The 110440-nt window shown below is 45.5% G+C and overlaps 3 protein-coding genes across 3 annotated transcripts; all 3 read left to right on the plus strand.

Moving 5' to 3' along the window:
* The first annotated feature begins 11603 nt into the window (after positions 1-11603).
* On the plus strand, positions 11604-15277 carry LOC149451654 (uncharacterized). The gene is made up of 2 exons (XM_089690357.1): positions 11604-12051; positions 13531-15277. The coding sequence occupies exons 1-2, from the start codon at positions 11988-11990 to the stop codon at positions 14352-14354; spliced, it is 888 nt and encodes a 295-aa protein (XP_089546483.1). The 5' UTR covers positions 11604-11987; the 3' UTR covers positions 14355-15277.
* Positions 15278-42486: 27209 nt separating this feature from the next.
* On the plus strand, positions 42487-102073 carry LOC149451655 (uncharacterized). The gene is given in 8 exon segments (XM_089690354.1): positions 42487-42609; positions 50846-51732; positions 63736-63865; positions 65063-65826; positions 96908-97099; positions 98012-98153; positions 100399-101954; positions 101956-102073. Coding segments are annotated over 8 exon segments (3792 nt in total). The 5' UTR covers positions 42487-42545; the 3' UTR covers positions 102013-102073.
* On the plus strand, positions 94968-95545 carry LOC149451656 (oocyte zinc finger protein XlCOF29-like). The gene is made up of 2 exons (XM_089690358.1): positions 94968-95045; positions 95248-95545. Exons 1-2 carry the CDS (start codon positions 94968-94970, stop codon positions 95509-95511), a joined length of 342 nt encoding a protein of 113 aa, XP_089546484.1. The 3' UTR covers positions 95512-95545.
* Positions 102074-110440: the final 8367 nt, after the last annotated feature.

A 110440-nucleotide genomic window follows, 5' to 3' on the forward strand; every position in this document is an offset into this window, starting at 1 on the left:
AACACTTCCCATGAATTCACTCCAGTCTGCTAATTTATCCACCCAGGGGTTAACTAGATAGTAATCTGTCCCACAGATACGGGCTACATAATCTTTACATGTCTCACCAACATTTGGGGGAGGGAGTTTATCCTTACTTTGACCACTTCCCATTTTTACACTTACAAAGGTCTGTGTTACAAATCTGTCCTATAGGCTGTCCCAAAAAACAGGGGTCAACTTCCAAATGACAATTTACTTTATAAAAATGTCTGGACTTAAGATATTTATTGGGTCTTTCTCTAGTGGTTGACCAAAAGTGGAGATTATAACCTGGATATACAATACTTCTGATAATATCCTGACTCTGACTAACTCCCACTTTTCTAACAATAAGCCTACAACACAATTTGAACAAGACATTTACATAGGCACCCAACTCCGTGTCACCATGCTATCACCTTCTCTAGGTCATCAGCCAATAAGGCCTAGCTAAAGGGGTGGTGCGTCTTACAACGGAAGTTGACAATACCTTCAGTGACCTCTGGCCCATACACTTACCACCTGGGCACTTGTGTCACACAAACAAATTATCTTATACTTCTATGCGATAGGAAGAAAAGCAAAGAGTTGCAGAACAGAACTGATCAACCCCGGACTTTTTTCTGGTTTCTTTCATCAAAGAAACACTTTTCAGTCTCTTCTCATAAGAGACTTGCAGTTCCCAAAACTGCCTCTAGTCTTTTTCCAAAAAGACCTTGTGCTTCCCACAGCACTTTGCGCCTGGCCACTGGCGTCTTAAGACGCGAAGCCCAGTGCTACCTAAGGGCATGAGATTTCAATCAGAGCCTTACCGGCAAGACAGACTAATTGACAGAATGACAAAAAATCTTACTTACCGAAAAGGATGATTATCTCATCCCGGACACGAGCCCCCAATTGAAAGGAATTGGCTCCTCTCGTTCCTTCCTGTAGCTACCGACTCCCGTCAGTCCCCTGGCCCTGACCAGTGTCTGTCCTCAGGCCTAGAGCCCCCTTTGAGATATAGGAAATTGCACACAGACACAAGGTGATATCTCAGAAGGAACTGAATTTATTCTTCCGTGTTCAAACTTATATATGAAACTTAAAACAATACATGGAAATATAAGAACCAATCAATTGACAGGTATGCATTGACCAATCAGAATATTATATACGTCAGTAATGCCCAATCATTTAGCATTTATGTTAATTATTATTATATGCGTCAAGCATTAGTATAGAAAGTAGACAACTTCCCTATTTCACACTGGCTAAAGTTATTAATACTCTTGCAACAGGAAAAAGCCCACCGCAGACTTTCAGTCTTGTGCTAGGTAGAGGAAAAAAGGAAGTTACATCTGAAGGGAAAAGAGGAACCTCAGACTCTTATCGAAAGTAAGAAACAGTCTTAAAACACAAATTCATCTTTAAGTACTGACATAAGTCTCAAGATGGATACTGATTCTTAAGATGGCAGAGCTTAAGCTAAGAGACAAAATGGCGGTATGGTAATGCTGAAAGGCTAATTCCTTCACCCTCGATCCGAGACAATGTCTTCTGGAATACCATGGAGTTTCACTACTTCCTTCACGAAAATTTGTGCTGTTTCCATAGCTGAGGGTGTATTCTTTAGCGGCAGGAAATGGGCCATCTTTGACAATCGATCCACAAGTACGAAAATCAACGAATGATTTTGAGACAGTGGGAGCTCCACTATGAAATCTATTGAGATCATCTATAAATAAAATAGTGTGGCGCTCTAAATAAATGCACTAAAAATAAATATATAAATAGGTTCGCGAGTCCGCAGTTTCCGATGCGTGGTGACGCACTTCCGGCGTACGATGCCATCTTGCTTCACCTAGGAAGTCCCATTCACATGTAGTATACCCACACATCGGTGAGGAGGGTGGACTGCGATAAAATGTGAGTGTTGCTACTCTATACTTTTTAATAAAGGAGTCATTAATACTGCACTTAGAGGGCATTCTCTTTTTTGGCTCACTGGACTGGTGAGCCATTGTTCTTCAGAGACATCTTGGCTGATTCAGTAAAACAGGAGTCTCACAAAGGAATCTAATGAAGGAGAAAAGCTGCTGATCTATTTGAAATTAGGGATCCAGGGTGATCCTGCAAGCCTGCTGGCCCCTAGGGGTCACCGGGAGGAGGTGAGGAGGCAATTTAGCCACCTTTAGGAGAAGAGTTTGGCACTAACCACAAATTTTTTATCACTACACATCGCATGATTATATTTATCACCTGATGGACTATGTTTTTTCATTGATTATCCAATAAGTTTGATTATATGTTTTTTGCACTTGTTTTGGCACTTTAGCACTTTTTTCACTTTGCATATGGTGCAATATTACTTGGTCACTTTATTTTTATGTATAAGCATGATTTTGATCATTGATCCTAGACACTAGATTAATTGTATAAGTGATCACTTGAGGTTCATTTGATACACAGGTATTTATATATACATTGATACTTATTTTATACCATTTATTTGGGAATATTTCATGGATTATATTATATGAATTTGTCACATTTATATATATTTATATTTATTTATTTGGTCACATATTTATTTTTTTCATTCATTGATCTATTTATTTATATATTTATTTTTAGTGCATTTATTTAGAGCGCCACACTATTTTATTTATAGAGTTCACACTGTATTAGGTATCAGCAGGGGAGTGTTGGCAGCTTAAGGTTGGTCTTTCACCATTTGTAGCGCAGGAGGATTTTTGATTATTTATTGAGATCATCTGCCATGGCCGATCCGGTATTGGCAATGGTCGTAGTAGACCCCAGCCCTTACTTCTGGTGGGCTTGTTTCTCTGACACGTGGTGCAGGTTTTTACATATAGTTCGCAGTCTTTCGCCATGTTTGGCCACCAGAACGTCCGCTGGAGTAACTCTAGAGTCTTCGCGTTTCCAAAATGTCCTGCTAGAGGATGATCATGGCAGTGCCCCAGTACTAAGGTTCGGACCTCCTCAGGTACCATGATTTGACCTTCTTTCCAACGGAGACCCTCCTTAATCTGTAGAGATACCCCAGGTGGGCTTGGCATTCCTATGGATGCGGTTTGAAGCCTGGAGCGTAGCTCCGTCTGGAGGGCGAGGAAGTTTCCTGTGGACAGGATGGTGTCTGGTTGAGGAACTTCTTCTGGGTCTTCAAACATACGTGAGAGAGTGTCTGGCTTTGTATTCTTGGACCCGGGCCTGTACATGATGTGGAACGTGAATCTGGCAAAGAAGAGTGCCCATATTGCTTGGCGTGGTCTCAGACGTTTGGCTGTCCTCAAGTATTCCAGATTCTTATGGTCAGTAAAAATCAAGATTGGATGTAGGGCCCCTTCCAGTAGATACCTCCACTCCTCCAGCGCTGTCTTTTTTTTTTTTTTTTTTTTAATTTAAATATTTATTAAATTTTTCATGTTAATACAAAAACCCAAAAAAGGGAAGTAATTCTCATAGAAATAAACATTTATAACATTTCTACCTTTCCCTTACTAAAAATTCTTTTCTTTCCCATCCCACTACCCCCCCCCCCCCCCTCCCACCCCTCTTCCCCCCTCCTCCCCCTCTGCAGACTCTGGCCCATTCTATTCTTTTGAGGCTTATTAATTTTTTGTTAACAACCTAGTTCATATTTTTCTATATTTCTCTTTCAATCCTGCTCTTTCCCACTTTTCCCATCTCCTGGAATAAACTTCCATCTTATCTTCTTGCATATGGTATGATCTTTCCATTCTACCTATCTGATTTACTCTATTAATCCAGTCTATCTCCTTCGGTACCTCAGCTTTCCACCAAAACTTGGGTATCAACCCTTTCGCCGCATTCAAGAAGTACCAAATACCTGAATCTTTATATTTATTTACAGATGTCTCCACATTGTGTAGGAGGCACGTCGTTGGGTCTAATCCTATGTCAATTTCAGTTATTTCTTCAATTAATTTAACTATTATCTTCCAAAAGGCCTGGATTTTCGGACATTCCCACCATATGTGAAACACCGTGCCTATCTCTCCACATCCTCTCCAACACTTATTTGAGTTTTCCCCATTTATCTTGTGCTCTACACTCGGTGTATGTGCCATCGTGTCACACACTTATAATTAACCTCAACCTCTCTCATACTAACATTATCGTGTATCAATCTAAACATCTTTCTCTGTCTATCTTCATCAAACCCAACTCCCATATCCCTTTCCCATTTTGTCATAAAAATTAAGTTTGTGTTTGTGTCTAATTCTGTGAGTATTCTATACACCTTTGAGATACCGTGCTTACCATCCCTTCTTGTCTCTAACAACCTTTCAAACATATTCCACTCCTGTTTTATTCTTAGGGGTTTCGGTAAATTTCCAATGAAACTTTTCAATTGATGGTGTTTCCACTCATCTATTCTAATAAAAATATCACCCCTCTTCTCTATTAACTCTTTAAGTGATCTCAATTCTCCCTCCACCAAAACATCTCTCAATTGGGTATCCTCCTTTCTAAACCATCTCCCTGATATCTTATTCTGACCCGGGGGGAAGTACTCAGTATTTGTGAGAGGCATTAATATAGAATTAAATTCCCATTTCATGTTCTTGTGTAAATTATCCCATACCCTAAAAACATTTAAAGTGTATATACTCGTGCTTTCTTTAATTCCCCTAAACTGTGGTGGAACCCATATCATCTGACTCAATCTTTTACCACTAAGATCATTTTCAATTGTTACCCAACTTTTCCCCTTATGGTTAAATGTCCAGTCATATATTCTTGCTAAAACCACTGCTTTATAGTATCTCTTGACATCTGGTAGGCCCAATCCCCCTTTCTCTTTAGTCCTACCCAATGTTTCATATGCTATTCTAGGTTTTTTATTCTTCCAAATATATCTTGTTAACATTTTTTTCATTATCTTAAAGAAGGCTTCTGGAATTTTAATTGGTACCATTTGAAATCTATACAGTATTTTAGGCATAATTACCATTTTGACTAGGTTTATACGTCCTATCCAGGATGGATTTCCTCCTTCTAGTCTTTTTAAGTCTTCCCTGATCTCATTTATTAAAGAGATATAATTTAATCTATACAAATGCTTAGATGAGGCAGTGAGTTTTATTCCTAGGTATTTTATCTCTTTTTCTCTCCATATAAAGGGGAATTCTTTTTGTAGTTTTTCTTTTTCATTCTTTGGTATATTAATATTCAGGATCTCTGTTTTCGTTGGATTAATTTTTAAATTTGATAGTTCACCATACTCCTTCAGAATCTTCATTATATTTGGGAGAGTTATTCGGGGATTCCCCACATAGAACAATAAGTCGTCCGCAAAGGCCGCTACTCTATGTTCCATGGATTCTATCTGAATTCCCTTTACCGATCCACTATTTCTTATTATTGACAACAGAGGTTCGAGTGACAATACATATAGCAGAGGGGACAGTGGGCAGCCCTGTCTTGTACCATTAGACATTCCGATGGGTTCTGATCTCTCCCCATTTACCGTGATGATTGCAGTAGGCTCTCTATATAATTTACTTATCCACTCTCGCATTCTATCACCTATCCCCAGCACTTTTAAGTTGTCCATCATAAAGCCCCAGTCCACTCTATCAAATGCCTTTTCTGCATCAATTGACAAGAGCACCACCGGGGCTTTCCCTTTCTACTTTTCTGAATAAGCATCAGGGTTCTCAAGCTGTTATCTCTACCTTCTCTCCCCGGTACAAAGCCCACCTGATCTCCGTGGATCCATTCAGGCATCAGATCTCTCAACCTGTTTGCTAACACCTTTGCATACAGTTTAGTGTCTATGTTCAATAATGAGATAGGTCTATAGCTGGAGCACTGAGATGGATCTTTTCCCTCCTTGTGAATAAGTACTACATGGGCCTGTAGGGATTCTCTCCTCACTTCCATCCCACCTCCCAGAGCATTCATATATTTCTCCAACTTGGGTAGCAGTACTTCACTAAATTTCTTATAGTACTTAACTGTATATCCATCCGGGCCTGGGCTTTTTCCCCCCCCTGTGCTTCTTAATGCTATTTTAATTTCTTCCTGGGAGATTTCTGCGTCTAGGGAGTTCAACTGTGCTTCACTTAGTTTTGGTAATCCCGCATTTTTTAAGTATGTCATCTTTTTTTCATTAATTCCCTCTTGGGCTTCTTTTAGGGGGCCTTGGGGGCTAATATTATATAACTTTTTGTAATACTCCGTAAACACTTTAATAATCTCTTTATTTGAGTGGACCAACTCCCCCTTTGAACTTTTTATCTTTTCTATATAGTTCCTATTTTTCTTTTTATTCAAAGCTCTCATTAAATATCTTCCTGGTCTGTCCCCCCATCTATATCTCTCATTCAAAACCCTGTTGTATACTCTTCTCTTCTCCTCATCCATCAACCTCTCTAGCTCATCTTTTTTATCCGATAACCTCTGTCTCGTATCTTTTGTTATTTTCTTCTTATGGATCTGCTCCAAGTCCAATATTTCTTTTAAGAGCCCACTGACCCTCTCTCTTCTTTCCTTTTTCTTCCTTGCTCCCGCCGCAATCAAGATTCCTCTTATGAATACCTTATGGCTTTTCCAGACTGTAGCTATCGATACTTCCTCTGTTTCATTCTCCTTAAAGTATACCTTAATCTCTTTCTCAATTTTCTGAACTATATCCTCATCCAGAAGAAGACCCTCATTTAACCTCCACCCTAATCCTCCCGTCCACCTTCTTCCCCATCCCATTTTCATTACAACCGGAGCATGGTCCGAGAACGTCCTTGTCTCTATGTCAATTTTAACCAGATGATCTATAAGTTGATGGTCTATTAAGATGTAATCTAATCTCGAGTATATCTCATGTGCATTAGAGAAGAAGGTATAGTCTCTGTCTTTCACATGCTTTATTCTCCAAGTGTCCACTAGTTGATATTCATGCATCACTTTTTTCAGAGCTCTCAGAGACCTACTCCCCTCTCTTTGCACGGAAGAGGTATTATCCTTTTGTGAAATTTAGGTCTCCAGCTACTATCAGGCGCCCTTTTTTAAATTCCATTAATTTTTTCAGCAGACCCTTCATATACATCTCCGGGTTTTTATTAGGGCAGTATATATTGGCTAAAGTACACTCAATCCCCTGGAGTCTACCTTTTAAGAATAAAAACCTCCCCTCCGGGTCGGTTCTTCTATCCTCCAGCTCAAATCTCATATTCTTTGCAAAACCTATTGCAACCCCTTTTGCTCTTTTAATTGGAGAATCTGCATAGTACCATGTTGGGTAGTGTTTGGATTTCAATTTCACGTTTGCCTCTATCTCAAAATGCGTCTCCTGTAAAAATACCACTGACGTAGCCCTATGATGTAACTCATTAAACAACCTAAATCTCTTCCCTGGACAACTCAGCCCATTCACATTATAGGTTATAAACTGTATTTCTTCCATCATTCCCAATTAACTCCATCTCTCTTCCAGATTGCCTCTTCCTCTTTATCCCTTCTGTCATGCAGAGTATTGACCCAATACCTCCTCCCCTCCCTCCCTCCCACCCAACTCTCGTCCCCTCCCTCCCCCCCTTTCCCCCACCCATTTTTTGGCTTGTAAAGTGCCTACTAATCATTTGTGGGATCATTCCCACCCTTGATTTAAGACTTTGGGGTTGACCTCCGCCCATGGGCGGCTCACCTCTCCTCCATCCTCCCCAGTTTACCTCTCTCTAAAAATTTGACTCAGAAAGAAAAAAAGATGAAATCAGTCCAGAAGAAATACCCTATTTTCAGAAGGGGGTGGGTGGGAAATGAGGAGAGTGGAAGGGAGAGAAAAAAAAAAAATTGAGTCTCTATTTCTCCCCTCCCTCTCTCCCCCGCCCCAAACCGCCCCCTCTTCTTCCCCTAACCCGCAGCCAGTCCTCTTTTCTTATATCTTCTAATTCTCCTTTTTCTTCTTCCCATCCTTCTATTTCCATTCTTTGCAAGTCCAATCTCTCACAAAAGACTCTCAGTTCCTCTGGAAATCTCAGATAGGCTGTGACTCCGTTTCTCCATCCAATTAGGCATTCTGGGGTTCCCCATCTATACTGCACCTTCTGCTTTCTCATTTGCTCCAATAAAGGTCTCAGGGATCTTCTTCTCCATAGGGTCTCTGGTGTTAAGTCCGCATAGATTTGGATATCTAAATCTCTATATTTAATTATTGATCTTCCTTTAATCTTCCTCCAAATCTCCTCCTGCCTCTCTTCACAGGCCACTCAGCTCCCCTGCTCTCCGGCCTCTCCTGCTCGGCCCACCTAACTCCGGTGAGTCTGCCCCTTCATTTTTTTATTTCCGAGGGTCCCTGGGAAGGATGGAAAGCGGAGCCTAGCAGAGTGCTAGTGCCTCACGCTCTCCTCGGCCGCCATGTTCGGGCTCCTCCCCCCACTCCCCAGACACTTTCCCATCTTAGCCCAGTTACACTCACCACTGAAGAACTGCTAGTGTTAGATAAAGGTCTGAAGTACGCTCCCCCTAGAGCCGCGAATGGTTTTAATGTCTATATAGATACTCTCAAATATGTTAGAAAACTTAATATTAAGAAACATTTTGTTGGCTTGCCGGGAGCCAGGAATGTTATATCCAGTGCCAGCAGTGATGCCTTTATCCATACTGGATTAAGGAATGAATCTCTATTTAATCCCCAGGTGGCCAATAATAATCAAATAGAGGTTTTTAAAAAAATGGTCAATAATGATATGAAGAATCTTAATTTTGGGAAAGTAGGGCAAAATAAAGCATTGTATATCGGACAGCAGAGGCTGTCCAAAAGGGATAATATAGTCATCAGACCCGCCGATAAGGGAGGGAGCATAGTGATACTCTCCAAGGAATATTATGAAAAATAATTGGAATCCCAATTAGGGGATGCCACTACGTACCTCCCCTTATCAAAAGACCCCACTCATCAATTTAGAAAGGATCTTGTTGCATTGGTCATGAAAGGTAAGGATAATAAGATACTAAATAAAAAAGAAGCTTTATATCTGGTCCCAGATGTATGCAGATTACCAGTTTTCTACACTTTACCAAAAGTGCATAAAGACCCTTTGCATCCACCAGGGCGACCCATTGTCAATGGGATACAATCTGTTATGTCTAGGATGGGTCAATATGTTGATACATTTCTTCAACCCCTTGTGATTAAAACTAAGGCCTACCTGAGAGATACCAAGCATCTTATACAACTTTTAGATGGTATTAGTAGCAATGATGGTGTGTTGCTTGCGAGTGCAGATGTGTCTGCTCTATATACCATCATTGACCATGAAGATGCAATGGACTCAGTGGGATGGGGTATTGGAACATATGGTGACCTTCAGTGGTCACAGAGGAAATTTGTCTTGGAAAGTTTAGAGTACTGCCTCTCCCATAACTACTTCTGGTATAGGAAGCAATTCTATAAACAAATGAAAGGAGTGGCTATGGGGCAAGGTTTGCCCCCAGTGTAACCAATTTGTTTTTGGCTCACTGGGAGGAAGAGGCAGTATATCGTGATCCCCCTAGACAACTGCTTTTGTATAAAAGATATATTGACGATATTGTCATTATTTGGGATGGAGTTAACCTGATCTATTGAAGTTCTTGAATCAGTTGAATAGTAATGACAAAAATATTAAGCTTTCATGGGAAGTAAGTGGTACATCTATTAACTTTCTGGATTTGTGCATTTCTATTAAAGATAATAATCTGCATACAAAAACTTTTTTTAAAAAAGTCGATCGTAATGGATATATTCCATTAGATAGTTGCCATTTTCCTCCTTGGCTAATGAATATCCCCAAAGGACAACTAGTAAGACTCAGAAGGAACTGTACAGATATTAAGGATTATTATGAGCAAGCAACTATTATGGAAGAGAGATTCTGTAGTAAAGGTTATCCTAGAGAAATCATTAAAAATAAGATTGCTGAAGTGGGAATGATGGCGAGAAGTAATTTCCTTATGGATAAACCCAAAATAGAAGGTTCTGAGGATCATATGGCAATTATTCTGGATTTTACCAGTAATTATAAACAAATAGAAAAAGTATTTAAACGACACTGGCCGATCTTAATTACAGATCCCGCTCTTTCAAAATTACTACCTTTAACACCTAAATTTATATATAGGAAGGCTCCTTCTCTTAGGTCTAAATTGGTCTGTAACGTACTAGACCCCCCCACTAAGAGTCTCAAAGTTACGTTTCTTGATCAAAAAGGGTTTTTCCCGTGCAAATCTTGTTATGCTTGTAGGACCACTAAGGGTCTAAACCGTAGATTGAGTTCCTTCACAGCTACTAGCAATGGAAGGGCCTTTCAGATCAAAGATTTTATATCTTGTAAGACAGAGGGGGTCGTGTATGTTCTCCAATGCGGATGTGGCCTGCAATATGTAGGACGAACAAAAAGGCCCTTGTGGGTTCGGCTGAGAGAACATGTCCAAAACATAAACAAGGGTTTTCCGAAACATAGTTTATCTAACCATTTTTGGCTTTGCCATGATCAAGATCCCTCCAGTCTTAGATTTTGGGGAGTTGAAAAATTCAAAAAACACTGGAGAGGGACCCATAAAGTGAGGTCTTTGAGTCAGGTGGAATCTAGATATATCTTTTTGATGGATACGTTTGCCCCTATGGGACTTAATATTGAGTTCGATTTGAACTGCTTCATCAGTGACCGATAATTTTTTTCCTTGCTGGTTTATGTCTGTTATAATGTATTAGGAGTGAGAGTCCATGCATGATCACAGGGGAGTTATATATATATTTTATTTTTTCTTTTATGGCTTTTTTTATTATTATATTTTATATATATATATTTTTATGAGATTTTTTTCTTTATATATATACATTTCTTCGTTTTTATCATTTAGATTGTATTAAATCAGGGCATGTCATGTGTTTATGGACATGCGTCTAGTTTTACCTTTATATCTTTTTTTAATAAAGTATGTGGTCTTCCACATCTGATTTTAATGTTTTCCCAAGATCAACATACCTCGTATTGGTATGTAGTAATTGCCTGTTTTTTTTCCAAGTTGTTATCCTCCTTATCCTATTGCGAGTATCAGACGCAATGGGAAAGTGTCTGTGTACACTGGACTACGAGAATATGGCCGCGATGGAACCGCCCACCTTTTTTGATTGGTGCGGTCCCTGGCCTTTATAAGGAAGTACTGTCGGCCAATCACGCTGTCCTGACGAAGTCACGAGTTACGTGACGCAACGCGTCGACGGTAATAGCGTGGTGACGTACTTCCGGCGTGGCGCCATTTTGGAACACCTTCTGATCATGCTGTACACCCAACCTATGGGAACTAATTGGAAATAAGCTGCTGTTATGTAAGTGTATGCATCTCTGTTTTCCTGGCTTACTGTTACTTTCTGGCCATTAAAAGCAGTAATACACTATGAGGATTGTGTTTCTTTCCTCATCTATGAGCATATGAGCTTTCTGACATCTGAGGAGGGTACATTCCGTTTGCCCACTGGTCCGGCTGGAGACTGTTCATATTCATGTGATGATCGCCCATGCCATTTTTCTCTGAGGAGCTACTGGTTGGAGGGATCCAGAGGTGATCTGCATTATGCTTTGTGGCCCTGTGGGGTCATAGAGTGGAGGTGAGAGGCCATTGCAGCCAGACTGCCTTGGATCACGTTTGGATTGTGCTGTGATTCACCTGCACGTTTTAGAGATATGAACTATGGACACTTTATTTTGCACTAAGCCACTATTATTTACTTGCTAAGGGTCCCGGTCTCTTCCATATCTCCCTGTGGATTTGGGTCATTTGTCATTATATTTATTGTATTACATATTCTTTACTCTTAGCGCTGCATCACTTTTATATATATTTTACAGATGACCTCTTCTATCATTCTTTTGGTTTAGGGTGAAGATCTGATAGATATAAAAGTTGAGGGTAAAGCAGAAGAAGAAGAGGCGTATGTGAGGGATGATCAGCAGTCTATGGAGGAGGATGGAATAATGGGGACATTTATAGAGGAGGACACTCCTACAGAGATCAGCACAGGTGGGTCATGAACACTAAATCCATTCCTCCACCCATACTTGTCATGATTCCCTTCACATTGATCCAGCACCTGGTTTTGCCTCCTGTCCGTGTTGCTCGGGTTCCTGCCTATCCCCCCTGAACCTAGGCATTATCAAGTCTTTGTACCTGTGTGTTAGTGTTCCAGCAACGTGTCTTCATGTGGAAGCCGGACCCCTCTGGTTCCTGTGGTGTTCACTGCTTCTTGAGTATTCCCATATTCTGTGTGCTGTTTGATCCTGTCTTTGTTCTCTGTGTTTTCCCTGTGGCTGTGCAGTTATATTCCCTTTGGTTTCTGTCCGTGGATCCCCTCATTTCCTGTTGCTGTGTGTGTCCTTCTCAGCATTGTTTCCTGTTGTTTGCCTGCAGCCCTTTCCATCTTGCTGAGTCTCTCTGTCTGCACCATTGCTCAGTATCCCTCCCTCTCCTGCACTTTACACATGTTCCCTGCATCCTCTCCCCCGGAGCCCCTTCCTAGGTTGCTGCAGTAGGTGACCTTGGTTCCTGGTATCCTGTGTGTACCGCGTGTCCTTCCAGCATGCTATTTGGTTGCACTGTGCCTGCACGGGTGTGTTAGAGAGCCACAACCTGGGGGCTGCCATGCAGCACAACATCCACCCCTCCAGTGGCTCTGGTGAAGACCGGATGGCCCCTTAGATCCTGCGACTCTTGTGTGCGGTCACACTGCTCCTGTATATGTGAGGACCGGTACCCAGCTACACCTGTTTAGTTGTTTCCACTGGCCCACTATAGATCCTGAGGTTACAGTCCCATGTATTATTATTATTATTATACAGGATTTATGGCGCCAACAGTTTTCTCAGCGCTTTACAATATAACGGGAGACAATACAGCAACAATACAGATCAATACAAGAGGGATAGGAGGGCCCTGATCCTTAGAGCTTACAATCTAGGTCTTCTCCTCTGATCGTGACAATACTGTTCACTGATTGGTCCAGAGTAGAGCAACCACTGCAATATCATCACGTAAGACACTATTTATGTATCTAGATGGATTTATATTGATTCTGGAGTTCAGCTGGCAGCAAAGTGTTCATCTTCTACATAGGTGTTGCTCTACCTTGGCACTTGGGGCATGTGTCTTGGGGTTCTTACCAATGGCCGGATCTAGCAAGATCTGCTTGTCTGCTGGCTGTGCCGGGTGGAGGGATATGTCTGTATAGTCCCAGACCCAAGTCACTGAGTGCAGTCTCAGGAGATGGGAGGCAGCGGTGTGGGACCTTGTACATTCCATAGTCCTGACTTCTGCTCTCCACCCTCCCCCCACTGCTATATATACACATAATATGGATTCTCTTTTGTTACACCCATTTCCCAGTTACCATGAGGGTGGAATTGTAAGCTCCTCAGAGACCAAGTTGCCTGATGTGGACGGAGTCCTGGTTTGGGGGAACCAATCAGCTCCTGTCTAGTAATCCTCTTTGTCTTTGTATTTCAGTCCATGGCCGGGAGATGAGGAAAACCTCCGAGGATTGTCTCACTTTGTCTCCAGACTGGAAAGTAGAAGATGAGGACATCACACAGTATAGTCCAGGAGAAAACCCGGCTCCCTCCAATGTCCATCCGGCACCACCCAGTGTAGATGGACCATCAGATTCCTCGTATCCTGAGGACCCTCAGACTGTGCGGGACAAGACCAGCCATCCAACAGGGAAGAGCTTCACCTGTCCTGAGTGCGGGAAGGGTTTCAGTTTTAAATCCCATCTTAATGTGCATAAAAGGTCTCACATGGGGGAGAAGCCGTATCCCTGTCCTGAGTGCAGGAAATGTTTTTCACAAAAGTCCAACTTTCAATTACATCAGAGATCTCATACGGGGGAGAAGCCATATTACTGTTCGGAGTGCGGGAAATGTTTTTCAGATAAGTCTAATCTTTACAGACATAAGAAATTGCATACTGGGGACAAGCCACATTCTTGTCCTCAGTGTGGGAAATGTTTTTCAGAGAAGTCCCATCTTTACATACATCAGAGTTCTCACACAGGGGAAAAGCCATATTCCTGTTCTGAGTGCGAGAAATGTTTTTCACAGATTTCCCATCTTTACATACATCAGAGATTGCACACGGGGCAGAAGCCGTATTCCTGTCCTGGGTGCGGGAAATGTTTTTCAGGGAGGTCCGGCCTTAACACACATCAGAGATTTCATACAGGGGAAAAGCCATATTCCTGTTCTGAGTGCGGGAAATGTTTTTTTGCAGAAGTCCAATCTTTACAGACATCAGCGAATTCACACAGGGGAGAAGCCACTTTCCTGTCCTGAGTGAGGGAAATTTTCCTCACTGAAGTCCTGTCTTCCTGTACATCAGGGGTCCCACACAACCCTGGAGGTGTATTAGTGCCTTGAGTGTGGGAAATGTCTTCTAGATGAATGTTGCTGGACATCCCAGCTCTCATGTGGGGAAGAAGCACACCCTGATATACACCTCAGATATACTCCATGGCTGATCTTCATCATGGAAGAAACAGTTCATAAGGAGATCAGAGGTCCCCAAAGACATGGATGAAGTGTGGGACCGGGTTGGCCATTGATAGCAGGAGATGAATAAAAATGGAGTCCTGACCTTTCATTGGCTGAGTACATATTTTTTAAACATTCTTTATTGAGTTTTCTAAAGAGATATACAAAGAAGCAATATGTCTGGGGTGAAAGAGGAGACGAGTACCTCATACTTCTTGCCATGACTTCTGAATAAAAGATAAATCACAGTAACCAATGAAATAATTATAATCTCTCCAATAAAGAAAGAGGAAGGAATCTTCTGGCAGGAACTGACCTGGAGGTGTGACCGGGTGTGATACCTGATCAGAAAACATGGATGGACTCTCCTGAGACTTTGTTCCCAACTCCAATAAGTGAGAGGAGCAGAATGTCATAATGTTCCTAGATGTCATGATAAAGCCAAGGAAGTAAGGTTCGGCCATGAGTGCGCACAGACACATCAGGAGAGCAAAAGAATGACAACGTCATGAACCAGAAAACCAAGATATACACGGCCAGATGGGGAGCAAGTAACACCTGTTATGTATGCGTGTCCTCAATGCGTGTTCCATACACGGCTGTCTGATCTCTACAATGTAACCACATTCACCAACCCATCCATAGAAGTAAAAGAAGACAACATAGAGGATTGCTCCAAGGGTGTAAGTGTTGCTGCAATAAAAGTGTCCCATCTATTATGGAAATGTTTGACTGAGGCTTGGTTGTTGAGCTCCATGTCTACCTTCTCTCTGTAAATCAGAAGACGTAGATCTTTTTTAGTGTCTGTGATGGTGGGGACAAGGCGATAGTCCATTTCTTAGGAATAGCCCTGTGGGCCACCAGTAAACATATTAATATCCACCGCAAGCTCCTGTGGGATTTGTGAATGTGGGCTTTCTCAGCTGAATGGAGAGTTGTAGAAGAACTGGGTCCATGGGGAGTGAGCAGCCACAAACTCCGGAGATGTAGGCTAACACTTGTTCCCAAAAGGTTGAGATGCGAGGCCATTCCTGAAGTCGGTGGAAGAGAGAGGGCGGTGCTCACTACATAGTGGATTTGTGGAGAGTTCTTAGTGGATAGAAATGGGATGATGGCCCCATGGAAGAGCTTACATTGAGACTCTCCAGGATTCATTCACCACAAGCCTTTGCACTTTGTTCTATCCTTCCAGTATGTTGCCCACCAGGTTCTCTCCCGGTATGACCTTGCTCCAAGATTTCACAGATGTGGGATGTAGAGGTTTAGTAAAGAGAGAGTGTAAAGATCAATAGATGTCAGATACGGAGTATTTCCATTCCTGTAGGAAGCGATCCGATATGGAAGTTTGAAAACATTGTTGCTTGGCTGGGCAGCACGAGTTTATACAACCTGAGAGGTGTAGGTAGTAGAGAGAGGGATGGCTTGGCAGGGCATAAGTTGATGCAAGGGTTGGGAAAGATTTCAAAGTTCCTGATGGTTCAAATTTGCGTCATACAGGGAGGCAACGCAGGAGAGCCCCTTAGAACTCCAAATGTTGAAAGCCGCATATTGAACAGCTTGTGGAAACATTGTAATGACTCGTATGGACAAATATTGGGAGGCATGGGGTGACAGGCCCAGTTTGCTCTGTATGTCCCTCCATGTAAGAATCAGATCCCGTATCAGAAGGTTGTGTTGAATACTTGTGGGGAACAATTGTATTTTGCAATGCAGGAGTGCAGCTAAGTCATATGGTTGCCCCACTGCCAACTCCAAATCATAATTGTTGTATGAGGAAGCCTGAAGTATCCAATCTGTCCCTATACACAATAAACAGGCAAGGTCATACAATGGAATATTTGGAAAGTTTGCTCCATCCTTTTTTTTTTTTTTGCTCCCCCTGTTTAAGCAGTAACAGAATTGTTTGAAGAGGGTACAATAGGGGAGCAAAGCTCACCATTTTGAACAGATGGCATCCCCCAAAAATCGATAGGAGAAGGTACATCCATGTTTCCATCTCATTTCCTATTTTAGATATCAGTGGAGGGTAGTAATGATAGACCGAGGATGGCTCCTTCCCTATCGTAATGCCTGAATATGTGATCTGAACATTTGCTACGTGAAGAGAGACTGCTGGGCCCAGGGAAGGGTGTTGGTTTGAGATAAGGAAAGTATTTCACTTTTAGCAGAATTGATTGGAAGGCCAGAGCACTGTAGGCAGCTTGTGAAGACCTGATGGAGAATGTGAATATCTGCCACAGGATCCGCCATAAAATATAAGAATATCATCGGCAAATAGGACTACACAGAGTTCTTCTTGACCTGTCTGAATCCCATGTATTGGGGCTCTGGAGGAAAGGTAACGGGAGAAAGGTTCCAGGGCAAGGTTGAAAAGAAGAGGTGAAGGGGGGGCAACCCTGGTGAGTATCCTTCATGCAGCAATATTTCACCTGATATGAGACCTGCAGCTACCACCCTGGGTGAAGGTGCAGAATCCATACTGCTGAAAAGCCATCAGAAGAACCAGAGCAAGCCAATGATAGCTGACATTATCCAAGACTTTTCCAGCATCCAATGTAATAATAGCTCGATCCTCAGACGGGTGTACCTTGCCTTGTTCCAGCTCTGCAATAACTTTCTGAATGTTGGAAGCCACTGGTCTACCATTAATAAAGCCAGCCTGGGCAGTATGGATAAGGGAGGGTAATATTGCAGCCAAGAGGGATGCTACTATTTCAGAGAGTATTTTAGTGTTCACATTTAGGAGGGATAGGAGTCGGTATGCCTCCGGTTCAAGTGGGTCCTTGCCCTTATTAGAAATCAATTTTATATAGGCTTGGTGACCCATTGGAAGGTATGGGCCCCCCTCCCAAACCTCGTTATATGCTGTCAGTAGCTGAGGGATGAAGAGAGTCCATCATATAAAATGCTGGTGTGTAGCCATCAGGACCAGGTGACTTCCCACTAGGTAAGCCTTTAATCACCTCAGACTCTTCCTTTAATAAAATAGGGACATTTACAGATTGCAGGTGGGAGGGGCCAATAGTGAGTAAATGAAGTGAGTCTAGGAATTTTGTGGTCACCTCAAGGTCTTGGATCTAGATATAGAGTGGCACAAATATCTTCCAGTATTTTATTGGTTTCTTCTGAGGAGGAGACAAGGGCAGCAGAAGTATCCTTTAGGGAGGCTACATGAGTTGGTTGGAAAGACCCTTTGCTTACCCACCTTATCACCATATTTACACAATTGTGAATCAGCAGAGGAACAATTTACTGTATATGTTTACCCAGCCGAGTCCTTCCTGTGTTAGGGCCTCCACTCTGCTACCCAGCCAAGTCCTTCCTGTGTTAGCGCCTCCACTCTGCTACCCAGCCAAGTCCTTCCTGTGTTAGCGCCTCCACTCTGCTACCCAGCCACGTCCTTCCTGTGTTAGCGCCTCCACTCTGCTACCCAGCCACGTCCTTCCTGTGTTAGCGCCTCCACTCTGCTACCCAGCCGAGTCCTTCCTGTGTTAGCGCCTCCACTCTGCTACCCGGCCGAGTCCTTCCTGTGTTAGCGCCTCCACTCTGCTACCCAGCCAAGTCCTTCCTGTGTTAGCGCCTCCACTCTGCTACCCAGCCAAGTCCTTCCTGTGTTAGCGCCTCCACTCTGCTACCCAGCCAAGTCCTTCCTGTGTTAGCGCCTCCACTCTGCTACCCAGCCAAGTCCTTCCTGTGTTAGCGCCTCCACTCTGCTACCCGGCCAAGTCCTTTTTGTGTTAGCGCCTCCACTCTGCAAACCCCGGGAGATGTTCACCTGTCGTTCACTCCAGGCCAGGACCCCCAGAAATCCCCCCTGTACCCATCTCAGGCTCTCTCCTTCCAGTCACAGGGCTTTTCAGAGGACATCTGACAGGGAACGAGGACATGTTATTACCACCCCCACACCTAATTTCACCCTACAATGACACACTACCACATTGTAATTGTGCGCATTGTACGTAGTGGTGGTGTGGCCCCATTGAGCCCAGTGGGGGAGCTTGATAAGAGGTGCTGCTTGTCAGACTCTGCACCCCGAGGTAATAATGCTGCAGACACGGCCTGTTAATAGCCCCATCTGGCTGTTATTTTACAGTTTGAGAGCAGAAACACTGGCTCAGCTGTCCATTTTTACCACCCCCAAAACCCAACTGAAAGAGACCAATCTCATGAGCAGTGGTATCTAAAATAAATTGAATAACTCTAGCGCTAACTATGGTGAAATGAAAACAACAAAAATTACAATTAAATACTGTAGCTGCTAGTGCACACAACCCATGTCTCAGTGCGGGAAATTATACATTCATTATGTGAAGTGAAAAAATGCTGCGCTACATGAAACAATGGCACAATCCTTATATAACCAAAAAACAAAGTGAATAAATAAAACAAATATATATTATAAGATAAAATAGAAAAAATATTAATATTGAAATAAAAAAATAAAAAAAATTATATATATATATATATATATAAACAAAAAACACACAAAAAATAAAGAATAGTTTTAAGTATGAATCAAAAAATCAAGTTCAATCAGTAAAGTGTTCATTCAGTGAACCTTCCTTTGGATAATGAAAAATATGTGCATTTGTCATCAATTCCCGTGCAGAGACATCCTCCACCATATATCTGCTCACCATCCTCCACCATATATCTGCTCACCATCCTCCACCATGTATCTGCTCACCATCCTCCGCCATGTATCTGCTCACCATCCTCCGCCATGTATCTGCTCACCATCCTCCGCCATGTATCTGCTCACCATCCTCCGCCATGTATCTGCTCACCATCCTCCGCCATGTATCTGCTCACCATCCTCCGCCATGTATCTGCTCACCATCCTCCGCCATGTATCTGCTCACCATCCTCCGCCATGTATCTGCTCACCATCCTCCACCATGTATCTGCTCACCATCCTCCACCATGTATCTGCTCACCGTCCTCCACCATGTATCTGCTCACCGTCCTCCACCATGTATCTGCTCACCGTCCTCCACCATGTATCTGCTCACCGTCCTCCACCATGTATCTGCTCACCGTCCTCCACCATATATCTGCTCACCGTCCTCCACCATGTATCTGCTCACCATCCTCCACCATATATCTGCTCACCATCCTCCACCATATATCTGCTCACCATCCTCCACCATGTACCTGCTCACCATCCTCCACCATGTACCTGCTCACCATCCTCCACCATGTACCTGCTCACCATCCTCCACCATGTATCTGCTCACCATCCTCCACCATGTATCTGCTCACCATCCTCCACCATGTATCTGCTCACCATCCTCCACCATATATCTGCTCACCATCCTCCACCATATCTCTGCTCACGTCACGCAGTGTGATTGCACATTGTACAATGTTACAGTGTAGCTGCACTTTTTTTTCTCATATGGACTCAGAATATCAGCTTGCTGAATGAAGGCTCCAAAGTAATCTCCCTCCTGATAAGCGTCTTTGTATCAGCCGTATTCCTCATTAATAAGAACTCCACATGGTGCTTTATCCTTTTATACTTTTATTCATCAATTACACATAAGAAATGCTCTCACGTTCCGGAGGTGTACATTGCACCAGGTATGATGAACATCCAGTGATGTACTGATCAGACACAAGGTGGCAGTATCATCTCAGCAGCAGAGTCCTGCACATGCTCAGAACAGACACCATCCATCGGGGAGGAGTGTGCAGATGACGTCACGACGTTGCCATTCATCGGGACAGAGGTTGTAGTACTCTACAAACGGCTCTCGGAAGGACATTACAGCAGGCAATAGCATTCACTAAGGGGCCCCGTGCTTTGCCTTGCCTCATGTGATGGATGGTGTCTGTTAAATCTAAATTATGATTTGGCATTTATATTGATGGCAAGCTTGCAAAATATTTGGTTTTTATGATTAGTCATAATTAATATTAATATGTGTAAGTGGTCTTTGACAAATGGTAGTATTTACTATTCTTCAATTATAGCTGAGACCAAAAGATATACAAGTTAAGCTGAAATAGTATATACCAGTTGAAGGTTGAGTAGACTATATTTAGAGATAGTTGGTTAAAAGTATTTGGTAGTTATGTCAAGGTTATTAGAAGTGACTTACTATTACATTACGTATTTTCTGTGTATATTTAGTATACGTCTCTAACACTGATACATATATAGTTTAGTGATTATACATTGATATGTTCTTAAGCTATACTATCTTTTAAATATATAGCTAAGGGTTACATCATTGGTACATCAGCATACATATGTTCCTGTCCATCAAACATCATATGTATAGCATCTTTCCCTTTTATGAAATGGCTTTGCTAAGCAGTAATACTTTCCATAGAAGGTATTATGATCACTAACTATGACGTACATTTGCCTCATAAAAGACCATCGGAACGGACAAGGGACTCACACTCACGCTCACACACTCTCTCTGATACACACAAGCTACATGACTCTTGCAAACACACGTCTGAGAAGCTGCAACAGGTGCATACTGAGATCACTTCCAGCTACAATTTAGTCACATCCGGCTTCTCCTCCTTCACTAAGGCATTGGAAGGACAGCATGGAGCATGGAGCACATGGCAAAGACAGAACAGCCATGACAGATAATGGTGACTTTTTCTTTGAACTTTCGCTTGTCAGTTTTACAGTAGTTTCATCTAGATGGAACTGTTCATAATACGCTTTACATTGTTTATTTGACACCATTGTGTGATAGAATAAAATCACACTTCATTTTTTATTACAATGGCTCTTTCATTCATAATCGCCTCAAGACACTAAAGAAGTATTATATGTGTCTAAAAATCCAACAGTGTCTGTTCTGAGCATGTGCAGGACTCTGCTGCTGAGATGATACTGCCACCTTGTGTCTGATCAGTACATCACTGGATGTTCATCATACATGGTGCAAAATACACCTCCGGAACGTGAGAGCATTTCTTATGTGTAATTGATGAATAAAAGTATAAAAGGATAAAGCACCATGTGGAGTTCTTATTAATGAGGAATACGGCTGATACAAAGACGCTTATCAGGAGGGAGATTACTTTGGAGTCTTCATTCAGTAAGCTGATCTTCTGAGTCCATATGGGACCAAAAGTGCAGTTAGACGGTAACATTGTATAATGTGTGGTCACACTGCGTGAGGTGAGCAGATATATGGTGGAGGATGGTGAGCAGATACATGGTGGAGGATGGTGAGCAGATACATGGTGGAGGATGGTGAGCAGATACATGGTGGAGGATGGTGAGCAGATCCATGGTGGAGGATGGGGAGCAGATACATGGCAGAGGATGGTGAGCAGATACATGGTGGAGGATGGTGAGCAGATACATGGTGGAGGATGGTGAGCAGATATATGGAGGATGGTGAGCAGATACACGGTGGAGGATGGTGAGCAGATACATGGTGGAGGATGGTGAGCAGATATATGGTGGAGGATGGTGAGCAGATACATGGTGGAGGATGGTGAGCAGATACATGGTGGAGGATGGTGAGCAGATACATGGTGGAGGATGGTGAGCAGGTACATGGTGGAGGATGGTGAGCAGGTACATGGTGGAGGATGGTGAGCAGATATATGGCAGAGGATGGTGAGCAGATATATGGCGGAGGATGGTGAGCAGATATATGGCGGAGGATGGTGAGCAGATATATGGCGGAGGATGGTGAGCAGATACATGGCGGAGGATGGTGAGCAGATACATGGTGGAGGATGGTGAGCAGATACATGGTGGAGGATGGTGAGCAGATATATGGAGGATGGTGAGCAGATACACGGTGGAGGATGGTGAGCAGATACATGGTGGAGGATGGTGAGCAGATATATGGTGGAGGATGGTGAGCAGATACATGGTGGAGGATGGTGAGCAGATACATGGTGGAGGATGGTGAGCAGATACATGGTGGAGGATGGTGAGCAGGTACATGGTGGAGGATGGTGAGCAGGTACATGGTGGAGGATGGTGAGCAGGTACATGGTGGAGGATGGTGAGCAGGTACATGGCGGAGGATGGTGAGCAGATACATGGCGGAGGATGGTGAGCAGATACATGGCGGAGGATGGTGAGCAGATACATGGCGGAGGATGGTGAGCAGATACATGGCGGAGGATGTCTCTGCACGGGAATTGATGACAGATGCATATATTTTTCATTATCCAAAGGAGGGTTCACTGAATGAGCACTATTGATTGAACTTGATTTTTTTAATGAATTTTGTTTGATTCAAGCTTAAAAATATAATACATTTTGTGTGTGATTTTTATTTTATAAACAGTGGGGCAAAAAAGTATTTAGTCCGCCACCAATGGTGCAAGTTCTCCCACTTACAGAGATGAGAGAGGCCTGTAATTGGCATCATAGGTAGACCTCAACTATGAGAGACAAAATGAGAAAACAAATCCAGACAATCACATTGGCTGATCTGGAAAGAATTTATTTGCAAATTATGGTGGAAAATAAGTATTTGGTCACCTACAAACAAGCAAGATTTCTGGCTCTCACAGACCTGTACCTTCTTCTTTAAGAGGCTCCTCTGTCCTGCACTCATTACCTGTATCAATGGCACCTGTTTGAACTTGTTATCAGTATAAAAGACACCTGTCCACAACCTCAAACAGTCACACTCCAAACTCCACTATGGTGAAGACCAAAGAGCTGTCGAAGGACACCAGAAACAAAATTGTAGACCTGCACCAGGCTGGGAAGACTGAATCTGCAATAGGCAAGCAGCTTGGTGTGAACAAATCAACTGTGGGAGCAATAATTAGAAAATGGAAGACATACAAGACCACTGATAATCTCCCTCCATCTGGGGCTCCACGCAAGATCTCACCCCATGGTGTCAAAATGATCACAAGAACGGTGAGCAAAAATCCTAGGACCACACGGGGGAGACCTAGTGAATGACCTGCAGAGAGCTGGGACCAACGTAACAAAGGCTACCATCAGTAACACACTACGCCGCCAGGGACTCAGATCCTGCAGTGCCAGACGTGTCCCCCTGCTTAAGCCAGTACATGTCCGGGGCCCGTCTGAAGTTTGCTAGAGAGCATTTGGATGATCCAGAAGAGGATTGGGAGAATGTCATATGGTCAGATGAAACCAAAATAGAACTGTTTGGTAGAAACACAACTTGTCGTGTTTGGAGGAGAGAGAATGCTGAGTTGCATCCAAAGAACACCATACCTACTGTGAAGCATGGGGGTGGCAACATCATGCTTTGGGGCTATTTCTTTGCAAAGGGACCAGGACGACTGATCCATGTACAGGACAGAATGAATGGGGCCATGTATCGTGAGATTTTGAGTGCAAACCTTCTTCCATCAGCAAGGGCATTGAAGATGAAACGTGGCTGGGTCTTCCAACATGACAATGATCCCAAACATACCGCCCGGGCAACAAAGGAGTGGCTTCGTAAGAAGCATTTCAAGGTCCTGGAGTGGCCTAGCCAGTCTCCAGATCTCAACCCCATAGAAAACCTTTGGAGGCAGTTGAAAGTCTGTGTTGCCCAGCGACAGCCCCAAAACATCACTGCTCTAGAGGAGATCTGCATGGAGGATGGGCCAACATACCAGCAACAGTGTGTGCCAACCTTGTGAAGACTTCCAGGAAACGTCTGACCTCTGTCATTGCCAACAAAGGATATATAACAAAGTATTGACATGAACTTTTCATATTCACCAAATACTTATTTTCCACCATAATTTGCAAATAAATTCTTTCCAGATCAGCCAATGAGATTGTCTGGATTTGTTTTCTCATTTTGTCTCTCATAGTTGAGGTCTCCCTATGATGCCAATTACAGGCCTCTCTCATCTCTGTAAGTGGGAGAACTTGTACAATTGGTGGGGACTAAATACTTTTTTGCCTCACTGTATATATATACATACAGTGAGGAACAAAAGTATTTGAACACCCTGTGATTTTGCAAGTTCTCCCACTTAGAAATCATGGAGGGGTCTGACATTCACATTGTAGGTGCATTCCCACTCTGAGAGACAGAATTTTAAAAAAATTCAGGAAATCACATTGTATGATTTGTAAAGAATGTATTTGTCTCGCACTGCTGAACAGAAGTATTTGAACACCTAAGAAACAGCAAGAATTCTGGCTCTCAATGACCTGTTACTGCGCCTTTACAAAGTCCACCTCTACTCAACTCATTAATCTAACTTAGTAGCACCTGTCTGAGCTCTTTAAAGACACCTGTCCACCCCACAGTCAGTCAGACACCAACTACTACCATGGGCAAGATCAAAGAGCTGTCAAAAGACACCAGAGACAAAATTGTGGACCTCCACAGGGTTGGAAAGGGCTATGGGGTAATTGCCAAGCAGCTTGGTGAAAATAGATCAACTGTTGGAGCAATTGTTAGAAAATGGAAGAGGCTAAAGATGACTGTCAGTCTCCCTCGGACTGGGGCTCCATGCAAGATGTCACCTCGTGGGGTATCACTGATGATAAGAAAGGTGAGGAATCAGCCCAGAACTACAAGGGAGGAGCTGGTCAATGACATGAAGAGAGCTGGGACCACAGTTTCACAGGTCACTGTCGGTAGAACACTACGCCGTCATGGTTTCAAATCATGCATTGCACAGAAGGTTCCCCTGCTCCAGTCATCACATGTCCAGGCCCGTCTGAAGTCTGCCAATGACCATCTGGATGATCCAGAGGAGGCATGGGAGAAAGTCATGTGGTCAGATGAGACCAAAGGAGAACTTTTTGGTCTAAACTTCACTCGTCGTGTTTGGAGGAAAAAGAAGGATGAGTTGCATCCCAAGAACACCATCCCTACTGTGAAGCATGGGGGTGGTAACATCATGCTTTGGGGGTGCTTTTCTGCGAAGGGGACAGGACGACTGCACTCTATTAAGGAGAGGATGAATGGGGCCATTTATGGTGAGATTTTCAGCAACAACCTCCTTCCCTCAGTCAGAGCATTGAAGATGGGTCGTGGCTGGGTCTTCCAACATGACAACGACCCGAAGCACACAGCCAGGAGAACCAAGGAGTGGCTCCGTAAGAAGCATATCAAGGTTCTGGAGTGGCCTAGCCAGTCTCCACACCTAAATCCAATAGAACATCTTTGGAGGGAGCTGAAACTCCGTGTTGCTCAGCGACAGCCCCGAAACCTGACAGATCTAGAGGAGATCGGTGTGGAGGAGTCGGCCAAAATCCCTGTTGCAGTGCAAACCTGGTCAGGAACTACAGGAAACGTCTGACCTCTGTAATTGCAGACAAAGGCTTCTGTACCAAATATTAACACGGATCTTCTCAGGGGTTCAAATACTTCTGTTCAGCCGTGCGAGACAAATACATTCTTTACAAATCATACAATGTGATCTCCTGAATTCTGTCCTCAGAGTGGGAATCCCCTGCAATGTGAATGTCAGACCCCTCTTCATGATTTCTAAGTGGGAGAACTTGCAAAATTGCAGGGGGTTCAAATACTTCTGTTCCTCACTGTATGTGTGTGTTTATATATATATATATATATATATATATATATATATATATATATATAAAATTTATTTATTTTTTTATTTCAATATTAATAGTTTTTCTATTTTTTCTTCTAAAAAAATAAATATATATACAGTTGTGTTCAAAATAATAGCAGTGTGTTGAAAAAAGTGACTAAAGCTGAAAATCCTTCTAATAGCTTTTATTTCCATCCACACAAATGCATTGGGAACACGACACATTCTATTCCAAATCACAACATGAAGAAAATACATCAAATTTGTGTTGTTCCTCTAAAAAAATTGAAGAAAAGTGAATATTAGATGGTTAAAAAAAAATCAGTGTTCGTATTCTTCTTTACAAACTCCAACATTCACTATATAAACTGAGAAATGTTTGAAGATTTTGCTTTCCTTTGAATGACTTCATGAATATTTGGTTGTAGTCGCACTGTTTCTGAGAACTGCTGTACATCTGTGTTGCATGGAGTCCCCCAACTTCTGGCCCCTGTGATCAGGTATTCCAGCCCAGGATGATTGGACCACATTCCACAGTTCTTCTCTATTTCTTGGTTTGGCCTCAGAAACGGCATTTTTTATGTCACCCCACAAGTTTTCTATTGGATGAAGATCCGGGGATTGGGCTGACCACTCCATAACGTCCATCTTGTTGGTCTGGAACCAAGATGTTGCACGTTTACTGGTGTGTTTGGGGTCGTTGTCTTGTTGGAACACCCATTTCAAGGGCATTTCCTCTTCAGCATAAGGCAGCATGACCTCTTCAAGTATTCTGATGGATTCAAACTGATCCATGATCCCTGGTATGCGATAAATAGGCCCAACACCGTAGTATGAGAAATATCCCCATATCATGATGCTTGCACCACCATGCTTCACGGTCTTCACAGTGTACTGTGGCCTGAATTCAGTGTTTGGGGGTTGTCTGACAAACTGTCTCTGCCCACTAGACCCAAAAAGAACAATCTTACTTTCTTCAGTCCACAAAATGTTGCACCATTTCTCTTTAGGCCGGTCAATGGGCTCTTTGGCAGATTGTAACCTCTTCAGCACATGTCTTTTTCCCAACAGTGGGACTTTTCGGGGACTTCTTGCAGATAGCTTGGCTTCACATCGGCATCTTCTAATTGTAACAGTCCTCACAGGGAACGTCACACCTTCTTTCATCTTCCTGGAGCTGATTGTTGGCTGAGTCCTCGCAGGGAACGTCACACCTTCTTTCATCTTCCTGGAGCTGATTGTTGGCTGAGTCCGCCCCATTTTGGCTATTCTTCTATCCATTCCAATGGTAGTTTTTCGCTTTCTTCCACGTCTTTCAGGTTTTGGTTGCCATTTTAAAGCATTTGCCATCATTTTAGCTGAGCAGCCGATCATTTTCTGTACTTCTTTTATATGTTTTCCCCTCCAATCAACTTTTTAATCAAGGTACGCTGTTCTTCTGGACAATGTCCGGAACAACCCATTTTCCTCATAATTTTTGAGAGAAATGCAATTGTAACCAGCATGTCCAACATTTGCTGCCTTCCTTCCTTAAATAAGGGCAATAATTGCCACCTGTTTTTCAAAGAATGAATGACCTCACTAATAGAACTCCACACTGCTATTATTTTGAACACGCCCCTTTCAATGAGTGATTCAATGACACAGAATCAGCAGCATGCATGTCATGACTGTTGGGTCTGTTGGATTTCTATGACTCTACTACACCTGCTAGGAAATTATTTGCCATGTAGAAATATCATTTCCACCAAAAACAGCGATTGATCCGGTTAGTGATGTCTGACTGCTAGTATTTTCAACACAACTGTATATTTTTTTTTCACTTTGTTTTTTGGTTATATAGTGGATTGTGCCATTGTTTCATGTAGCGCAGCATTTTTCCACTTCACATTATGATCATCAATGGACAGCCAGAGACTATGTCAGCATTGCAGGATATGAGCAGCTTGCTGCAGTGTGGGTGCCAACAAGTGGCCATATGAATTTGGCCTTAAGCCCTTCTGGTTCTGGTCATCTAGTTTAGTAGCCCAAACCGAAAGAGGACTTTGCTATGTTGGTTAGGGCTAGGACTTACTACCGGGGCCTGTACTATGTGACTGTTTAACATCCATGTGTTTCTTGAATGTCAGGGCTCGCATCTTTACTGTATCTTTTTTTTACTCTTCACGTAGTTGTACCTCAGAATGCCCGGGGTGCTATGGGGGAGCTCCAGCCCCCTCTGGATGCAGAGGCCAACATCCCTGAAGGTCAGTTTCTGAACTGCTTACAGATATGCACATGTAATATATGTAGAAGACTTCCCCTCCCCCTGACTTGTCTCCATTGGTTGGCCTCATCCTGAGTTTCGGATGCCCCCCCAAAGAAATAAAACATTCACACTAAACAACACATCAGGCAGATAGGGGCTTAATCTTCACACTTAGACCTGACAGCTGAGTTGGTCTACATAGGAATACATTAAAGTGTTTTTCTAATTAAGAAAGGACAATAAACCAAGAATATGACACAATAGTCAAGCACTAACCTGACACTCCAGTGAGCAAAAACCTGCTTCCCAAGTAACAAGTGTTTGTTCCACTCTGGTCTCTCCGCCATCTTAAAGAATCACTCTAATAGATGCAGCTGACACATCCAGCTTCCTGGGAGATGGACCGCCTCCCTTCAAGGACACACCTGGTTAATCACACTGCCAGATCTATAGGAATCTCTGGACCTGTGTGGAGGGAGTTGGGCCACTACCCTCCAATAGGCTCACACAGTTTGCTCAGCTCTGTGCTCTGGCTGTGTATAATGTGTGTAGGGATCCCCTCCCCCTCCCTGCAGCTAATAGAAAGCTAGGATAGATGTCTTTGGGAACTCTGTGGAGGAGATGGGTGTGCCAAAGTCATCTGTTGTCTTTACTGATGAGATTGCCCTTTTCACTGTTGCCCACAGATCTATTTGTAGTCAGTGAGCAAACACTTTAATCTAGGCCTAAGGATTCCAAGCTCACTCCCTGGGCCATGAAATCCTCCCAGGCAAGAAATGTAAGCTCTGTGTTCCAGTTATGAGGTGACAACAGCATAGAGTGCTTTCAGGATAATGGACAAAGGTAGACAAGTATTGCATGCTGTTGTTGGTTTTTATTGCAGATAATACATTTTGTTTGGCTTTTTCTACATTGTTCCCCGATCCAGACATTCATGGCCTCATGTGCTGTGTGTGCCGACACATCCAGACCCTGGAGCAAGCCCTGGAGGTGGACTCAGCCGAGGACCAGCCTGGACTTTTAGCCTATATTAAGCAACATTTTAAGTTTTTTTTTTTTGGTTTTAAGATGTTTTTAGATGTTTATAAATTTGTAAATAAATGTTCTATTTCTCTTGGACAGTGCCCTGTGTTGTGGCTTTCTTCAGCCTTTGCAGGTCGGCAATCTTCTTCATTGCAGTTGGAGCTGATCTGCATGTCCCTAAAGCATTGCAGGACTCTGCTAGCTCCAGCTGCACTGGACAATCTTGCTTACCTGGAATTTCTGGTAATGTCCAAACAAAGTATTTTCTGGCAAGTCCAGCTTTAGGACTGTAGCAGATAGGATTGCATGTTTCCGAGAGGTAAAACAGCTCCTTCAATCCTAAGCTGGGATACATAAAGATTGAAGTTGTGTCAAACACCGCCTAGCGGGGCCTCTAGCAACCCACAGCGCAGGGTTCCCCAGGGCGCGGGGTCTAAGTCCCAATCTGCTTACTCACCAGGGCCCCTGATGGTGGGGATGGACTTGGAGCAGACTGAGACCAGGTTGCGACCCCTGAGTACATCCGGCAGTGGTAGAGAGCACTGTCAGGGGTGTGCGGGAAATAGAGCCTGACGTGAAGAGGCTGGCATGCCTGGTAACAGGGACAGATCCGTGCGGGATGGATGGATCATAAGGAGTAGTCAGGCAGTCCAGGTCAGCAACGTGCAGGCAGCGAGGTACCAGAGGAGCAGGCAGAGAATGGTCAGGGTCACAAGCCAGGTTCAGCAACTAACGGGCAGCGCTGTACAGAGGATCAGGCAGAAGAATGGTCGGGTCAAGCAGGAATCAATCAGCAGGGTCAGGATCAATGCAGAGGTCAGCAACAGGAAGCTTCACAGGATCAGAAAACAGGAACAGGACAATAAGACCAAACGGCAACTTGTGTCTGTGCAGGGCTGGTTTAAATATCCCGCCCTACACAGACAGGCGCCTCTGGGTCCCAGTGCCTGCCAGCGCCATCATAGGTGACAGGTGCACCTGGGTCCTAGTGCCCACCTGCCTGCATGTCTTGTCGGACACCTACGCATGTGCAGACTCATGCGTCGCGGTGATCCCTGACATTGCCCCCCCCCTACGGGCAGCCTCCGGCTGCCCAACCGATCTCTCCTCTGTGGGTGGCTGCGAAAAAACTCTTGGACAAGTCTAGGGGCGTGAACGTTTTGGGCTGGCTCCCATGAGTTCTCTTCTGGACCATAACCATTCCACTTAATCAGGAATTGTGTCTGCCCGCCCCTTTTCCTGCAATCTATGATTGCCTCTACTTCAAATTCTACTTCCTCGTCAATGGTTATGGCCTCCGGGGGTCTAGACCTCCGGTCCGGGAATGGATCCGGTGTTGCGGGTTTCAACAAAGACACTTGAAAGACTAGGTGTATTCTAAAAGATTCAGGAAGTATGAGTTCATACACCACCTCGTTAATCTTTCGTTTTACTCTGAATGGACCCATGAATTTTGGTCCTAATTTTCTTGATGGGCAAGACATTTTCAGATTTGTTGTGGTTAGCCAGACCTGGTCCCCAGGGTGCAGAATGAGTTCTCCTCTCCTCCTCTTGTCGAAGGCCTTTTTATTATCTTCTTGGGCCTTTGTGATAGCTTCTTGTAAGACCTTGTTGTTTGCTGAGAAAAACTGTAGCATATCCTGTGTAGTTGGCACTGGACTTTCTGGAATTGTGTCGGGTAGAAATGTGGGATGGAATCCGTAATTGGTGAAGAACGGAGATTGTTGGGTAGCAGAGTGATTCGCATTGTTGTATGCGAATTCGTCCAGTGGCAGGAGATTCAGCCAATCATCCTGAAGGAAGGAGGTGTAGCACCTAAGATACTGCTCCAGAGTCTGGTTTGTGCATTCCATCTGCCCATTGGTCTGTGGATGATATGCTGATGATAACGACAGCTTGATTCCCAGGGTCTTGCACAGTGCTCTCCAGAATTTAGAAGTGAACTGGACCCCTCTATCTGAGACAATGTCCTTTGGGACCCCATGAAGTCTCACCACTTCTCTCACGAAGACTTGTGCTGTCTCTGCAGCCGATGGTGTGTTTCTCAGGGGCAGGAAGTGGGCCATCTTGGACAGGCGGTCCACAATCACGAAAATGGCAGTGTGATCTTGGGATGGTGGAAGCTCCATGATGAAGTCAATGGAAATCATCTCCCATGGCCTATTAGGTATTGGTAAGGGTCGTAGCAGACCCCAGGCCTTGCTCCTGGTGGGCTTGTTCCTCTGGCAGATCGCACAGGTCTTCACGTTTGCTTCACAATCTTTAATCATGCTTGGCCGTTTGGTACTGTCAAACACCGCCTGGCGGGGCCTCTAGCAACCCACAGCGCAGGGTTCCCCAGGGCGCGGGGTCTAAGTCCCAATCTGCTTATTCACCAGGGCCCCTGATGGTGGGGATGGACTTGGAGCAGACTGAGACCAGGTCGCGACCCCTGAGTACGTCCGGCAGTGGTAAAGAGCACCGTCAGGGGTGTGCGGGAAATAGAGCCTGACGTGAAGAGGCTGGCAGGCCTGGTAACAGGGACAGATCCATGCGGGATGGATGGATCGTAAGGAGTAGTCAGGCAGTGCAGGTCAGCAACGTGTGGGCAGCGAGGTACCAGAGGAGCAGGCAGAGAATGGTCAGGGTCACAAGCCAGGTTCAGCAACTAACGGGCAGCACGGTACAGAGGATCAGGCAGAAGAATGGTCGGGTCAAGCCAGGGGTCAAGCAGGAATCAATCAGCAGGGTCAGGATCAATGCGGAGGTCGGCAACAGGAAGCTTCACAGTATCAGAATACAGGAACAGGACAATAAGACCAAACGGCAACTTGTGTCTGTGCAGGGCTGGTTTAAATAGCCCGCCCTACACAGACAGGCGCCTCTGGGTCCCAGTGCCTGCCAGCGCCATCATAGGTGACAGGTGCGCCTGGGTCCTAGTGCCTGCCTGCCTGCATGTCTTGTCGGATACCTACGCATGTGCAGACTCATGCGTCGCAGTGATCCCTGAAAAGTTGTCTGCTTGCTGTCTGCAGCTACTCCCAATCTTGGTTTGCTTCCTCTTGTGAAATGCTGCAACAGTTTACACAGAACACTCCATTCACGTTACATTGTTCACGTTTGGAGTAGCTCTTCATTCCATCCAGGGACTTCTACATAGCTTGGTGGAGTGTAGTTGTGCAGACTGCCAAAAGGGGGTGCAGCCAAGTAGACAATGTGTGGGGGATCCTGTGGCCCAACTCTGTCAAGATGTCTCCCATCACCTCATCTCTAGTTGGGATTGGCATTACACAGAAGTCACATGACTTGAAAGCTGCTCTTGGATTGACTATCAGTTATGGATGAGACCAGTTACATGCAATGTCCCCCAGAAAAGAAGGGGCCCTAATGGGCAAATTGTCTATCTGCTCCACACATACCACTTGGATCCAACTTGTTCCTCATTCACATGTCAGTGTTTTGACAACAAGAGGTGGGGAGGGAATGAAGTGAGGAACAAGTGTCCACTGGGCACATAAATTCCATAGGCACACACGTCTAGAATCAGGCAGCTAAAGATCCTATGCTCCCCAACCAATCTCGGGGCAAGATGTTACACGGGGTGTAAAGCAGACTTAGTCTGGGTCCAGTTAGTCCAGCATAATGATAGTCCAAACAACAGAAGGCCTTCTTCTTATTCTCCCAACTTTTCTGTGTCTCTAGCATTCCTTGGCAGGCTTACTGTGTGTAAGTTGTGTCCTGGTGTCACGCCTGGTGTCCTGGATATTACACACTTCTTGTATAGTGTGTGTCAATGAAGTAGCACAGGGAACGTATTTGGACGACAGTGTCAGTCTCTGGGGGGGGTGAGTGTTCCATGCAGGAGTCTTGGCCAAAAAGACAAAAGCTAGCCGACACTTAGAAAACAAGCTGCAATATTGTGTGTTCCCATATTGGGGAACGTTAGCCTTGCCCACAGAGTCCACTGAGAATTCTAAGCTCCCTTGGGGCAGCCAAATGGTTAGCAGATAATGGCCAACCGCTACATGTGCCAGAGAACTTGTGTGATGGGGAACAGCTAAAACTATTTGCAGGACAGACCACCAGGTGAAAGCAGCAGAAAGGCCAAAGAGTCTAACCCCCAATGCCTCTGGAAGGGTCACCTTTTAGTTTTCTTTCTGAAGTGCTGCTTTTTTAGTGTTCGCTATTTGGAATTATTGGCAGCCATACTCAGAAAAGCACCTGTGTTGGATTCCCGACATGACCAAGCCACCATTATTACCCCAAATGCATTTCTGACAATTTGAAAGACACGTTCTGCTACTTTCCAAATAATGTTTATTATAAAAAAAAACATAAAAAATTAACGGGGAAGAGGAGACTGCTGCTGCAGAGGGGGTGGGTGTGGGGGTTGGGGAGGTACAGTGTGTGGGGGGCTGGGAAAGAGTTGTAGGGAGGGAGTGCTGGGGGAGAGGTTGAATGGGGGAATGGAAGACAGGGAGAATGTGGGGAGGGGCATTTGAGGGCAGAAGAGAGTGGGCAGGATGTGGAAGGTAAGGGTGGAAACGGGATTGAGAGGAGGGGCATGTAGAAACAAGGGGAGGGGGTGTGAAAGTGGGGGTGTGGTCAAGGGGCAAAGTGGAGTGTGAGGAAGGTGCAGAAGAGGGATCCATGGGGAAGGAGGCATACTGGTCTTCCGGTGGGGTTTCTTGAGGGGGTTGCTCCAGAGTCGGTAGTTCCAGAATCAGCACCTCCAAGGCTTGTTCCCCTGCTGCTTCCCGGGCACTTTCAGCAGGGAAACTCTGTGGCAACCTTGGCATTGGCCCCAAACTACTACTGCACGGGGGTTGGGAGCCTCTGGCCGAAGGTGCATTTTGTTCAGCCCCTGCTTGACATAAAGCCCGGATATCATGACTAAGGTCCTGCAGCGCTGTAGTCTGCTCCCTGACCGCGGTGACAAGTCCAAGCAGGGCTTCATGTTGGAGCCCCAGTAACCTTTCTATATTACTGGATGCATTAGCCTCCTTTGCTCCCATAATCTCTCCATGTTGAACAACAGCCTTTCCCCAAGCTTGAGAAGGGGGCCGGGTCCAGGTAGACAGGGTGCCGATCCAGCTGCATCCAATGTTGGCTGCAAGGAGAAACAAACAAAAAATGAAAGAGTGTTTAACACACAGCAGAAGGGTACAGTAGGACAGGGGCCTCGTCTGACACCAAACACTAGATCATGTTCTTGTCCCACCCCTAGGACCAGGTATTGGTGAATGCCTTTCCCTAACACATTACACTGGATGAGCATTTGACTGAAATGAATGGTTTGGCATCTTTACCCAGACTGATACCTTCCTGCTGATTTGTCACATGCACATCACTCCCTCCAGCTCCTGACTAAGCAATGATCCAAAAAAAGTTGCACATCACGGTGCCAAATCCTGCCCAGCCAGGAACGGAGTTATACTCTAAATGGGTGACTCATTAGGGAGAACATCTTTAGCATCTCTTACCGGAGGTTCAGGCAACTCAGGTGGAGGTGACGGCATTTCACACAAGTTTGGAGTGCCTGAACTTCCCTGCACCACAATAAACTCATTGAATGGAAATGTAAACAATCATGAGCTCTTTTGAGCTTTAATTTTAACAAGGATTTGGCTGGAGACCTTAAAATGAGACTTACTGATTCCAAGTGAAGTGGAGGAATGCTGCCAGTTCTGCCACCCATAGTGGTGACCAAAGTGTGTTTGACCTTCCCTTTGTGTGGCTCAAACCTGAAGGTGAGCGGCACGATTGGGAGGTGATGGGTCCCTGTAGTGGATCATTTCCTGTATATTGAGCAGGCATGATATATGATGTCACTAAACACCAAACACATTGGATATTCTGGGACTGTCAGAGTTGAGCATGTTGACGTTGGTCAGATTACATGTATGTGTTTACATGCGTGGAATGTTTTTGTGTCTGGGAGAAGTTGTGAAGTTGCGAGGACGAGTCTGATTTGGAACGCTCGGGAGATGTCAGCTAGTTAGTGATTCCTTTCCTCAGGAATCCCAGAGATCCGTCCCCTCCTGTTATGGGCTATGGCTTGCTACAAACCTTTCCTATGTCGGAGATCTGCTCTACAAGGGGACATCCTGTCTATTGTTGGCCAATGTCCGATCACCTGTAGGTGGGCATAACAGTGTTAGGAAGGATTTATAAAGATGCTTCGTGTCCTGTGATGTATTCCAAGAAATGGATTTTACAGGTCATTGATGCCATTTGTTACTAAGAAACAGGAATTGTTCATTGCTGAAGGAGCCCCTAGAAACCTTTGGAGGACCCCTGGCTGAGAAAGGCTGAACTAGGCAGTCATATATTTCTGTCCCCCTTGGTGGGAGTGGAGGTGACCCCTCTATAAGGATCTACAGTCCATACACACCCAGCACAAGGCTGGGGTCACACTACCAGACGCTTCTCGGGGCTGCAGTTCCTCTGAGCTCCACAAGGTGGGGATCTCACTTCTACCCAGACAGGAAGTCTATGGAAGACAGACAGGAAGTGATGTCAGGTTCAGACAGGAAGTGATGTCAGGTACAGACAGGAAGTGATGTCAGGCACAGACAGGAGTAGAAAGGAGACGTTGGTAGAAGTGGCAGCAGAGGAGGTAATAAGATGTTATGTTCTATTTACACCCAGTAACCAACCCCCGTCCTCTTCCTCCATAGCCACGTCCGTCCTCTTCCTCCATAGTCACGTCCGTCCTCTTCCTCCATAGTCATGTCCAACCTCTTCCTCCATAGTCACGTCCGTCCTCTTCCTCCATAGTCACGTCCATTCTCTTCCTCCATAGTCATGTCTGTCCTCTTCCTCCATAGTCACGTCTGTCCTCTTCCTCCACAGTCACGTCCGTCCTCTTCCTCCATAGTCACGTCCGTCCTCTTCCTCCACAGTCACGTCCGTCCTCTTCCTCCGTAGTCACGTCCGTCCTCTTCCTCCACAGTCACGTCCGTCCTCTTCCTCCACAGTCACGTCCGTCCTCTTCCTCCACAGTCACGTCCGTCCTCTTCCTCCGTAGTCACGTCCGTCCTCTTCCTCCGTAGTCACGTCCGTCCTCTTCCTCCATAGTCATGTCCGTCCTCTTCCTCCATAGTCATGTCCGTCCCCTCCCTCCATAGTCACTGTGACGTCTTTTATCTCCAGCAGATGATGATACACACATATATAGTGTGGGAACCCAGATGAACCCCTTCAGGGGCAGAACATTCCCCCACTTCCGGGGCCGGAACATTCTCCTCATTGTGGAGAGGTGTCACCTTCTCACCTCATCAGTCTATACTAACGGATTTTATGACTTTAGTTAGAGGCGGGGGATGGGGGGATATTTAGGGGGATTGGAATATCTATGTCTTTGTTTCATAAGATTCAAATAGGAAGAAAGAGAGAAAAATGTCATTTGTAGTAAATGTCCTGAACACAATGTATACCGTCCTCCACTCATTCTGACGGACGCCGTCCTCCACTCACTCTGACGGACGCCGTCCTCCACTCACTCTGACGGACGCCGTCCTCCGCTCACTCTGATGGGAATACATTGGACCTTGTTTTCTCCCATCTTTGCACTCCCTACAACCTCACAAACACCCCCTTTCCTCTCTCTGATCACAATCTCATCACCTTCACAGTCTCCTCATCTTCAATCACCTATCCCTCCAAGCAGCCAACAATTACCCGCAGAAACCTTCACAACTTGAACCCGGCTCCTTTCCACTCTGCAACTGACCAACTCTATGACAGAATCTCTCCCCTGTCCTGCCCTGACCTGGCCACTGCTGTCTACAACAGTTCACTATCATCCACACTGGACTCACTTGGTCCTCTAACCACACGAAGCATCAGGCCCCGACCATTACATCCGTGGCAGACTGACCACACCAGACATCTTAACCACCTCCCATCCACCCGTTGTATATAAATGGCCGGATGGTGGCAGTGCAAGGTCAGGTGGCCATTTATAAATGGACTCCCCGCCCCCTGCTTATGCGCATTTCCTGAGAGCATGCAGCAACACGAATACCGATCAACGTATGGGACCTCTCTGTGAGGTCCCGATCATGTGATTACCGATTGGCCAATCAGTGATCACAAGATGTCACTTCAGACCAGGGGTGGACTGACCATTTGGAAACTCGGCACTACCCGAGGGTCTGGGGTCAGTAGGGGGCCCCATGAGATGCCCCTGGTACCTTTTTCATAAGCTTTTTTGAGTTTGGGAAGGACACGCATGATCCCCTATTGCCCGGGGGGCCCCATGAGTTGTCAGTCCACCCCTGCTTCTAACATTGCTTACTACGTGTGAAATCTGTGAATGATCACAAAGGTCACATGGTACAAGGCTATTCACAACAGACTTGTACCATGTGACAAGCAGTGACCAATCACAGCTCACACAGTAGTTCTCAATGGCTGCAAGAATGCAGCCAGAGAGAAGGAGAAATTATTGCTTTTACAGCCTTTATGGGTGTAAAAGCAATCAGAGTAAAAAAAAAATCTTCATCACCCCCCACAAGTACTACAGTGTCACCATGGTGACACTGTACTGCTAGGGTGACAGTATGTAAAAAAAAACAACATAAATAATAATATAAAAAAATTTAAAAATGTAAAAAAAAGTTTAAAAGTTATAATTTTTGGTTATAAACTAATTTGGGCTATTTTTTTTTTTTTTACTAAAAAGATAACGGAATAAATTTTGGCCAAGATTTATGATGAAATATTATTTGCAAAATTTTACAAGTAAAAACTTTTTTCAAAATTTTTGGACTTTTTCATTTACATAGCAAAAAAATAAAAATCCCAGTAGTGAATAAATACCACCAAAATAAAGCTTTATCTGTCTCAAAAAAACGGTAAAAAATTAATATGGGCACAGTGTTGCATGACCGCGCAATTGTCATTCAAAGTGTGATAGCGCTGAAAGCTGAAAATTGGCCTGGACTGGAAGGGGGTGAAAGTGTCCAGACTGGAAGTGGTTAAGAGACTTACAATTCCTCCCTCTATGCTGCCAAACAAGCCTACTTTGTCACTCTCATCAATAGTTTGTCATCCAGTCCTCATCTTTCTTCTCTACTTTTAACTCTCTACTTTCTCCACCTCCACCCAGTACCTCACTCACTGCTCATGAGATTGCAAATCATTTCAAAAACAAGATTGATACAATTCGTAGGGACATCACCACTGCACAGACATCCATCTCACTTAGCATACCTTATACTAAACCTCCCTCAACACTTTCCTCTTCTGACCTCGCTACTCCCGAAGAGGTCACTAAGGTTTTCTCAGAAGCCCGTCTCACCACCTGCCCCCTGGATCCTGTCCCCTCACAACTACTACGGTCACCCTCTTCTTCCATCCTATGCTCCCTCACTCACATCTTCAATCTTTCCCTCTCTACTGGTGCCTTCCCCTCCCCTCTAAAGCATGCGCACATCACTCCCATACTTAACAAGCCCTCCCTGGACCCCACCAACCTGAACTACTTAAGACCCATCTCCCTGCTGCCATTTACCTCTAAACTCCTAGAACGCTTAGTCTACAATCGCCTGAGCTCCTCCCTCACCGACAACAACCTTCTTCACCCTTTACAGTCTGGCTTTCACTCTCTACACTCCACTGACACTGCCCTACTAAACCTCACTAATGATCTACTACAGTAACTGCTAAAACCAATGGCCACTGCTCAGTACTCATCCCAACCAATGGTCACTGCTCAGTACTCATCCCAACCAATGACCACTAATCCATACTCAATCCAACCAATGGCCACTACTCCATGCTAATCCAAACCAATGGCTACTACTCCATACTAATCCCAACCAATGGTCACTACTCCGTACTCATCCCAACCAATGGCCACTACTCCATGCTAATCCAAACCAATGGTCACTACTCCGTACTCATCCCAACCAATGGTCACTACTTTGTACTCTTACTGCTTGAGTTCTCTGTGGCTTTTGATGCCGTTGACCATCCCCTCCTCAAAAAACTCCACTCTCTTGGCCTCCGAGACTCTGCTCTCTACTGATTCTCCTCCTACCTATCACAGCGCTTCTTCAGCATTACCTATAACTCTGGCTCCTCCTCTCTACTCCCTCTCTCTGTAGGGTTCCTTCAAGGTTTTGTCCTTGGACCCCTTCTCTTCTCCATCTACACCTCCTCCTTTGGTCACTTAAAAAACTCCCATGGCTTTAAGTACCATCTCTATGCTGATGACACACAAATCTATCTTTCTACCCCTCACCTCACCCCTTCAGTCTCCTCCTCACCTCACCCCTTCAGTCTCCTCCTCACCTCACCCCTTCAGTCTCCTCCTCACCTCACCCCTTCAGTCTCCTCCTCACCTCATCCCTTCAGTCTCCTCCTCACCTTGCCCCTTCAGTCTTTTCTCGCATTACTAACCTACTGAGTGACATATCGGCATGGATGTCACTCCACTTCCTCAAACTCAATCTTTCCAAAACTGAGCTCTTAGTATTCCCCCCAGCCCGTGCCCCCTCCCCCTGACTTCTTCATCAAGACCAATAACACAACCATCAGTCCCTCCTCTCATGCCAGGGTACTAGGTGTAATCCTAGACTCCCATCTGTCCTTTCAGCCCCAAATCCAATCACTGTCCAAATCTTGTAGACTTCACCTCTGCAACATCTCCAAGATACGCCCGTTCCTAACCTCGGAAACCACTAAGCAACTTATTCACTCCCTTGTTATATCTCACCTTGACTATTGTAACTCCCTCCTCATTGGCCGACAATCCCCTCTTCAGTCTATCATGAATGCTGCTGCCAGACTCATCCACCTTACTAACCGTTATGTATCTGCCACCCCTCTCTGCCAATCCCTCCACTGGCCTGTACTCAGTGTCCTCCACCCCTCTCTGCCAATCCCTCCACTGGCCTGTACTCAGTGTCCTCCATCCCTCTCTGCCAATCCTTCCACTGGCCTCCACTCAGTGTTCTCCACTCCTCTCTGCCAATCCCTCCACTGGTCTCCATTCAGTGTCCTCCACCCCTCTCTGCCAATCCCTCCACTGACCTCCATTCAGTGTCCTCCACCCCTCTCTACCAATCCCTCCACTGGCTTCCCATTGCTCAATGGATAAAATTCAAACCATTAACAATAACATATAAAGCCATTTATAACTCTGCCCCAAATTACATCACCAATCTTGTCTCTAAATATCACCCAAACCATCCTCTCCGCTCCTCCCATGACATCCTGCTCTTTAGCTCCCTTGTCTCCTCCTCCCATGCTCAGCTCCAGGACTTCTCCAGAGCTTCCCCCATCCTCTGGAACTCTTTACCCCATTTTATCAGACTATCACCTACTTTGCTCACTTTTAGGCAATCTCTGAAAACCTATCTCTTCAGGGAAGCCTCTCCTGCCCTCAGCTAATAATGGAATCTTCTACTCTTCCAACCAATCCATCCCCCACAGTTACTACCTTTTGTACCACTAGCCCCTCTCTCCTAGATTGTAAGCTCCCAGGATCAGCCCCTCCTATCCCTCTTGTATTGATCTGTATTGTTGCTGTATTGTCTCCCGTTATATTGTAAAGTGCTGAGCAAACTGTTGGCGCCATAAATCCTGTATAATAATAAAAATGCCCTGAAACCATATTTCTTCATAATGATCCCAGTCTCAGATATTCATCTAAAATGTGATTAGTAAAGTCTCCGGAGTACATGGAGATCTGAGAAATATGATGTGTCCATGCAAAGCCCAAAGACAAAGGTCATCTTTCATGTTTGGAGAGGTGGGACACACCCAGGAGAGATGTACAGAAACCTCACAGAGCGCCCCCCACAACTCCTCCTCCCAATGCCCCTCCATCCAGAGTCAGAGAATCCTATGACATCACACTGACCTCACAGCTCCTCCTCCCAATGTCTCTCCATCCAGAGTCAGAGAATTCTATGACATCACACTGACCTCACAGCTCCTCCTCCCAATGTCCCTCCATCCAGAGTCAGAGAATCCTATGACATCACACTGACCTCACAGCTCCTCCCCCCAATGTCCCTCCATCCAGAGTCAGAGAATCCTATGACATCACACTGACCTCACAAGCCTATACCCTGCGTAGTGTGGGGGTCCTGTGGGGGGGAATTATACCTCAGCCTGAAGTGGGGCTTTAATAAAATGGAGACCTGAATGGAGAGGTGAGGAGGATTCTGGGAATATCATTTGATGTTACTATTTGTGTTCAGATGTAGAGTTTTCCTCCTGTGAAGTCTGGAGATCATATGACATCACATTGCCTCCACCTCCCTCCCTGATAGAAGAGAGAAAGAAGAAGAAGATTCTAGAAGTCACCAGAGAGATCACTGAGCTGCTGACAGGAGAGGTGAGCGGTGCCGGGAATTCTGGGACATTCTCCAGTAACAGACAAGGGATGTGTCTGGATGGTGACTGTATCATTGTGTGTGTCAGGTTCCTATAAGGTGTCAGGGTGTCACTGTCTATTTCTCCATGGAGGAGTGGGAGTATTTAGAAGGACACAAGGATCTCTACAAGGACATCATGATGGACAATCAGCCGCCCCTCACATCACCGGGTAAGAGGAGACTTTATTGTAAAGGAGAGAGCAGTACGGAGGATCCACCTAGATCCCCCATCATCTGATAAACACATAGAAACAATGGATTCAGTCAGTGTGTGTGTTTCCTACAGATGGATCCAGTCATGGGAACCCACCAGAGAGATGTCCCCGTCCTCTGTATTCCCGGGATTCCACACAGGAAGGTCACACCATCCCTCACCATCATCAGGTAGATGATGACAATTATTGGTAGTTGTGATTTATACACAGCATGTTTGTTACAATGAATGTTTTATTATATCTTTCAGAGTGGAATCCTCGGGGATGATAATATTGATGTTAAAGAAGAGTATAAAGAGGAGGATGAGGAGTATGGAGTGATGGAGGAGTTTTCAGAAGGACACAAGGATATGATGGAGCCACCTAATACCAGGAACCCACCAGAGAGATGTCCCCGTCCTCTGTATTCCCGGGATTCCACACAGGGAGGTCACACCATCCCTCACTATTACAAGGTTGGTGGGATGGAGTATCTAGAACATGGACTCATGAAGACAATGTGTGGAGTTCTTTTATGTGACCTTATATTTTACAGATGATATTTTCTCTCATTTCCTTGATTTAGAGTGGAGATCCAATCAATATCAAATTTGAGGTTAAAGCAGAAGAAGAAGAGGCGTATGTGAGGGATGATCAGCAGTCTATGGAGGAGGATGGAATAACGGGGACATTTATAGAGGAGGACACTCCTACAGAGATCAGCACAGGTGGGTCATGAACACTAAATCCATTCCTCCACCCATACTGCTCACTGATTGGTCCAGAGTAGGGCGGGGACTGGGTGATATCAGCCTGTAATCCCCTGGTCACTTTCCTGAGCTGTGTTCCCCGTCCTGTATTCCTGGATTTCTCTCGGATAATCTTCCTTCTCTGTGCTGCAGACACAATTTATGTATCTAGACTGGATTTATGGAGGTTCTGAGGCTGAACTGGCAGCAAAATGTTCATTTTCACCATAGACATTACTTGACCTAGGCACCTGGGGTGTGTGCTTTGGGTCTTCTGCCCCATCACCGGGTCTAGTAAAATCTCTTATAGAACAAGTCTCCTAGGGCTACTTGTTCTGTTGTCTGCTGGCTGTGCCGGGTGGAGGGATATGTCTGTAGTGTCTCAGACCCAAGTCACTGAGTGCAGTCTCAGGAGATGGGAGGCAGCGGTGTGGGATCTCTGCAACTTGTCTACAGTAAACATTTAAGCTTCCACTGATTGCTGAATACCAATATTATGTCCCCTGCACTATATACTCTATGTTGTACATTACATACTCCTGACCCCTGCACTATATACTCTATGCTGTACATTACATACTCCGGACCCCTGCACTATATACTCTATGTTGTACATTACATACTCCTGACCCCTGCACTATATACTCTATGTTGTACATTACATACTCCTGACCCCTGCACTATATACTCTATGTTGTACATTACATACTCCTGACCCCTGCACTATATACTCTATATTGTACATTACATACTCCTGACCCCTGCACTATATACTCTATGTTGTACATTACATACTCCTGACCCCTGCACTATATACTCTATGTTGTACATTCCATACTCCTGACCCCTGCACTATATGCTCTATATTGTACATTACATACTCCTGACCCCTGCACTTGATACTCTGATGTACGTTACATACTCCTGACCCCTGCACTATATACTCTATTTTGTACATTACTTCTGAGAACATCTTAGTGACCTCTTCAGTAGTAGCGAGGTCAAAAGAGGAAAGTGTTGAGGGAGGTTTAGTATAAGGTATGCTAAGTGGGATGGATGTCTCTGCAGTGGTGATGTCCCTACGAATTGTGTCAATCTTGTTTTTGAAATGATTTGCCATCTTGTGAGCAGTGAATGAGGTACTGGGTGGAGGTGGGGGTGGAGAAAGTAGAGAGTTAAAAGTAGAGAAGAGACGACAAGGACTAGATGACAAGGTATTGCTGAAAGTGACAAAGTAGGTTTGTTTGACAGCATGGAGGGAGGAATTGTATGTGAAGAAAGCAGATTTATATCGGGTGAATGCTTGCTGGGATTTGGTTTTACACCACAATCGCTCCAGCGCATGACTATGTCTCCTAAGATTTCTGGTGTGGTCAGTCTGCCACGGATGTAACGGTCGTGGCCTGATGCTTCGTGTTGTTAGAGGAGCAAGTGAGTCTAATGTGGATGAAAGCAAACTGTTATAGAAAGCAGTGACCAGGTCAGGGCAGGACAGGGGAGAGATTCTGTCATAGAGTTGGTCAGTTGCAGAGTGGAAAGGAGCCGGGTTCAAGTTGTGAAGGTTTCTGCGGGTAATTGTTGGCTGCTTGGAGGGATAGGTGTTTGAAGATGAGGAGACTGTGAAGGTGATGAGATTGTGATCAGAGAGAGGAAAGGGGGTGTTTGTGAGGTTGTAGGGAGTGCAAAGATGGGAGAAAACAAGGTCCAATGTATTCCCATCAGAGTGAGTGGAGGACGGTATACATTGTGCTAATGCAAAAGATGAGGTTTGTTGAAGAGTTGGGATGTAGCCGGGTTGTTGACATTAATAGGGATGATAAAATCTCTGAGAATGATAGTTTGTAGTTCAGAGGAAAGAAAGTAGGGTATCCAGGCGCAGAAATCATCAAAAAAGTGGGACACGGGTCCAGGAGGCCGATAGATCACTGCAATCCTCAGAGAAATTGGAGAAAACAGCCGGATGCAGTGAGTCTGGAAAGAAGAGAAGGATAGAGAGGGAGGGTTAGGGAGGACTTGAAAGGTGCTCAGTGGGGATAGAAGCAAACCAACCCCACCACCTTTCCGACCACTGGGTCTGGGTGAGTGGGTCCAGAGGAGGCCTCCATAGAAAAGTGCCGCGGGAGAAGCAGAATCTGCTGCTTGAAGCCAGGTTTCTAATCGCTAGTAGGTTAAGGGAGTCGGAGACAAAAAGGTCATGGACAGAGGTGAGATTATTACAGACAGAGCGGGCATTCCAGAGCGCACATGAAAAAGGGAGGGTGGTTTTTGGGAGCACGGGGGCAAATATTAAATTGAGGGGATTGCGGCTATTCCTGGATGAAAGACGGTGCCTGGTGTGGGGGTGAGATAGTGGAGGACCAGGGTTTGGGGATATATCCCCAGAGGTTAGGAGAAGGAGGGTGCCTGTTGTGGTGGTGAGATAGTGGAGGACCAGGGTTTGTGGAGATATCCCCAGAGGTTAGGAGAAGAAGGAGGGTGCCTGGTGTGGTGGTGAGATAGTGGAGGACCAGGGTTTGGGGAGATATCCTCAGAGATTAGGAGAAGGAGGATGCCTGGTGTGGGGGAGATATCCCCAGAGGTTAGGAGAAGGAGGGTGCCTGGTGTGGTGGTGAGATAGTGGAGGACCAGGGTTTGTGGAGATATACCCAGAGCTTAGGAGAAGGAGGAGGGTGCCTGGTGTGGTGAGATAGTGGAGGACCAGGGTTTGGGGAGATATCCCCAGAGATTAGGAGAAGGAGGAGGATGCCTGGTGTGGGGGTGAGATAGTGGAGGACCAGGGTTTGGGAGATATCCCCAGAGGTTAAGAGAAGGAGGGTGCCTGGTGTGGTGGTGAGATAGTGGAGGACCAGGGTTTGGGGAGATATCCCCAGAGGTTAGGAGAAGGAGGGTGCCTGGTGTGGTGGTGAGATAGTGGAGGACCAGGGTTTGGGGAGATATCCCCAGAGATTAGGAGAAGGAGGAGGATGCCTGGTGTGGTGGTGAGATAGTGGAGGACCAGGGTTTGGGGAGATATCCCCAGAGGTTAGGAGAAGAAGGAGGATGCCTGGTGTGGGGGTGAGATAGTGGAGGACCAGGGTTTGGGGAGATATCCCCAGAGCTTAGGAGAAGAAGGAGGGTGCCTGGTGTGGTGGTGAGATAGTGGAGGACCAGGGTTTGAGGAGATATCCCCAGAGATTAGGAGAAGAAGGAGGGTGCCTGGTGTGGTGGTGAGATAGTGGAGGACAAGGGTTTGGGGAGATATCCCCAGAGATTAGGATAAGAAGGAGGATGCCTGGTGTGGGGGTGAGATAGTGGAGGACCAGGGTTTGGGGAGATATCCCCAGAAGTTAGGAGAAGGAGGGTGCCTGGTGTGGGGGTGAGATAGTGGTGGACCAGGGTTTGGGGAGATATCCCCAGAGGTTAGGAGAAGGAGGGTGCCTGGTGTGGGGGAGAGATCCCCAGAGGTTAGGAGAAGGAGGGTGCCTGGTGTGGTGGTGAGATAGTGGAGGACCAAGGTTTGGGGAGTTATCCCCAGAGATTAGGAGAAGGAGGGTGCCTGGTGTGGTGGTGAGATAGTGGAGGACCAGGGTTTGGGGAGATATCCCCAGAGATTAGGAGAAGAAGGAGGGTGCCTGGTGTGGTGGTGAGATAGTGGAGGACCAGGGTTTGGGGAGATATCCCCAGAGATTAGGAGAAGAAGGAGGATGCCTGGTTTGGGGGTGAGATAGTGGAGGACCAGGGTTTGGGGAGATATCCCCAGAGGTTAGGAGAAGGAAGGTGCCTGGTGTGGGGGTGAGATAGTGGTGGACCAGGGTTTGGGGAGATATCCCCAGAGGTTAGGAGAAGAAGGAGGATGCCTGGTGTGGGGGAGATATCCCCAGAGGTTAGGAGAAGAAGGAGGATGCCTGGTGTGGGGGTGAGATAGTGGAGGACCAAGGTTTGGGGAGTTATCCCCAGAGATTAGGAGAAGGAGGGTGCCTGGTGTGGTGGTGAGATAGTGGAGGACCAGGGTTTGGGGAGATATCCCCAGAGGTTAGGAGAAGGAGGGTGCCTGGTGTGGTGGTGAGATAGTGGAGGACCAGGGTTTGGGGAGATATCCCCAGAGATTAGGAGAAGAAGGAGGATGCCTGGTGTGGGGGTGAGATAGTGGAGGACCAAGGTTTGGGGAGTTATCCCCAGAGATTAGGAGAAGAAGGAGGATGCCTGGTGTGGTGGTGAGATAGTGGAGGACCAAGGTTTGGGGAGTTATCCCCAGAGATTAGGAGAAGGAAGGTGCCTGGTGTGGTGGTGAGATAGTGGAGGACCAGGGTTTGGGGAGATATCCCCAGAGATTAGGAGAAGAAGGAGGGTGCCTGGTGTGGTGGTGAGATAGTGGAGGACCAGGGTTTGGGGAGATATCCCCAGAGATTAGGAGAAGAAGGAGGATGCCTGGTTTGGGGGTGAGATAGTGGAGGACCAGGGTTTGGGGAGATATCCCCAGAGGTTAGGAGAAGGAAGGTGCCTGGTGTGGGGGTGAGATAGTGGTGGACCAGGGTTTGGGGAGATATCCCCAGAGGTTAGGAGAAGAAGGAGGATGCCTGGTGTGGGGGAGATATCCCCAGAGGTTAGGAGAAGAAGGAGGATGCCTGGTGTGGGGGTGAGATAGTGGAGGACCAAGGTTTGGGGAGTTATCCCCAGAGATTAGGAGAAGAAGGAGGATGCCTGGTGTGGTGGTGAGATAGTGGAGGACCAAGGTTTGGGGAGTTATCCCCAGAGATTAGGAGAAGGAGGGTGCCTGGTGTGGTGGTGAGATAGTGGAGGACCAGGGTTTGGGGAGATATCCCCAGAGGTTAGGAGAAGGAGGATGCCTGGTGTGGGGGTGAGATAGTGGAGGACCAGGGTTTGGGGAGATATCCCCAGAGGTTAGTAGAAGAAGGAGGATGCCTGGTGTGGGGGTGAGATAGTGGAGGACCAGGGTTTGGGACTATATCACCAGAGGTTAGGAGAAGAAGGAGGGTGCCTGGTTTGGGGGTGAGATACTGGAGGACCAGGGTTTGGGCCATATCACCAGAGGTTAGGAGGAGGATGCCTGGTGTGGGGGTGAGATACTGGAGGACCAGGGTTTGGGGAGATATCCCCAGAGGTTAGGAGAAGGAGGGTGAGGAAAGTAAGATGGGAGCGGGATGTACACGAGCGCACATGCCTTCCAGTCCTGGTGTTTGGGTCAGCAGGAGAGTGAAGTATCAGCAGGAGGTGATGAGAGCAGTAGTGGGGAGATGGTAGCAGTGAGGGGGAGATGTACAAGTTTTGGGGTGGAGCAGAGGGGTAAAGAAGTGAGATTTTGGGAACGCAGGAAAGTAATATGAAAAGGAGTAGAGGGGACATAATAAAAGGTACACGGAGTGGGACTTGCTGGGAAGGGGTTAATTTGGCCCCTGGGATGATCTGGAGGACCCCTCAGAATTCCGGGACCATACAATGACAGACCACAGGAGCAGGTTGGTTCTAAGTATGCTCATTTATTAGTAGCAAAAGAAGGATTTAAATACAATTATGGAGGGAGGATGTCTCTCCATCCAATCAGATTATTACAACCAATATCGATTCAACCAATCAGAACATCATTAGCTAAACGTATTTCATAACAGGATCTCATCCCAATAAGTATTATTATATAAAAATACTGTGTTTTGCAGAAATCAAAGTCCAATATCTGTAGCTGGCGTGATATGACACATTTCCGGCAGGTTGACATGACATATTAGAATTTGTATAAACAGTAGCCGAGTAAATACTCCGTATTGATTTCATCAACGTTCTCTACCTGTGAGATGTTAGTATGTTTCAGAATTATTGAAATAGATTTTAGAGAGGTATTAGAGATGAACCCTTTCCCCCACAGGACTCAGACTTGTAGGAGATGTTTCCCGGGGTGTTTGCTCGCAGTCTGTCCAGCATGCAGGAGAGTTTCTTGTTGTTGTATCTTCCTGCTGCTTGAGTTCTGCTTTAATTCAACTGCTGTGTTCAACTGTGTCTCTGCACTCCATCAAAACAGCACTCATGCAAAAGCAGCACCCCATCTGTGACTATGCGCCCCATCTGTGACCACCCCCATGAGCTGATCCAAATTTATAAGGAGATGGCCAAATGAACACTCATCTCCACCCCAATTAGGAACTGATAAGGATCACATGAATAGGGGGGATGTTTCTCAAACAGACCAGACACAGGCCACAGTCATTAAAAAAGGTGCAACAAGAGGTGAGAACTAATCAACACAGACCGATATATATATATATATATACACTATTTGTTCTGAAATTAAAAGGAGTCAATGTGCTGTTGTAGTTTAGAGTGGAGAGCAGATAGCAGCATTTCCTGTGAAAAGCAGGGAAGGTATGATTAGACTGCTGTGTTCAACTGCGTCTTAGCAATCCTTCAAAAACAACACTTACGCAAAAGCAGCACCCCATCTGTGACTATGCCCCCCGATCTGTGAAATGCTCCTGACCCCTGCACTATATACTCTGCTGTGCATTACATACTCCTGACCCCTGCACTATATACTATGTATTGTACATTACATACACCTGACCCCTGCACTATATACTCTATGTTGTACATTACATACTCCTGACCCCTGCACTATATACTCTATGTTGTACATTACATACTCCTGACCCCTGCACTATATACTCTATGTTGTACATTGCATACTCCTGACCCCTGCACTATATACTCTATGTTGTACATTACATACTCCTGACCCCTGCACTATATACTCTATGTTGTACATTACATACTCCTGACCCCTGCACTATATACTCTATGTTGTATGTTACATACTCCTGACCCCTGCACTATATACTCTGTGTTGTACATTACATACCCCTGACCCCTGCACTATATACTCTATGTTGTACATTACATACTCCTGACCCCTGCACTATATACTCTGCTGTGCATTACATACTCCTGACACCTGCACTATATACTATGTATTGTACATTACATACACCTGACCCCTGCACTATATACTCTGTGTTGTACATTTCATACTCCTGACCCCTGCACTATATACTCTATGTTGTACATTACATACTCCTGATCCCTGCACTATATACTCTATGTTGTACATTACATACTCCTGACCCCTGCACTATATACTCTATGTTGTACATTACATACTCCTGAGCCCTGCACTATATACTCTATGTTGTACATTACATACTCCTGACCCCTGCACTATATACTCTATGTTGTATGTTACATACCCCTGACCCCTGCACTATATACTCTATGTTGTACATTACATACTCCTGACCCCTGCACTATATACTCTGCTGTGCATTACATACTCCTGACACCTGCACTATATACTATGTATTGTACATTACATACACCTGACCCCTGCACTATATACTCTGTGTTGTACATTGCATACTCCTGACCCCTGCACTATATACTCTATGTTGTACATTACATACTCCTGACCCCTGCACTATATACTCTATGTTGTACATTACATACTCCTGACCCCTGCACTATATACTCTATATTGTACATTACATACTCCTGACCCCTGCACTATATACTCTATGTTGTACATTTCATACTCCTGACTTCTGCTCCCCCCCTCCCCCCACTGCAATATATACACATAATATGGATTCTCTTTTGTTCCCCCCATTTCCTCCCAGCTGGACATTTTATATGGGATGATGTGATTGGAGCACAGACTTTTACATGGTGATAATAATGTGATAACATCCTCCAACTTTGGACCCTTAAACAGAAAGTGATAATGAGGGAGGAGTCAATACCCCAATGATGGTGGTCTTCAGGATCAGTCCAGTCTTCATCTTGGTTGTTCTCCCCCCATCCTCACTCTCTGACCTCTGGTGGGGCTCAGCCCCGCTGTTCTTCATGACTAAATCATGGACTAAATAAGGAAGTGCAGTACTTTTTGTGTTGGGAAGATGGTGATGAGTGATAGAGGGGGTGGGGACCCTCGTCCTATAATCCCCTCATCACTGTCCCTCCTATAAAAGACAGTTCTGGTTGTTTCCTCACTCTCTGACTAAGGTCCATGAATAAAGAAATGACCTGGTAGGAGATCAGAGGAGCCATTTCCTAGTTCCCTTGAGGGTGGAATTGTAAGCTCCTCAGAGACCAAGCTGCCTGATGTGGGTGGAGTCCTGGTTTGGGGGAACCAATCAGCTCCTGTCTAGTAATCCTCTTTGTCTTTGTATTTTAGTCCATGGCCGGGAGATGAGGAAAACCTCCGAGGATTGTCTCACTTTGTCTCCAGACTGGAAAGTAGAAGATGAGGACATCACACAGTATAGTCCAGGAGAAAACCCGGCTCCCTCCAATGTCCATCCGGCACCACCCAGTGTAGATAGACCATCGGATTCCTCGTATCCTGAGGAACCTCAGACTGTGCGGGACCGGGCCGGCCTTCCAACAGGGAAGAGCTTCTCCTGTCCTGAGTGCGGGAAATGTTATTCACAGAAGTCCCATCTTCACAGGCATCAGAGATCTCACACAGGGGAGAAGCCGTATTCTTGTCCTGAGTGCGGGAAATGTTTTTCACTGAAGTCAAGTCTTTGCAGCCATCAGAGATCTCACATGGGGGAGAAGCCTTATTCCTGTCCTGAGTGCGGGAAATGTTTTTCACAGAAGTCCAGTCTTTACAGACATCAGATATCTCACACGGGGGAGAAGCTGTATTCCTGTCCTCAGTGTGGGAAATGTTTTTCACAGAAATCCAATCTTTACACACATCAGAGATCTCACACAGGGGAGAAGCCGTATTCCTGTTCTGAGTGCGGGAAATGTTTTTCAGACAAGTCCAGTCTTCACACACATCAGAGATATCATACAGGGGAGAAGCCGTATTCCTGTCCTGAGTGTGGGAAATTTTATTCACAGAAGTCCCATCTTTACAGACATCAGAGATCTCACATGGGGGAGAAGCCGTATTCCTGTCATGAGTGTGGGAAATGTTTTTCACAGACGTTCAGTCTGCACACACATCAAAGATCTCACACAGGGGAGAAGCCATATTCCTGTCCTGAGTGTGGGAAATGTTTTTCAGTGAAGTCCAGTCTTTGCAGACATCAGAGATCTCACACAGGGGAGAAGCCGTATTTCTGTCCTGAGTGAGGGAAATATTCCTCACTGAAGTCCTGTCTTCCTGTACATCAGTGATTATAACGTTGTAGACAGATCAGACCGGGGTCAGTACTTATTGGGGGTGGAATGGGGAAAGATGAGGGGAGGGCTATGGCAGATAAGAAGGTTCCCATGTTACAACCAGTGGAATTGGTATCATTTGTATTAAAGTAAAACAATTACAGAAAATCCATGTGAACAAGGTATCGGTGAATGGACAAGGTGTCGGTGAATGGACAAGGTGTCGGTGAATGGACAAGGCGTCGGTGAATGGACAAGGCGTCGGTGAATGAACAAGGCGTCGGTGAATGAACAAGGCGTCGGTGAATGGACAAGGCGTCGGTGAATGGACAAGGCATCGGTGAATGGACAAGGCGTCGGTGAATGAAAGTGTTTGTTCCCCAATGCCAGAAGTGTGCCCAGCACAATAGGTGAGTTGGAAGGTTTGGTGCATGAAGAGAACTAGGACTGAATTGGTATTGCTGAATCTTGGCTTCATTCCTCACATGACTGGGCCATTCATATTCCTGGCTAGGTTCTCTTTCGGAGAGACGGGGGAAATAGGAAAGGGGGTGGAGTCTGTCTCTATGTGAGAAGTGATCTCAGAGCGAGTGTGAAAGAGGACCTAGTTGATGGAGAGTGTGATGAGGCTGAAGTATTATGGGTGGAACTGCACATGGGGGGCGGTACTACAAAGGTCATCATTGGAGTTTGTTATAGGCCTCCCAGTGTTAATGAGGAGGTGGAGACTCAGCTCCTCCCACAGATGGAAAGGGCTGGGACAGTGATAATAATGGGGGATGGTAACGACCCGGAAAGTGACTGGAGTAATGGAACTGCCGGTGTAAACACAAAACAACCCCTCCTGCCCTCTATGGCCCAGAACTGATCCTCCCTATGCAGGAGAGGTGAAGATGAGTCCAGGACAGAAGTAGGACTCTCAAGTATTTGAAAGTGGGGATGTAGTTGGCCTCATGGAGTGTGTTGTACGAGCGAGGGAGATGAATGCCCAAATAATCCAGGTAGGAGGTGGGCCAAGGAAACTATCATTCTGTTTTACAGAGGAAAGGGAAATGTATGGAGTACAGAGAATAGGACTGGCAGGGAGGTGTTGGGTTGGACCAAAGTAAGTAAAAGATCATCGGCAAACAATCTGACTTTACCCAGTTCAGGACCGACCACCACACTTATACTGCGGCAGGGCAGTCCCGCTTCTCCAGATCACATACAGTACATGTACACGTGTGAGCCCACCGCCCTGACTATGCTGTCATTCAGTACATCACAAGCTGATTATCAGGTCCAGGCCAATGATTTCTGGCCTGGACCTGCTGATCACCTGGACCTGCTGATCACCTGCACCTGCTGATCCCCTGTACAGAATCAGAGATCTTCCTGTGTCCATATTTATAAACACAGGAACTGGAAAGGTACACTAGTGAAGAGGAACACAAATAATACAAAGTATTCCCACAAGCAGCTAAAAAAGGTGATCAACAATCAATAAACCAACTTATCAGTGAATTCAACTAAAACAACGCTTCCCAAACTTGAACATATAAATGTGCAAAAATGTCAATAAATAGAAATACAGCGCAGCGCTTTCCTTAATTGCTTTAAGTCCGCCCTATAATAGAAATACTGCCACAGGGCGGACTCCCTGCACAAAATCATGTGTATATATGTGGTTCATGCTCCCGCGGTGACCGGGGACGTGTGTGCATGCACGCACCAACCTGCCGTTGCCATGATTCAGTTCCTGACCAATCATCAGATTCAGGCCAGTGATGTTCGGTCTGGATCTGATGATCGATCCCTGCCCTATCAGAGATCTTCCTGTACCTGTGTTTACATTACACAGGTACAGGAAATGATGAAATCTTCCCTCTCTGAGCGCATTCCGTCCCAGAGAGAGAAGAAAGCAGATCCACGCACTACACACACAGTAAAATCACATTTAGGACACATTTAACCCCTTGATCGCCCCCAGTTAACCCCTTCGCTGCCCTGTCACCAGTGTCATTAGTACAGTGTACATATTTTTTGCTGATCACTGTATTAGTGTCTCAGGCAACTTCAGATAGCGTTAGCGTCCCTCCCAGATGGTGTCAGATTGCCCGTCACTACACCAGTCATCACATTTAACCCCTTGATTGCCAGGACGACGCTCATATACAATAAACCTCCATTGCTAGTTTAGTGTCTGAATGGATCAATATCTTTGATTAGATCAGCACTATACCAGCATTCACACACCTGCCAGCACCTGCATTTAGCCCCTACGTTTACCCCCCTTCTCCCCCAGCAAGTGCAGTGTCAGTAGGTCACTGTCACTTGATACATTGCACACAAAACCGCAGTGTTCGCAAAATCAAAAAGTCCTTGACAGCCAGGTGCTCTTTTTCCCGTGAGTCGCACTAGGTACCTATACATTTAGTGGCCAAAATGTCCAATAAAAGGTAAACTAGTGAAGAAGCCTACAGGATTCTGAGCATGTCAGGTGAGAGCGAAGGGGAAGACTCACTGATACAATCAGCCTCAGAATACAAACCTGCAGACAGCAGCAGCACCCTGACAGATAACTCAGACGATGGAGAAGAGGTCCCTGCTAAGGTCAGGTGTACCCGACCCCATTCCCAGGTTCCTGAGGTGGTACAACCTCTGCATGCAGCAGAGTGCCAGTACTAGTGCCGCACTACCTTTTGGTGAACTGGCGAGCACCAGCTGCCTAGTACATCCTGGTCTTATACATAGCAGCACTGCAGTATCACTTGGTGACATGGCGAGTCCCAAAAGTGCAGTACAAGCTGGTGCGGTGGTGAGTACAAGTATTGTCCCGCAGCCACCAAGAATCCGCACACAGGCTCATAGAGCCCCTAGTATCCTTCTGGATGTGCTTGCAAATCCCAATTGACAGCCCACAAATTCTGCAGCTCCCGTACTTCCCCCATTCACTCCCCAACCCGGAATTCAGGTGGAAACAGCCAATTTAAATACTCCCCTTGATTTTTTGGAGCTGTTTTTCATGGAAGATCTGTATGCATTAATTGTGGATTAAATCAATGTATAAATCAGTTTATCGCCACCAACTCAAGTTCAAACCTTACCAGACTATTTGCATGGAAACCTAATACGTTTTCCAAATTTAAGGTTTTTTTGGGCCTAACCCTCAACATGAGTATTACTAAGAAAAATGAATTGCGGTCGTATTGGTCCACAGACCCGATTCATCATATGCCATGTTCTCTGCTGCCATGGCCAGGCATAGATATGAGAAGATATTGCATTTTATGCACTTCAACAACATCTCCTCGGGGTGACCCTGAATTTTACTGACTCCACAAAATTAGGCCCCTCGTAAATCACCTCAACCAAAAATGTGCAGATGTCTATACTCCCCAGCAAAAAATCTGCGTTGATGAGTCCCTCATTAATTTTTATGGCCACCTGGCATTCAAACAATTTTTCCCCAGCAAGCGTGCCAGATATGGGGTCAGGGTTGGCGCTATCCTGGTATTTCTGGGCCTCCAAAACTGTGATATGTAGTGAGGAAGTGAAATGAGGAAGTTATGCACTTTCAGGCTTTCAAAGTGGTCATTGGATTTCAGGTTCCTGTATGTGGCTAGGCTCCCAAAAAGCCTCACACATGTGGTATCCCCATACTCGGTAGAAGTAGCAGAATGTATTTGGGGTGTAATTCCACATATACCCATGGCTTCTGTGAGAAATATGTCACTTAAGTGACAATTTTGTGTAAGAGAGAAAAAAAAGAAGAAAAAAAATCTTCCATGGACTCAACATGCCTCTCAGCAGATAGCTTAGGGTGTCTTCTTTCTGAAAAGGGCTCATTTGGGGGTGTTTGTACTGTCCTGGTATTTTAGCACCTCAATAAATGTGATGAGTAGTCAGAAAGTAAAAGCTGTGTAAATTCCATTATCTATCCCATAGATTGTAGTTCTATACCTTTCACACAAACCAATTAATATGCAGTTACTGGGATTTTTTTTTTTTTACCAAAGACATATAGCAAAATACATTTTGACCTAAATTTATGATGAAATTTGACTTAATTGGATATTTTTTATAACAGAAATGAGAAAATATTGTTTTTTTTTTCAAAAGATAGAGAATTAGAGTTCCAGAATTCCATCGTTGGGCGTTTGGTTGTATGAGTTTGTTTTTGGAGTAGGTGGTAGAACGTACAGAGATGGGAGCTGGAAGGTGTAGAGCTGTTGAAGAGTGTTATGAGGCCCATGGGCTGAGTGTTCTCACAGCAGTGCAGGTGAGGTAGCATATGTCTAATTCTGAGGAATTTGTAGAAGTCTTTCTGGTCCAGAAAATAAGTGAGGCTGGGATCCTGAAACGTTCTTATGTAAGTGTTGTTCAGCAGATCTTTGACAGAGTAAATGCCCTTTGTGTACAAGTTTACAGGTGGATATCTTCAGATAGGAGTTCCAAGGTGAGAAGAGAAGACATTGCAGAACATTTTGCAGTATGTCCAAAGAGGATTACGCCAAAGAGTTCCACATTCATATGATTGGTGTTATGGTGTCCAGGAATTCTGGTCAGTTTCTATCATTGCACCATGGAGAGTATTCTTCCCATCCACACTGCAGTGTAGTATGATGGCTGTAGGATGGAGGATAGGAAGTGTCGGTCTCGGGAGGAGAAATAAAGCACAGCGGATCATAGGTACAGATCTATCGAATTTGGACACAGCTATGCCAGCAGACTAAAAAAGAGAGCAAATGGCATAGTGATCCATCCCGGTTACAGTGTGTTTGTACCTATGATAAATGACAGGCTAAACCCACCTGGAGACTTTCTCCAAACCTGGAGTGTGCTGAGTTCTTGGAGAACGTCTACACAGTGTTTCCAGATTGGCTTTATCACCCCAACGAGCTCGCTCCAGTTCATGGATGTCATCATTATGTTTGGAGGATCTCACCAGTCAGGAGCCTTTCCTGTCATCCTACATGTTCCCTTCTGAGGATTGTTCTATCCCTGTACTTTGTTTAACATTTTCATTATGAGAGGATTGATATATATTTTTATACTTTAAAGCAGGGCTTAAAATTTCGAGTCTAGACCTACTTGCCAGGCAAAAATTTTACTCTCCACCATTTGCCCCACCCCACCTTGCCCAGGTCTGTCTCCAACCCCACCCCCAGCCCTGCCCCCAACCCCGCCCCTAGCCCTGCCCCCAACCACACCCCCTTAAAGCTTATGAAATTACATTTTTCTTTAGAATAAAGAGTCCAAAATATAAAAAACTGCAATTATAACATAACTTTATGTCAATTTAAACATCACAGCAATAGCTTAATAGCAATGGGGTGCAATCAAAATATCACGTTTTACAGCTTTAAACCTGCAGTGAACATTTTGTATTTTTTTGTTTATCTCCTGCATCTTTAGTAACTAAAGTCTCTTTTAAAAGATGTAAATTTAGTTAATGTAATTTACCTTAAGCTGGCGGGTGTAGTGATGTGCAGTGCTGGTGGGTCTCTCCTTCAAGTGTCTCCCACGCCGGTGTAGAGCGGGCCTCTCCTCGTGTCCCCCAAGGCAATATAGAGCAGGCCTCATGTCCCCCAAGGCAGTGTAGAGCAGGCCTCATGTCCCCCAAGGCAGTGTAGAGCGGGCCTCGTGTGCCCAAGGCGATGTAGAGCATGCTCCATGTGCCCCTAGGCGGTGTAGAGTGGGCTCCATGTCCCCCAAGGTGGTGTAGAGTGGGCCTCGTGTCCCCCAAGGTGGTAGAGAGTGGGCCTCATGTCCCCCAAGGCAGTGGAGAGTGGGCCTTGTGTCCCCCAAGGTGGTGTAGAGCGGGCCTCGTGTCCCCCAAGGTGGTAGAGAGTGGGCCTCATGTCCCCCAAGGCGGTGGAGAGCAGGCCTTGTGTCCCCCAAGGTGGTAGAGAGTGGGCCTCATGTCCCCCAAGGTGGTGGAGAGCGGGCCTTGTGTCCCCCCAAGGCAGTGGAGAGCGGGCCTCATGTCCCCCAAGGCAGTGGAGAGCGGACCTCAAGTCCCCCAAGGCGGTGGAGAGCGGGCCTTGTGTCCCCTAAGGCAGTGGAGAGCGGGCCTCGTTTCCCCCAAGGTGGTGGAGAGCGGGCCTCTCCTCGTGTCCCCCACAGCGGGGGAGAGCGGACCTCTCACCTCTCCTCGAGACCCCCCGCGGCAGTGGAGTGCGGGTGTCTCCTCCCAGCGGAGGAGAGCAGACCTCTCCTGCACCTGTCCCCTCAGCGGCACTGCCAGTGTAATGACGGTGCCAAAGAAGAAGCCGGAAGTCGGAAACCGGAAGTTGGAAACTGGAACTCGGCTTCACAATGAGGCTTGGAGCTCCATCTGTGCTCGCCACACAAGGATTTCTCTTCGTATTTGACGAGCGGGCGAGCTGCTTTTTCAAGCCCTGCTTTAAAGAATCATTTTACATTTTCTTCACCAAAAAGATTGATTTCAGAGGGAATCTGTTTTAATGTATTTTCTATATGTAATAAAATATCTTTGTTAAATCATTGGCTACATAAGAGCTAGAATTATATTTTCTCTTATTGTGTGTTATATTTGAGTTTCCCTGGTAGCCGTGTAAGGCAGATATTTTACAGGAGTGATTATTCAGGCTGTTCACACCAATGTGTTTTTTAGTACTTTTTGTTTTCAGAAACACACTCCAGTCCATTAAATATGGTTTCCTATGGGACATGTTCACATCTAGGCTTTTTTCAACTGCTGTGTTTTTGGAAAGGGTCAGCATTTTTGATACAACCGAGTTCTATGGAGAATTTGCTGAAATGCATGGTTGTGCATTTTTGCATTTTTATTGTGCCCAGCAAAAAAAAATGACTTTGGAAAAAAAAATAAAACTGAACAAAACACGAAATGTGCCACAAAGGTATCACAAACGTATCAAAATGCAAGTGTACAATCCAAACGTTCCTGCATTAAAAATGGCGGTTTGTATAAGTGGGTGCTGCAGCGACCGTCGATCGGAACCGAACAGAATCAGTGAGGGAAAATGTCACCAGCACACCGAGGATCACCAATATGGGGCCAAAAGTTTTACTGAATGATCACATAGTTACAGCAAGGCAATGTTTCGGAGACTCGCAGGACCCTTTGTCACATGCCTGATGAAGGGGTCCTGCGAGACTCCAAAACATTGCCTTGCAGTAACTATGTGATCGTTCATTAAAACCTTTGGACCCATATTGGTGATCCTCGGTGTGCTGGTGACATTCTCCCTTACAAACATATCAAAAACACATAAAAAATGCAAAATGAACTGCGAAAAGAACAAAAAGCAAACTAAAAAGGTGTGAACAGAGCCTTACAGATGTTTCTTGGGGTTGCAGTTCCTCTGAGCTCCTCAAGGTGGGGATCTCACTTCTACCCAGACAGGAAGTTTCTATGGAAGACAGACAGGAAGTGATGTCATGTACAGGCAGGAAGTGATGTCAGGTACAGACAGGAAGTGATGTCAGGCAGGAAGTTCCAAGTGGTTTTGAAGTAGAGAAGAGACGTTACCAGAAGTGGCAGCAGAGGAGGTAATAAGACATTATTTTCTATTTACACCCAGTAACCCCTGTCATGTCCGTCCTCTTCCTCCATAGTCACGTCCGTCCTCTTCCTCCATAGTCACGTCCGTCCTCTTCCTCCATAGTCACGTCCTTTCTCTTCCTCCATAGTCACGTCCGTCCTCTTCCTCCATAGTCACGTCCGTCCTCTTCCTCCATAGTCACGTCCGTCCTCTTCCTCCATAGTCACGTCCGTCCTCTTCCTCCATAGTCACGTCCGTCCTCTTCCTCCATAGTCACGTCCGTCCTCTTCCTCCATAGTCACGTCCTTCCTCTTCCTCCATAGTCACGTCCGTCCTCTTCCTCCATAGTCACGTCCGTCCTCTTCCTCCATAGTCACGTCCGTCCTCTTCCTCCATAGTCACGTCCGTCCTCTTCCTCCATAGTCCTGTTCGTCCTCTTCCTCCATAGTCACGTCCGTCCTCTTCCTCCATAGTCACGTCCGTCCTCCTCCTCCATAGTCACGTCCGTCCTCTTCCTCCATAGTCACGTCCGTCCTCTTCCTCCATAGTCACGTCTGTCCTCTTCCTCCATAGTCACGTCTGTCCTCTTCCTCCATAGTCACGTCCGTCCTCTTCCTCCATAGTCACGTCCTATCTCTTCCTCCATAGTCACGTCCGTCCTCTTCCTCCATAGTCATGTCTGTCCTCTTCCTCCATAGTCACTGTGACGTCTTTTATCTCCAGCAGATGATGATACACACATATATAGTGTGGGAACCCAGATGAACCCCTTCAGGGGCAGAACATTCCCCCACTTCCGGGGCCGGAACATTCTCCTCATTGTGGAGATAAATTCTAGTAATATGGTCCTCTAAACAAACAGCACTGACAATAAATAGACAAGACAAGGACCATCCTGACCATACATGGCCTACAAAGGACAATGATGACACTACACAGGCAGCCAATGGGCAATCATTACACTATGCAGCCAACACAATGATGGAGTGCCGGGGTCAGGAGTATGGAGCATAGAGCCCCTTACATTGCTGCTCAGGAGGAAGAAAACATTCCCCAGCCGGCCATGAAGAATATGTTCCATCATTGGTGTCAGAGGGAGGGAAATACTGAGGGAAGTAGAGGACTGAGGGGTCTCTGAGGAGGTAGTGGGACTAAAGAACTCTGGATCCTCTGAGGGTTTCCTGCATCTGAAGGACTCTGGGACCTCTGAGGAGGAGGAGTAACTGAAGAACTTTGGGAGCCTGTTAGGAAGTAATAGGGCTGAACAACTCTGAGAGGTTAGTGGGGCTGAAGGACTGTGTGGGGTCTCTGAGGGGGTATTCAGGCTGCAAGGCTCTGAGGTAAGAGGGGGCTTTAGGGCTCATAGGAACTCTTGGTCTCTGATGGTCCTCCCACCCCACCTTCACTTACTTTTCTGACCTCCTTAAAGAACTCCTGCCAGCACGTGTAGGGATTCTTCACCTCACCATCTCACTGGTCAACAAATATATAGCAAGACACAAAATAGAACAAAGAAGGACACTTGGTCCTTGGGGAGGTCTGTTTGCATAGCATTAACCACTTCCAGACCGGACACTTTTACCCCTTCCTGTCCAGGGCAATTTTTAGCTTTCAGCGCTATCACACTTTGAATGACAATTGCGCGGTCATGCAACACTGTACCCATATGAATTTTTTACCATTTTTTTGAGACAGATAAAGCTTTATTTTGGTGGTATTTATTCACCGCTGGGATTTTTATTTTTTTTACTATGTAAATGAAAAAGTTCAAAAATTTTGAAAAAAAGTGTTTTTTTAAATAAAATTTTGCAAATAAATAATATTTCATCATAAATCTTAGCCAAAATTTATTCCGTTATTTTTTTAGTAAAAAAAAAAATCCAAATTAGTTTATAACCAAAAATTATAATTTTTAAACATTTTTTTTTACATTTTATTTTATTTTTTTATATTATTATTTTTTATTTTTATTTTTTTTTTTACATACTGTCACCCTAGCAGTACACTGTCACCATGGTGACACTGTAATACTTGTGGAGGGTGATGAAGATTTTTTTTTTTTTTTTTTACACTGATTGCTTTTACACCCATATAGGATGTAAAAGCAATCATTTCTCTTTCTCTCTGCCTGCATTCTTGCAGCCATTGAGAAGTACTGAGTGAGCTGTGAGTGGTCACAGCTTGTCACATGGTACAAGCCTGTTGTGAATAGCCCTGTACCATGTGACCTCTGTGATCATTCACAGATTTCACACATAGTAAGCAATGATGTCACAAGTGACATCTTCCTTACTACTTTGCATGTGATCACTGATTCGCCATTCAGTGATCACATGATCAGGACCTCGTACAGAGGTCCCGTCCGACAATCGGTGTTTCACTGTGTCCGGAGGACACAGCGGACACCGGATCGCGGTGGCGCGCGCTCCCAGGGAGCGCGCACAGCTAGAAAAGGCGGGTGCCGTTTATGAACGGCAACCCGACCCTGGACTGCCACCGCCCTGCCGTTTATAAACAGCAGGTGGACGGCAAGAGGTTAATGCTTAATGGGCGGACAGTCCAATACCTTCCCATGACACAGAATCTGGCAGTGCCCGGTACTAGAATTCAGAACCTCAAAAATCCACTGCCCCTCTGTACAATGTCCTGGAAATGTCAGAATACTTGGCAACTAAGAGATCAAACCCTTCCCCCTGCTGTCCTCCTCCTACCCACACATAGAAGAGATGAGAACAGACTCCTCCCCCACAGCTCTCTACTCCACCAGTAGCATCCTCCTGCTACCCAATCCCTTCTCTTACTGAAGAGAGTGACAGTGACATCACTCCTGTCAGTCAGCAGGCTGCTGGAGATTGGAGCCTTGCAGCTGGAGTTCTGCCAATTATCCTGATTATCCAGCAATTCCAGCCAAAAATCAGCAATTCAACATTCTCACAGCACTGCCTCAGAGCAAACAGGTCATAGGAAGGATCGTATTTATCATTCCTTGTCTGCAGATCTAAAACTCATCAAAACCAGTTCAGAGACCAAACAAACCCAACAGAGAAAAGGGGATTTCTGATGCAGCAGGTCAAGAGGGTCCCGGAACCTTGAAGATTTAGTAAACACTAAACAGTCCAGACTAAACGTGTTCCCATGGGGGGAGTAGTTCTTCAATGTCCAGCAACCCTCCTATTCCCCCCTCACATCCACATCCTATTATTGTGTGACCAATACCATCCAAATCATTCTTACTTTCATTTCCCAAAGTTATCCGTCTACAAGGAGACCTGTATAGATCACATGATGGCACCAATGAGGATGGAGGAGGACCGGAGTCACATGACTGAGAAGATACTAAACTTCACCCTGGAGATCATCTACCTGCTGACCGGAGAGGTGAGGAGGATTCTGGGAGGTCACATGACATCACTCTCATCTCTATTAATAAAACACGGACCTGACCGGAGAGGTGAGGAGGATTCTGGGAGGTCACATGACATCACTCTCATCTCTATTAATAAAACACGGACCTGACCTGAGAAGTGGGGAGGATTCTGGGAGGTCACATGACATCACTCTCATCTCTATTAATAAAACACGGACCTGACCGGAGAGATGTGGAGGATTCTGGGAGGTCACATGACATCACTCTCATCTCTAATATTAAACACAGACCTGACCGGAGAGGTGAGGAGGATTCTGGGAGGTCACGACATCACTCTCATCTCTATTAATAAAACACAACCCTGACCGGAGAGGTGAGGAGGATTCTGGGAGGTCACATGACATCACTCTCATCTCTATTAATAAAACACAGACCTGAGCGGAGAGGTGAGGAGGATTCTGGGATTCTAACATGATATTCCTATTGGTTCCTCAATACAGAGATTTCCTCTTCTGAAGTCAGGTGATCATATGACCATCACAGTGCCTCCATGTGACTCCCTAAACCCTGAGATACACAACATGCAGAAGATTCTAGAAGTCACCAAGAAGATGATGGAGCTGCTGACAGGAGAGGTGAGCGGTGCCGGGAATTCTGGGACATTCTCCAATCACTGATAGTATCATTAGGATCTGTACATTATCTGCATTGTTACCATTGATGTCATTTTATTATATATTCAGAGTGGAATCCTCGGGGATGATAATATTGATGTTAAAGAAGAGTATAAAGAGGAGGATGAGGAGTATGGAGTGATGGAGGAGTTTTCAGAAGGACACAAGGATATGATGGAGCCACCTAATACCAGGAACCCACCAGAGAGATGTCCCCGTCCTCTGTATTCCCGGGATTCCACACAGGAAAATCACACCATCCCTCACCATTACAAGGTTGGTGGGATGGAGCATCTAGAACATGGACTTGTGGAGATGATGTGTGGATTTTTCATGTAATCTTATATTTATATATTTGGTGAAATTTCTCATTCTCTTGGTTTAGGGTGAAGATCTGATGTATATAAAAGTTGAGGTGAAATCAGAAGAAGAAGAGGCGTATGTGAGGGATGATCAGCAGTCTATGGAGGAGGATGGAATAACGGGGACATTTATAGAGGAGGACACTCCTACAGAGATCAGCACAGGTGGGTCATGAACACTAAATCCATTCCTCCACCCATACTGCTCACTGATTGGTCCAGAGTAGGGCGGGGACTGGGTGATATCAGCCTGTAATCCCCTGGTCACTTTCCTGAGCTGTGTTCCCCGTCCTGTATTCCTGGATTTCTCTCGGATAATCTTCCTTCTCTGTGCTGCAGACACAATTTATGTATCTAGACTGGATTTATGGAGATTCTGGGGTTCAGCTGGAAGCTAAATATTAATTCATTGCCTCTGCTCAACGTAGACACCTGTCAGAGCCTGGACTTGAACCCAGGACCTGTACTGTGTCTGGTAGTAACTCTTCGCACTGAGCTACCTGATATAATGGACGGCACTTTGCTTAATCCATTGCTGTGTTTTCTGCTGAACCTTGAACTCTTTGCTCCTCCCATGAACTTCCTGATTTAAGCCATGTCTCTGCACTTCCTGGTTGGCAGATTATTGTTCCTTCTCCATCCAATATCTTGCCCTTGTCTCTCCTGCTACCTTCTGTACCTTCACTACTGACCTGGAACCACTTGTTACTGACCCTTGGCTTGTTTATTTACTACTACTGTGACCTGGTACTAACACGCAGCAAAACCCATACCCACCATCTGGAGCTCTGGTGATACTGGTTACTGCTTAGACCCCGCACCTCAGGTGAGCCCATGTCATCTGTCAGGGTGACCTGCCTGTATACCTATCCTGTTGGTTGGTCTTCTTCTATAAATACTGGTCTCTGAGCCTGAGCTCTGACCAGCACAGAAAAATCTGACCCAAACATGGAGGCCGCTATAGCCTACCAAGAAAAATGTTCCGAACTGGAAAGTGTAGTAAAGGGGCAACAGGAGAAAATCCATGACTGTAAAGACGATTGCTGGGCATATGTTCCTGTGATGTTGCTAACACAGGCATGCCTCTGTCATGATGAGTGATAGAGGGGGTGGGGACCCTCGTCCTATAATCCCCTCATCACTGTCCCTCCTATAAAAGACAGTTCTGGTTGTTTCCTCACTCTCTGACTAAGGTCCATGAATAAAGAAATGACCTGGTAGGAGATCAGAGGAGCCATTTCCTAGTTCCCTTGAGGGTGGAATTGTAAGCTCCTCAGAGACCAAGCTGCCTGATGTGGGCGGAGTCCTGGTTTGGGGGAACCAATCAGCTCCTGTCTAGTAATCTTTGTCTTTGTATTTTAGTCCATGGCCGGGAGATGAGGAAAACCTCCGAGGATTGTCTCACTTTGTCTCCAGACTGGAAAGTAGAAGATGAGGACATCACACAGTATAGTCCAGGAGAAAACCCGGCTCCCTCCAATGTCCATCCGGCACCACCCAGTGTAGATGGACCATCGGATTCCTCGTATCCTGAGGAACCTCAGACTGTGCGGGACCGGGCCGGCCTTCCAACAGGGAAGAGCTTCTCCTGTCCTGAGTGCGGGAAAGGTTTCTGTTCTATATCCAAACTTAATGTGCATAAAAGATCTCACACGGGGGAGAAGCCGTATTCCTGTCCTGAGTGCGGGAAATGTTTTTCAAGGAAGACCCGTCTTTACACACATCAGAGATCTCACACGGGAGAGAAGCTGCATTCCTGTCCTGAGTGTGGGAAAAGTTTTTCACAGAAGTCCAGTCTTTGCACACATCAGAGATCTCACACTGGGGAGAAGCCATATTCCTGTCCTGAGTGTGGAAAGTGTTTTTCAGATAAGTCCAATCTTAACAAGCATCAGAGATCTCACACGGGGGAGAAGCCGTATTCCTGTCCTGAGTGCGGGAAATGTTTTACAAAGTCTTCCAATCTTTACACACATCAGCGATCTCACACAGGGGAGAAGCCGTACTGCTGTCCTGAGTGTGGGAAATGTTTTTCACAGACGTCCAGTCTTCATAAACATCAAAGATCTCACACGGGAGAGAAGCCACTTTCCTGTCCTGAGTGAGGGAAATGTTCCTCACTGAAGTCCTGTCTTCCTGTACATCAGAGGTCCCACACAACCCTGGAGGTGTATTAGTGCCTTGAGTGCAGGAAATGTCTTCTAGATGAATGTTGCTGGACATCCCAGCTCTCATGTGGGGAAGAAGCACACCCTGATATACACCTCAGATATACTCCATGGCTGATCTTCATCATGGAAGAAACAGTTCATAAGGAGATCAGAGGTCCCCAAAAGACATGGATGAAGTGTGGGACCGGGTTGGCCATTGATAGCAGGAGAAGAATAAAAATGGAGTCCTGCCCTGTGATTGGCTGAGTACATTTTGTGGTGGGAGATTTCACAAACACTTGGAGGTCTTTTTAAAAAAAAATGGTTCTACCTCCTGTATACCGGACACTTCCACCCCATTCCTGCCCAGGCCGACTGGTAACTATCAGCGCTCTCACACTTTGAATGACAATTACACAGTCATGCAACATTGTACCCAAATTATATTTTTGTAATTTTTTCACACAAATAGATATTTATTTTGGTGATATTTAAACACCACTTTTTACCATTTTTTTTGTTTCTTGTTGTTACAAATAAATGGTCTTTCCTTATAAATGTAGACAAAGGTGTATTCTGCGCCATTTCTTGGGTACAATAACCCCAATCAGTGTCTATGATTCAGTGTGTAGGAGAGTTATAGAGTCTACAAACTATGGGATAGATGTCTGAAAATCCATCATGTCTGATGATGGCAGATCTCATTTCTGAGGACCAAAAACACCAGAACGGTACAAATTGTCAGAACTTTATCTGTGAGGAAATAATCCGTATACAATTCATGGAAACAGGCGGGATCTGGAATGAAGGAGATTCCCTACTAATTCTCACAAAGTAACCGACATCCCAGTTCTGTATTTGTGATAATTGGAAGATGAAATAAAACACAATAATGTGCAAAAATATATATTTATTAATAATATAAATCAGTACAAAATGGGGATGAAATCTAATAGGTGATGATAAATAATAAACAATACAAGATAACAGTACAATGATCTAATCCACAATAATGGGGAGAAATACAAGCCAGCAATTACTTCCAAATATTAATGAATTACATCCAACTGTCTGGAAATGTCGTGTAAGAAATCAGTAACTCAGCAACATGTGACAACAGATATACAAATCCCCCCCGTGATCTCTCTACACCCAGATATTCAACGCTCAACGTGTACCTTGCCATGACTTGATCTGGAATCCCATACACAGGCCAATCCAATCCGCTTACAATCTGAGATGAAGATGTAATGTTACATGAAGTAGTCTACCTTGTCATATATATACTGTATACATCCGGATAAACCATTTTGAGTCTAGACCTACTAGCCAGGCACAAACCTTACTCTCCACCAGTTGCCCCACCCAACCTTGCCCAGGTCCACCTCCAACCTCACCCCCAGCCCATCCCCCAACCCTGTCCCTAGCCCTGCCCCCAACCACACCCCCTTAAAGCTTATAAAATTAAATTTTTCTTTAGAATAAAGAGTCCAAAATATAAAAAAAACTGCAATTATAACTTTATTATGTCAATTTAAACATCACAGCAATAGCTTAATATCAATCGGGTGCAATCAAAACATCAAGTTTTACAGCTTTAAACCTGGAGTGAACATTTTGTATTGTTTTGTTTATCTCCTGCATCTTTAGTAACTGCAGTAAAGTCTCTTTTAAAGGATGTAAGTTTAGTTTACAGAAGTATAGCATAAGATAAAGTGCTTATTTTGATGCCAAAAAACATGGAATAATAATTACTGTAAACATGTTGTATTTTTTATCTCCAGCAGAGACCTTAGAGAAGTGCGGCATTAAGAAAAAAGAAAAAAGTGCCTCTTTTGATGGCCAAAAAGCATTGAATAAAATAAATAACAATAGTAAACATTTTGCATTTTTTATCTCCAGCATCTTATTAAAAGAGAGCTTAGAGAAGTAGTGCATTAAGAAAAAACAAAGAAGTGCTTATTTAGATGCCAAAAAACATTGATGTTCAGTTATATTATTATTTCCTCACCCTGAATGTAACTTTTACAGTTTTGAAGGGCCCAGACTGGGGCTAGTAATGCTTTCTCACAGTCATTGGATGTGATGTGTACAGGTGACAGGGAATTACTGGCATAGGCAATGATTGGTTCAGATTGTCTTGTATTTGATCCAGTACAGCATTGATACTGAGGTTTGTGAATCCAGTTCCCAGATAGAAGGGTTTTCCTCCTTCTGGATAAGCCAGGCACGGGGCTTGGGTGAGTTTCCTTGTCAGCTCATTCATGGCTCGCTCCTGAGCCCCCCCCATGTCCATGGTATATTCTTCTTTAGTAATGTCAATAAAGGTTTCCTGATTTCTGCCTAGTCATCAATAAACGTACGTGAGTAATTCATCACACCCACAAATGATCTCACGTCACTGATGTTGGGAGGTGTTTTACACTTCATCACATCTGTCACGGAGTGCCTGCTCCTCTTCTGCCACCCCCCCCCCGGTGCCTGTGTCTCCCCTGTGTCCCCTCACTCTCTGCATAGGATGAGAAGTGGCACCTCTCCCCCCGCCTCTTGTCATCTCTTCACATCCTGATGTACCCTTTAAAGAAAGGCTGCGCAGGATGGGGGGAAAATGTCCACCCGCCGGGGGTTCCAGCGCGGTACTGCCGACCTGTCTCCACATGCCCCCTGGCGGGCGCAGCATGGGCACGAGGCTTCCCGAGCTCTCCACCCACCGGAGACAAATGTTGCACTCCTGAAAGTGCGGCCAGAGTAAGGGGCATGCCTCGTTGCCCCAGCAACCCAACGCTGGACCGGCCGTTGCCAGAGCAACCAGGAAGTGTCTTGCACTCGCTTAAGAAGGCCGGCACAGGACCCAGGTGGGTGTGTGTTCATCCCCCACTCGGGACAGCGTGCTGTGAGGGGTCTGAGCTGTGGCCAGACCCCCACAGCCGGTACGCACTGCAACTCTGCCTAATACTCTGGGGCCAGGATCACCCACTGCTGCCATGCACCAGAAATATCTGCTGTGGGCCCCACAATACGCTGCCTAATACTCTGGGGCCAGGATTACCCATTGCTGCTGTGTGTTTTGTGGATTACCTGCCATGTACTGAGGGTTGTCGTTGCCTGTTGATGACCGCTGGGAGCCAGAAAGAACCCCTGCCAGAACTGTGAGTGTCCATACCCCCGTTTCCCCTGCCTGGACTGTCCGTGAACTCCCCCCCTTATTTCTCCCTACCGGGACTGTCTGAGAGCCCCTCCATTACCCTCCCTAGATGCTGAGTTTCCGCTGATCGCTGTTGTCCCTAGAGGGCTGTGTGAGGGCTGAGCTGAGGTCAAACCCAACAGCCAAGACCCCTCTGAATCCCTGTGAGCCTGCTGTTGTGCCTAGAGAGCTGTGTGGGAGCTGTGCTGAGGTCAGACTCCACAGCCAAGACACCATTGAGTCCCCATAAGCCTGCTACCATGAGTGTCCCTAGAAGCCACCTGCTTCTGAATGTCTGCAAGCTGCTTACTGTGAGTGTCCCTAGAAGCCACCTGCTGCTGAGTGTCTGCAAACCACTTACTGTGAGTGTCCGTAGAAGCTGCATGTTGCGGAGTGCCATGAACTGCCCCTATTGTGTGCCCAACTTACCCTTGCCCAAACTGTCCTTATTGTGTGCTCGGATTACCCTTGCCTGAACTGCCCCATTGCATGCCCAGATTATAGCTACCTGGACTGCCCCCTGAGTGCTTGGGCCATCGCTACCCAAAGTACCCTATCGTGGGCTGTATTACAATTATTTTGGGCTCCTCCCCTCTCTTCCCCTTTTTGGGTACCTGGACGCTACCTTCCTGCCCTGATTGAGTGCCTTCCTTAGTTCAATAAAGCTTTGTGTGTTTACCATCTTCTTTGTCTGTCCTGTCCTGCCTACGCTTCCATCACAACAGCCTCCACTTTCTTCTTTTGTGGATTTAGGCCTTCAGAGGTCACTTCATGTCCAAGGAAGGTGACTTTGGTACGGCACCATTGGGCTTTCTGTAATGACATTGTAACACCTGCCTCTCTCAGCTGATTTAGCCCGTCTCATGTTTTGGATATGCTTTTCAACAGAAGTACTTTTCAATAAAATATCATCCACATATGTTACATTTCCTCTCTCTGCAGCATCAGGCATGGCCTTATGTAAGAACCAGCAAATTCATGGCCTGAGTTTATGTAACCTAAAGGCATATGGGTCCAGGTATATTGTTCTTTATCCAAGGTGAAGGCCAGTCTGCATTGGTCTCCAGGACTTATCCTGACTGTCCAATAACCTTGGGCACAATCCAGCGCTAAATCTAAAGCCAAACCAATTATAGTGTTTTGGGGCAAAGAGATTTCATTTGGGGCTCCATTATTAATAATTATTTGGGTTTTCAGTGGCTGGATATTCACCATTGGTGTAGGATTTACCAAAATTTTTGAATGTTGCATCTTATTTGAGAGACTATAAATGCATCAGGATTCTATTTGTCCTTTCTGTACCTGTATAGGTACATCATGTGGTACTAATATGTTTCCTGCATATGGCACTATCTGGGATGATTTAAGGGCTTCATGTTCATCTATAAATTTACATAGATCCCCTTTAATCTGGTCCACAATGTGGAATTTATCAGATCTGTGTGTATGGCAAAGCAATGCACTAGATCATTGCCAATGTAAATATGATAACAGGGCTCAGTGATTACCAGGAATAAATGATTGGCTGTTTTACCCCCAACTGAAATGGATAACATGCATTTGGCAATAATATTCTGACTTTTGGAGTCATTATCCAGATCATGGATCCAGTTATCCTGAGGGTTGGGATACCTGACTACTTTAGGATTAGACATTTGTGTTAGTAGATCTCTACTAATGTAACTATTTCCCGGTGTAAAGCCAGTTTAGCCTTTTTAGTTCTTCCCAGGTCATTGACTTTGAAGGGAAAGAACACATCCTCATTCACCTTTCCAATCCTTGCTAGGAATTGTGTATGATTACTGAACCCAGTAGAGTCAGTATCTTCTCTATGGAGGTGAATAGAACGTCCCCTTCCAGGCAGACATCTCTGACTCTTTCAGGGGACACACATATGGTGTTCTCCTCCTGTCCACATAAGGTGGAGGTAGGTGTTGCCTGTAAGAAGGAAACATCTGGAATTTGGCTGTTCCTGAAATGGACCTCAATAGAGTCCGGTCTTTCCTCCATCACGTGGCAGTTACACGGATTGTGATAGGATTGGGAGTGCTCATAATTAATTGGCACATTGACCTGTGACCATATAACCTCACTGATAAAATCAATGACAGGGTTTCATCTCTGAAGGAGATCTATAGCAATAATTAGGGGTCATAGGGCAAACCAACTAGCAGTGTGGGATGGCAGATTCTTTTATTTCCCACTATGAAATGTAGCCAAGCCGTACCTGATACCTTCATGGCTGTACCGGATACACTCACAGGTTTTGCTGGGAAACCTTTCACCTTTATATTTCCCTGAAGAGAAGTCTTGGATTTGTTGGACATCTTTCTGAGTTCTAATAGTTGCTTGGCTCCCCGTGTCTAATAAAGCCGTGATCTTTGGTAAATGATGATGTCATTCCACTTCAATGGAATACCTTTTGTCAATGTCCTGTAATGGGCAGAGGTACCTTGGGGGAGAAGTGAAGGTGTCTTTATGCTTTGTCTCATCCGCTGACCCCCCCTTCTTCTTCACATGGAAGCTCCTTGGACGGCTTGTCACGTTTTCATTGTGGAGGATTCTGTGGGCTGTAATAGAGAAACACAAACATTCTGCCCCCCCTTACCTTTTGGCATAGGACAGGTTCAATCCTTCTCAGACATACAGACACTTGGCTTCATTTGTGCTCTCTTGTTTATCGGGACATTACAGGCATTATCATTGTTCGATGCTTTAACCTGTTCATTCCTGCTTCCTACTGAGGACGATTTTCTGCAGGATTGGGATACCCTAAAAAAGGATTCTTAGTGTTAGCAGTGAAGAAATTGGTTATTTCCCCATTTGTTCTGCTAATACACTGAACTGACCTGCATCTGCTCCAGGCTTCATATAGATTACTTCTACTTTTCCAATGAACTTTTGGGTTTGGAGTTTTGGAATTGGATGTCTGGGATCTGACAGAACTTTCTGTTTCAGAACCAGATTGGACCTTTTTCTGGTTGGACCTGTAATTCCGGTAATAACCTCCCTGATTTCTCCTGTCGCTTAGTAAATTGATGCTTTTTGTCTGAGTTGTCAGTGACGGGGACCTTCTTGAAATCCAGATTGGGTTTAGACGTCTTCTGACTGAGAGGTCTGGAGCTTCAACAACTTCAGCATAACTCCTTTTTGGGGATTCAAACTTTCTGGGATCCTTTTTAATCTGAGTCTCAGCTATGTTTTCTGTGGGCTTTGTAAATCTCCTGCCCTGAGACTCTTCCCCATGCTGTAATCCAGCGTAGAGGGCGGTCCTCTCTGTCAGTAGCCAATCCAGAGTTTTTCTGGGATTGTAATCTCGGGCCAAAATCATTTCTTTTTTATTTGGGAAAGCATCATAAAACAATTGGACACATTCAGGGCTGTCATAATCAGGATCTTTTCCAGCCAGGCTGTAGGCATTCTTGAGAACTGACAAAAACTCTCGGGGACTTTGATTTGGCCGACATTTTAAAGACAAAATGTCTCTTTTATCAGCAGTAGCTGAGCGGTAGGGACCAAATTCTGCTTTTATTTCTGATACCACTTCAGACCATCTTATTACACCCGTGTCTCTGAGGCAAGTAAAGAAATTCCTGAGCTTTGGCTGAGACACCCATGGGACAAATTCAGTTTTCTGTTTGTCAGAATTCAAACTTCGGGTCATCATCGCCTCCTCATAGGTTTCTGTGTGATCAATTATAGAAGGGATCCTTTCTTAGTAAAGAGGCCCACAGTTTCTGTTAGGAATGGTATCACTTTGGTGGTATCATACACAGGCCTCTGGGATTTTCTCTCACTTTTGGGGTGTTTATTAAGAGATGGGTCTTAATTTAGGAAGATAACGTTCCCTACTGGAAGGCATTTCATCCTCATCTGGGGGGTCACTGTAGTTACTCTCAGATTCTGAAGCCTCTGATATTAATGGGATTACAATTTTAGGCCTCATAGAATGGTCTGGGTGTGAGCTGCTAAAGGGTTCAATGACATTTGTAGTCTGCCAAGTAGAAGGTGTAACCCTTGTACTGCTGGCTTTTAGCTCCTGTGTCTCCGGTACCAATTGCTGATTTGTGCGGTTCTGGACATCTACCTTATGCTGGAGATGGGTATTCGCAATGCTCAGCTTTTCACATTCTCATTTCTAAAGTTGATTTTATCCCTTTACAGTCAGACAACTCCTCAGAGATCTGATCTAGATTCTTTCTTAACCATCTCCCATCCGGCCGTTGTATATAAACAGCCGGATGGTGGCAGTGTCATGTTTCACATGACTGTAATATGCCTTTAAGTGTTTTCTATATTTTTTCTCTGCTCCTCCCTTTCCTTTGGTTTAGTTAATGTTGTATAGATAGCCTTCCTCCTTTCCCAGGAATGCATTGCAGCTCTAGCCTCATGTCATGAAGCAGGAAACATTATGATCTTTTGACCTATCGAATGTTCATTGTTGTAAGAGTCTCTCAGTTTATGGAATAAACTTCACAAGATCTGCAAGATGTCTTATCGATTGAGTCACTGACTGTGGTATCCAGCTGAGGTTGAAGTTATCACTATCTCATCACAACTTTAAGTTACAGAGATCACACTATCAATGCTTAGATTGGAGAGACAAAACAGGCAGTGCAGGGGCAGGTGGCTGTTTATAAACAGCCTCCCCGCCCCCTGCTAGTTCACGCTCCCTGGGAACAATGCGATCCAGTGCCCATTGTGTCCTCCAGACACAGTGGAACACCGATCGTCGTACGGGACCCCTGTGTGAGGTCCTAATCATGTGATCACTGATTGGCCAATCAGTGATCACATGCAGAGTAGTAAGCAAGATGTTACTTCTGACATCATTGCTTACTATGTGTGAAATCTGTGAATGATCACAGAGGTCACATAGTACAGGGCTATTCACAACAGCCTTGTACTATGTGACAAGCTGTGACCAATCACAGCTCTCACAGTATTTATCAATGGCTGCAAGAATGCAGCCAGAGTGAAGGAGAAATGATTGCTTTTACAGCCTTTATGGGTGTAAAATAATCAGTGTAAAAAAAAAATCTTCATCATCCCCCACAAGTAGTACAGTGTCACCATGGTGACATTGTACTGCTAGGGTGACAGTATGTAAAAAAAACATAAATAATAATCTAAAAAACATTTTTTAAAAATTATAATTTTTGGTTATACACTAATTTGGGTTTTTTTTTTTACAAAAAAGATAATGGAATACATTTTGGCCAAGATTTATGATGAAATATTATCTATTTGCAAAATTTTATAAGAAAACACTTTTTTGAAAATGTTTGGACTTTTTAATTTATATAGCAAAAAAAATAAAAATCCCAGCGGTGAATAAATACCACCAAAATAAAGCTTTATCTGTCTCAAAAAAAAAAATGCTAAAAAATTTGTATGGGTACAGTGTTGCATGACCGCGCAATTGTCATTTAAAGTGTAACAGTGCTAAAAGCTGAAAACTGGCCTGGACAGGAAGGAAAGTGTCCGGACTTGAAGTGGTTAAAGAAGTGATCAATTCTTTATTTTGCAAATAATTTTCTTAAAATTGAACATTTTATCTGACGATTGCTCCATCTCAGCAGAAATGTTTGTAGATTGAGTTTCTATCTCATGGAGTTTTCTCTGTAAGTGTTTAACGTTCTCAGCCTCTGGCCTGATATCCAATTTTACTTTATTTAATTGTTCTGCCAATTCAAAAATGACATCAAGAAATTCTGGCCGAGATTTATGCAGCCGTGTTTCTTTTTCTTTCTTTGTTTTATCCTCAGCTATTATATACAGATAGCCAGCAACACGTGAATCATCAGAGCAGATATCATTTGTATACCCTGGAATCCTACTCCACATTTCAGTTACCCAATCATTCATATCCTGCTTAATGTCCAACTTATCTTTCACAAAAGACATCCCCTGAAATGTCACCAATTCTCTGACATCTCTCTGACTCAGAATAGCTTCAGATTCGGCACCAGAATGGCTCCATCTACTAGGAACACTTCTCACATCAGACATTTTCTGTATTTGTAACTGACAACAGTGCTTTCAGAGCCAAGAAAATGACAATAACATATCTATACTTGCACCATTATATTTTTCAAATGTAGGCAAATCTTGGTGGGATCTCCGAAATATGTCAGAACTTTATCTGTGAGGAAATAATCCATATACAATTCATGGAAACAGGCGGGATCTGGAATGAAGGAGATTCCCTACTAATTCTCACAAAATGGGGATGAAATCTAATAGGTGATGATAAATAATAAACAATACAAGATAACAGTACAATGATCTAATCCACAATAATGGGGAGAAATACAAGCCAGCAATTACTTCCAAATATTAATGAATTAGATCCAACTGTCTGGAAATGTCGTGTAAGAAATCAGTAACTCAGCAACATGTGACAACAGATATACAAATCCCCCCCGTGATCTCTCTACAGCCAGATATTCAACGCTCAACGTGCACCTTGCCATGACTTGATCTGGAATCCCATACACAGGCCAATCCAATCCGCTTACAATCTGAGATGAAGATGTAATGTTACATGAAGTAGTCTACCTTGTCATATATATACTGTATACATCCGGATAAACCATTGACTAGAAGCCAGAATCAGCTTCAGGGATATGTAAAATAAATCTTCCCCAGAGGAGTGAAATGATAATAATTTATACTGCAGGTAAAATGACGTCACATCCCCTCCTGTGCTCACCAGAACCGTTATCGGACTAAACAATGTATCTGGAGATATAAGGGGAGTACAAGTTATCTGAGGAAAATGAAAGTTCTAGTTCCCAATATGGACTGTATGGTGTCAGTGGTGTCAGCTTTCAGTGCTCACTTCAGGGGGTGTCTGTGTCCGTCTGTTGTCCCTTGTCTCCTGTCTTGTGAGGTCTTGTTTTGTGATGTGTATCCTCTCTATCCGTCTCTTACTTTTATCCCCACATAAACCTAGGCGGGCAAAGCTTATCTTCACCTAAAAGTGACCTCAGACTAGGTGTCATTTCTCTATATAAAGATTTCAATGACCTGAAGGGGGCAGTATAGGATTGGGAAGGATTTGGGTCTTCTGGAACATGACAAGGTCTGGTAGGAGGAGTAGAAGATTCCATTATTAGCTGAGGGCAGGATAGGCTTCCCTAAAGAGATCAGTTTTCAGAGATCACCTAAAAGTGAGCAGAGTAGGCGATAGTCTGATAAATTGTGGTAGAGAGTTTGAAGATGGGGAAAGCTCTGGAGAAGTCCTGCAGATGAGCATGGGAGGAAGAGAAAAGGGAGCTAGAGAGCAGGAGGTCATATGCGGAGTGGAGAGTACGGTTTGGGTGATATTTAGAGACAAGATCGGTGATGTAATTTGGGGCGGAGTTATAAATGGCTTTATATGTTATTGTTAATGTTTTTAATTTTATCTGTTGGGCAATGGGAAGCCAGTGGAGGGATTGGCAGAGAGGGGTGGAGGACACTGAATTGAGACCAGTGGAGGGATTGGCAGAGAGGGGTGGAGGACACTGAGTGGAGGCCAGTGGAGGTCTTGTCAGAGAGGGGTGGAGGACACTGAGTGGAGGGATTGGCAGAGAGGAGTGGAGAACACTGAGTGGAGGTCACTGGAAGGATTGTCAGTGTGGGGTGGAGGACTCTGCATGGAGGCCAGTGGAGGGATTGGCAGAGAGGGGTGGAGGACACTGATTGGAGGCCAGTGGAGGGATTGGTAGAGAGGGATGGAGAACACTGAGTGGGGGCCGGTGGAGAGATTGGCAGAGAGGGGTGGAGGACACTGAGTAGAGGCTGGTGGAGGGATTGGCAGAGAGGGGTGGAGGACACTGAGTAGAGGCCAGTGGAGGGATTGGCAGAGAGGGATTGGCAGATACAGAACAGTTAGTAAGGTGGATGAGTCTGGCAGCAGCATTCATGATAGACTGAAGAGGGGATAGCCTACGATGAGTTCGGCCAATGAGGAGGGAGTTACAATAGTCAAGGCGAGAGATAACAAGGGAGTGAATAAGTTGCTTAGTGGTTTCCGAGGTTAAGAACGGCATCTCTTGGAGATGTTGCGGAGGTGAAGTCTACAAGATTAGTGTCAGGGCAGGAGCTGAGGAACGGACAGGCAGGCCTAACAATGTAACGCACTGGCTGACGACAACCACCACCCACAGACCGAAGTCCCTCAGGGCGCGGAGTCTAAGTCCCAGGCTGCCCTTCACCAGGGCCCCTGATGGTGGGGATGGACTTGACGCAGCCAGGAACCAGGTCGCGGCCCCCGAGACACCTCAGCTGTGGTAATGGCCGCCGCCAATGGCGTGTAGCTGGTGGAAGAGACAAAAGAGTAGTCAGACAAGCCGGGGTCAACAACAACAGGACAGGACAGTACAGGACAGCAGACGAGAATCACAGGTCACGAGCCGGGTTCAGCAACAGAGGGTCAGATCAAAGGAGAATACAAAGAATAGTCAAGACAAGCCGAATCAGATACCAGGAGAGTCACGAGAGTCAGAACAGAGTAACAGCAACACAAAGACACAAGACACAAGTGCAAAGAGCATGTGCGGGCCACAGGCTTATATGTCATCAGCCACACCCCTCTGGAGGATGGACCACAGAAACCTGAAGGCATAAAAGGGCTCCCATCATGCACAGCAGAATCCAAGATGGACACCAGCACATGAAGTAACATAACCACAGGGAAAAGGTAGGACCTTGACAGTACCTCCCCCTCAAGGGCCCCTCCCCCTCCGCGGCTCAACAAAAGGTTTCTGAGGAAAGCGGGTATGAAAAGCGCGGAGGAGGGCAGGAGCATGGACATCCGCGGAAGGAACCCAGGAACGCTCCTCGGGACCATAACCACGCCAATGAACCAGGAACTGTAATCGACCGCGCACCAATCGAGAGTCCAGGATCCGGCTCACCTCATACTCCTCATGACCGTCAACCCGGACAGGACGGGGCCGAGGAAGAGAGGTAGTGAAGCGATTGCAGATCAGAGGTTTCAACAGGGAAACATGAAAGATATTGGAGATCCGCATCCCAGACGGAAGGGCAAGTGCATAGGCCACCGGATTCACTTTGCGGAGAATGCGGAAAGGACCGACAAAACGGGGAGCCAGTTTGGGTGTGGGCACCCGAAGATTGAGATTGCGAGTAGACAACCACACCCGATCGCCGACCTGGTATGAAGGAGCGGGCAACCGTCTGCGATCAGCCTGGAACTTCTGGCGCTGAGCTGAGTCCCTCAAGGCCCTCTGGATCTGCCCCCAAGAAGAACGCAGGGCAGCAAGATGGTTCTCCACAGCCGGAATGTCCTGTGGTGAGAACCTCTCAGGTAATACCGCGGGTTGAAACCCATAGTTGGCCATGAAGGGAGACATCCCGGTGGAGGAGTTGACCGCCGAGTTCCTGGCAAACTCTGCCCACGGCAGGAGATCGGCCCAATCATCCTGATGGTCTGAAATATAACACCGAAGGAATTGTTCTAAGGCCTGATTGGAACGCTCCGCAGCCCCATTGGACTGCGGGTGGTAGGCTGATGAAAAGGAGAGACTAATACCCAACTGGGAGCAGAAGGCACGCCAGAATCTGGACACGAACTGACTCCCGCGGTCTGAGACAATCACCTTAGGTAACCCATGCAGGCGAAAAATCTCCCTGGAAAAGACCGTGGCCAGTTCCTGCGCTGTGGGTAATTTCCTGAGTGGAATGCAATGGCACATCTTGGAAAACCGATCGACGATCATGAGGATGACCGTATGACCCCGAGACACCGGGAGGTCTACAATAAAGTCCATCCCTAGATGTGACCAAGGACGCTCCCCATTGGGAATGGGTTGCAGAAGACCCAAAGGGAGATGCCGTGGAGACTTATTCTGGGCACAGATCGAACATGCCGCTACATAAGAGGCAATGTCGGCACGGAGGGTTGGCCACCAGAATAAGCGAGAGACGACCCAACACAGCTGGTTCTTCCCTGGATGCCCGGCAGTTTTGGCGTTATGGTAGGTACGCAGCAGGCGGGTGCGCAATCCCTCGGGTACGAAACATCTACCCTCCGGCCTCCCGGGAGGAGCATCAGTTTGAGCCGCCAAAATCTGCTCCCCAAGGGGAGAGGTCAGACTGGTGCGAATGGCAGCCAGGATCTGATCTGGAGGTATAAGTGAGATTGGCTCAGAGTCCTCCCTGGACAATTCAGAGTATTGCCGTGATAACGCATCAGCCCTGACATTCTTGGAACCAGGCAAATATGAAACCACATAGTTGAAGCGTGACAAGAACAGAGCCCATCTGGCCTGGCGGGGTGTCAATCTCTTGGCCTCCGAAAGATAAGTCAGGTTCTTGTGATCGGTAAGAATGAGGACCGGAACCGCGGAACCCTCGAGCAGGTGCCTCCATTCCTTGAGAGCCAGAATGATGACCAACAACTCCCGATCTCCAATCTGGTAGTTGCACTCAGCCGAGGAAAGCTTCCTGGAGTAGAACCCGCAGGGAAGTAGGGGTCCATCGGGTGACCGACGCTGAGACAGGAGAGCCCCTACTCCCGTCTCGGAAGCATCAACTTCGAGGACGAAGGGCAACCCAGGATTGGGATGCGAAAGAATCGGAGCCGAAGCAAAGGCAGCTTTCAGAGCCTCGAAAGCTCTGATGGCCTCGGATGGCCACTCGTGAGGGTTACTCCCCTTCTTGGTTAGGTCAGAGAGAGGCTTTGCCAATGTGGAGAAGTTCCTGATGAACTTCCGATAGTAGTTGGCAAAACCCAGAAAGCGCTGAATGGGCCGAAGACCATTGGGACGAGGCCACTGCAGAACTGCCGCAACCTTCTGAGGGTCCATGGAAAATCCCTCCGCAGAAATTATGTAGCCCAAAAAGGCAACCTGGGATCGATGGAACTCGCACTTCTCGAGTTTACAAAAGAGTCCGTTCTCACGCAATCGTTGCAGCACCTGCTTAACATCCTGGACATGGGACTCCATGGAGGTAGAGTAAACCAAGATGTCATCCAGGTAAACCACTACGCATTGCTGCAACAAATCACGAAGGACATCGTTTATGAATTCCTGAAAGACCGCGTGCGCGTTACACAATCCGAAGGGCATCACCAGGTATTCGTAGTGCCCAGTTCTGGTGTTAAACGCGGTCTTCCACTCATCCCCCTGTCTGATCCGTACGAGGTTGTACGCCGCCCTAAGGTCGAGTTTGGTAAAGACCGTTGCTCCCTTAAGGCGGTCGAATAACTCAGAAATCAAAGGAATTGGATATGCATTTTTAATGGTAATCCGATTGAGACCCCTATAATCGATGCAGGGCCTCAATTCCCCACCTTTCTTCTTTACGAAAAAAAACCCCGCTCCTGCTGGGGAAGTAGACTTACGAATGTGCCCCCGGGAAAGCGCATCCACCACGTACTCCTCCATGACCTTATTCTCCGCAACCGAGAGAGGGTACACCCTGCCACGTGGAGGAGTGGCCCCGGGTTGCAGGGATATGGCGCAGTCGTAAGGACGATGCGGTGGTAAGGTACCAGCGCGTACCTTATCGAACACGTCCCGGTATTCCCCATAGTCGGTGGGCAACGCAGAGTCCGAGGAGGCACACAATACCTTAACCGGCCCCCGGATGCACCCGGCCCCACACTGTGGAGACCATGAGAGAATCTCGGCTGTTTGCCAATTGAAGGTAGGATTGTGCCTCTGGAGCCAGGGATACCCCAAAACCACCGAATAGTGTGGGGAAGAAATCACCTGAAAACAGGCCAACTCCCTGTGAACAGCCCCAATGGCTACCTCTATTGGCACGGTCTCGTGGGTAACCTGCGGCGGCTGCAGGGGCCTGCCATCTATTGCTTCGAGAACCAATGGGACAGCACGAGCCTGCAGGGGAATGGAGTGCTGCGCAGCAAACGAGCTGTCCAAGAACAACCCACCGGCCCCAGAGTCCACCAACGCCTGGGCCGTCACCGAGCCCCCTGTCCAAGAAAGGACCACGGTGATCAGTGGCTTATCCTTGCGGAACGCCGGGGACGAGGAAACTCCACCCAAGATCTGTCCCCGACATGATCTCAGGTGCGAGCGTTTCCCGGACGGACCGGACAAGACTGCCGAAAGTGCCCACCGAGGCCACAGTACAGGCAGCGACCCTCCCGACGCCGAGCGGCCCGCTCCCCCTCGGAAAGGCGAGCAAACCCCAGCTGCATGGTTTCCCCACCAGACAAGCTATCCCCAGGAGGCGTGGGAGGAGAGGGAGGAACGGGTGGGACAGAAAACGCAGGTGCCAGTCGATTGGAAGGCCTCCGCAGGCGTTCCTTGAGTGAAGGCCTCTCCCTGAGCCTGGTGTCAATCAGGATCAGGAAAGAGATGAGCTCCTCCAACACCACAGGCAGTTCCTTAGCTGCAATCTCGTCCTTCAATGAGTCAGAAAGACCCTGAGAAAACGCAGCCACCAGAGCCTCATTGTTCCAACCGACCTCTGCCGCCAGGGTACGAAACTCTATAGCGTACTCGGCCACGGTCCGTGAACCCTGATGCATGGTCATGAGCAGCTTGGCCGCCGAGGCGGAACGAGCCGGTACGTCGAATACCCTACGGAAGGCATCGACAAAACCAGAAAAATCTTGAATCACCGGGTCGTTCCTCTCCCATAAGGGATTTGCCCAGGCCAAGGCCTTGTCTGAGAGTAGTGAGATGAGGAACCCCACCTTTGACCTCTCAGACGGAAAGGCGTGGGGTATTAATTCAAAATAAATACCCACCTGGTTGAGGAACCCACGACACTGACTCGGCTCACCCCCAAAGCGCTGTGGAAGAGGGGCTGAACCGGTCATACCTCTGGACACCGCGGGTGCCGCATCAGCCGCGGCGGTAGGCACAGCAAGCGGAACAGCAGCGGAAGCGACCACCGGAGCGACAACCGGCCTAATAACACCAGGAGTAAGGTGCGCAGTGCGTGCAAGCAGAGTTTGCAACGCCTGAGCGAACTGATCCAACAGGTGATCCTGTTGATCGAGTCTGGCGACTAGCAATGGGAGCGAAGGCGTGCCTGCACCGTCAGGGTTCATGGCACTTGTGTAATGTCAGGGCAGGAGCTGAGGAACGGACAGGCAGGCCTAACAATGTAACGCACTGGCTGACGACAACCACCACCCACAGACCGAAGTCCCTCAGGGCGCGGAGTCTAAGTCCCAGGCTGCCCTTCACCAGGGCCCCTGATGGTGGGGATGGACTTGACGCAGCCAGGAACCAGGTCGCGGCCCCCGAGACACCTCAGCTGCGGTAATGGCCGCCGCCAATGGCGTGTAGCTGGTGGAAGAGACAAAAGAGTAGTCAGACAAGCCGGGGTCAACAACAACAGGACAGGACAGTACAGGACAGCAGACGAGAATCACAGGTCACGAGCCGGGTTCAGCAACAGAGGGTCAGATCAAAGGAGAATACAAAGAATAGTCAAGACAAGCCGAATCAGATACCAGGAGAGTCACGAGAGTCAGAACAGAGTAACAGCAACACAAAGACACAAGACACAAGTGCAAAGAGCATGTGCGGGCCACAGGCTTATATGTCATCAGCCACACCCCTCTGGAGGATGGACCACAGAAACCTGAAGGCATAAAAGGGCTCCCATCATGCACAGCAGAATCCAAGATGGACACCAGCACATGAAGTAACATAACCACAGGGAAAAGGTAGGACCTTGACAATTAGGACAGCGATTGGATTTGGGGGTGAAAGGACAGTTGGTTAGTCTAGGATTACACCTCGTACCCTGGCATGAGGGGAGGGACTGATGGTTGTATTATTGGTCTTGATGGAGAAGTTAGTAGAGGGGGCACGGGAGCTCAGTTTTTGAAAGATTGAGTTTGAGGAAGTGGAGTGACATCCATGCCGATATGTCACTTAGTAGGTTAGTAATGCGAGAGGAGACTGAAGGGGTGAGGTGAGGAGGAGACTGAGGGGGTGAGGTGAGGAGGAGACTGAAGGGGTGAGGTGAGGAGGAGACTGAGGGGGTGAGGTGAGGAGGAGACTGAAGGGGTGAGGTGAGGAGGAGACTGAAGGGGTGGGGTGAGGAGGAGACTGAAGGGGTGAGGTGAGGAGGAGAAAGATAGATTTGTGTGTCATCAGCATAGAGATGGTACTTAAAGCCATGGGAGTTTATCAATAAACCAGAAACCATGAAATAGAATATACAGAACAAAATGGCTTCCAGCATGTCCATGTAGAGATGATAAGTTCAGCCTTCCTGTTTCATTCTGTGAGCCCAGAACAGTTCTGACAACCTGGTGATCTATGATTGGCTCATATCCCTGTGGGGTGGTAACCTGTAGGCACCTGCTGATCTACAATCGGCTCATATCCCTGTGGGGCGATAACCTGTAAGCACCTGCTGATCTACGATTGGCTCATACTCCTGTGTATCCTGATCAGATGATGATTGCAGCACTCCCAATATTGTTCATGTAATGGAGTGCACAGTGTGTTCCATCCAAGAAGGGCAGCAAGGTAGAAGCCGGCAATTACAGGCCAGTGAGTCTAACATCGGTGGTAGTCATGTTAATGGAATCACTCCTGAAAGGAAGGATCATTGATCATCTAGAAACACACAACTTGCTGGATCCAAAGCAGCATGGCTTTACTGGGGGCAGACCATGGCAGACTCGACTGATTGGACTTTTTGACTATATTACCAATGATTTGGACCAGGGTGGTGCTGTGGACATAGAATATCTTGATTCCAGCAAGGCATGTGATACAGTTCCACATAATGATCTAATACAGAAGTTGGACAAGCTAGGACTTAGCCCTTGGGTGGTTCAGTGGATGTGCAGTTGGCTAAAGGAGAGATACCAGAGTGTGGTTGTAAATGGGGTTCACACGGAACAGAGACCAGTCACTAGTGGTGTACCCCAAGGCTCTGTACTGGGAGCTGTTCTATGTAATCTATATGCAAGTGATAGAACTAAAGGGTTGTTGGGTAAGGGGATGTCTCTTTGCCGATGACACAAAGGTGTGTAATAGGGAGGATATCCCTGGAGGTGTCTGTAACATGGAACAGGATTTAGCATTGCAGGAAGATTGGTAAAAAAGTGGAAATTGCAGTTCAATATTTCAAATCTAAAATAATGCACCCAGCAAAAAAGAATCCCTTGAGAAAGTACAACATTGGAGGTACAGTGTTGGCCAGCACTTCAGAAGAAAAGGATTTTGGGTACTTATTTCAGAAGATTGCAAAATGAACAAACAGCATGGCCAGGCAGTGGGGAAAGCGAATAGAATTCTAGGATGCATCACTAGAGGGGTCACCAGCGGGAGGAAGGTATGACAGAATGCGGCATCCGACCTCAGCCCTTCTCACCAACTCGTGACCGAAGGACCAGCCGATCTGCCACTTGCGTAACAATGCCACTCTCAGTTGCGCCCTGAACAAAGATTTTCCAGCTTGTGGGACTACAATCTATGTGCCAGCAGCCTGAGAGCGATTGTTACTGGTTAATTACGCAATTAACCCTTCACACTGCCACCACCACCTTTTTACAGAGAAGGAGGAAACTCACAAATCTTAGCAGTAACACTATGATATTAGTATAAGTGTCTGTAATACACACTGTCACCTCAGACAGGGATATTCAGAGGATTATTACATACAGGAACACTCTTCCAGGGACAGGGATATTCAGAGGATTATTATATACAGGAACACTCTTCCAGGGACAGGGATATTCAGAGGATTATCACATACAGGAGCACTCTTCCATGGTCAGAGATTCTTTAATTTGCATTAAAAGCTTTAGAGACAGTTCAACACTTTTCAGAAAATAGGATTTATTACTAAAAAGGTCAAAATGGTGCAATAAAAATATTTACAAATAAAGATGTAACAAAGATATAAAGAGAGCAATAAAACAACAGAGAAATAAAAGAAAGGAGTCCAGAAGACAGAATACTTGCAATATCCTTGGTTTGAGCAGAGTCCAATTGTCCGAACAAAAAGATTGCCTTGGCTCTCAAGTCTGTTAGATGTTTTCTGATTGATGTTATATGAGAGCTGTCTTCTCCAGGCTGTCAGTCTTTTTCTACCATATTAAAGGGGTGTCTCCTGAGAACAAATGACCAATCATCCAGTTTGGGGATGGGTGTTAGGCGGTAACCAAGGTTATGACCAAATCCCTTACAATTTTATACTAAGGTCAATAACCTTCAATAGGTACAGGTAGCATCCTAGCAACTGGCAGATTAATATTTAGAAATATATTCTATACCAGTGGCAGACTGACCATTTGGAAACTCGGGCACTGCCCGAGGGCTCGGGGTGAGTAGGGGGCCCCATGAGATGCCCCTGGTACCTTTTTCATAGGCTTTTTTGAGTTTGGGCAAGGACACAGGGGCCCCATGATCCCCTATTGCCCAGGGGCCCCATGAGTTGTCAGTCCGCCCCTGTTCGTAACACAAAGATACCAAACATAGCGTACCCTTGTCACCCAGGAGGAAAGAGACTGCTTCTTCTCTCTTGTAGGCACTAACATAGTAATGTAGTTCTTGTGTGACTCATATTAAAATGATCTATCTGTATATATACTTCATATTAATGTGCCCAGTTCCTGCTGAAGTTTATAAATTGTATGAAAAATGACTCTTGTGGAATGTACGTTTTATGGCACGCTCTAGCCCTAATAGCGTAACAGGTCATGACTGGCTGAGTTATTGTTTTACAACCGGGCAGAGGGAAGTGGTTTTCCAGCAAACCCCTTGGAACCAGACTAATTAGAGGTTTACAGCCCTGGAGCTGATCTATCTGTGTTTTATTTAGGATAAGAGATCCTGTTGACCTCCGTCAACTTGTAGCTATGCATTCCATGGACAAAGGGATGAGGGAGGACAGAAGGGAACATGGCTGAAACCTAACAAGATGGCTGTCATGTACAACGTCTATGCCTCTATTGCACACAATCATCACAGAAGGAGGTCCTGATTCCTCTATATAGATCTTTATATTGCTAGAGGGGTCACCGGCAGGAGGAAGAAGGTCCCGATTCCTCTATATAGATCTTTATATCACTAAAGGGGTCACTGGCAGGAGGAAGGAGGTCCTCATTCTATATAGATCTTTATATCACTAGAGGGGTCACCGGCAGGAGGAAGGAGGTCCTGATTCCTCTATATAGATCTTTATATCACTAAAGGGGTCACTGGCAGGAGGAAGGAGGTCCTCATTCTATATAGATCTTTATATCACTAGAGGGGTCACCGGCAGGAGGAAAGAGGTCCTGATTCCTCTATATAGATCTTAATATCACTAGAGGGGTCACCGGCAGGAGGAAGGAGATCATGATTCCTCTAGATAGATCTTTATATCACTAGAGGGGTCACCGGCAGGAGGAAGGAGGTCCCGATTCCTCTATATAGATCTTTATATCACTTGAGGGGTCACCAGCAGGAGGAAGGAGGTCCCGATTACTCTATATAGATCTTTATATCACTTGAGGGGTCACCAGCAGGAGGAAGGAGGTCCCGATTACTCTATATAGATCTTTATATCACTAGAGGGGTCATGAATCATGATGAGCCCTCTCTGGGTAGTTATGTCTGAGACTGCAGAAGGACCCATGGCTGTTGAGACATCTGACTTGGTTGGTAATTGGTTTTCCATGTGCTCAAGGATTCTTTTGCAACCTCTGCACCATGTAAGACAAGGCAGAGATTGATTGACAGATGTCCCCTATTGCAGAGGCCTCCCTTTCAGACTCCATCATTGGCTGACTGGTACTGTCATGTACCTGATGGGGGACTCAAATGACGAGGTCGGCCTTACTTGTGTCACTAGCCCTGACCACACTGGAAGAGGAACAGAGGGTGTCTAGGGACCAGGGGGACAAGAGCGCCAGCAGGTGTTGTTTGCAGCTCTTGCAGTTGGAGACTTTGGAAGACTGATGAACCTCCAATTGAGGCACAGTAGTGATATGCAGAGCTGGTATGGTAGATCACCAGGTGTGCACCAGAGCAAGGCAGGAAGCAGGCATGGGAGACAGGAGCAATGTCATAGGAATAGCCGGGGTCATTAATGGGCGGACAACAAGGTACCAAATCATAAGCAAGCCAAAGTCAGGAGCAGAGCCGAAGTCAGGAACCAGTATCAAGCAGGGGAGTAATCAGAGTCAGGTCAGGAACAAGCCGGGTCAGCAACAAGGAAATCACACACAGGAACGAGCAGGAAACAGGGAACAGCTAAAGACGAGTCAGCACTCAGCACAGGCAAAGGCACCTTTTAAATAGTCCACCTGGAGCCAATCTTCACCGTGCATGATCGTGCATTTCTGTGCACATGCGTACGTCTAATCACCAGCCGTCTCACGGGAATTCCCTTACAGAGGGGTCACCGGGGAGATGAAGGAGGTCCTGATTCCTCTATATAGATCTTTATATCACTAGAGGGGTCACCGGCGAGAGGAAGGAGGTCCTGATTCCTCTATATAGATCTTTATATCACTAGAGGGGTCACCGGCGAGAGGAAGGAGGTCCCGATTCCTCTATATAGATCTTTATATCACTAGAGGGGTCCCCGGCAGGAGGAAGGAGGTCCTGATTCCTCTAGATAGATCTTTATATCACTAGAGGGGTCACCAGCAACCTCATGTAGAATACTGTGTCCAGTTCTGGAGACCTCACTTACATAAAGGTATTGATAAGATAGAACGAGTCCAGAGACGGGGAATACAAATAGTGATATCAGGAGAGACTTCAGGAACGTAACATGTCCAGTCTGGAGGAGAGAAGGGAAAGGGGAGACATGACTGAAACCTTTACATACAACAAGGGAGTGAAGAAGGTTCAGGAGGGCAGGATTTTCAATATAAAACCAAAATGAAGAACACGGGACATGACCTCCAACTAACTGGAGGAAAGTTCACAACTAATCTCAGAAAGTATTATTTTACTGAAAGAGTAGTAGATGCTTGGAATAAATTTCCAGCAGAGGTAGTGAGCCAGTGACAAATCACAGAGACCATCACAATAGTACACAATGAATGGTTATGAATGAAAGCCATTCATTGTGTACAACTGTCATATGATCACTGTGATTGGTCATAGCAATCACATGGTACTGGGCTGGCCAGATAAAATGATCTGTCATTTGGTGGACACAGCAGGTGACATATCAAGATATAGCAGAGCCACTAGACTTGGAGGACTTCATATGATGTCCTCCCAGGATGGGAAAGATCCCGCTCAGTTGTCATTCTGCTATAGGCCTGGTGGGAAGCAGTTCATTACAGGGGACACTGTACAGGTTCTACATGTAGTCTCGGGGGTCCCTGTGGAAGTCCATGTGTGGACATTTCTACCTATGATAAATGACAGGCTAAACCCACCTGGAGACTTTCTCCACACCTGGAGTGTGCTGAGTTCTTGGAGAACGTCTACACAGTGTTTCCAGATTGGCTTTATCACCCCAACGAGCTCGCTCCAGTTCATGGATGTCATCATTATGTTTGGAGGATCTCACCAGTCAGGAGCCTTTCCTGTCATCCTACATGTTCCCTTCTGAGGATTGTTCTATCCTTCCAAACAAATGTATGAAATCATGGATGAGTCCTCCTTCTATGTGATCTAGAAGATCTTCAATCACAATGTCTTTATGGATGAAGTGGATGGCCCAGTTTATATATTATTTATTGCTTTACAGCTTTATTCCCTCCAGGATTCATTCTTTATTTATAGAACCATTCAAGGAAGTGTTCTTACTTTGAGAGATCTCCACCACCATTCCTCTGTGACCATTACATCCTTGTCATTTATGTCTAACATTTTCATTATCAGTGGATTGATAGATATTGTTATACTTTAAAGAATATTTTTACATTTTCTTCACCAAAAAGATTTGATTTCAGAGGTAATCTGTTTTAATTTGTCTTCTATATGTAATAAAATATCTTTGTTAAAGTGTTGGTTCCATAAGAGCTAGAATGATTTGTTCTTCCATATCTTGTGTTATATATGAATTTCCCTGGTAGCCGTGTAAGGCAGATATTTTACAGGAATGATTATTTGGGCTCCATTCACACCAACGTGTATGTTAGTACTTTCTGTTTTCAGAAACACACAACAGTCCACTTAACATGGTTTCCTATGGGCCATGTTCACATCTAGGCTTTTTTGAACTGCTGTGTTTTTGGAAAGGGTCGGGGACTTTTTAAAAAGCAAAATGCAATAGAATTCAATGGAGAATCTGCTGAAATGCATGGTGGTGTGTTTTTGCATTTTTATTCTGCCCAGCAAAAAAAAAAATTCCACTTTGAAAAAGACAAAAAAAAAAGAGCTGAACAAAATGCGGTAAAAACGCATCACAAATGTATCAACATGCAAGTGTACAATCCAAACGCACACGTTCCTGCATTACAAATGGCTGCAGCGACCATCGGCTGGAACCGAATAGAATCAGCAAGGGAGAATGTCACCAGCACAACGAGGATCACCAAAATGGGTCCAAAAGTTTTAATGAACGATCACATAGTTACATGTCATCCTACATGTTCCCTTCTGAGGATTGTTCTATCCTTCCAAACAAATGTATGAAATCATGGATGAGTCCTCCTTCTATGTGATCTAGAAGATCTTCAATCACAATGTCTTTATGGATGAAGTGGATGGCCCAGTTTATATATTATTTATTGCTTTACAGCTTTATTCCCTCCAGGATTCATTCTTTATTTATAGAACCATTCAAGGAAGTGTTCTTACTGTGAGAGATCTCCACCACCATTCCTCTGTGACCATTACATCCTTGTCATTTATGTCTAACATCCTCATTATGAGAGGATTGATAGATATTATTATACTTTACGATGTATTTTTGCATTTTTTTTACCCAAAAAGATCTGTATTGGAGGTCTCTGTTTTATTATGTATTTTGTTTGTATCTTGTGTTCTGTGTCTTTAAGACTTTTCTATCTGTAGTAAAATATATTATTTAAACAGTTGGTTGCATAAGAGTTAGGTTTATTGTTTCTTACTTTTTTTAGTTCTTTTTGATCTTCCCTGGTATCTCTGTAAGGTAGATACAATGCTGGAATGGTTATTAGGGGATGTTTCTCGGGGCTGCAGTTCCTCTGAACTCCACAAGATGGTGATCTCATTTCTCCCCAGACAGGACTTCTCTATGGGATACAGATAGGAAGTGATGTCAGGTACAGACAGGAAGTGATGTCAGGTAGACAGGCCATTCCGAGAGGTGAGTGGGGAGGAAGCAGATCAGAGACATTGGTGGACGTGGCAGCAGAGGAGGTAATAAGATGTTATTTCCTATTTACACCCAGTAACCTCACCGTCATGTCCGTCCTCTTCCTCCATAGTCACGTCCGTCCTCTTCCTCCATAGTCACGTCCGTCCTCTTCCTCCATAGTCACATCCGTCCTCTTCCTCCATAGTCGTGTCCGTCCTCTTCCTCCATAGTCGTGTCCGTCCTCTTCCTCCATAGTCGTGTCCGTCCTCTTCCTCCATAGTCGTGTCCGTCCTCTTCCTCCATAGTCGTGTCCGTCCTCTTCCTCCATAGTCACGTCCGTCCTCTTCCTCCATAGTCACGTCCGTCCTCTTCCTCCATAGTCACGTCCGTCCTCTTCCTCCATAGTCACGTCCGTCCTCTTCCTCCATAGTCACGTCCGTCCTCTTCCTCCATAGTCACTGTCAGGGCTCCGGGGTGTGACCAGAGGTATGTGACTGACGCAGGGAAACGCAGGCTTCAGATAAGTTATAAACAATATAATTTATTAAAGACTAACAATACAAACATAAACGCAGTGCAATACTAAAACATAACACAGTGCAAACGAACCAAACCACCCACTGATAACAGTACATACAATGCAAGCGTTGTCAGGCAGCCTGGGTCAATAACAATCGGGCAGGTAGGAATAGGGTATTTGAAGTATCTTGCGAGCCAGAAAGCAGAAAAAACTCCTTATTAAACACTTTTGAGTTGGATCGCAAATCTCTAGCACATAACTACCAATGTGGCAAAACGTAAAATAAAATCATATAGTGTTGCGCTCCCAAACCTCCAATTAATAAATTATTATTTAAATCATTTAAATCACTTAATTTCTATCCTAAAGATAGTATGATAAGAGAAATGTGTAAAAAAATCAATAATTAAAAATAATATCTGTAATTAATCATAAATTTTAAATTTATACTTTGTATCAATTCAAATTAACCTTGTGCATAAATAAATGAAACCAATAAAAATGAAAAATGAGAAAATTTGTAATGAAAAAATGTCCCATATAATAAAAGTGACTTTGTGCTGAAAAATCTTCAATCTATATTGATTATATATCCGTGACTGCTTGTGAATCCTCCCAAGAGTGAAGATGTACGCTCACCTCATTGGAAGCCTGCAATTAGGCTATATAAGCATTCGGTTCTCCTCCTTTGGAACCTATTTGTTAGGAACTCTTGCTTTGAGATAATAGATATCCGTAATGAACGATATCTGCTTTGGGATGAATCGCTTCTCCAGAGGATGCAACTCCTCTATGTTCTCATCTCCATGCGGTTCTCCACATATAAAAAAGATCTCGACATGGTGCTTTATCTTTTATAAAGATCGGCTTTATTTGCTCAAAATATGGCACTCACATATATTGTATTCAGACAGTGGTAACTCGAATGCGATCCGAGACTTCCACTGACTGTCGGAGCTGTGCACCCGTGGTCCGGCAACACGAACTGACTCCCTCCGAGTGACGTTACAGTCCCACCCCTACGCGTTACGCCACTGGTCACGTGGCTTCATCTGATGAAGCCACGTGACCAGTGGCGTAACGCGTAGGGGTGGGACTGTAACGTCACTCGGAGGGAGTCAGTTCGTGTTGCCGGACCACGGGTGCACAGCTCCGACAGTCAGTGGAAGTCTCGGATCGCATTCGAGTTACCACTGTCTGAATACAATATATGTGAGTGCCATATTTTGAGCAAATAAAGCCGATCTTTATAAAAGATAAAGCACCATGTCGAGATCTTTTTTATATGTGGAGAACCGCATGGAGATGAGAACATAGAGGAGTTGCATCCTCTGGAGAAGCGATTCATCCCAAAGCAGATATCGTTCATTACGGATATCTATTATCTCAAAGCAAGAGTTCCTAACAAATAGGTTCCAAAGGAGGAGAACCGAATGCTTATATAGCCTAATTGCAGGCTTCCAATGAGGTGAGCGTACATCTTCACTCTTGGGAGGATTCACAAGCAGTCACGGATATATAATCAATATAGATTGAAGATTTTTCAGCACAAAGTCACTTTTATTATATGGGACATTTTTTCATTACAAATTTTCTCATTTTTCATTTTTATTGGTTTCATTTATTTATGCACAAGGTTAATTTGAATTGATACAAAGTATAAATTTAAAATTTATGATTAATTACAGATATTATTTTTAATTATTGATTTTTTTTACACATTTCTCTTATCATACTATCTTTAGGATAGAAATTAAGTGATTTAAATGATTTAAATAATAATTTATTAATTGGAGGTTTGGGAGCGCAACACTATATGATTTTATTTTAGGTAGGAATAGGGGGTCAGGCAGAGAATGGTCGGGGTCACAAGCCAGGGATGAAACAGGAGAAGTCAGCAGAGGTCCGGAATCAGGCAGGGTCAGCAACGAATCAGTCAGACAGGAACAGGGATGCAGGTAACAAGATACAGGGCCCAGGAAAAACACACACCAAGGCAGAGACTGCAGGTCTGGCCATCCCTTAAATACACCTCCGTAATCAGCTTCAGGTGTTTGGCTGGATGCAAGGTTGAGTCTCTGATTGCCGGGAACACCCGCTGGCCAGCCCTGGTACTGCAGCCCACAAGGCAGGTGAGTCCCACCATTACTGGCAAGTCCATTCCTGACAGTCACTGTGATGTCTTTTATCTCCAGCAGATGATGATACACACATATATAGTGTGGGAACCCAGAGTAACCCCTTCAGGGGCAGAACATTCCCCCACTTCCGGGGCCGGAACATTCTCCTCATTGTGGAGATAAATTCTAGTAATATGGTCCTCTAAACAAACAGCACTGACAATAAATAGACAAGACAAGGACCATCCTGACCATACATGGCCTACAAAGGGCAATGATGACACTACACAGGCAGCCAATGGGCAATCATTACACTATGCAGCCAACACAATGATGGAGTGCCGGGGTCAGGAGTATGGAGCATAGAGCCCCTTACATTGCTGCTCAGGAGGAAGAAAACATTCCTTTGTAACAGAAAATGTATATAAATCTGAGGCTCTTTTAGGAATATCTGGGGTTTCAAAAATGAAAGGAGCTTTATAGCGACTAAAACATTTAATATGTGTAACATTGTTCTGTTTATCTCCTCCTCCCCTCCCCCGCCTGTCTCCAGCACCACACCCGGGGACTAGCAGGGAGGGGAGATTCCTTGCAGTGTAATGAGAACTGATTGGCTGCTCCTCAGGAAAGGGGAGTGTCCTGTTTATCCTTTCTCCCTTTCACTCCCAGAGCCATTTTGGCATTTTTTGCACATTTAAAAAATCATTTTATCCTGAAGATGACACAAAACCCCCAAAATATCAATTTTCTGAAAGTAGAGACTTTAGAGAATAAAATAGCGGCAGTTCTAATTTTTATGTCACAAAATATTATCACAAAGTCTATGAAATGCCAAATGTCAGTAAAAAATACACTTAAGCTGATTTCAGGGCACAAAAAGCAATAAATGACCCATTTATGTGTAAAAATATAAAAGCCGAGGTTGCAGCGAGTAAATAGATATCCAACATGTCAAACCTTAAGTTGTGTGTGCTGAAATGGTGACAACCTTTAGTCCCCGGTATTATCTATAGGTGACACATTTATAGCCCCTTCTAGGTCATCAGTATAGAGTACGGAGGAGGTCTGCTCCTAGAATTATCCTCTCATTCTGGTGTGACCGGCGATATGTAACGTGTATCACAATCAATGTTATCACGTGTAGGCGCTCCAGCGTGTGCTCTTACGTTTGGGCGTGCATATATGTGGGGGAGGGGGGGGCCTTAAAATTTTTTAAAGGGAGGAGTTATGTACTTGGTTATAACTTTAATTCTTTGCATTTAAAAAAAACATTTTTACTTAAGGGGACAAAGTCCTCTATGAGATGACGTTTGATGACAGGTTCTCTTTATTGAGACATCCAGGGTCTAAAAGACCCCCAATGTCTCCCCTGTACTCCATTGGATGTAATGTAGAGCACATCGCACCGCATTACATTCTTTGCCGGCCTCGATGGTCGGGAAATCGGTCATAACGTCACTTCTGGGTCAGGACAAGAAGGGAGTGAATGTGTCCGCTCTCCTCCATCCCCTCTACCCTCCGACACCCGCTGACCTGGGCCCACAGATGGGCAAGCAGAGCCGGGGAAGCATAGTAGGTACAGGAGAGGTTCACACAGACGGGGTGGCAGAGGCTGGCACCTGAAAGGAGAGCCCTGCGGCTTGCCCTCAGCAGGGATAAAGATTAAACACAATACTTGCCCGGCACCCAGAACTACTTGTCCCGGGCGTCGGGTGATGTAAAGTGACCATCCCTGCATGATGAGCCGACATTGACCTCACAGCACTGCCTCAGAGCAAACTAGTCATAGGAAGGATCAGATTTATCATTCCTTGTCTGCAGATCTAAAACTCATCAAAACCAGTTCAGAGACCAAACAAACCCAACAGAGAAAAGGGGCCCCGGACCTCAAAATTGTAGTAAACACTAAACAGTCCAAACAAAATGTCTTCCCATGGGGGGAGTAGTTCTTCAATGTCCAGCAACCCTCCTATTCCCCCCTCACATCCACATCCTATTATTGTGTGACCAATACCATCCAAATCATTCTTACTTTCATTTCCCAAAGTTATCCGTCTACAAGGAGACCTGTATAGATCACATGATGGCACCAATGAGGATGGAGGAGGACCGGAGTCACATGACTGAGAAGATACTAAACCTCACCCTGGAGATCATCTACCTGCTGACCGGAGAGGTGAGGAGGATTCTGGGAGGTCACATGACATCACTCTCATCTCTATTAATAAAACACAGACCTGACCGGAGAGGTGAGGAGGATTCTGGGAGGTCACATGACATCACTCTTGTCTATTCTGGTCAATAGACCATTTTATTTTTGCACACATTTAGATGATGTCAGGTGGTTGATATTGTTTTATTTGTCTCCTGATCTGTAGGATTATGTTGTAAAGAAGAAGTCTAGTGGGGAGCCAATCTCAGGAGGATGGAGCAGAACCCAGAGCCTCACCATGGTGCCTCCATCTCATTCTCTGATACCTGAGAGGGAGAAAGAGCAGAAGATTCTGGAACTGACCACCATGATGGTCCATCTGCTGACAGGAGAGGTGAGCGGTGCCAGGAATTCTGGGACATTCTCCAGTAACAGACAAGGGATGTGTCTGGATGGTGACTGTATCATTGTGTGTGTCAGGTTCCTATAAGGTGTCAGGGTGTCACTGTCTATTTCTCCATGGAGGAGTGGGAGTATTTAGAAGGACACAAGGACCTCTACAAGGACGTCATGATGGACAATCAGCAGACTTTGGGTTTTGTGAAGATTGTAAGGAAGGAATTTCCCCGGAATGAGACGATATTGAAGCTCACCCTGGAGATTCTCAGCCTGCTGACTGGAGAGGTGAGTGTAATGAAGGGGTTAAATCTGACTGGGCTGTACACTGGGAGGTATTCAGAGTCACTTGAAGTCTTCTGATGTTCTGTAATCAATAACGACATCCACACAAGTACTATGAATACATAAAGTGTCCGGACTCTATGAGATTTGGTTATAGCACAAGATGGCGGCATTGGTTATAGAAGAGAACAATCTCAGCTTTAGTCCAATCAGGGAGACCCATGATTACCTGCATGCCACGCCCACTGACCACTAAATCCACGGGTGACATTTCCTGGTGGGTCAGTGAGCCTTACTAGTAAACCATTAGTGACTCTATTATATGACTTCTAGAAGGAGCTATAAATCTGACCCCATTGTCATCATATCATTGGATGGAGATGTCTGTCCTTTGCTGAGTCGGCACATTGTGGCCAATCCCTGGAGAATAAATCTAGAGCTGACCATAGAAGTGAGGGATTATGGGAGAGTGAGATTGATCTTTGTATCACACAGAACTGTACAGGAGTCATGAAGAAATCTACCGACAATGACACCAGAAGGAGATCTCATCGTATGACCACAAGATCCTCGAGAATCCAGAATCCCATCACCATCCCCCCACCTCCATCCCTGATCCCTACAAGACAGAAGACACAGAAGATTCTAGAAGTCACCAAGAAGATGATGGAGCTGCTGACAGGAGAGGTGAGCGGTGCCGGGAATTCTGGGACATTCTCCAGTAACAGACAAGGGATGTGTCTGGATGGTGACTGTATCATTGTGTGTGTCAGGTTCCTATAAGGTGTCAGGGTGTCACTGTCTATTTCTCCATGGAGGAGTGGGAGTATTTAGAAGGACACAAGGATCTCTACAAGGACGTCATGATGGACAATCAGCCGCCCCTCACATCACCGGGTAAGAGGAGACTTTATTGTAAAGGAGAGAGCAGTACGGAGGATCCACCTAGATCCCCCATCATCTGATAAACACATAGAAACAATGGATTCAGTCAGTGTGTGTGTTTCCTACAGATGGATCCAGTCATGGGAACCCACCAGAGAGATGTCCCCGTCCTCTGTATTCCCGGGATTCCACACAGGAAGGTCACACCATCCCTCACCATCATCAGGTAGATGATGACAATTATTGGTAGTTGTGATTTATACACAGCATGTTTGTTACAATGAATGTTTTATTATATCTTTCAGAGTGGAATCCTCGGGGATGATAATATTGATGTTAAAGAAGAGTATAAAGAGGAGGATGAGGAGTATGGAGTGATGGAGGAGTTTTCAGAAGGACACAAGGATATGATGGAGCCACCTAATACCAGGAACCCACCAGAGAGATGTCCCCGTCCTCTGTATTCCCGGGATTCCACACAGGAAGGTCACACCATCCCTCACTATTACAAGGTTGGTGGGATGGAGAATCTAGAACATGGACTTGTAGAGAGTATGGGCTCCAATCACAAAGCGGTATCTTCCCGTATCCCAGTATGTAGTAAGATGCTGCATTCTGTTTTTTAGTAGTGAATCCTGCGGGTAATTTACCACTGGTGTCCATAGCAACACTTGTAAATAGCTTGTTGTTAAGGAGAGGGCAGCCGCCAGTGTCCCCAACAACCAGTAAACAAGGAGCAGACGGCTGCCAAGTTCCCCGCTGACAGCTGTGACAGGTCTGGTATGGATTTTGAGGGGAACCCTGATACCAAAATAATAAAAAAAGTGTGGGTTCCCCTCAAAAATCAATACCAGACCCTTAGTGAGTGCCCACCTTCCTCCTGAACCATACCAGGCCACATACCCTCAACATGGGGTGGGTGCTTCAGGGCAGGGACGCTCTGCCCTCCCAAAAGCACCTTGTCCACATGTCAATGGGGACAAGGGTCCCTTCTTCACAACCCTGGGCTGTGGGTGGGGGGCTTTTTGGAATCTGGAAACCACTTTTAACAAGGAGGCCCCCAGATCCCGGCCCCCCCACAATGTGAATGAGTATAGAGTACATAGTCCCCCTATTCATTCACCAAACAGTGTAGTGTAAAAAAACACTGACCGCATGCATTTCATTCTTTATTTCCTTCTGTGAATGTAACGCCTGTTCATGCGGTATTTACTGAGCGTGTTCAGTGTTTGTGGTCAATACCGCAACACGGGATAGGAAATGGACAGTTTCAGGATGGCATGCGGTATTTAGGGGAAATGTACCCACATATCACATGTGATCTGCTTCTGTGAAGGGAGACAATGTGTGGATTTTGTGTGTGATGTCACAATCATAAATCTTACATTTTACAGATGATATTTTCTCTCATTTCCTTGATTTAGAGTGGAGATCCAATCGATATAGAATTTGAGGTGAAAGCAGAAGAAGAAGAGGCGTATGTGAGGGATGATCAGCAGTCTATGGAGGAGGATGGAATAACGGGGACATTTATAGAGGAGGACACTCCTACAGAGATCAGCACAGGTGGGTCATGAACACTAAATCCATTCCTCCACCCATACTGCTCACTGATTGGTCCAGAGTAGGGCGGGGACTGGGTGATATCAGCCTGTAATCCCCTGGTCACTTTCCTGAGCTGTGTTCCCCGTCCTGTATTCCTGGATTTCTCTCGGATAATCTTCCTTCTCTGTGCTGCAGACACAATTTATGTCTCTAGACTGGATTTATGGAGGTTCTGGGGCTCAGCTGGCAGCATTATGTGACCTAGGCTCCTGGGACATGTGATTTGGATCTTCTCCCCCATGTCCGGGTCTAGTAAGATCTCTGACAGAACATTTCTCCCAGGGTTCCTTGCTCTGTGGTCTGCTGGCTGTGCCGGGTGGAGGGATATGTCTGTAGTGTCTCAGCCCCAAGTCACTGAGTGCAGTCTCAGGAGATGGGAGGCAGCGGTGTGGGATCTCTGCATCTTGTCTCGTGTAGATATTTAAAGTGGGTGTAAACCCTCCATATACCCAGTGCAATGACTGGCCTCAGGTGATACACAGAGATAAAACAAATCCTCCTACATACGTTGTACCTGTTTATCTGTAGCACTCTCTTCTCTATATTTGTTCAAAGTTCAGAATTTATACAGCTTGTATGAGAAGTCAGAAAAAAGGGGGCAGAGAGCTGAAGTCACTCTCTTCACAGCTCAGTGAAGTGAGCTCTGAGAGATGACTGATGGGAAGGGACACACTTCCTTCACACAGGAACAGAGCTGAGGTTGTCAATCACAGGCTGTGTGCTGGTGCTCCCTCCCTTGTCGTCTTTTTTTTCTCCTGGTGTCAGGAAGACTTGGCAGAAGGGACTCAACTGCTGATCACAGAGGAAGGAGACAGCAGACAGAAATGGCTCTTATTGCTCTGGAGTGAGACAAGTACACACTGTAGAGGGATATGTTTGTTCATATTCCATGTCTGAGGGTTACAACCCCTGTAAGTGATCTCTGATTACTAAACACCAATTTGAAGTGATCCTTACACTATGTATTAGTATCGCCCCCCTTGTCCTGAATAGAGGTACTATGTGGGTTTAGTTTGTGGCTGGGCTGTACTTGGCTCAGGCTGATTGTATAGTTCTTCACTTGGTTTCTCCCTAAGTTTAGGTTGTCTTGTGATGTCTCACTGTGGCCAGTAGATGTCACTGCTATCACTGGACATAGGATGAGATTTCACCAACCAAACTAAAGGGATATTAAACCACAAATGTCCCATATTGCAGCTTACCAATCATTGGGTGTGGCGGCTGCATTCCTTTTCTTTGGCTTTTTTTTCCTGTTTTCACCTGGTGATCTGCCAGTAACACACCTTCTGTATTAGAGCGCCCCAACTCTGGAGACAGCAGCATGGTCAGTCTGGGGGGAGGGGAGTGTTAGATGTATTTGCAGATATAAAAACAATAACTAATTGAAGCCAAACTCCAGATCACACTTCATAATCACTTACATCAAACTGTTTTTTCCTTTTGGGAGAAAAGTTTGTCATGAATAAATAAAAGCTGCTCATTGTAAGCCCCCTGTCAGTGGTAAATGGTCTTTATAAAACAACAGATTTACTGGCTAGATCACCAGATAAATATAGAAGAAAACTAATACTGTATAGTCCTAACTTTTGTATCCTATATGATAAGTTGTACATTACATCGGCCTTACTTCTTTTCCACACTTTTCCTCCCAGCTGGACATTTTATATCGGATGATGTGATTGGAGCACAGACTTTTACATGGTGATAATAATGTGATAACATCCTCCAACTTTGGACCCTTAAACAGAAAGTGATGAGGGAGGAGTCAATACCCCAATGATGGTGGTCTTCAGGATCAGTCCAGTCTTCATCTTGGTTGTTCTCCCCCCATCCTCACTCTCTGACCTCTGGTGGGGCTCAGCCCCGCTGTTCTTCATGACTAAATCATGGACTAAATAAGGAAGTGCAGTACTTCTTGTGTTGGGAAGATGGCGATGAGTGATAGAGGGGGTGGGGACCCTCGTCCTATAATCCCCTCATCACTGTCCCTCCTATAAAAGACAGTTCTGGTTGTTTCCTCACTCTCTGACTAAGGTCCATGAATAAAGAAATGACCTGGTAGGAGATCAGAGGAGCCATTTCCTAGTTCCCTTGAGGGTGGAATTGTAAGCGCCTCAGAGACCAAGCTGCCTGATGTGGGCGGAGTCCTGGTTTGGGGGAACCAATCAGCTCCTGTCTAGTAATCCTCTTTGTCTTTGTATTTTAGTCCATGGCCGGGAGATGAGGAAAACCTCCGAGGATTGTCTCACTTTGTCTCCAGACTGGAAAGTAGAAGATGAGGACATCACACAGTATAATCCAGGAGAAAACCCGTCTCCCTCCAATGTCCATCCGGCACCACCCAGTGTAGATGGACCATCGGATTCCTCGTATCCTGAGGAACCTCAGACTGTGCGGGACCGGGCCGGCCTTCCAACAGGGAAGAAGTTCTCCTGTACTGAGTGTGGGAAATGTTTCCGTTATAAATTTGGTCTTAATAGGCATCAGAGATCTCACACGGGGGAGAAGCCATATTCCTGTCCTGAGTGCGGGAAATGTTTTTCAAAGAAATACGGTCTTCACACACATCAGAGATCTCACACGGGGGAGAAGCCGTATTCCTGTCCTGAGTGTGGGAAATGTTTTTCAACTAAGTACTATCTTTACGCACATCAGAGATCTCACACGGGAGAGAAGCTGTATTCCTGTCCTGAGTGTGGGAAATGTTTCCGTTATAAATTTGGTCTTAATAGGCATCAGAGATCTCACACGGGGGAGAAGCCATATTCCTGTCCTGAGTGCGGGAAATGTTTTTCACAGAAATACGGTCTTCACACACATCAGAGATCTCACACGGGGGAGAAGCCGTATTCCTGTCCTGAGTGTGGGAAATGTTTTTCAACTAAGTACTATCTTTACGCACATCAGAGATCTCACACGGGAGAGAAGCTGTATTCCTGTCCTGAGTGTGGGAAATGTTTTTCAACTAAGTACTATCTTTACACACATCAGAGATCTCACACGGTGGAGAAGCCGTATTCCTGTTCTGAGTGCGGGAAATGTTTTTCATGCAAGTCCCGTCTTTCCATACATCAGAGGTCTCACACAGGGGAAAAGCCGTATTCCTGTCCTGAGTGCGGGGTATGTTTTTCAGCGAAGGCCAATCTTCAGAAACATCAGAGATGTCACATGGGGGAAATGCCATATTCGTGTCCTGAATGCGGGAAATGTTTTTCAGTGAAGTCCAGTCTTCAGAAACATCAGAAATCTCACACAGGGGAGAAGTCATATTCCTGTTCTGAGTGCGGGAAATGTTTTTCAGATAAGTCCAATCTGTACATACATCAGAGATCTCACACAGGGGAGAAGCCATATTTCTGTTCTGATTGTGGGAAATGTTTTTCACAGACATCTGATCTTTACAGACATCAAAGATCTCACATGGGGGAGAAGCCGTATTCCTGTTCTGAGTGCGGGAAATGTTTTTCACAGAAGTCCAGTCTTAACACACATCAAAGATATCACACAGGGGAGAAGCCGTATTCCTGCCCTGAGTGCGGGAAATGTTTTTCACAGAAGTCCAGTTTTTACTCACATCAGAGATCTCACACGGGGGAGAAGCCATATTCCTGTTCGGAGTGTGGGAAATGTTTTGCAGAAAAATCAAAACTTGTCAGACATCAGAAGTCTCATGTGGTTGAAAAGCCATTTTCCTGTCTTGATTGCAGGAAATGTTTTTTGAAGAAGTCCAGTCTTTACACACATCAGAGGTCTCACAAGGGAAAGAAGCCACTTTCCTGTCCTGAGTGAGGGAAATGTTCCTGTTAGAAGCCTTCCATAACCTAATATCATTACTAACATATGTATGAATGTGTTGGATCTTAATAAAATAATTGATTTATTATATTTCAATTTTTCTAGATTTGGAAAAGTGAGATAAACAGACTATTGTTAGTCTATGTGAATACATATGTATATGGATATATATCTTGGGTTTGTTCTCTACATTCTAGTAACATGTGGTAGTAATTAGTCATGAATTGGTTAGCTGGCTTCCCTCCCCCATCTCTGTGGGGAGGAGCTAAAGTTTCACTAATAGGAGAATTGTAAGAATCTATTTCATACATGGTAAGCTTACACATTTTATACTGTAATATTTCTTGATTAGGATATTTCTATATGATATAACTTTTATATTAAGATTACTTTTGGGAGAATATATATATATATCTGTGTAGTATATATGTGTAACACATCCCATCCCCCCCGACTGATGGAATGTCAGTGAAGGTTTGATTAGAGGTCCCAAGGATTCATTTTCAGCCTCTCTCCTAGGGGAGGGGAGAAGACTGAAGGTTTGTTCTATACATCTGTCACCAGATATTATTGTGGGACTATAAGAACCAGAGAGGAAAACCAGCCAACTTTTAGGAGAAGGTGGGGGCTGAATTGCTCCTTTATAGAGCAGAACAAAGACTTTTTGGTGGCACACTTTTTAGAAGCTGGGCTGAGGAGACTACAGATTCCCACAAACAATTTTACATACAATTTTTTTCTCAAGAACATAACTATATTTTTGGACATTATCTAAACATTCTGAATTCCAATATTTTATTTCTAATTGTATGCAATATTATTATTAAACACATTTTTGAGTTTATGTAAGAGTTGGAAGGACTTTCTATTTTGGAGTTTTCTCATCAATACAAGTTTTAAGGTCTTTTTTTTTTTTAAATAATGTTATTGGGAAAGTTAAGGCTGATCAATGTACAGTGGGGATGGAAAGTTTGGGCACCCCAGCTAAAAATTTGTATTAATGTGCATAAAGAAGCCAAGGAAAGATGGAAAAATCTCCAAAAGGCATGAACTTACAGATTAGACATTCTTATAATATGTCAACAAAAGTTAGATTTTATTTCCATCATTTACACTTTCAAAATAACAGAAAACAAAGAAATGGCGTCAGCAAAAGTTTGGGCACCCTGCAGAGTTAATATCTTGTACTGCCCCCTTTGGCAAGTATCACAGCTTGTAAACGCTTTTTGTAGCCAGCCAAGAGTCTTTCAATTCTTGTTTGAGGTATCTTTGCCCATTCTTCCTTACAAAAGTCTTCCAGTTCTTTGAGATTTCTGGGCTGTCTGTCACGCACGGCTCTTTTAAGGTCTATCCATAGATTTTCAATGATGTTGAGGTCAGGAGATCGTGAAGGCCATGGCAAAACCTTCAGTTTACGCCTCTTGATGTAATCCCCCGTGGATTTCGAGGTGTGTTTAGGATCATTATCCATTTGTAGAAGCCATCCTCTCTTTAACTTCAGCTTTTTCACAGATGGCATCAAGTTACCATCCAAAATTTGCTGAAATTTTATTGAATCCATTTTTCTTTCTACTCGTGAGATGTTCCCTGTGCCACTGGCTGCAACACAACCCCAAAGCATGATTGATCCAACCCCATGCTTAACAGTTGGACAGAGGTTCTTTTCATTAAATTCTGTGCCCCTTCTTCTCCAAACGTACCTTTGCTCATTCCAACCAAAAAGTTCAATTTTAACCTCATCGGTCCACAGAACTTGTTTCCAAAATGCATCAGGCTTGTCTATATGTTCATTTGCAAAGTTCAAACAATGATTTTTGTGGTGAGGACGTAGAAGAGGTTTTCTCCTGATGACTCTTCCATGAAGACCATATTTGTACAAGTATCTCTTTATAGTGTACCACAACTCCAGTGTCTGCCAGATCTTTCTGGAGGGATCGTGCCGTCAAACGTGGGTTTTGAATTGTTTTTCTCACAATCCTGCGAGCTGTTCTGTCTGATATTTTTCTTGGTCTTCCAGATCTTGCTTTAACTTCCACTGTTCCTGATGACTGCCATTTCTTAATTACATTCCGAACAGAGGATATTGACATCTGAAAACGCTTTGCTATCTTCTTATAGCCTTCTCCAGCTTTGTGAGCGTCAACTATTTTCAGTTTCAGTTTTCTAGACAACCCATGGTGCTGATTGTTGGGGCAAGGTCAGATGAGTCTGGGCATTTAAAACCTTTGAGATTGACATCACCTGGTCTTCCCAGACGATGATTGAGAACAATCCATGACACTGGCAGGTCTCAGCTTGGCAAAGGGGGCAGTGCATGCTATAAATTCTGCAGGGTGCCCAAACTTTTGCAGACGCCATTTTTTTGTTTTCTGTTATTTTGAAAGTGTAAATGATGGAAATAAAATCTAACTTTTGTTGACATATAAAAATGTCTAATCTGTAATTTGATGCCTTTTGGAGATTTTTCCATCTTTCCTTGGCTTCTTTATGCACATTAATACAAATTTTTAGCTGGGGTGCCCAAACTTTCCATCCCCACTGTACATACAAATATGGATTACAGTCCGAACATAGACACAATATGCAGCATCCCGTTTTCAAGATGGGCTATGGGTTTGAATCAGGGTGGATTTGATTTAAATCAAACTGATTTAAATCACGATTTAAATCCTAGTTTTCTACATAAAGACTAATTCTTCTGGTATAACTTTAATATGCAAGTAGATGAAGATTTTTAGAATAACAACTTTTCATATTAGTTTTTTTATCCCCAGTTTAATAGGTTCATCATTCATATTTGGACAACTTTTCTGTTGTACTTCGGAAGGAGAAAAATAATCATCACCTTAATAATAACAATGTAAATAGATTTATTCAACTGAAACAACAACATTCCAGCATCTGTTATTCGCTTAAACATCCATGTTTGTTAACTAATTTGGCTAAACAAAATATATATATTTTAAGAAACTTAGACTGTCAGCCCCTCCTCCTCACACTGTCGGCCCCTCCCTCCTCACACTGTCGGCCCCTCCCTCCTCACACCGTCGGCCCCTCCCTCCTCACACCGTCGGCCCCTTCCTCCTCGAACTGTCGGCACCTTCCTCCTCGCACTGTCGGCCCCTCCCTCCTCGCACTGTCGGCCCCTCCCCCCTCGCACTGTCGGCCCCTTCCCCCTCGCACTGTCGGCCCGTCCCTCCTCGCACTGTCGGCCCCTCCCTCCTCGCACTGTCGGCCCCTCCCTCCTCACACTGTCGGCCCCTCCCTCCTCACACCGTCGGCCCCTTCCTCCTCGAACTGTCGGCCCCTTCCTCCTCGCACTGTCGGCCCCTCCCCCCTCGCACTGTCGGCCCCTTCCCCCTCGCACTGTCGGCCCCTCCCTCCTCGCACTGTCGGCCCCTTCCTCCTCGCACTGTCGGCCCCTCCCTCCTTGCACTGTCGGCCCCTCCCCCCTCGCACTTTCGGCCCCTTCCCCCTTGCACTGTCGGCCCCTCCCTCCTCGCACTGTCGGCCCCTTCCTCCTCGCACTGTCGGCCCCTTCCTCCTCGCACTGTCGGCCCCTCCCTCCTCGCACTGTCGGCCCCTTCCCCCTCGCACTGTCGGCCCCTCCCTCCTCGCACTGTCGGCCCCTTCCTCCTCGCACTGTCGGCCCCTTCCTCCTCGCACTTAGTTTCACTTTCTTCTTGTGCAGATCTATTCCACTCCAAACAATCAGGAAAATATTGTTTCTATTCTATTCACTGAACTTCTTGCACCTTCGCACTGAAGGGGTTGATTCTGTATTCATCGGTTTGTAGAAGTTAGGATGAAGGTCTTTTTCTTAACTCTGTTCCTGTTATAACATTTTTGCTGTGAAGAAGAGGCATGTGATCTCTGCTGAGTCAAATTCAGTTTTGAGAACTGCAAAAGTAAACCAACATCTGTGATAATATCTTGTAGGCAGAGAAACTGCCCAATAATCTTACAGAAACCTCTGGAGAGCGACATTGTGAATGGAGTCATGGGATTTATGTACCAGAAACCTCTGGAGAGCGTGACATTGTGAATGGAGTCATGGGATTTATGTACCAGAAACCTCTGGAGAGCGCGACATTGTGAATGGAGTCATGGAGTTTATGTACCAGAAACCTCTGGAGAGCGTGACATTGTGAATGGATTCATGGAATTTATGTACCAGAAACCTCTGGAGAGCGTGACATTGTGAATGGATTCATGGGATTTATGTACCAGAAACCTCTGGAGAGCGTGACATTGTGAATGGATTCATGGAATTTATGTACCAGAAACCTCTGGAGAGCGCGACATTGTGAATGGATTCATGGAATTTATGTACCAGAAACCTCTGGAGAGCGTGACATTGTGAATGGATTCATGGAATTTATTTACCAAAAAAATTAAACATATACAGCCTTATTCTACATAATTAAAAAACGAATCTTTATTTCATGATGGAATAACCTTTGGATGGTAATATATTTTTCTCAAAAAGCTTTTTATTTAAAAAAAATCTGATTTAAATTTAAAAAATCCACTTCCGGTTCCGGAGCCGCATGAGCTAGGGGACAGATCCCACGGCTGTGGACACACCGGCTTATAAATACCTCCCCCTGCACCGAGGGACCTACCTGTCAGGCACGGGAGTGCCTCTAAGTCTCCCCCATCCGATCCCAGATGGATAGATATCTGCGGCCGGCGGCACCCGGCCCTGATCCCGCGGCTCGGTCCCTGGGGAACATCTCTCCCCCTCTTGCAGCCAAAATTTCTGCCGCACACGATCAGTGCAGCATTAGCATTAGCTGCAACAGGGACGACAGCACGGATGCCAGACTGGCAGGCATGGAGACTGAGCCTGCAGCATATCCAGGAGCAGGTAGGGGGGTCTCACAACTGTCACACACCTCTCCACCAGGGCAGGCTGATACCAGTGGTCCTATGGACCAATATGAAAAAATTGCACAGGCAGTGGCCTCATTATTGCTACCTACCATCACAGAGGCAGTAGACAGGGCCATTACGCAGGGCATAGAACAACTGAGAAGGGACCTGGGAGAAAATGTTAAACGCATAACTGAAGCGGAGCAGCGCATCTCTGATCTGGAGGATGAGGTCCAAGCAATACAGGCGGGGGTCACACATTCAAAGCGGGCGCAACAAACCATAATGGACAAACTAGATGATCTAGAAAACCGCTCTCACAGGAACAACCTGCGTGTCATAGGCCTCCCAGAATCCTACAATTCAGATTCATTGTCTGATATCTGCTCTAAACGCATACCGGCAGCCTTAGGTATCACGACTCCATGCCAGGTTGAACGGGCACATCGTTTGGGCGCACCCTCCAACGACAGACGCACACCCCGTTTGACAATAGTCAAATATCTCAATTACGCTGACCGGTCGGCCATACTCAATTCCTTTCACAACTCAGATTATTATTGCAGATTATTCTCAAGAAGCATCTCGTAGGAGAAAATCGTTTCAACAGATTTGCGGCATATTATTCCAAAAAGGGATTAAATTTACCTTAGTGTATCCTGCTACACTCCGCTTCACCACACCTACAGGAGAGCCTAAATCATTTGCACATCCAGAGGAAGCCCTTCTATTCCTTCAACATAATAATCTATCGGATGTCGCCAGCCCTCCGCTATCACAGCGTTCACGAGATCCCACCCCGAGAGACCAGCGTAGCCCAAGAAAGGAACCGCCAAAACGCCAACGGGTCAATTTTACCTCAGTAAAACAAAGACCACCCTGAGATCTGATGCTCCCGTCACCTAGGCACCTGCTCACAATTTGTCCCCCAGGTTAATGTTCTCTTGAGCCTTCTTTTGCTCCTAATTTGAGGCTAAGCTAGGAAATAATTAGGCTTTGTTGCCATGTTTGCCTTTAGCCATTTCATGTTACTGTTGCGGCTGCGTCTTGGCGCATTTCCTTGCCTGCGATACTGAGGTTGAGGCCAGGACGAGCTGCCCCTCCTTCAAAGATGGTCCAGGCGACCATCGGGTTTATTCACTTGCCACTAATATTATGTATTGGTTCATGCAGCCTCTTGGTGCAGAATGCACACCCTGTCACTTCCGGTAACGTGGGCGAGGATAGGAGCTAACATGCGGAATAATGTGAAGTCCTTCATGCCTAGACAGTTTATTATATATATTGTATTTTTGCTGGACCCCTGTTGGGTCATAATGAGATGTGTATCTTTCCATCCTCTCTCTTCTCTTTCCTCCCTTCTTATCTTTATTTCTATTTTCTGCTTACCTGGGGACCTTCTGGAGCCTCCTTCATCTACAACACGAGAGATTAGGACATATAGCGATACCCTAAGAGAGTTGACACCAAGTAGCATTGCTTTTAATTCACCTCTGAACACTTACATACCCGAGCCTTCATGACCCGTATAATATCGTGGAATGTTAAGGGCCTAAGATCCCCCCACAAGCGTATGGCTATTCTCCGCCATCTTAAGCGATTGAAAACGGACATCGCATTTCTGCAAGAAACACATCTGACACAATCAGACTTTTCACGTCTCAATAAACTATGGGTGGGTCAAGTATTGGGATCTCCCTTGCAGAGAGGTAAAGTGGGAGTAATCATTCTTATACATACGCGTCTTACTCCAGACATTCTAACACTAGCTGCGGATGATGAGGGACGATATGTGGCGGCACATGTCAAGTTGGGAGCCTCCTCCTTAGCGTTCGTCAACATATATGCCCCAAACTCTTCACCTAAGCCCTTCTTTCAAGACATATCCTCTAGAATAGGGAACCTCTTGCACCTCCCGCTCGTGATGGGAGGTGACTTTAATCTATGTATGAATACACAGGAAGATCAACTCAAATCTTCCACCTCAATTCACCTATCTCCCCCCAACACCCCCCCAACACACGTTATTAAAAAACTTTACAGAGGCACTACAACTCACAGACGTATGGCGTCTGAGTCATCCAGAAGGAAGAGAATTTACCTTCTTTTCTCCTGTTCATCATACCTTGTCCAGAATTGACTATTTCTTTGTCAATCCCATCTTATTAAACAACGTTACAGAATCTACTATACATGACATAGCAATCTCTGATCATTCCCCGATCTCTCTATCAGTCCAGACACTACAACCTCCACTCCATACATCCACATGGCGCTTCCCTTCATATTTAGCAAATAATCAGGATTTGCTTCGGGTACTGAACGCCGCCTGGAACGAGTATTGTGATACTAATGCAGAGCACCGAGATAACCCCAATCTATTCTGGGAGACGGGCAAGGCTGTGTTACGAGGCAGAATTACTGCGTTTGCCTCAACGTACAAGAAAAACCTACTTCAAAATTATACGGAAGCAAGTGCTAGTCTAAGACAAGCTCAAAAGGATTTGGCAAGTCTCAACTCTCCTGATCATAGGAAAGCTTGGACGGAGGCCAAACAACGCTTCGATACATGGGCAGCAGCTCAAGAAGCTACACGACAATCCTATAGTGACCTTCAATTCCATAAATTCAGCAATAAGCCAGGCAAGCTGCTAGCAAGACTATGCAAAAACCGTACACTCCCACCCTCTGTACATCTCTGAAAGACACACAGAGGCAATTAAAAAGTGACCCTTCAGATATTATTTCTATACTGGAAAAATTTTACCAAAATCTTTATGGTCCAGACCCTATAGATACTGCTAGGGCCACCTCCTTTCTGGATCAAATCTCCTTACCTCATTTAGACACAATGGCACTTCAATCTCTAAACGCCCCCATTACTCAATCAGATATCTCTTTAGCCATTAAAACTCTCACAAATGGCAAAGCTCCCGGACCTGATGACTACACAGCCGAATTTTATAAACTTATGACCAAAACCCTTTCCCCCACCTTGCAATCGGTGTTTCAATCAATCCAGGGAGGGGGGGGGGGCTATTTACCCTCCGGATCTCAAGCACACATAAAACTGATTGCCAAAAAAGACAAAGATCCATCGGACCCCGAATCATATCGGCCGATTTCTCTACTGAACCTAGACGCAAAACTCCTGTCAAAAATTATTTCTTCACGACTTGCAACTACACTACCCAATCTCATACATTCCTCACAAGCGGGTTTTATACCGGGTCGATCGGCAACATCAAATATCCGTAAAGTGTTGTCGGTTCTAAACCAAGCCTCTAGTGTTACATCTCTGGATACAGCAATTGTCTCATTGGACGCTGAGAAGGCATTCGACAATGTAAATTTCGAAATGGCTTTTCTTGACACTACAGAGGTTTGGATTTGAGGGCTCTATTATGCATCTGATCCAAGCAATGTATTCATCCCCAACAGCTCAGGTGGTAGCGGCTGGCCTCACATCTAACCCGATTCAGTTGCACAAGGGCACTAGACAGGGATGTCCTTTATCCCCTCTACTTTTCATCCTGGCCCTGGAACCATTAGCACGCTTCCTATTATTTCAATCTGAA

Source organism: Staurois parvus, unplaced genomic scaffold (assembly GCF_062004578.1).
Source record: "Staurois parvus isolate SC_StPar_1 unplaced genomic scaffold, SC_StPar_1.0 ptg000526l, whole genome shotgun sequence".
NCBI lineage: Eukaryota > Metazoa > Chordata > Amphibia > Anura > Ranidae > Staurois > Staurois parvus.

Bases quoted from the DNA above. Each gene is read 5' to 3' on its own strand.
- LOC149451654 (XM_089690357.1), top strand. From the start codon at position 11,988: ATGGAGGAGGATGGAATAATGGGGACATTTATAGAGGAGGACACTCCT. The intron at 12,052-13,530 runs GTGGGTCATGAA...TTTGTATTTCAG, and splicing joins TCCTACAGAGATCAGCACAG to TCCATGGCCGGGAGATGAGG.
- LOC149451656 (XM_089690358.1), top strand. From the start codon at position 94,968: ATGGAGGAGGACCGGAGTCACATGACTGAGAAGATACTAAACCTCACC. The intron at 95,046-95,247 runs GTGAGGAGGATT...CCTGATCTGTAG, and splicing joins TCTACCTGCTGACCGGAGAG to GATTATGTTGTAAAGAAGAA.